The sequence below is a fragment of the Phalacrocorax carbo genome, chromosome 1 (assembly GCF_963921805.1).
Source record: "Phalacrocorax carbo chromosome 1, bPhaCar2.1, whole genome shotgun sequence".
NCBI lineage: Eukaryota > Metazoa > Chordata > Aves > Suliformes > Phalacrocoracidae > Phalacrocorax > Phalacrocorax carbo.
The window spans coordinates 193,748,426-193,883,032 of NC_087513.1; the positions used below are offsets into that span (position 1 = coordinate 193,748,426).

A 134,607-nucleotide genomic window follows, 5' to 3' on the forward strand; every position below is an offset into this window, starting at 1 on the left:
GAACAAAAGATTAATTCTTCTCTCTAGCTGTCACATCAGACTGCTGAATATGCTTCAGGTTTACACAGACTCTCCAGATGACTTTGAACATTACAGGGATATGTTTCTGGTGGTCCCGGGGAATGTAAACCATCCAATTCTGACAATGAATTACAAACAGAATATATAATTTTGCAGCCATTTAGTCAACTTCCAGCTTTCTTGGAATGTTGAAATCTACATGAAGTGATAATGAAAATTTTATTTTACTTCTTTTGCAGACTCCAACTGAAGTTATAAATAGGCAGACATCAAGGTGTTATGTTCAAAAATGTGAGTATCTAATTATTATTTAAAAACTATTCTCAGTATGGTATATTTAAATAGAGTTTTAGCATATGAACTGCTATAGACTAACATCAAATAAAGTAGGTTGTCCTCCAACGCTGCCTTTGATTACAGTGGCTTTCTGTATTTATATTTGTTGCTTCAATATCAAATTGATGAAAAATTGTAATGCATATTAAACATTCATAAATATACATGAATTCTGACTTTTTAGTTTTGTTAGAGGTTGCAGGATCCAGTGAACCTGAGGACCCAAGGGCTTTCTCCTGCTGCTGCTGCTGGCTGACTCTGCCTGCTGTGGCTCTGCATCCCCAGGTCTGGACAGTAGTGATTCTGAGCAGGTATTCCCTGTGGTCACACACGTGTGCGCACACCCACCCACCCCTTCCCCATGTGTCTCCCCAATAGCTGTCCTTTGGCCCAGGGTCCATCCAATCTCAGTCTTCTACTGCCTGGTCACCTCCTGTTTTTGACACCAAGCGGCCCCTCAGACCTGCAATCCCTCCCTAGTGAGTGGCACTTGGACCTCTCACCATCCTCGCTGACTTGCAGTTTGCTAGTGGATCATGCACACATTCACATACAGGCACACACGCAGAACGGAAAGCATGTAGTTTAATAAGACTATCAGGCTGCCTAGCTAGAGAATCCAGAACAGCAGCCTCATTTACAAGTGCCCAGCAAATTTACTCTCCTTCTTCCCTCTCTTTTCTCATGTACTTTGCCCTTGTCTACTTTGATCCATCCATTTCCTCACTTTTGGTCCTTTGGTCCCTAATCATAATTTTAACAAAATCTTGCAATTCCCTTAAAATATCCTATAATGAGTTTTAAACCCTCCCCAGATTCTCTTGCCGCTGCATCAAATGGCAAATTCTGTTCCCTTCTAGGCAATAACCCCCTTTATTTTGCATGGCTTTCAGGGGGGGAGATTCTTTCCTTGACTCCTCTTAGCAGTTTTCCACTGGGAACACTGGCTGAATCATTCCCCTGGGATGGTCTCTGGGAGCAGCTGGGGCGGTGGGCTCCGTCACCGCTTGGCAGGTTATGAGGGTTTCCACTTGTCAGTCATCCTTTGATCCTTGCTGGGCCTTTAGGATTTTAGTGTTTAGCCTTTAATAAGGTAACGTAAAAAATTTAAATAAAAGATAATTCTGACTGCAGGTGCAAGGTCCTGCCCCTGGGGAGGAACAACCCCATGCACCAGTACAGGCTGGGGGCTGAACTCCTGGAAAGCAGCTCTGCTGAGAAGGACCTGGGAGTGCTGGTGGGCAACAAGCTGACCCTGAGCCAGCAATGTGCCCTTGTGGCCGAGAAGGCCAACGGTATCCTGGGCTGCATTAAAAGGAGTGTGGCCAGCAGACTGAGAGAGGTTATCCTCCCCCTCTACTCTGCCCTAGTGAGACCACATTTGGAGTACTGTGTCCAGTTTTGGGTCCCCCAGTTTAAGAAGGACGCGGAACTCCTTGAGCAAGTCCAGTGGAGAGTTACCAAGAGCCCCACCAAGGGGACTGGAGCATTTCCCTTATGAGGGAAGGCTGAGAGACTTGGGTTTGTTTAGCCTGGAGAAGAGAAGACTGAGGGGGGTTTTCATAAATACCTACAAATACCTAAAGGGTGGGTGTCAGGATGATGGGACTGGGGTCTTTACAATAGTGCCCAACAACAGGACAAGGGGCAATGGGCACAAGTTGGAACACAGGAAGTTCCACCTCAATATGAGAAAAAACTCCTTTCCTGTGAGGGTGACAGAGCAGTGGAACCGGCTGCCCAGGGAGGTTGTGGAGTCTCCTTCCCTGGAGACATTCAAACCCCACCTGGACAGGGTCATGTGCCCCCTGCTCTGGGTGTCCCTGCTCAAGCAGGGGTGTTGGACAAGATGATCTCCAGAGGTCCCTTCCAACCCCTACCATTCTGTGATTCTGTGACTCCTCCTAAGCCTGATTTGACAAACTTAAGGCCCAAATACAAGAAATATAACTCTATACACACTGGATTGTGAATGTGCCAGGGAGATCAATCACTGCCCTAGGAAGGCTGAACACCCTGGATGCAATGTCTGTCTTAAGTGTAAATCCCCTGTGGGCTCCAGGCAGTGGAATAGGTCTCAGGGTGAAAAGGAAGGTCAAAGTTCCATCTCTACCTACCAACCACACATGTGGGGTTGGTCAGGGAGAAAAAACCTGCAAAACCTCCTGCACATTTCTGAGTATGAAATGCTTTGTTCTGCAAAAGCCAACAGTTGTTCCTGTCTTCCCCATTACTATTTCCAGTTCACTTTTATTATAGATTTGGGGCAAGTTTTGGATTAAATTTTTATTGCATTATGTTTCAATTTCTAGCATTTCATCCAGCTTGCAAGTGAATCCTGTAGAACATGAGAAATAGTAAGGCTGCCATTTTTCTTTGCTTCCTGATGCACCCACTTTCCAGAGCTGCTGTAATCTGACATCATTATAGTAGTGATTTATTGCACAAAAGGAGGAGAAAAGGAAAACAACTATGGAAACATCAAGCTTTATTAAAGAAAGCCTCAGTATTTTTTGAATGAATGAATATAAAACAGAAAAAGTGAGACTCATTTCCAGCTTTATTTTAATGCATTAAGAATGCATATAAGACGTGCATTCTTCACTAATACTATATAAAGAATCTATGATGCTGGATCCTTTGGGATACCTAATAGGTGACAACAATTTAAAAAAATTGTGGAACAAGTATCCGATCAGGTGCCGTAGGTATGTTGACAAATCAGGAGTGTTAAGTCACGCATTCTGCTCAGGATCAGTGAATCCACCCTATGTGCATTCATGTTTCCATGCCTACGGCCTGTTGATGAAATGTCAGGAGGTCTGCAGACCTTCAAATAATTATAAAGCATATGTAAATCATTAAATGACTAATGAGTTCCTCCAAATCCCCAGAGCTCTGCAGTGAGCACACAAGACCAGGCCCATGTCCTGAGTACCTTTACAGCATGTCTCACAACAGGACAGTGACCAAGGCCACAGCCCAGCTGTAGGGAGGGAGGGCAGCGGTTTGCTTTGACATTTCTAGAACTGATGGCTGAAGAAGGCATCTTTGGGAGTTCTCTGTCCCTTCCTCATCTAAATTTGTTATTGACTTTGTGCCAGTAATGCCGCTACATCCAGTAACACCTTTGCAACCAGACTCTTGAACACCAGCAGGCAGGTTGGCAGCAGGTTTCTCTCAGGATTTCCAAGGAAGCCACGGATGCCTGGCATGCACACCACTCCACAAACAGGGACAAAGCAAAATGTGATCTACAATAGGGGCCCCAAAGCACCCTCAACATATTTGCTGATGTCACCAAACTGGGTAGTGAGGTGGACATGTCAGAATGCGAAGACATCTTACAAAGATCTGGACAGGCTGGAAGAGTGGGCTAGCAAGAACTGTATGAAATTAACAAAGACAAGTGCAAGATCCTGCACCTTGGACAACATATCCAAAGAGCCCAGTACCTGTGTGGCTGGGGAGCACCTTGCTGAAATGGACCTGGGGGTCCTGGCTGAACAAGCTGAACACGAGTCAGCAGTGCACCAGTGGAGCAATGAAGGCAAAGCAGCTCCTGGGCTGCATCTGCAGGGGCGTTGCTGTCAGGACAGAGATATGGTCATCCCACTTTACTCAGTGCTTGTCAGGCTGCACCAGGAGTACTCTGTCCAGCTCTGGTCCCCACAATTCAAAAAAGACACAGACAGACTGGAGACAGTCCAAAGGAGGACCTGTGAGGAAAGACTGAAGGAGAAGAGAAGGCTCAGGGGGGACCACACCACAGTATTCCAGCGCTTTAGGGGCAGCTACAAAGGGGATGGAGGCTCTCTCTTCATAAGGACTCACACGGAGAAGACAAGGAGTAACAGATACAAGTTTCACCTGGAGAGGTTTCATCTAAACAGAAGAAAGAAATTTTTTACAGTGGGAGAAATCAATCCCTGGAACAACCTCCCCAGGGACATGGTAGAGTCCCCATCACTGGAGGTTTTCAAGATGTGATTGGACAGGGTGTTAGGTAATCTCATCTAGGCTCTCACCATGAAAGGCTGGACCAGATGATCTTTCATGGTCCTTTCCAACCTCTCTATGATTCTGTGAGTCTATGACCTGTAAGTAGCAGGTAGGACTGTAAATCCTACAATTAGTTACTGAAGCTATTGCCACTGAAATGTGGATAGGCAGTGGTTTGTGAACAGATTAATCCTCAAGTGACAACAGTAAGAAATGAACAATGAAAGCTTAAAAAGTAATTTGAATAAGCTGTAAAGTATAGGCAAATGCAGGAATAAAAATTAGGTAAGGAAAAAGTGAGAAAAGGGCTAATTGTTATCTTTGATAGTCAGCTAACCCATATCCAAAATGAGTTAAAGTAAATTGGTAGGTAGTAAAAAAGCAGAATTTGTATTTCTGTTATGAGATGACACAAATTTATGACAGGTGGGAGTATAATGAAAATTACAGTCATTCCTGAACACACACACACACTCACGAGGAATAGCTTCAGCTGATAGAGCAAGGATCAACATCTGCAGATATCCTTGTTTTTCACAAAAACAGTGACCAAACAGAATAAAAATAATTATCAATCATATTATTTACTTCATCGCATTTGAGATGACATGTTGGTCTTTCAGAAAAGGAAGAAAATATGAATAACCTTTTTTCCAAGCAAAGAATTTGAGAAATTTCAATTATATTTTCCAAACTCACTTTATGGAGACTGTTAATGTCTTTGATATCACTCTTTCCATTACAGCTCCTTTCAAGCTTCAGAAATATTTAACGCATGACTATCACAGAATCTTTTCAGGAAATATTTTTATTAAATAAATGTGCTTTGACTGAGTTCGCAGTCTTTTTCTGTGAACTTTCTGTATGTATACTTATATAAAAATTTAGTGGCACAATCATTTTGAGTCACTTGATTTGAACATCAGTTCAAAATGTCCACAGAAAGCACCTGTTTTAAATTATAAGAGTTAGCCCAGGAAATTTGGTCAAATCATTCTATTCACCCAATAAAACAGCAGGGAAAAACTGTATTATTTACCATATAGTGCACAGACCTATCTTCACATGGATCCGGTCCACTCACACCTTGTAAAAGCACTGGAGGAGAAAGACCTATATTCATATCCAGCCACAGGAGGGGACGGCCTGTCTCCAAAGGTTACCTCCACCACTGATGTCCCATACAAACACCCATAACCAATGCTGGCAGCAAGTTGTACACATTCTCAAAGCATGCCCTGGGTTTGCAGTCCAAGAATTACTTTGTCATATTTGGCAGAAAGCCTTGATATATCTGGAACAGCGTGGTCCACCAAGCAGCCCCAGAGATGCTGCTGGCTGATCCAGCTCCCTTCCCTGGAGGGTGGGATCTGGCTGCTACCCAAATGACTGAATGAGCCCCCTGCCCTCCCCTACCTGCAGTAGCAAGTGTGGAGAAGTCACTATGAGGGGAGAAGGTGGTGACTGGGACACAGGGGCAACTAGGGATGGAGGGAAAGGCAGGCTGAGCAGGGGGGCTGTAGCACCAAGAAGGTTGTCCACCAGCAGGACTTGTGAGGTGTGGATCTGGTCCTTGCTGCTGCCATGATTCAGCCACCACTAGGTATCCATTCTCCACAAAGTCCCTGCAAGTCTAAATCAAGTGGGGAAAGGAAGCTAAGTTGCCCACTTCAAATATAAATCTGCATACAGACAGGCACCCAAAGGCATACTGTGCAGCAGAGAAAGTGATTTTACTAGGACTGCTTCTCCTTTCACATAAAACGGTGCAAATCCACAGTGAGGGTCGAAATATCTGTTTAGAGATATTACTGTAAAAATAGTGAAGATGAGCCTTAGCATGATTGAAAATTATCCCAGTGGGAAAACAGACTGTGGAGCAATTATCAGAAGATGGACACCAAAGAAAGCATCTAAAGCATCTGTAACTGAGTGTGAGAAAATACCCATTCCCAGTGGTTTCCACTGAAGCTAAGCCTTAGCTGGATACCCTTCTGATGGCCAGTCTGTGCATGGTTGACAAAAAAAATTCTAAGAAACTCATTTCCCGCTCCTCTCCAGGTCTTGCATCCTCATTACAGAGTGCACCACTGGTAAAAGTATTCTCTCATCTGCAATGGCTGCTGTAACTGGAAGCAGGCTGTGTGGCCCTTAAATAACATGCTGCCATAATTCAGTCCAATATTAAAAAGGATGTTATTATATGGCATGGTCAGGAAGAGAACTGCCAAAATTCACTGGGTAACTATTTGGACCTATTAATTTTAAAACTGGTCTTTTTAGCAAAGAATACAGTTTTCCTCAGCTGTACGCTTCATGTCCTCTGTTTCTTAGATTTAATTATTGTAAGATTTTGACAAGAAGTTTGGAGACTCTAATGCATTCAAAATTCTTCAATGGAAGAATTTAATAACTAGAAAGCTTTCTACGAGTCAGTAATCCCTATTATGTTCTGAAGACTCCCATGGTTTTCTCCAACATCTGCCTCCAGAAATAACAATCATTTGGCAATCCATGCAGTCTACCACATGCAGTGGGAACAACTGGTACCCATTTAGATGGGACTCACATCTTGTTAACTAAGTTCCCTCTGCAGTCCATTGATTCAGTCCATAAATTTATAACACTGATTTTTCTACAGTGGGATTAGAAGCTCTTTGGAGATGCTAATCTCTCTCTCTCCCCTTCCCCTTGAGTAGAGGTAGTCCTAATGACTAGCTTAAACCCTTCTTTTAAATAGTTAAGGCTAGACAAAGCATGTATGTATAGTTTCACTTTTCTCACCCATCCTTCAAAAAACCTGCAATTTCCATAACCTGAGAGCATCCTTGGACTCCACCAAATTTTACTGCCAATCTTAGACCAAGATGGTAGCTCACTGATACTCCTGGCTTTCCCTAAACCTGTTGATCTGGGACTTAGCTGTAGTCTAAGCCACCGAACTCTTTATGTCTCTACAGAGGGTTTATGTGTGACCAGAGAGCCTACGCCTTCACAGTGAGGGGAGATGAGTTGGTGCTGTTGGTAGAGTTGGGAGACCCTGGGGCTGTTTCCTCAGAAACACACACCGAGGATGGTGACAACACACGGTATCAATTTTGTTAATGGACTAATCTATTTATTACTGTTTTCACCCTATTAGTTGTTTTCAATTTAGCAAAGAGAAACAAATAAAAAGTTGGAGAAAAAGAAATCTAGAAAATAGCTGGAGTCTTAAAGGGACTTTAATACCAAAAGATCATGAAGATCTGAGGGAATTTTAAAAGAGTTTCAAAAGAGCCATGTGCTGTTGTAGCAGATATAATGCATTTAATTCACATATCTTTTAACCCATTTCTATAGTGCAGAAAGTACATAAAACTCAGTGAAACTAGAGACAGAAGAAAGAGAGGAGGTTGGATAAAATCTGGGCTACACATCTCAGTGGCAGAAAGTTTGCCCAGATGGGAAATACCCGTCTGCCAGTGAAGAGCCGCTGGAAATGGCTGTCACAGCACATAATGTAATATCAAACAAAAAGACTTTTGGTCTTTAATATCAGGCAGGCAGGCACCACCAGAATCTCAACCCCACTGTACCGCTGCCTCAGCCCGGTCTGCTCTTCTACTCAAGATGTGACTGCTCTGTACAGGCAGAGAGGTGTGATTTGATTTGCTCTCAGTCTGTAGGGCTCACTGTGTACCAGCAAAAGAGAAGTTTTACAACAGAGCCGGAGAAACTTCCTTTGAGAGGGTGCAGATTCATCTATTTGTCTCTGCCACCAAGCAAACACAGCAGGTGACGTGGTAATTGCTTATTGAGGATCAAACACACAATTGAAGTGAGAGTAAAATCCTTAGAGAAAACTATTTCTTTGGTGGCTGAGACACAAAAGCTCCAGATTTGACACATCCTGATTAAAACTGAATGTATTTCAGGAGCTACTGGAACTGCTGCTGAAAGCCCACCTCTGATGTCAGAGAGATTCAATCAGCCTGTCATAACTGATACCAAGATGCCTCCCCACCATGTCCTTGCCTCCCCTGATGCCAATTTTAGCTTTGATTCCTCAATCGAATTCTTAAAATATGTGGCATAAACACACAGTGCAATGCCCTGGCTAAGGAAGGATACAGGAAGCTTATCCAGCTTGTGCAGAAAAACAATCAGTAATAAATTCAGTAATAAGTTGCTCAGCCATTGTGTCTGTTTCTCTTCTGAATTTTATGCCTAATATCTCTTCAGAGATTCTGAAGAGCTTCCTGCTTCTTGCAAGGTCACCATTTTATAACTGCTCCAAGGTCTAGTCCTTGTCCATCTTCCTTCCTGACCCTTGCTGTATCTATTCAGTGCCTAAACCTGGTGTCCTCAGAGCTTCATGCACACACAAACCAGCTGCTCTTTCCCACTGAGTCCATTCTTAGAGTCAGGTAAAGGTCAGTTTGTGTCTATAAACCTTTACACCTGATTTTAAACATTCACCTTGGTACATATCAAAACAAATTTACTTGAACGAAACTCAGCAGGAATTTTGCATTGGCAGCTATGAAAGGAAAAAAATCATATGATGAAAGTAGAGAAATACTTCTGGCTGCCTTACACACTCTGAAGTTCATACAGGATGTGTTCTGGCTCTTGTCCAGCCTACAATAAGTTATAATTTTCTTTAGTTAATAAAAAAATTAGGAAAACTTCAGAGAAGGAATGACAGAGCTTACCAGCTAATGACTTAACTCCTGGAAAGCTGCAATTCTTTTTCACCAAAATCTAGAGAAAAAGTCAGCTATGGAATGATTAATGGCACATCAATCCTTTAGCCAGGGAATTTTGAAGAGCAGCAGGTTCAATGGTGAGTATAGACAACTACTTTCATTTCAGCAACATCTCTTGTTTTGCAAATAATATCCTAGATTACTACATTATTGCAAAAATCAGGGATTCGCTGTCATGGCACTAACACTACAAATATAGCTCACAGTGGTTTTACTGGTATAATTTGAACCTGGGATCAAAGTTTTATATTATTCATCTTGGTTGACACCGATTCCTTTTTCAGATACAGAGCGTGACTTTCTATCTCAAAGAAAATGTATTTAGAAAAGGTAGTTATCTTTGTCAAATTCTACCCATGATCCTCGTAAGAAGAGCTTCTTTGTAGATGTAGTTTCATCGAGCTGCTCATGAAATTTTCTTCTCTTCAAAATGCATGTAGTTAGGCAGCAGGACATGCTCGTTGTGTCTTGAGCTTTTATCTTCAAGAGATTGTTTCAATATTCTGGTCCTAAAGACTTTGTGCATGAATGACTTTGAGGTCCAATCCACTGGCTGAATTGCCTAAATTTCTGCTGGAAAATATTTCATCCACAGGCTTTGTGATGAATAATGGAGTAAATTTAATTGCAAACAAAAAATCCATTCCTTCTTCAAAATGGAACAAATATTTCTACTTGCTCATCATCTATGAATTGTACAATGCTCATCTATGTTGAGTTTGTACTACAGGAAGCTACTGTTGCCAAGAGCAAAGATGGGAGAAGAGGCTCCCCAAAAGGTGACAGCAAGGGGCAGCCGAAATGGAACGATCAGGGCAATTAGTGCAGCTATGCTGCTGCTGGTGTAGCTGAGAAACGCAGACTTTTTCAGGCTCCATCATCTTGCAGAAGCTTGCTAGAACTAATCAGAAAGCAGGTATCCACTTGGACATAAGATTCTGGTTTTCTTCTTTGTTATTTAGAGCAGGTTTTCTTCCACATCTGGATGCCAAGCTGAAATTTCTACATTTCCATGGAAAGAAAATTAAAGTACCTATTCATTTGGACCTAGCATTTGTTTTTACAACACTGAAACCTTACACTACATTTATCTGATGCAGATTTTTTCAATGCCTATTTTTCCATCAGAACTTTCTAAATGGATGTACTTATTGTACTGGCAATAGGAAAGTAGATTTTACTGGAGAGAAGCCTGCAAATCACTGATTTCTACATGTAGATCTTCTTAACACATCTAATCTGCAATCAGATGTTTTGAGGACATGTGCTGACAGTCATCCATTTGTTTTTGTACTTTCTTAAAGGTTACATTTTCCCTGGGACCTGTGAACTCCCTTTGTTTTGTTGCTACCAAAAGAAGATTTTACATTCAAGAGTAAAGTTTTCTCTGCATTTCAACAAGCTTGTGGGACTATTTTGTACTACAACTTTGATACCTATTTTTGTGACGATATATTGACTGCATCTAACGTTCAAAGTCTCATGTATAATTCTCTCAAATATTGGGAGGGAAAAAAGAAACCTAGTTTCAACTTAGTATAACAAAAGTATTGCTATAAGTACAATGTGTGCTATTAAGAAAATTATTACTTCATTGCATATTTTTATTTCCATCTCCCCCTTCGCAGGCTTGCATGCACAGGGAGCAGGAATGGGCATAGCCCACATCTGGCTGTGGTGGAGCACAAACCAGGCTGTCAGGGAGCCCAGTGCATGGCACATGGTACAGACGTGCATGGCACACCAGGAAGGTCTAATGGAAAGTAAGGAAGTGGACTGGCTCATCACCTGGGCTACCATGAAGACCTCATACTTACCACTGACAGTCGCATCTGAACCTGTGCCCCAAGATTAAAAGGTTGCATAGGCTTCCACCAAACACCTGTTCCCTAAACATTGCTTCTTCTGTCACCTTTTTCTTTGAGCCAACATCATCAGGGGAGCACAGAGAAGTCATCCAGACAATGAATTTCAGTAGTCTAGATGATATGGCAGGTGGACAAGGCATTCTGAGAGAGCTCTTGGAGCAGAGACCAAACTACAGCAGTTTGCAGTTCTGGCACTTCATAAAAAGAGTAAAAGGGGTTGGCAACATGAGCACTGAGCTAGTCCAGAGGAATGGGCAGCCCTGGCAAAGGCAAAAATGGCAGGTCTATGAAACTGGGGGAAAGGAAGAAGCTTGGAAACAAGTGATGTCTGAAGGAAAGCACAAGTAAGACAAGACTGAATATGAACCCTGAGTAATCTGGTCTGATCTCACAGCTTGCCCTGCTTGGAGCAGGAGGTTGGACCTGCTGAGGTGCCTTCCAGCCTGAATTTTCCTATGAGCCTGTGACCCCAAGTGCTCAAAATTACAGAAATGGTCAGTGCTTGCTGATGGTTTGTACGCTGCAGCCTTGTACTTGAGACCTTCTACTCCTGGGGCCGCGTCACAACATCATATTCTAGACCTTTATGCTGACATCTGCCAATCACTCAGAAATCACAAATTTAAAAAGGCTGTCTGCAGTATTTTGTTGCAGTGCTCCAAAAGGAGAAATCATACTTCCCCACATGGCAGGAAGGGGCTTATGTGAAAGGCTTTGTCCCAGCAGGGTTTTACTGCAGGGAGAAGGGGAACCCCAATAAGGGATCAGGCTGGGAGTCCCTGTGCAAGTACCTGTTGCAAAGACCACAGTCCCTTAGCGTGTGCAGAACAGGTTTGCTCCCAGCTGTCCTCCTGCAGCAAGCAGGGTTGGCTGGGGTGCAAGCTTCACCCCACATCTTTTAGTTTAGCTCTGCTCACAGGTCATTATCAAGTGTCAGGAAAGGTCTCTCAGGAAGGTGTCATGCTCTCGGGAAGCACAGGCACCCTGGCTGATTGGCAGATGGGAAGCCTGGCTTCAGGCTTCCTGCCCAAAGGTGTGTTCCCAAGAGGCTTCGGCATGTGCTGCAACCATCCACTCTGCAGCTCCATTCCAACCCCTGGTCCTCACTGGTGCTTGTCAGAGATTTCTTGATGTTTTTCCAAACGTTTTGGTTTGGCACCAAGGAAAGGCTTAATTTTGATTAGTGATTACTTCCTTATTGATCATGTGGATTATTCTGTAAGTATTAAGCTTGCATTAAAATATTGTAGACAGCATGGAAAATAGTATTTTAAAATTGGTATTTGAATATAACTTAGCTAAATCAAGAACAAGGTCAAAAATGGACATTTTGATATTAACAAAATTTGAAACTGAAAAGTTTGACTTTAAAATGCCATTGAAATGTATGTTGGCAAAAGAGTAAAGTCAATTTTTGTAGGAAATGAAGTTTTAAAGGAAAAGTGTTCTAGCAATTTCTTGAATCTCCTGTTCCAACTACAAACGATATTTTTAATTGCTCTGAGTTATTGGTAAAAAAGCAACGTGTATATGCATATGGATATAGCATACATATGCACACATAGATGTAACACGTGTGTGGGTATATATGCACATGTATACCAGCTGGCATAAGAGGCTAAACACAATTCTCCTCTGGGAAAGGGATGAGTGAAACCAAACTTTCTGATAAATACAAGTGATTACCTGACAAAAATGCAAGGAAAATATTGCTTTTCACCAATAACTAAAGGATCACATCACAGGTTGCCTGAAACCTCCTTAAATTGGACTTTGGTGCCTCAGTCCCACACACAGACTCAGCAGTGATCAATCTTCTATCATCCTAAAATCAATTGTTACTCCTACAAATAGCACAGAAGGTCCCATGACAGCTGGAGTTTGGCTGCAGACGTGCTCATTGCCATGAAAAACTGAGCAGAAGGAAGAAAGAGAAAGGAGATTAGGAGTGGTTTGTGTGGTCTGCATCTTGCTCTAGTAATTAATTCCTTATGGTCAAATAGACTGTACTATTCTTCCTATTTTCTTATATGTCATAATAATGTCAGTTAAACAAAGCATTACTAGGGTGATGTTGGTCTCTCTGTATTATAATATATGGTCATAAATTGAAAACACAATACTGGTCCATGACAACCACAAGAAGATTCTTGAATCCAGCTGAGCAGCTGAAAAGATGACATTTAAATATTGATGGTAGAACCAATTTAGAATTGAATGTGGAAATGAACACAGAGCTGCAAATGGAAAATGTAATTAGAACACGCCCTAAGTTAGGAATCAAAGTTACACATGGTCATAAACAGAGTGTGCTTTCATCATGTAGTCATAAATTCCAACCATCTGTTCCTTGATGGGGGTGGGAACACTCTGCCATTAACAAGAGAGTTATTCATGGGAGCAAATGGGCTGAAACAGGGTCTGAGGAGAGGAGGAGGGTTTCCGCTTGGGTTATGGATTACTACAAAGAGCTTGCCGAGGACATGTGCGTGTAATACAAAGAGAAAGGATGAGCATGCTTACAAGAGCACAAACTGAACATACATCATTTTTCACCTCTAGGGCAGGGATGTGCAAACCAGAAAATTCCCTTTGCAACCAAGGAGACAATTTCCAGATGTGAAAAAGAATAAGGAGGAGGAGGGGAGGAGAACTTCATGTTTGGAGGAATAACTGGCACAATTCGATGCAGAAATAGTATTTTCCTGAGCTATTTCTGAGTCAGTCAGACAGGCATCAGGCTGGAATTATGAGTGTAAATAAGATGGTGCAGATGTGCAGGGAATTATTCCTGCTTCAAGATGTCCTATGGACTAGGCTGAGGATCTGGCAGGAAAACCTTCCTATCATCAGTTATGGACTGGCATGAAGTGAGCTTGCAGACTGCAGCACGATAAGCCTCAACTGCTCAGTAAATATATGATGTACCTCAGTGAGTGCTTTGTATGAAAAAAATTGATATTTGATGGTTTTGCAGTAGAATTGTAAAAGCATATAGAGTGGAACATTATTAACAGAATAAAATGTGTTTGTTGGTGTATTTTTCTGTGCTGAATCCAGTAAGCAGATTCAGCAGCTGTCCTCATTTCCTCCTCATTGCTTTTTTCTCCAGTAGCAAATTCAGTCTGCTCTGTGGCACTACAGTTGGCATACGCTCCGTGGCCTATCATTTAATGCCAGTACATCCTTTGAGAGAACGGCAGGAGTCCCAGGAGGAGCCCATGCACTCAGGATACCTCATGCCCCCAACAGCCTTTTGCTGAGCCTGTGCAAAGGTAGGGACATGGGTGTTGGGCACGCTGGCTCACCTTTAGTGCAGCTGGACAATACAAACTGGTAGTTTGCAAATAATGTTGGCAGCCACTTAAAAACTAACATGCATAACAAGGTGTGTTTTCAATTGCCTGACTCACTTTCTCCACCACCTCTCCCAAATCAAGAGGTTTATTTGAAATTCTTGCTTCAATCACCCAGACCCACCGTTTCTGAAGCCATTTCATTCCATGAGCTGGAATTACGGCCTTCCTCATCAAGCTGATTTTTATTGCTTCCTCAGATTTGTCTTTCCATAGCCTGCTTCTGACCATCCACCCTGTCTGCCATTACACCCCAAAACTATCCCACTAAAACCAAAGTCAGCTTAAGCATTTGGTTAGGGACTGTGCCTAGAATGTTTTCAAAATGCTCCCCCTTTCAAAATGCTCCCTTACTGGCAACCCTGTATCTTTTCTTTTCCTCTTTCAATTCATAAGACTTGAGAAGGGCTTTCTATTCATTGTAATGTAAAGAAAATGTAAGGTAATTGCAGGGTATAATTTAGCTTGCCTTTTGGCAGTTTTCACCTTATCCCAATGCTTCCTGACCTCTGAGGCTGAAGACGATTTGAGTTAATTTACAGTTACTTTGCTGTGAAGCAGCCTGGAGTGCTCACACAATCAGTTTTGATGTTTTCAGCGCCGAAGGAAATGGCCTCCAGGTGACAATAACCATTTGAACCACTTTTGGTAGAGCTATGTGAGCACGATTGTTAACACCAGCTAGCATCTTGCTGAGTTTAATGATTTGGTAAATCAAAAAGGAATACCATCAGACTGGCACTCTGCAAAAATAGGTAGCAAGCAGTTCTTTATCTGAATAAAGTGCCCGCTATTTCAGGGTCTAAAAAGCTAAGCAAAGAAAATTAAAACTCAAACTGCCTTGTGATGTTGGTAAATACATACTATCTGCAATTCTGAAGTGTAATGAAAACTGTAAAAAAGCACAGAGAGAACAGATATCTTCTGATAATAATCTTGTATTTCTACCACAGAATTATTTTTCTTCCTCTAATATCATAGAGTGAATGCTGGAGGAAGTTGCATGAATAAAGAAGACAGAAGGACATATTCTGCTGATTTAATTAAAAATTATAAAAACCCTTGTTTTATTAATGTCAATACAAACACAATATCTCCTGGAGGAAAATGCTGTATTTGTCATTTATGAAGAAAGAGAGACACAGGGAAAAATATATATATTAAATTAGAGCCAAGAATTTTAAAAGTGGGTAGCTCATCTTACTTCAAATTAAAAAGTGATGTTAAATAGTTTCTGTTTTTATTTATAAAACTCTCTGAACAGCTGAATTATTTATATACTGTACAACTGCAGAATGTTACCCAGCCATTTTGCACAGATGAAAATAAAACTCATGCTACGCTGTCATATCCAAAATCTGCACACTGACAGCTGTCTAACAGCGGTAGTAAATTCTTCAGCATGTTCATGTAATAAAGAACATCTCTGGCGACAACAGCTAGAAAAATATCTGCTCCCATAAGAAACTATTCTCCCAACCAGAAGACCTCTCATCTGTGTTTCTTTTCAGTGCTTCTTCAGCCAGAAAGTCTTGTTTGCGGGGTTTCAGTTGCATTGTTGCTCCCAGGTTGTGAATCACCATAAAACTGCATTACCCACCCAGCCCTAGAGGACACACTGGAGGAGCAGAGCATGCCTGCTACTGCCTTTCGCCATGGGAGAAAACCTGTACTCGAAAAAACTTCTGTAAATTTACAGCTATGAACTTTCAGAACATCATACAGTAGCAAGATGGGATACAATTCCCTGTTGAGGTATACAAGGCATGGCAGCCTCCACTCCAAAGAATAACCCAGAAGCTGTAAATAAACCTCCATTCTCTATATTATTCCTAGAAGGAATAAGTGTCCTAGAAGTGTCCTAGAAGTGTCCTAGAAGCAGACACATGGAGTCCTGGCTGCTGTCCTCTGGCTTCCCAACAGTACGCACAGACATTCAAATCTGGGGTTAGCTCCTGGTCTTCTCCCTCCCCTCTCCAAGAGTATTCTTAATATCGTGATAGAAACAGAAGTCACTTGCCCATAACTGTAGCTCTACAAGGTATCTGTTGATGTACATTTTGAGAGAGATGGATATATGATGCATGAACTTATACAGGGATTGGGACAGAAGGCACATCTGTGACAGCACATCCATGAGTAAGTCCTGGGGAAACAACTTATCAGGATGCCCTGGGCACTGGCTGTGACTGCCCCTGGGGCTGGGCCTGGCTCTGCTGGAGTACTTGGTGCTCACAGCCTCTTCCATTAGCTGAGCAGAAGGCTTTTACTCAGCATAACAGTTATGAGCCCCCTAACTTCCATCCCACACCCATCCACCCACCTACTTCAGTCAGTGGTCTAAGTGGTGCATCCATCCTGCTTCTGTTGAAGAACTCTGTACTTGAGTCTTCTGAATGACGAATCAGGAGGATATTACAATCATGTTCAGCCACAGGGTACTGGGCACGTACAGACTTCATCCAAGCCTGTGTTGAGGACAGCCATTGCTCAGCATGACTTGCTGAATGAAGTTTGTGTCATGTAACACTGAGACAGAGTCACACTGTTTCTGATAGAAATGTCAGGAACAGGGACAGACATAACTCTGAATTGTGAAGGAACACGTTGCTTGTGCAAGAGTCCCTGGGGAAGGGACTAGAGTAGGTGCCAATTCAGCATCACATCTATTATTGTGCTTTACGTTGGCCATAAGACTAACTACAGCACCCGCAAACTAGCATTCAGTACAACATTTGGGTATCTGGCTCTGAGCATGTAATAATTTCTTGAAAGCAAAATCACAGCAGTTTCTCTTAAATCAGACATTTTCTGATGGTCAGGAAGTAACTGAAGAAGAGCAAATATATCAGAATTAAGTCTTCAGATAAAATGATACTGTTTACTAAGCATAAAAACATGAAAAAATAAAGATACGAGAAAACAAAAAAAGTATTGGAAAACATGTTGAGAACATGATTATTCCATCTGGTATATATTAGATTTTATTAAATATATATCGATTCATTACGTAAATCTGTAACATCATGTGCATATATATTGCATACAGCTAAGATATGTATACACAGGCGTAAACAATTATTATGCACTAGGCATTTACCTTAGGAGAGGCCAGTTCAGCAGAAAGTAGCCGGACAGGTATGTAGGTTTCCAAGGGAATCCACACCATAGCTTCCATCGTATCCATCTTACATAACTGAAGTTCTCTGCCTCACACTGGTGAGGTTACCCTTGCTATAGTGAATCCTTCTGTGTCAGTGGCAAGATGGTCTCATCGTGAGGAGATTTTTAAACCTTCTGCAATCAGGTCAGGGACTGCCTTGCTGTTAGGAGGAAGACCTTGATCTTGATTCCTGGTTTTATAAGAAGCTGGAGTAGACATGAGGAGGGAAGGTCAACTACTCTGTGCTACCAGAATGGCTGAGGTGAAACATTCGTTACTGATTAGAGTTTACTGAACTCTTAAATCCTCAAGTTCAGGTGTATTTTAGTATGATAACACAACAGAGAGTTGAGGGGAGTCCCTCACATAGAGGAAGGTACTGTTTACAAGTACAGGGCCTATACCAATAACAAACTCATTGAACACAGCTAAAGGGTTCATTCACATATGGTTTTTTTTGTGAAAACCTGGCAGAAGTAAAGAATTCAATATGGCTGAAGAGTTTGAGACTGCTGTGCAGACACAGGAAAATTCTGGAACTCATTGCAAAGCCACTCTCCAGCATCTCAGAAAGGTTGTAGGATTTGGGGCAGGTCTGGAGTGACTGTAGAAAGACAAGTTTTGCACCTGTCTTTAAAAGGGCAAGAGGACAAAGCAGGAAGGTGCATACTGGTCAACCTCACCCCATTTCCTGAGAAAATCATGGACTATGTCCTCTCAAAAGCTGTTCCTGGGCACATGAAGGATAAGGGGGTACTGGGGCAGTAGGTGTAGATTTGCTATGGGTAAATCATGTCTGACCGACCTGTTTGCCTTCTGTGATGAAAAGACTAGATTTGTGGAGCAGGGGAGAGCAGTGGATGTAATTTATGCTGATCTTAGCAAGGCTTCAATACTATCATCTCCTGTAGTATCCTTGTATCCAGTGAGACACTACAGCCTAGACCAGTAAACAACCAGATGGATGAAAAACTGAGGTAATGACTAATGGGTCACCAGACTTTGCCTGGAGGATGGTTACAAGCTGAATTCCCCAGGGGTCTGTCCTGAGATCTGTCTTATTTAATAACTTTATCAGTGACCTGGAGGAGACAAGATGACCCCTCACCAAGTCAGTGGATGACATGAAATTGAGGGGTCCTGTTGATATGCTGGAGGGCAGGGCTGTCTTCTAGATGTCCTAGGCAGGCTGGAGGAACTAGTCAGCAGGAACGTCATGATATTCAGCAAGCATATATGCAAAGCACTGGAGAAAAACTGACCCCCTGGAAAGGTCCAGTCTAGGGACTGACTAGCTGGTGAGTATCTCTGCTGAGAAGGGCCTGCGGGTCTTGGTGGGCAGTGGGCCAAACATGAGTCACCAGTATGCCTCAGCAAGGATGAAGGCTAACAACACCCTGGGCTGTGTCAATGGGAACAGAACCAGAGTCTGAGGAAAGTAATTACGCTGAGTAAATGCCCTTTACTGAGCACTCAGTAGACCATATCTAGAATACTTCATCCAGTTCTGGGCCCTAGTCTGAACTCCTGCTTTGAACACTTCTTAAATCCCTTCCAAATTTGAATGACTTAATGATCCTCACATGGATTATGGTAACGGGTATATAACCAAGGTAAGATATACTCTAAAAGAGAAGGTACTGGATTTTAAACATGTGTAGGTTTGGGTTTATAAATATCAATAAAGACAACGATAATTGCCTTGAGACTTACTCAAGTTTATTTGGAAAAAGGTTTTCACTTTCTTCTGGTTAGCTTGCAGGTGTGAGAGCATTCAAAACAGACAGATCACAAAAGCATTGCTGTCCTTGTGCCTAAGAGCCTTTTTGCCTATGCCTCTGCATGCACAAAGTGACAAAGGGGCTGCTGCAGAAGTCAGGCTGTGTGGCAAAGAATTCACAGGATTCTGACAGCAAATTAAATAGTCCTGTATTTCACCAGCCATAGCTAAAACAGAAAAAGCTTTTTGTTTCTTATGAAGACAGATTCTCTACAATAAATAGGCTGGACTTTCAATAGAGAAAAAAAAGACTTAGTTGAAAAGGGTGGGTTTTTCTTCATAGGCAGTAAAGCCTCAAACACAGCAACCTCAAAGCTTTTGTAATATTTGTTAGTAAAAATTGAAGGGGGAATTACCCACTGCTTGCGAGTCTATTTTGAAAATGCCAAACTATCTCTGTCAGGAATATTTGAGAATAAAATAAGGCTATTAATGTTGGTATCATGTAACAGCTAAAGGAAAGTGGAAGTGAGCATTTGCTGTATAGATAACTGCCACCTATGCACAGTAACACAAAGTGTGCTATGGATGGCTCATTGCTTCTTTCGGAATGTTCTGCAGATGATGCCAATCTCTTCTTCTCATTTGCCCAAAGAGTTTCAGGCACATAAGGTGTCTCATTTGCCAGTTTTGAATATGTGAAGTGAGGCACTTCCTCATTCGATGGTTCTGTCTCCATCCAGAAGTTTGCAGAGTCCTGAGGTGATTGCCAGTTTCCATTAGATATTTTCCTATATTAGGTAAGACTGTCCTACTGCAATTTAGTTCCTTAAAAAGGATGAAGGTGGGAAAGGTGAAAGATTCCTTCACTGTGTAAGTACTATTTCACAAAGTAGTGAATATTACTTTATGATACAATTTTACAATTGCAACAATCCAATCTTGTATGTCTGTAGTCTGTAGTGTACTAATTAAAAGATAACTTAAAGCAAAGCTTTAACAAATACATTGTAACAAAGGAAAACAAACAAACACCCCTAAATCATAAGTGGAGCCCATTCTGAGGTAGTGGTAGCTATTTTTTCCATTTTGAACTCAGCAGAAACAATCTATGGAGGGAATGCCAATAAATTGCTGACTTTAAAGAAATAATAGTCATTGAGGAAGGGCATAACACCAAATAAGAAATTAAAAAGTTTTCATTTGCACAGTGGCAGCAGGGGGCTCCCATGTGGTATTCTGATAAATACAGGATACCATGGAGTTGCTGTGTCTTCAGTCATCATTTGTACAGTGACATTTTGTATCTTTAGGTAGCTTTATAAATGCAATACACGTTGTTTATTCTTTCTGCACAGGAAGGCTTGGGTTAGTTTTACTCAATTGAATAGTTATGCAACTGTTTCCTCACTCTCTGGCTAGATGTCTTCCCGCACAGTTGTTGCTCTCCCCTCCAGGGGAGGGCAGTCCTCAGCTTGGAAGAAAAATGGATTTTGCATGCATTATTTTGGGGATCATTGGGCATCGCATCCTGAAATTGCATTATGGAAAGAAAATTCTTCTATGTAGTTTATTTTTTCACTTTCTGGGATTACGTTGTTCTGCACTACTTTGGAAGAAAGCTGCGTCTGTACTTCAGAAGGTGTTAAGGCCTGTGAGGCTTCACAGGCATGTCTTCACATTTTCAACAGGTCTGAGTGATTTCAATTTGATATTTTCTCCTTTTAAGCACACACAAACAGAGCCTAGAGCAGGCAGCTAGCCTGGACTATTTTCCCCTGTTTGCCAGGCTGACTGCAGCTTCTGTCAGTATTTCTAGTTTAGCATAAAACTAAAGAAGCAAAGTATCCCACGTGGGAGGGAAACATAGCATCTCTCCCAGGGGCCCACCTCATGACTCAAGTTATCCCTTGCTTAGAGGAGTCAGCAAGATAATACCCATTAGTGGTGTACTGGGGGGCATCAGCATTCCTATACACGCCAGATGCTTCCCTGTGCCTCTCAGCTGGCTGGACGTGTTCTCCCCTGCTTTGCAATTCTTCACCCACTCTGCAGACAATATGGGAACTGGCTGTGCACATGAGAAATGTACCCATGAAGAAATTTTTTGGCTAACACATACATTCATCTGAAACAGTGCAAAAATATTCTTTCCACTCTAAGCAGTAAAAGTCACCCCAGTTTTCTGATTTCCTTTGGCTTGTAATAGCTGCTATCTTTAAAACAAGTAATATCTGAAAGCTGCAATGAGGAAAAAAAGCAGTTGATCTTAACCAGACAATGTAAAATTTATTTAAGACAATATAAAAGCTTCCTCTGAAAGGAGAGCTTAAGTCTGACGACATTAGTCTTACTATCTGTTAGATGACATTTAACGAGATGAAAATTGCCCTTTTTTGCTAGTTCATTCAAAATAAAGGAAGACTTACATAGGTGACTGTCAGTAAACATTACAATGTCTGTAAAGGTAAATCCTAAAGAGCCTTAAAATCACTGGATGTGATAGACAATAATGATCTAGTAGGCAGATGTGCAGGAAGACATGGCATGGTTAAAACGGTAAGCTTAGAAATTACTTTTAGCAGCAGCGTTCTTCATGGATATGAAAATGGCAAAATGAATTTGTCAAGGTCTGAACAAGGGCAGTGCAAGACGACACCACAGACACACAGTTCCAACCTGAGCAAAAGTCAAGATAATGCTCTTACCTAAAGTGGGTGGGAGGAGGTTGGAGAAGAGCCGGAGTTGGGTGCTAAACCTCTGTGAGTAGTGCCAGGGAGAAGGACCAGAGTTTTATTTTGAATGGGCATCTGGAAAAGACATTTAACTGTGCAACTAAAACCAGAAATGGTCATTGAAGCTGTGTTACTAAAGAGGTTCCTTAGAATTGGTGTGCCAACAGGAGAAGAAGCCACCAGCCTTCAAAGAGGGTTGGACCTCTAAATGACACTCTGGGAGGTGACCAGCAGGCCAAGAGAATGGCAGGGGAGTAACACTATTGCAGACAGCAGGGAAACCGCCATCTAAAGACAAGCACAGGACTAGTTTTATGCCATGGTTCAAAGGAGCCGTTTCAGAGGTGCACAGTGCAAACACCGGGTGGCTTTGGGTAAAATTGTCCAGGATTTGAGAACAGCCTCCACTATAGATCTCCCGGTTCACCGAGTTTCCAGTTGCCACGGAAATCCCAGTTAATTTAACATATCCACTCTTACTCAGGGAGACTACTGTGTTAACAAGTTTTTATCATCTACTTGGCCAATCCAGGCATGCCTCTGACACTCCCTCACTCCCAACTATTGTTTATATTCTGCTCTAGGTGAAGTAGCATAATCCACGGACACCAAGCATCGGAGAGGCAAAGAACAACTCCTGTGCCCCAGTTCTTCCCTACCCTCCTCCTTTGCTACTCACTTATTCAGAGGCAAACTGAATACTGAGCTCTTTCATGTCTGTAATTTAGTAATATGACATGTTGTAAATGCCTCTTGTTCTTCAAGAGCAGACCAGAAGAGAATGTTCTGAGAAACGAAAGGAGAATATTCTGAGAAATGAAAGGACCTGCCAAGTGTGCAGGGGGGCTCAAGGTCTTGAATGTGAAGAGAACTTGATATTCCTTTAAGTAAAAAATACAAATAATATTTGGAACATGAATCTCAAGCAATGGATAAAAGCTTGTAAGAACAGAGCTGTCGTTGTTGACTGCAGGTGATTGTTACAGAATCCAGTGATTATTCACCTCCAAAAGAATGGAATATGAAAAGACTCTGTGAAGAACAAGAAACACACCTTGGCATTCAGAAAGTACCATCATGAAGTAAAAAACATTAAAAACTGAGTTAAATCAGGCCTTGCATGGGAATTTACATAAAAAGTGAGAGCTTTTTGATCATGTAAATGAGAGAAGAAATTCATGGGCTGCTCTGTAGTGAGGTAGGTTTTATGGAAAATTTTGGACTGTGCCAAAGCCTAGGGGTGGCCTTGTCCCACAGATGTCTGGTTCACAACTACAGTACTAAGTGTATTTCATTTCAAAAACCATGTCTGTGTTCCAGGGAAATGTCACTGGTTTTTATTTCAACCTTATTTGGATCCATATACTTTCTAAGCTGCCATAAAGCAGGTATGAGGAACAACTCATTGAACCATATTCCTGTGGGGTGGCTGGCTGGAGGGGCATCTGCTCCAGGCAGGGGAAGACATTGCCTTTCCTTGAGCCATGTCCCTCCTGCTCCAGGAGAGGACAGGTTTCAGAGCCTGACAGATGAAGCAAGTAGCAGGTTGCAGCATGAAGGTGAGGATGTCTGCCTTGTGCAGAAAGGTCAAAAGGTTGCATTGAGGATCAGATACAGGCAGGCTTCCCAGGGAAAAAAGACTTGCTTAAGGACTAGAGGGGACCAGGCAGAGTATGTTGCCTTTCAGACACTGAGTTAGCTGGAAAAAAGATCTTGCCCTTGATCATGCCTTCAAGAATGGGCAGAAGGAAGTTATATATTATGTACAGACACACACATATATAGAAAAGAAATAAGTATTTTTATTTCTGTCTATCTGTCCTTGCCACTGATTTTTATTTTAAAAGATTCAAGCTTTAATTCGAATGATACTTGCCTTTTTTTGAGTTTAAAAGCTTTCGGTCTTTTGAGAGGACTAATTCATCTCACTCAAATAAGAAAGGCTTTCATAGAATTTTCATCATTAATAGCTTTATATTAAATCAGGCAACAGAGCTATAGGGAAACTGAAGGCATCTTATGCTTAAACTGAGCTTTGTTTCAGCCAAAAGTCTAAACAAATGGAAGGGATGATCATGTCCTGCCTGTTTTTACACTCAGTAATAAAGGCAGGGAAAGGTGACATGTCAACAGTGCAACCATACCACTGGTTATGTTTACCTGTGTCATGGTTTTAGCTGGGATAGAGTTAATTTTCATCACTGCAGCTGGCCTTGTGCTGTGCTTTGGACTTAGTATGAAAACGATGTTGAGATAACACACAGATGTTTTGGTTGTTGCTGGGTAGTGCTTGTACTTGTCAAGGACTCTGCCAGCTTCCCATGCTCTGCTGGGTGCACAAGAAGCCGGGAGGGGAGGGGGCACAGCTAAGAGAGCTGATCCAAACTGGCCAAAGGGTTATTCCATATCACGTGACATCATGCCCAGTATATTAACGGGGGGCAGCTGGCCAGGGGTGGGCTGTGATCACGGCTTGGGGACGTGGTGTCAGTAGGCGGGTGGTGAGCGGTTGCATCACTTGTTGGTCGAGTTTTTCCCTCCTCCCGAGGTTTCATCTCTCTCTCTCTCATTATTGTCTTTTTCATTATATTACTATTATTATTATTGTTGTTATTACTGTTCTATTTTAATTATTAAACTGCTCTTATTTCAACTTGTGAGTTTTCTTACTTTGGCCCTTATGATTCTCTTCCCCATCCCACAGGGGTGGGGGGTTTGAGCAAGCAGCTGTGGGGTATTTGGCTGCTGACTGGGGCTAAACCACAACAACCTGCCATAATTATGTGTAGTCCTGTAATAGGATTATCAAAGGCTTTTCTGATGGTTTATGATTATGTTGAATTTAGTTGGTCTCAACTGTTAGAACAGTTTTCACACAGTTTACACCAGACACTTTGAAAGTTTATACTTAATTGCTTATTTATGCAAAGCCACAAATAGTTGGTGAACACAACCAAATCGTTTCAGCAGACTGCCAATATATTCTTTTTCTGAAGTAAAGGAATTCTTTGCAGCAATTTTAGCAAGATAGAGTCAAATGCAGGTGATGAAAAGTTGTCCAGAAGAGGATGTAACTAATGATTTGTAAGAATTGGGTCTGTAGGATACCTTTTATAACTCTTGGGTCTGTTTTACCTGATACCATGACTTTACAGCATAGTTGCTGGAAGTGTTTTAACTGAGGCTGCTTAAAAACGATATGTTCTTCATGATGTGTTCAGTGACATTTCCTCTTTGCCTAATTAGCAGTGAGTATTAATTCTTTCGATAGTACATAGCCAAGCCACTCTGGGAAAGCGAGCTGATTTTTGTTCTACATCATATCAAACATTATTCTTTATCTGAACACTAGCTGAAGAACCCAGGCCAAGTTCCCATTTATGGCAGTTTAAATAAGAAAAATTTTTAAACCCAGTGAAGAACCAATTATATAGACTTGTATTAACGTTTTTGATCTGATATTGTTAAAGATGTGATCTTCAAAGATGCCAAGCATGTGCAGCTCCCACTGACATCCTGAAAGTTGCAAGTGACTGCTTTGCTGTGGCCCATAGGTGTTAGCAAGATTCGTGGGCATGGGCCCGCTCTTTCTTGCATGAAATAGGGGGGTTTTGCTTTCTAGAGCCTTTCTTATGTTTCGGCTCTTGCTTTCAAGCATCAACTCATGATTTGACTTACCTATTAATAACTTTCTTGTGAGACTGTATTTCTGTGGTCAAAGCCCTATAGGTCTCACACCTATTAAAAGAGCTCTGCAGTAAGTGATCTCATACATTTAGGGAAGGGGAAAAAATAATAGAAAAATTACAAGGCTAGAAACCTTGATTAGGCTGTTGGATTTTGGAAGGGAGGGGCATGTTTTATTCTCATCTATACCACTGGATCCTGTGGTTGGTTAACAAGTCCGCAAAATGTCCACTGAGTTCATTTCAGTCCATGACTTTGGGCTCCATCTTTTATGGTGGTCACTCAGAGCAGAAAAGGTGGTGCGTTGTATGGAGTTACTGGGCACCAAAGCCAGCTCTGGTTGGGTCACTACTATGTTTGCACTGCTTCTTTTAAGGCTTGTCCTCCATTGGTTCAGGTGGTTCCTGCCATAGTAATTCCCATAACATGCAACTCAGATAATGGGTTACAACAATTTAAAGGTATTTCCATTACAATCTCCACCCCTGGCCCCTTTGGGCCAGATGATAAGATTTAGCATTGCAGTGAACTCCTCCCCTTGCTCCTAGCCTGGCTTGGATTTATCCACAGACTGTAGTCCCTTAGGGTTGTATCTGCTCCAAATGGAGCCTTATCTGTGAGCCACAGTCTCTCCAGGGGTGTACCTACTGCGGCATAGAATTACCCACAGCCACAGTTGCTTTGAGGTGCACTTGTTCCAACGTGGCCTTCTCCATGGGCCACAATTCCTTCAGAGATACACCTTCTCCAGTGTGGCCTTACCCACAGCCCACGTTGGAGTTCACACTGGAGTTCCAGCCTGTCCAGTACAGCAGCACAGAAATGCCAGTGATGCCCTGGCCGTCTGCCAGCCCAGGTGCATGGCTGTTGTCCAAAAAGTAGACTCGTTGCCCAGTGTGCAACGAGTCAATAATCACACATTCAGGAAAAACATTGCTAATTTATTTCAGGGTTGCACAAGTCTGGGTGCTCAGTGGTTTCCAAATCAAGCACACAAAGCTGGCTACCTCATTATATTTATACAATAAATTCAGACATATTCTGCCTATCTAATACTTATTCATTCGAATCTACATAGGTTGCGTAATGGCATTATGTCACTCCTCTTGGGTCCCCTTCAGATCCTTCTGTGTATGCCTTCCTCTCTTCAGGGGTCCTGGGTGGTCTTTGCAGATGAAGTACCCTAAGCCTTTTTATCCATATATGGTCATGTGTCACCTAAGGACAATTCAGGGCTATTTTCTCTTGCCAATTCTCCTTTATTTTTTTCCAAAAGGAACGTTTGCCCTTGATTAAATGGATAATGCTGATGGCTAAGATATCTCCTCTTAAGCTTAGGTTAAATATTAAAACATCAAACATTGCCTGATCAAAAAGAAAGGAGTCTAGCTTCACGCTAATTAAACACAGATAATACCTCTTCTTTCCAAGGGGGGTTGTTCTCTTACATGGCGATTGCTGTTATCAGAATGTCGCCAGGCACAGCACAGTAAGGTGATAAGCAGTACAGCAGTACAGCAAGCAGTGAAAGCAAAAAGCAGCCACTAACAAGCACCAGACTCTAATATACAGTAAGGCAAGCAAGCTCCATGGCAAACACAGAGCCTGCTAAACAGCAATAACAGCTATAAATTCAATCTAGCACATTCCAATCAAATCTGTCGTTATCTTGAACCCTTCAACCCCCCTGCTGGGTGTCAAAAAGGCCTGTTGTTGTTTAACCCCAGCCAGCAACCAAGCATCACACAGCCACTCGCTCGCTTCCCCTGCAGTGGGATGGGGGAGAGAATCGGAAGAGTAAAAGTGAGAAAACTCATGAGCTGAGATAAAGACAGTTTAATAGGTAAAGCAAAAGCCATGCACACGAGCAAAGTAAAACAAGGAATTCATTCGCTACTTCCCATGGGCAGGCAGGTGTTCAGCCATCTCCAGGAAAGCAGGGCTCCGTCACATGTAATGGTTACTTGGGAAGACAAATGCCATCACTCCAAATGTCCCGTCCCCACACTTCTTCTTTCCCCAGCTTTATATACTGAGCATGATGTCATACAGTATGGAATATCCCTTTGGTCAGTTGGGGTCAGCTGTCCCAGCTGTGTTCCCTCCCAGCTTCTTGCGCATACCCAGCCTCCTCACTGGTGGGGTGAGAAGCAGAAAAGGCCTTGGCTCTGTGTAAGCACTTGCTCAGCAGTAACTAAAACATCCCTGTGTTTTCAACACTGTTTGCAGCACAAATCCAAACCATAGCCTCATACTAGCTATTTTGAAGGAAATTAACCCTGTCCCAGCCAAAACCAGCACAGATCCCCACTCCAACACTTCAGGTTCTGCATCACATCTGAAGATGGGATGAGAGATGTTTTGAATGTGGTTAAAATCCTGCAAAAACTGTAGTTCATTCTACTGTTGGATTTACCTTGCAGAAGCCTGAAAAATCAGATCACTCAGAAGATGCGTTCTCTCACCAGATAACATTGTTCAATATATCTTCATTTCCTGCACCCATTTCTTGATTAAAAACCTCCTGAAATTCTGGTGATTCTGTTTAAATAACTGACCCTGGGTGTGTCCAAGCTAAACCAGTCCTGGAGGCTTGCACCTCAGCTGAATTGTGGATGAAGATCTCTCAGCCATCTCCAGATACAGGCAATGCCCCTGCTGGCATGCAAGGGCCTGATCCCAGATCCATGCACCTTGTTCTCATTAGCTTACTGAGACCTGACTGAGGTCCAAGGCTGTCCACAACCAAAAATTCCTGATGAACACTAGCACGTTGACAGCTGTGAAGATCCTTGTGCTTTGTCACGTTTTGCTTGCTTCCTAAGGTTGCCTTGCACTTCGTTACAACCATTAATGAGTGATTGCAGGCAAGTCACTTCCTAAGCATTTCATGTAGGAAGTGAAAAATAAATGTTTCATTAGACTGAAGATTTTGAGTAAAAAAATTACATACTGACTGCCCAAGGTCACTTCTGATGTATATACAGCAGTCTCAGCACAGTGCTGTGTTTTGTGTTGCTGAGGACTCTGCCCTTTTCCTCAAAGAGAAAACACCTCCAGGGCTCTTTTCCTGACCTTCCTCCCTTGCATCACTCAACCTCTTTTCCCTTTCTCTGAGATGCTGTTTCAGGACTAGGGAGGAAAGGTAATAGATGAGATTAGGGCATGAGAAAAAGAAGTGAGGAACACAAGACCTTCTTTGAGCAGCTGAACATGGCCATCTCCCATTTCCCAGCCAGGTCCTATGAAAATGGTACCATCAGTCCCTTTGCCATCTCCTCAGATGGGAGAGCCTCCCTCCCCTTGTCAGAAGGCAGGAAAAGTGCTAACTGCCCTGAAGTAGCAGCATGGTCAGACTCATCCTGTCAAAGGTCAAACCCCTGCTATATGCTGTTATCTGTATGTGAATACGACCACAGGTTTAGCGAAATAAACACCTTTTCCCTGATACAGCTTATCCAACTTTGATCAAGTCATAGGATCTTAATTTATGTAACCGAGTACAAGGATAATTAACAATCATGCCAGTGATAGTACATTTATTCAAATTAAGTCAAATATGAGTAATCTGTGGAATTTTTTTTGGCCAGCTCAGATGAGAATCAATTAGCAGCCAAAATTAGACTTCTCTAAAAGAGAAGAACAAATTCTAGAGGCTATTCCTGCTTTACATGTTAAGAAGGCCCTGGGCTTCCAAGAATAATATTTACATAATTCAGAAAACTCATTTTCTCCTTTTGCTGCTCAGTTATGGAAGAAAAGGTTTTGATCTAATTGCTTTCCTTCCTTCTTTTTCTGTCCATTCATCCTGTGCCTTTTGGGTGGGACATCTGCCCTCCACACCAGGGTTAAGAGCCATAGCACAGCTCGTTGCGGGCAATGGACACTGTTAAGCTTACAGCTGTTTGGTTTCCTGGACATGAAAGTTGCTTGGGTACAATTATAGCCCTTAGTGAGAATTTTTTTGATAATGCCACAGCTGCTGACTAGTGAAATCCCTGCACATGAACTCCTGTGAGACTCTTCCAAGTAATTTTATGCTGTGTATTTTACTGCTCCTCTGGCAGAGGGGTACGGGAAATATGGACCCAGAGGTACTGTAGTTGGACACTGAATCAATGTACGTCCATGTGGACCAACAGCCTTGTACTGGGGGTGCACAGCATGGTTTGGAGGGTTCTTTGAGAGCAGCACCTGACACTTCAGGCCTCACACATGGCAAGAAACCCTGGTCCCTCAGTGCACCCGCCAAGGCAGGGTGCATACCGTGGCAAGTGCTGACCTTGCACACCAATCTGCTCCCTCCTGAAGCTCTCCGTTCTGCTTTCTTGATACCCTCCCCTGTCAGGTACATCTGCTTTGCTGAGGGCTTGGTAGGGACAGGGCTTCCTGAGGTTCGGGGCGGCTGTGTCTGCTGTCTGCATGCCCAGGGTGCAAGGGTGAACTGCTTGGTGTCACTTGAGGGCAGCAGGGCCTAAAGACACACTTTTACCCTCCTGTTGGCCTCCTAACTCCAATCTATCTGCTCTGAAGGCCACCTCTGGCTCCACAGGGATCCTTCCTGAGGCAGAAACAGGACTGGCATCTCCTTCACTTAGAATAACCATTTTCATGCATGTGCCAAGGCATGCCCCAGGAATCAAACCAAATAACACATGAATTAAATTGAAAGGTCCTACAGCAAGTATGTTAGAGTTTAGTGAGTCCTGTCCATTTATTCCTTTATAATATGAAGCTATAATGAAGGTAACACATTAAAACAATCCTCTTTTAGGCAATATTTCCAAGAAGGGATTTTTCAGAAAGTTCTCCCCACCCAATCCTTGATGAAAACCCATGTGTGTCAATGGTACAGATACCAGGAAAGTGGGGACATAAGCAAGCTGAGGACAGTGTTCGGTATTGCTCTGATTCAGAGATGAAGGACAGCATGCTTTCTGCATCAGGACCTCCCTCTGCCTGGTGTTTCCCTTCTGCACTCAGTTGACCTTGAGGGAGCAAACACTGGCTTTGCAGGTCTCAAAGAACTTTAGGGCTTTTTCTGTGATTTTTCTTAGAGGAAAACAGAGATAAACTCTGTTCTACATACCTCTATTAACTGCTTTAAGAGAGATCCACATCTTCAAAAGAAACCCATAAAGCATGCAAACAAACATGCATTATTTAAAAGCAGCTGTTGCTGTAATGACTGTGTGCAAAGAATAAGAGCCACAAATCCAAAGCACCACATCCTGCAAAAAAGTCTGTGCGGATGTGACCCTAAGACCTCATTAGTCTAATGGGACTACGTACACTTAAGCATCATGCTGGCACAGGCCAATGGCTTTAACGCTTTGCAGTCCAAAACTCAGTTTTTTCCCTTACTTCTACCAGTTGGCCCAGCCCTGGGAATGTTGCCATTGAGAGCCAGACTGGCTCATAACAGTAAATAGCTGGATCAGCTCAATTTTCTGGGTGCTTGAGAAAACTGTTAACACACACACTGAATCCCAGTCAGTAGACAATGACAATTTTTGGTCTATTTGGCCTAACAATGGAAAAATGCAGTATCAGTGATGGCTCGTACTAATTAAATCTACCTCCCTAAAATTAGGCCATGTGCGATATTGACTCATTCAGTCACGGGGTTTCCCACTGCGGATGTAATGATAATGCAGAGATGGCAAGCTGAGTGGCGTATCAAAGCAAAACACACAGCAGACACACACCACCAAGAGACAGAAAATAGCAAAAAGGCACTAGGCAAAGCTCTAGAAGTACCACTTACATGATCCTGATGAAAGCTCCAGAAGGGGGATTTTTGGGTGCTGTTTTAAAAAAGCAAAGGCTCAAATATGTTCAGTTTTGCGTGCCCAAGGCACTGGGATTTGGATAACTGCTCACTGAAAACCAGTAACTATTTCTGTTGCATTTTCTGGATAAGCACTGACACCAAACAGTCACTCAAGTAAGCAGGAGAAGGGTTGGTCCCTGTAGGCGTCTTGGGAAAGACAATTTCTTGCATGACCGTTGTACAAGCTGAAGTACATAGCCAGGGTCCCCCAGCATCAACATTTATCACCCTGCCAGGCACAGAGCATCGTTAGCTCACTTCTCACTATGAAACCACAAAAGTTATAGGTTCTTTGGTAACTAAGCCCTGAGGAAAGCTCTGAGACCTTCAGAGTTTTTTTATTTGCTCCAGTCTGCACTGCAAAGGTGAAGGATGATGTTGCAGCAATGCTTCCCCATGCACTGCTCCCCTGAGCTGAGCTGAGCTGAGCCCAAGAGATACAGACTGCAGCAAATGCTGACTTTAGACCCTTGCTTTTCATCCCATGCCAAGGCAAAAGTTGGGATATATTATTCTGAGAGAGGGCAGAATAAATCACTTCAGCATTTGCAGAATCAGAGTGCTTTGTTTTAACATGCTGGGCTGATCTTGTCAGTAAGTTCATTCGATACTGTCCACTGTTTCATGGGAATTCCAGCTCAGGTTTGATGATTACTTGATTGACCTTTGTGAGCAAGGGTTTGGAACAAATTCAGGGTGGTGTGACCTCCACAGGACACTGCGTAACACGTCCAGAAGAAGGCATGTGTTGTCCAGTGGGACATACTGTTTTCTACAGACTCTGTCCCATGAGAGGAAGGGAAAGGCAAAACAAACCAGGACTCCTTGAGCCCTGCAGACTCAAGCCAATTCATGACAGTTCACAGAACGCTGTGAATTACTTCAAACCTATGCAAAAAAGAATTTTTGTCCAGGAAAACACTCTTCTTTTCAAAAAATTATTTTTCCCTTAAATGCTTTTCTAATAAAAGTTTTCTGGTCAATCCTAATTTTGAAATCAAAAAAGTATAACCAGAAGTTTAATTTTTTGAAGGGGACTTCATAGGCTTACCAGCCTGGACTTCTAAATACAGTAGGAAAATTTTTCTGACAATAGAATTTCAGCAAAAATATTTTTTGCTCTTGTTCAGATTTATTGAAATGAGCAGAAAAACCGAAGGAACTGTTTTGAGATCCACTTCGTTCCCATGAAAGATTACCCCGGGCTGCATAACAGACTCCAGAGCTTGAAAGCATTCAGAGAGAAAAAAGACTCTAAAACCAGAAATTTCTACACATTCTGCTCTCCGTTACTTGATAAAAGGGTAATTTCAAAATAATTCCAAGGAGTTTAAATAAAGCTGGCTTGCAGAGGTACCCACAGGATGAAGGAGGTTTCAGCAGGGCCTCCCCAAAGGGTTCTGATCCTGCACTTGTTCGCATTCTCTCGCTGAGGGTGGAAAGTGGTTATTCAAATATGACAGTCACAGAAATTGCCACTTGGGCAAAAGATTAGTTTACCCAGTCTCTAAGAGGTGAACCAAAGGACAGCACCTCTTTGATCCCAATTACGAGCACCGGGGATGGGACTGAGCTTGTTACATTTGTGGTGGAACCTGACCCACCACCTCCTCCAAGCAAAGCCAGCCTCCAAGTCTGCTTTTAGTTTGCCATTGGCCATGAGGCAGCTATAGTGCTTGCCATGGCAAACAGCCTTACACTAATCGTGTGAGATGAGACCGCTGGACAGCCCGGCCTTCCGCCCAGCTGATGTTGCAGCTTCCATCCATCTTCCTTTTTTCTCTGAAAGCAAACAATTCGCCTCGGCTTTGAATCTTGACTTTAAAACAAGAGAAATAGCTGTCTTTTTTTTTTAGCCTTTAAAAAAATATTTTAATCTATTCCTTTCCGACAGCCAGATATAGCTAGAATTGCCACTAATGGGTTTCCATACATTGAGTTTTATGACTCAGTGACTGACACTCTTTATATCATGTAGGTTTTCATTTCTGTACATTCTGCTTGTCTTGATTCCCAAACCTCAAATTTATTTGCAAAGAAGAGCTGGCAGGGCTGATGCAAGGAGCAGTGTTTAAAATATATTTGTCAGCCAAAAAGAGTCTGTGATATAAAGTGCCTCTCTATGGGTTTCATGAAAAATAAGCCTTATTGAAAAGCCTTTTTTGCTGGAGTTGTGCAATTACCCTGCTCATATATATGTACACAAACATACACATGTACCAAACAAGTTCTGAGCACTCATCTGTCTTGTGTGATACATGAGAAGAAATAAAATTTACTTTAAATGGATGTAAAGTTTTCCAAAGCTACAGATTATTCCAGTGGCCAGAAAACTAAGGTAAAATAAAACAGAGACCCATATTTCACTAGCATTCTTTTGGTTGCAGATGCCTAGCTATAGATAGCTGTGGCTGTACTTTCAGATGTGCTGCAATCCACAAATTTCCATGGATTTACCTGGACTCTAACAGCCATGAAACTGTAGTACCCCCTGCCTTCTGAAGCTATCACATCTCACCAGGCACAAAGTAATTTGCCTGAGGCCATGCAGGGTTTTGCAGAAAGCCCAAAACTTATTTTTCCTGTTCCGTCCTGCCCACTTCAACCAGTATGTGCTCTACACCCGTTGTCTTGCTGGTAAACTGCTGTTGCTTCTGCAGTACCACTCCTCCAGCTTCTTCTTCATGTACCCCACTGATGCTGCTCTCCATGGAGGACCGTCCCAGGAGCTGGCAGAGGGAGGGAGGTCACTTTTCTAGCAGTCCCATAGAGGCTCCACACAGAAATCATCTACCCCACAGTGACCCTTGGTGGGGGGCAGCACTGATTCACATTCTCTCAGTCTCTGTGGAGTTTCATCACCTTTGCCAGGACTGCAGCACAGAGCAGTGCTCTGAAAGGAGGAGATTAAATACCCCTGAGCAATAGGTACATGCAGGAAAAATTGCCACAGGCCTTGAAAATCAGCTGGGAATGACCCAAAGTGTTTAAGGAGATAGAGACTGTCTGGGAATGTGCAGGTGGGGAGGAGAAGAAACTTTTATGGCTGACCACTATTTAAAAACTTTAACCAAAGATCAACCATTACTGGGGCCTAGTTTTGAATTAAATTTTGCTTAGAGTCATAACTAAATCATCACCAAAAAAGGATTTCAGTGGAAACTGACATAAAATATAACTGAGAGGCCATCAGTTTTTGAACATTTGAGTTTATGTATTTTTTTTCTAATATTCAAGCATGATTTGGAGTAAAGATCCTTATTACATATACAGTAATATTTTGGCTTATAAATGTCAAGGAAAGACAGGCACTCCGAAACATGCAAAGAATTGTTTTTACTTTTTTCAAAATGAAATAAGTTGGTCCCTTCAGTGCTGTATTTTTTTCTCTTGTTAGCCCTTAAAGATGTCTTACTATGTGTGAGCAGCTGGTCTCACACTGTTTGCTTGGGTCTCCTTTCCTTTTCTCTGCATGTCTTAGCGCTCCTCCCACCCCCACCCCACATACCCCCTCTGTTCCCTGCTTTGCATGACCGCTCAGGCCCTCCTAAATCCATGTGTGCCGTTCACCCTTTCCCAGGGACACTACCATGCCTCCCTCCAGCGATGTGCCATCTTGCCCACCTCACTTCTCCCCCAAATTGTGCACCCAGCTTCCAGGAGGGCGTAACAGCTTTTGTTCTGCAGCACATTGGACTAGACAGTAACCAATTCCTTCCAACCTTAACGCCTGTGGCCAAATACAGCGATATCCGTAGTGAGAAGAGAATTGAACCCTGTAATTTCTGGTACCTTTGAGTACCTGTTACTTCTCAGGAGACCTGCTCTAGTAGTGGTGAGAAGGTCCAAAACAGACCAATTTACAATGGGTTCATGTCCCAGAGAAATCTGCAGGATTACTTTTATGCCTTTATTGTTTAAGTAGAAAGAAGCAAATGAAGTTGTGGAAATTAAATTATTCCCATGTCCAAAAAGTGAACCTCCCAGTAGGGGAACTGTAAGTTTCAGTTAAGCTTGGAAGTGCAAATACACAGAGCTTGAAAGCAAATTCATGCAGGAAAGAGAATGTTTCTGGAAAGGGGCTACTGAACTTTTTACATTCAAGAACAAAGATGAAGCAACCTTTTTCTCTCTTGATGTGGGTAAAGAGGCTTTCCATGTCCAGGGGAACCTGGACAGGCCCCCTCTCTGCTGGGAGCCTGAGGCTGCTTTGGCATCACCTGCTGAACTGAAGCTGTGCAGACCGAATGCGACACCCTGGGCTTCACTTAATTAGGACTGCCCTGACAAGCAGGGTCTGAGGCTCATAAAGTTTTTGTGAGTAATGAATAATTTCATTTCACCTTTAGGAAGCACGACATGTGAGTGCAGGACCAGTCCCTGGCTGCTGTTCATCTCGGCACTAGTGTGAGCTGCTGGGCGTGTTGTTTTGATGCAGTTCCTAAGGATGAAAAAAACCTGATAACCAGAAAGCTTTTCTCACTGTGAAAGTAGATAGGAAGCACTTTAAAATTGTTTGATTACTGCCTTAATATAATACTGCCTTTTACTAAACACAGTTTGAAATCCCGTTGTCAAGATGTCTAAGAGCTCACTGACATATTAAGGGCCACCTCCAGCTCTTTGCTAACCTGAGAGACACCTACTGAAGGCCAAAGGTGTTTAACCAATGCAGCCAAGAGCAGAATATAAAGCATACTGCTGGATAGTATTTTTAGAAATTACATGATTAAGTAAAAAACGTAAATCAGTAAAGGCTTTCTGAAATCCCCCTGCTGCTGCTTGGGGTGTGCAGCAAAAGGAGAGAGCTGAATGGGAGGTATGAAAAATCCTGCAATGAATAGCAATACCTCATATAATGAAGACAGCATAGGCAGTGCTGTGACCATGAGCACAGTAGAGGCAATGGGTGAAAACTGAATATTCTCCAGGACACAAGTCTGTGGGGTAATGAGGGATATAGGCCCATATAGCATTCAGACCCCTGGCTCTGTATGAAACCTTGGTGAGACACAGAGAGCTCCTTTGCCCAGGCTGTGCTGTTGCAGTTGCAGTTGCCAGAGGCAGCTGTTGGTGGCCAATCTGCCTGTGCAGGTTGGGGGATGAAGGAAAGGATCGACGAGCCCCAGCTTTGTTGCCTCTCTGCCCCAAAGCTGCTGCTGTGGGCACCAGATAAAGCCAAGCTGATGCAGGCTCGAGCCTGAGTGGAATGACCATGAGGTTGCCCAGGCCTTTAAGACTTAATTCCTTAATTCCTCCTGAATTAAGACAGCTACTTGGTGCACTTAGCTGGAGACTCTTAGGCATAACAAGAGCAAAACAGCCTGATTTCCTGGGAAAAGGATGTTAAAAGGAATCCCATTGTCTATGGAGACCTTTCTCCCAGTTTTGTAGAGAAATGGTACCACTGCAGTATTCACAAGTACTGGGTGAGTTGATTAAAGACAAAATAGTTAACCGTTTATTGGTCATTACAGGCTGCAAAACTTCCCCCTTTTCATTGTGTTTTTATAGCACTCAGCTCTGCCTTTTCCTATAAAGCTCTTCCACTTTGAGTCGAAGAATCACACAGAATCACAGAATCACAGAATCACAGGCTGGAAGGGACCTCAGGATCATCTAGTCCAACCTTTCTAGGAAGAGCACAGTCTAGACAAGATGGCCCAGCACCCTGTCCAGCCAAATCTTCAAAGTGTCCAACGTGGCCGAGTCAACCACTCCCCTGGGCAGATTATTCCAATGGGTGACTGTCCTCACTGTGAAAAACTTTCGTCTCATGTCCAATCAGCATCTCCCCAAGAGCAACTTGTGTCCATTCCCCCTTGTTCTCTCCATGTGACTCCTTGTAAAAAGGGAGTCTCCATCTTCTTTGTAGCTGCCCCTTAAGTACTGGTACATGGTGATGAGATCCCCTCTGAGCCTCCTTTTCTCAAGGCTGAGCAAACCCAGTTCTCCCAGCCTAAGAAATAAAGACGACTATTTGGGCAGGGAAGTCAAATTTAAGACTGTATGAAAAATAATTTCTAAGAGTGTTATATGCCACGGGATTTGTTAAGTAATACCAGTTCTGAGAGCCAAGTGGTGTGAAAATTTAAAGTGTTTTAGGAGGAACTGACAGACCTGCAATTTTCCCTGCAGGACAGATGAAATGTCTAGAGCTTTGCAGCACGGCTGTGAGGAAGCCCCACCAGGTTAATCCTCTTCTGTTGTTTTCACAGAGCACTTCCCTGTGCCTGTCTGACAGGGCTGATCTACAACACTTGACAAATAATTAGGCAAATAAAAAAATTGTTATGTTCTTCAGCCTGTAGGTAGATATCCTTTTTCATCTCCCTTATTCAAAAAGGAAATTATTTGAGACACTTGCCCAGCAAAGATTGTAATGTTTGCTATTCAATAGCTTATTGTTTAAAATCCCTGCTTCCTGCTGCTAGGATAAACGGTCATAATTCTCTATTCTATAACATCCTCAAGTAAGTGATTTAAAGTTAGGTTTACCCTCATTTTGTCTGAAATCAGACCACAGTTTTAGAGCTGCTGTGGACTAGTGCTGCCCATGAAGGATGCTGCTGCTCGGACACAGGGGCCGTGCAACGCTTGCTCTAGAAAGGGGTGCTGCGTGCAGGGCTCATCAGGGAGTCAGGATGTTTTGCTGTGACCATCGGTGATCTCAGGGGCAATTCTGCTCCTGGAGAAGTCAATGACGTGAGCTCTCACTATATGGGCAGCGATATCGTGCTGAATAGTAATGCATTCACGGATTATGGTATGATTTTGTCTGGGGGCTCTACATGCCCATGAGTACATATTATGTAGCAGTATGGTGAGTTACACATGGATGTTTTATACTTGCTTTGAAATTATCTTGAAAATAATTAGAAGTTCACAAAGGTATTTTAAGCTATTTGTCTCCTCCTTAATAAATTTTAAAACATATTTGATAATTTCAGTAGGAAGAGAGCTCTTATGCAACATTTGGATGTGTACTTCTTGAATAATTAATTGTACCCTGAAGGGGATGACTCAGTCAACTCAAACGTGATTTGTATTTGTCTAATGTGGGCTATTTCTGTTTGTGCAATAGTTATTCCATAAGACAGATTACAAAGAGTGCGTTTAAAAATAAATTCTAAAAAGATGGAATTAAGATAGTCTTGCAACGTTACTCACAGCGCCTAAGATATAAAAACCAAATAGCCACTAATGAACACCATATTTATTTAACTTTATAACTTTATTTTTAAATTTATATAACTTTGGCCTTTCAGTTACTGTAACAGGGAATGTAAATGAACCTCTGGTGCAGAGGGATACTCCATGTCCACAGTGAGCCAGCCAGAACTCTGCTAAACATTCCTTAGTAGGAAAGATGGGCAACTGCAGCCTTGTCATTTGCCTGTGGGCCTCATACATTTCTTGGTCTCAACAGATACAGCAGCTACTCAGCCAGGAGAAAGGCAGACCTGAGATCTGCATACTGCTCCTCTGGGTGTATAAGTGCTCTATACAAGATGGAACATCTTCAACAGCAACCTGCAATCACTGCTGCTCTGTGTAGTCCAGTGGCTCCAGGTAGCACAGAGGGTTTCTGCTTAAAGCTTAGAGGTAGGTGTTCAGACTCCCTCTCAGATGACCTCACATCTTTTGGGTAATGCAAAGCTTTGTATTCTGGATGGGATAAACATATCCTATCACCACCAGTAGATGTAGAAACATCTTCTCTGTAAACCCCAGGTGAGCGCTAAAAGTCTTACCATTGCCACACCATCATAGAATCATAGAATCATTAAGGTTGGAAAAGACCCTTAAGATCATTGAGTCCAACCGCTAACCTATCACTGCCAAGTCTACCACTAATCCATATCCTCAAGCACCAAGTCTACCCTTCTTTTAAATACCTCCAGGGATAGAGACTCAACCACTTCCCTGGGCAGCCTGTTCCAGTGTTTGCCAACCCCTTCGGTGAAGAAGTTTTTCCTAATGTCCAACCTAAACTTCCCCTGGCACAGCTTGAGGCCATTTCCTCTTGTCCTGTCGCTTGTTACTAGGGAGAAGAGACCAACCCCCACCTCGCTACAACCTCCTTTCAGGTAGTTGTAGAGAGCAATAAGGTCTCCCCTCAGCCTCCTCTTCTCCAGGCTAAACAACCCCAGCTCCCTCAGCTGCTCCTCATAAGACTTGTTCTCCAGACCCTTCACCAGCTTCGTTGCCCTTCTTTGGACACGCTCCAGCACCTCAATGTCCTTCTTGTAGTGAAGGGCCCAAAAGCGAACACAGTACTTGAGGTGTGGCCTCACCAGGGCCGAGTATGGGGGCACGATCACTTCCCTGGTCCTGCTGGTGACACTACTCGTTACTATATCATGACTGAGGATGTTCTGGCGGCTCTACCTAGAGGGTACTTGGGTATCTGAAGAGTTTAGACAGAAATATTTGCAGTTGTGGAGTCTAAGCCTTGAACTTTAATGCTTGCACCCCTTTGGGGTATTCCAGCCCAGGTGAAGAGGGCACTTCAGAAAGGGTGAAAAAATTACACCTGAAAAAATTTTACAGGACAGTATAAATCATTAACCATATGTTCCCCTATGTTGTACCATTATTTCCCAGTCCGGTGACTGTGAGATGTAAATACAGGATCTTTATGGTGGTGACTGTGTAAAATAGTTCCTCAGAACTATTGAACACTGAGGTTTGACAGAATCATGGGTCTTCGAAATAGGTTTTATAAATGTATATGCTCCACAGAGATTGCTACTGAAATTTGAGTCTTGGGGGTTTTTTTGATTTATGGATGGGAGAGGAAAATTGATTGGTTATCCAGAAATCTGCAATTAATAACTATTTTTCCACTGTTCAGGAGGACTTAATAGAGAAAAGGACACTTTTTTGAGGGTCAGGGACACTACAGAAGACAGTGTTCATATCTTACAAGTTTAAACAGCTTATGATTGTCATCTCCAAGCTATCACCCATAGGTCAGATCCCTGAGAGCTAACTAAAAACCATAGTTATATTGCCTCTTTAAATGAATCCACTGCAAAACTTTGCTCTGCTCAGCCCAGCCCTTGCACCCAGCAATCAGTAATTCCTCTGAAGGCTGACACAGAGCCACAGGAAGCCAATGCCAGTGAGAGGCTCCTGGCAAGAGGGCACCAATTCAGAGCTCGCTTGCCATTCCTGGTATGCTCCGTGCTTTTCAGTGGGGCTGCCATTGAGCTAACTGGCTGCTCCTGAAGTGCTCTAGAGATGCAAACTAGTTCTTCACACCTATTGGGGCAATGGCTGAAGAAATATATTGATTTTTTTCTCACCATGGAAGCAACTTCTTTAGAACATTAAGGGAGATATCTGCTTGCACCAGTGCCTTCGATGCTTTGAACCCTCTGCTCAGTCTCAGAAGCATACACTTTTCTTATGTTCTTTGCACCAGTAGAGAGGCTCTGGCATGGAGAAGCCTCAGTCTGGCAAATAGCCAATACAGTGAAGTGTGCACTTTTACGAGCAGATTGCCTGTGTGCTGGAGGGAAGAGGCACATCCACACCAGAGTGTCAGAGAAGCCACAGAGCAAGTGGGGAGTTGGAGGAAATCACTGTTCCCTTCCTGAGCACCTCCAGTGTTATACCGGCGCCGTCCAAGCAATGCAACCCCTAGGAAGGCTGCAGTAAAACCCTTATGCTAGATACTGGCAATGAGCCCTGCAAGGGGGCAAAGTGTTAATTAAAAACAGGCTCTCCTTCACAAGCAAAAGATTTAAAACCTGCAGCTCACAGCGGTAACTGCTCAATTAATTTCCCGCAGGATGAGGGCAGCAGGAGGAGTGCATCGCATAACTCATCACTAGTGCCGGTGGACTGATTTGCAGATCCGGAGAGCTAGGTACGGTGACAGGGTGGCTGGAGGCACAACCAAGCAGGAGATTGAGGCAGTAGGAGAGAGAGGCTGAGCAGTGATGTGAGGTAAGAGATGCAGACAGCCTGAGCAGCTTCCTATGGGGCGTGAGCTGTAGATAACCCTTCCTGCAGAAAGGTGCCATGTGCGGGATGCCAGGGCATCAAGGAGCCCACGTGGCTCTCCAGCTCCCAGTGCTGCTGGCACCAGCCTCGCAGGGAAGAGAAATGGAGATCTGGGGGACTTGCTCTGCATAGCTGCGTAGGTGGGATGAACCCCGGTGGCTGGGACTCGCAGAGGTTTCGTGCTGCAGCTGACAGGAACTTTAAAAAGCAGTAGCATTTTGTATAAATGTTACATTTGAATCTTTTTGACATTTCCCCCTTGGTGCTAATTATTTCCAGCAGCTTCTCACCATGCAGCAAATGCCTGGCACTGTGACAGTTATTAAAAACCTGTAAATGGGCTTTGGAGGAAAGTGCCCAGAGTCACCTTGCCAGGTTAAAGAGAACCTGTGAAGTAAGTAAAAATAAATTGGAGGTGAACCTGTGTTAGGCAGCTTCAGAGACTTCTCAGAGGCAGAGGCTCAGGGAGGATCTTATCAATAAGTATCTGATGGGAAGAGACAGAACCAAAGTCTTCTCAGTGGTGCCCAGTGGCAGGAGAAGAGGCAATGGGCAAAAAAATGAAAGAACAGGGAAGTCCAATGAAACATAAGAAAACCCTTTTGTACTGCAAAGATCATCAAACACTGGCACAGGTTGCCCAGAGAGGTGGTGGGGCCTCCATCCTTGGAGATACTCAAAAGCTGCGTGGACATGGTCCTGGGCAACCTGCTGTAGGTGGCGCTGCTTGAGCAGTGGGGCTGGACCAGATGACCTCCAGAGGTGCCTGGGATATTCTGTGATTCTGAGTTTCTGTAGAAATGTGCTGCTTTCTTGAGAAACAGCTCTGAGAGGCACTCCCAGAGGGAAGTAAAGTATGAGGGAACTGCTCACCCAGAAGCATCTAGTACCGCATTGGCTCCAATCCTCTCAGGGACTGCATGTGATTAATACTGACTGGAGTAAATGAAATACTCATCTGGAATAAGCATTTCAGCCCAGCTAGAGCTAGGTTCCATCTTCTTCCTCTTCTCAGTCCAGGAGAAATCGCATGGCTCTGTTCAGAGAACCAGCATTAAAGGGACTTTGCAGGATATACAAAGCTAGAGTTTCTGCTATGCACAAGTGAAGATTATAGACAAGACCAAGAAATTTCCCTGCTTGGAGCTTCAGCTTTCAAGCAGCAAGTCCCTGAGAGCAGCGTTTGGGCAAGGGTGGCACTGCACTGGCTCAAGGCTGGATTTCCACACAGCTACTTCCCTCATCTCTCTGACAGTTTGCTGTGGTTTTAGTAATAAATGACTACCTTTAGAGCCAAGCTGCAGCAGGAATTGCAGTGTATCAGAGGACAAACACTGAGGGGAAGGTGTCACTTCTGAACTACTGGGGTTCTCTTAATAATTTACATGTAAATTCTGGTCTTATGGGTCTGTATGCTGACCACACCAGGAGCTGGTGGAAGTATTGCTCCGTGGTTTAGCTGTAGTAGGTGCACAGGTCCCCCAACACTATTTGCCAGAGCTGTGCTGAGGTCACTGTTTGCATAAAGGTGTTCAAGAACATTTGGTCTTGACCAGATGTGTAGTCTCAAGTGTGCCCTTTCAAATGGCAAAGCCAGAAAATCATGGTGTAGCAAAACACAGGGAAGATAGCCTAGCAGGGCTATCAAAGCAACTGCTGGAGTATGCCCAAGATGTTTGGCTCTGTGGATCAAAAAGAACAGAGCTTTCTTGGGATCCAGGGCACCCAGGATCTCAATCTTGATGGTGCGATGTAAAAGGAAACAAAACAGGTCATCTAAACATCTAGTTTGAAGGAAAATGTCACAAGCATGGGAAAAGCTTCAGGTATCTGAAGGGGCATGCTACTGATGAAGTTTGCTAAGGATGATCTGCCATAAGTTTTAATATGTGCCCAGCGGAAGCAGTGGCTATCAGGAGGTCACTTTCACAAATAGCTGTGGCAGTAAGACACCCAGAAACTCAAAAAAGGCTGCTGTGACAGACATCAGCCCTGATGATGTGAGGCATCCTCCAGGAAAAACCTTAACTAGGGCCCACAAAAACCGATGAGATCTGTGGGATGTGGAAATCTTTAAAGAGGCTTTACTGGAGGGTGATGTGTGGAAATCATCCACAAAAAACTGAGTCCCTCAACCCTAGCAAACAGCACAAAGTAATGGAAATGAAAGTCCCATAATGGAGATCTGGCCTTCCCCAACAGTGGGGTCTGTTCTCCTCCTGTGGGCAGCCACCAGGCCTCTGTCAGCTGCTTGCCAAAGATGAACATATTTCACCAGCACCTACGCTGTGAGGGAGGACAGGTTTGGATAGCAGGACCTCCCTGAGTGTTTTGTCGGCAGGAGGGGAAGGGGCTCTGGGTTTTTTCCTGCCACATTAGGAAAGCTAGGAACCAGAACTGTTTTGTCCAGGTGGAGGCATGCTGAGTTATGGTGCTCTGTCTGAGGACCCTGGAAGTCAGCCAAATGAGGGAGAGGCATAAATTATCCCTCTGAAACACAGGATTTGGAAAGAACTCAGGTTCAGCCCTGCCTTCCACAGAATATCTGGCATTTCTAGTTAGATTTTGGAGCAGGTTGATCTCAAGTCACTTTGTCCTCAAATATGATCTTGAGAAGATCAAACTCTAACTCCTATTTGTAATGCAGGGTTTAGAAATGGCTGAGAGCACCTCCCAGAGTGATCAGCCCTCCTGATAAGGAGACTACTGACAGATGGGTCTGGTGGTGCTGACATATCAGCTCCAAAGCTTGCTCCTGATACAAAAAATTGTTCAGTTTCTCTGGGATCCTAAAACCATATTCAGTGAAGAGAGTTTGGCTGGCTGCCCTGAAGAGCCTGAGCTTTGGGGTCTTTGTCTTTGGCATGTTTCTTGGCCCATAAGTCGTGGTGAACCAGCACTTAAGTTTGCATGCATGCAAGACCCATCATCCAAGCCTTGACAACCATTTTCTTGTCTGAAGGCCTCTGACATTGTCATGGCAGAGGAGAGCAGGGGTTTGACAGATCCTCTGTTTTGATCCATTATCACTGAGGTGGCTCTGGACTTGGACAATCACAGGATACTCGATATAGAGGCACAGGACCTGAAGCACTACCCAAAACCACCATTGGCAGAACCCCAAAACCCTTTTGAGTTGAACTTAGCAATATAACATAGGAAGAGTCATACTGAGTCAGGGCAAAGGTCTGTTTAGCCCAGTGTACCTGCCCAGTATAAAGTAATAGGAGTTTAGAGCCTTAGCTTGAAGATGTTTCTTAAAAACCATTGTCTTTATCAGCCATTTATGGACCTTTCTGCTGTGATTTTGCACAATCCCTTTTTAAGTTCTTTTGCACTTTCCAGCCTCTGCACCGCTTGTCCCCTCAGGTTCTGCAGTTCAGTTTAGTGCTGACAAAACACACTTGCCTGTGTGGAAACTACCCTGACAAGTTTGTTGCATACCTCTCAGTACCTGGGTTATGAGATTGAAATATCACTCCCTGTTCTCCTTTCCTGTTTCATTCATGATTAGATGGACTTCTGCCCTGCTTGCACCTTTTCAGATGGATACTTCTAGCCTATTTAGTCTTTCACTGAAGAAAAACTGCTCTATATTTTTACAGATCCTTGTCACCCTTCACATTGTTTCTCACTATCATTAGAAATAAAACCAAGCAAGTTCTGGAATATATTACTTTTTAATTTGAAAGGAAGATATTTCCTACTTAAATAAGCATTGACAAGCAAACAGCTCCATGGGCCATAAGAATCTGCTTGCTCACTGGATTTAATGTTTCTGTTCAATCTCTCTTCACGTGTGATACGGCAATGACAATACAATGAGCCAGGAAACATTATTGCTTCTTGGGATGTATTCAGTCCCTTCTGCAGTACAATCTTGCGTTTTTCAGTGTGTGTGGAGCAGCATGCCTACAGATCTTTCTATAAATAATGTTTCACGATACTCCATTGATGTAATTTCCTATCACTCCTTTTCATAGCCTGCTTTCCAAAACAGTTCTTCCTTTCTTTGTGAATCCTTTCCGCCTCTGTATGCATTACAGACACTTCACCAAAGCCATTTCATTCTTGCCATCCAAATGTAGGTCCCAGTTAATCTCATGAGATTTCTTCTGCTGATTTCACTGGAGGCACTGCTGCTCCCTGACTAACAGGGACACAAGTGAACAGGTATGAGCCAAGGGACTCAGCAAAAGCAGCTCAGTGCAAATGGACCATTCACCTCCCTCTGCCTCCTCTAGCCCCGTGGGTCATTAGGCCCACAGGTCTTTTCCTGTAAACCACACACTGAGATTTGAAAAGTATGAGGAATTTTCTTCTTCGGACAGGACTTAAATCATCAAGTAGCTAGTTACATGATGACTACCACTCTTAAGACTGTATTGACAAAGCTAGTCTTTAAACATGAACATAACATGAAACAAATTGAAATAGAAAAACTAACTACCTACAAATCAATATTGCATCTAATTTTTGCTCAATGAAATGTTTACTTCAGGATGTCAACCTGAATGTGACTGGGGAGGTGAATTTGTTCTATACTGACAAGGTAGGCGTGTGCACCTGGGTAGCAGGGAAGGCAAAGCAACTGTGCTGCCATGACCTAGGACCTGAGAGCTAGAGGTGCATCAGGCAGCATTAATGGCAGTCAAGTGCTCTGAGTTTCCTCAGTAAATGTACGATGAGGTGGCATCAAGGAGCATTTTGCTCCTTATTCTACATTTCTCCTTCAGTTTCCTATCAACAATAAGCAGAAGCAATTCCATTAAAGCAAACTCAAATATATTTATTATCATGAAGTCCAGTGAACAAAAGCCTTAGGAGTTTTATGGTGGTGTGAAAAAACAAACCTCTTGCTGCTTTTCCATGTTTTTTTGGTAATGAACTGGCATTACTGGCTTTGGAAGCACTTCGTGTAGCCTGTTATGGTAGTCCTTACTCAGTGTTTACCTCACTTTCTGGGATTCTAATGGAATGGCGTCTTGGGCCTCTGGCTGAGACATAGTTCCAGCCATGATAACAGAAGTCCTAAACCATGAGAAATTGAGGAATGAAAATCAAGTAATTTGGACTCCTCCCTCCAGTCAGCAGACATTATTGCCCATGTTCGGGCAAAGTTGTGCTGCACAAAATGTTACCCAGCTGGCAAGCTGCCTCAGACTCCTGACCACTTTCATTCTTACAAGAGACAAAGGTCAGTTCCTTTTGGGTCTCTCCAGGCCTGGGCCATCTGCAGATGCAGGGAAATAAAAATGAATTCATGGCCCTCATTCTCACTTGTCTACTTCATCTCTCATCATTTAGTTGTCCTGCTATACTGAAGGCACCAACATTTCAAGATTTTTTTGGCTCCTAGGAGCAGATTAACCAACCACCCAAATTATCAAGAGAATGCCATGAAAGAAATAGCTTAATACATAGTAATTTTCTATGTTATAAACATTAAAAACAAACAGTCAGTCATGATTCCTAGATTTTCTTTTTCACACCACAATTCTGGAATGTCCCAGAAAAGGGAACTTCAAGCAGTAAGTCAACTTTGCAGTCCCATTTTAACGTTTGTTACAGAAGTGAGTTGTGAATTCCCCTTCTCTTGCTTTGGTTTAAACATTACACCATTTCTAATCCCCTCGATTCTCCTTAGAAACATTAGTACCATTCAGGCTCATTAAGGCGCAATTTTGTCTTTAGGTTTCAGATAGTAACAGCCTTGCTGAGTCTTCTAAAACTAAATTTAGTGTAGGATATATCTTGTTTTCAGAAACACTCTGCAATCCTCCACTTGAAAAAAAAAATACTTAAATTTTTTAGTTCATGGAATAAAAGGTCACTTTTGTCATGCTGCTGCTAGGGTTGCATATCATTAGTTATGTCTCAAAAGTCAGAGTTTTGGGGATAGAATACTTGAGTAAATTACTGCTTCATTGCTTTCAAAACTATAAAGATGGGAATCAGAAGCGTAATGCTTACTAATACCTCCAGAATCCTTGCAGTAAAGCCCAGACCTAATAGCAAGAGGAAAGATCGGCTTTAAGACAGCTACTATAACATTTGTCAGACCAGAATTAAAAGTCTGAGTAAGCAAGCAATCAATGGATGAGTCAATAGCGTCCCATCTCTAAATAAGACAGAAGCCAACAAGTGCAACACAGCATGGACCCAAAGCTACTTGTCTTTCCCTGACCTATTCTATCTCCACAGGACCCAAGGAGATGTGAAACATCATCAGTTTGAAGTTGGAAGTGATTGGACTATGTTGCAAGACCTTTGGATAATTTGATAATGACATATATTCTGTGATGGCATCAAGATTCCTAATCACGAGGTGCCCATTTGCAAATGCATTTTTCATTTGTACAAAACTAGAGACTTGAAAATTAACCTAATCTGGGGAATCACGTCAGGACAGAATATGTGGGGTGGGAGAAGACAAAGTTTAAGCTATGTTTTAGTACAACTGACCACAGAATACTATTCACGTGATAAAATTTTGACATGGATGCTTAAATAATCCTGTACTCACTTTGCAAAGAGGAAGAAGGCACGAAAGGTTAAAGAAAAATGCTTTTATTGAGCTTTCAGCTCTCACAGTTCTAAACAGTAAACATAATTAACAATTCACCCATGGTAGTGGAGAATGTAGTCCTGGTATCAGTAAAATGTCTACTGTTTAAGGCACTGATAGTGGGAAGAAAAAAGGAAAAACACATATCATGGATTGCTCCTATTTAATCAGAATTTGGATCTATTACGAATATGTGCTTGCTATTCAAATGTTTAAATTCCACAAGGTACATTCACAAGCAAACGTTTATACAGCTTCAGTAATTACTGAAACAGGAATCAGTGGCTCCCCTACTTTGACTTAAGAGCAAGTACTGCATTACTTTGGAGTGGAATAAATTTTTAGCCTACTAAAAGAAATCAAAACACAAATTACTTCAGCAGTATGGCTTTAAGACCCTGTATTTGGTTACCATATAGCAAGCAAAGTTAAATAACAGCATATGAGTGCCATATACTGTCATCTTAAAAGGAGCTGTTGTACAGTATAAAAATTAGTTTAGAACATACTAAAGCCAGTTTTTGTACAAACATTTTTACGAAACTGAATTGAAGAAAAAAAAACATTTTAAATATGAATCACTCTTTACATGTTGTACGCATAAAATTACTTATCTTGATGATATAAATTAGGAATACTACAAACTTTTTAAAGCTGGCATCCATATACTATTGAAATGCACACATCAGAAAGACTGAAGTGTTAGCTCTGCAGAAGTCCTTAAGAATCACATTTATACTTGCCAAATAGATACACAGTGAATTAGGTTTCCAAAGGAGCCACAGTGACCTCCCGTGGCCACTTAAGAAATCCCCATCCTTAACCTTTTTTTCCAACTTGAACGCGACATCCCTCCAAGTTCTAATAAACTGACAGGTACAACAGTGGTTCTTGCTTGGACCATCTATCCCAGGAAACGACAATATTTCAGTAAATTGATGCTGTCTGACTCAAAGTCCAAACCAGAACGCAGATAAAGTTGTATGAGACATTTTAAATGTGTGACAAGTTCATTGGTATACAAAGCCCCAAAACATTTTAAAAAGAAACCAAGCATAAAAAAACAAATCCAAAAGTCAGTTAGGTGCCTTCTTCCATTGCGCTGAAGGAATGTAACAAGCAGGAACAAAACACTGTCTCCTATGTCATGAACAGATGAACAACATGAGAACAACACAAAAATCACAGTAGCGACTGTCTCTCACCTGCAGTACATTAATCAACATTTAAATTCTTCTACTGCTTATAAATCCTCCCTGTTATATCCAACTTTCTTTCCATTAAGTGACTCTTCTGTGTTTGGTGCCAGCCATGTGAAATACTCCTTCACTGGATCAATATTCCAATGCTTGTGAAACGATACTGGAATTTGGTGAGCAAGGTAGCCTTTTGGGTAGTCCATTGGTCGTGCCTAAGATGGAAGAATAAACCAAACCCACTAGTACTCAGTGATGAAGAACAATTTCAGAACAAGAAAGTGTCACCATTCAATGGCCTCTGTATCATTACAAAGCAATGTGGCACTGACAAAATACACAAGATTGTAACAGAGAGGTTTTTACATCATTCTATTAAATTGATTGATAGGCATTAGTTTAGATATTCAACTCGCGCTGCAGCCATCGTGCTATGAAGTTCACTGATATTAAATATGCCCTGCTTCTCAGGATGAAATGGTCACCATCTATGAAAGCAAGTGATAAACAGTGTAGTTTGTATTGTACCTTTTTTAAAGATACAGTTTTGGTTCAATGATGACAAAATGATTCTGAGTAGTATTCTCCTGCTCCTCCTCTTAATGAGAGTTGCAAGCACTGCCAGTGTGATTGTAGGATCCTAATAAGGCCACAAGCAGCCAAAATACATGAAGTTTTATGATGAGGAAAGGTTACTAAATGCAGAAAATATTGTGGTGCCAGAAAACTGTGGTGTTATTCTTTACCAGGTTATATCAAAAGAGACAGAATTACAACGCAGCCACATGATGCAATTGACTTCTTAATGCATCAGGCATGTTTCATTTTCTCTGAAAGTTTAATGGCATCTAAGTGCATCATTCTATTAAAAAACACACTTGTAGCGGTCCCTGGTAAAATAACTAGATTTTGCCATTGTAAATAGGGTTTTTGTGACGAGAAATGCATGCAAGGCACACATTATTTTTTTTTTAGATGTAAAACACAGGAAGAAAATTGAGTTATTTGGATACTGAATCGCTGATTTGATACCTAAGCTAGTAACTGATTTAATACTGCACGCCTCACCTACTTACGGTGGTATTAATGAATTCTACATGCTGCATTCTTCATGTAGTTCCCTATACATTCCAGTCACAAAATCAGGCAACAGAACTTGACATTAAGAAATCTGAATATATATATAATTTTAATTTCGATACTAAAACTACAGAGTGTTTATTTTTAAAAATTCCATTTGAGAAATGAAGAGGGGGGCTTATCTCCCTTATGGTTTTGGAAAAATATTCTGATGAATATTTTGGTTCCAACAACCGAAAGAATTTACCGCAATTTACTTTGCATGGAGAGTTTTTAGATATCTGAGATCAACTTTTTTTGCTGTTTGAAAACCAATCAGCTTTTAATTGAGCTATAGGCAAAATGTTGATATGCTAATAATCTTGAAAGAATGAGATACGCTCTGACAACTATCGTATTTGCTCTCTGATAATCACACCGCTTTATAGGTGGTTGACCTTAAGATATAAGGAAGAAGAAATTCAGGGAATTTATATTTTGTGGAATCAATTACTGTAATCTTTGGGGATTATTTTTTTTTGTGCTAGAATTTGTATTTGGTATTTTACAACAGCCAGATATATTGCTCTTGCCCAGATTTTCTATTTTAAGACCACAACCCTGACTGCTACTCAACATGGGAAGATGCCTGCTCTCCTGAAGAGTCTCATCATGTCAGAAGCCTCTGGAACAGGTTGCAGAATAAGTGCCTACCTTAGCATGTAGCAAACAGGAAACCATTAAGAAAGAGCAAACACTATTACATCACAGACACTCTAAGGATGAAGATATCTTTACTTCTGTTTCATAATACATACTCAGTACAATTTTGGATTAATGTACTTCAAGGAACATTGCACATCGTAATATTTCAGTCAAGTCTTTAAAAAATAATTTTTTGGTCGACAGAAAATCCAATTTTGGTTTTCTCATTTTAAAAATATTTATTCCATAATAGTGGAATTTGTAGAATAAGCACACTCAATTTTATTCAGTAGTCTTCTCCCCAGGGCTAATTTCTGTTTAAGGTATCTTAAATTAGAATTTCTTATAAGTGACAGTAAAGATTAATTTCAAGTGAAATTTTCTATCTGGAAAATCAAACTGCTAGGATTTCACTTTCAAAGTGATTCAGAATCAAATGCAAAGCATTAAGGATTACAAGGAAGTGCTTTGTGTTGTTGTATAATGGCCATTCCTACAAATCTGTAAAATGGGTTCTGTTCTTTCCGACTCTCCTTTAATTAGGTGGTGGGTTTTTTTAAGACAACACCTGTGCAAGACAGAAAAAATTCAAATCTATTCTAATCCACTTCTTGCAAACTGGAGAATATACTCACAAGAAAATATGGTTTGTGACCTTTTTTTCTATTGTGTTAGCATAGGGCAATTTATCATATTTATACCATTCTTCAGATTCCACCACAAAAGCAACAGTTCTGGAAATACTTTTACATCTTTTATCTCTTCGCTGATGAGATATATTTCAGAATAGTAAACACTGAATCAACAGAAAAAATGGATAACTAGAGAAGACAAATTTACTGAAAAATTTCACAGTCAGTTCTCTGTTACCTGAAGAAAAAAGTACTGTGGTGTGGGGTTTTTTTCTTTTCTTAGAGGACATGTCACAAGTATTCAAAGCACGTGGCTCCTAATTCTATTTGTTTTTCAAAGTTCCCACCTCTGACTGCATTTTTTATAAAATGTAGTCACAGGGTAACTGAAATACCTTATAAACTATTAAAGCATTGTAGTAATCCGTGCTTTGAGAATATTCTTATTTGCTTGACCAAACTTGTTCTGGAGAGACATAAGTTATAGCAGCAGCATCTTGGTTATCGTTATTAAGCATTGATCAAGTTTGCAATATTTATGAGCATGCAATACTTATGAGTCCTGTTTTATGTCTATACTTAGAAGAATTAAATATATTTTAAATACCAGTAAAAATAACTCTCTGACCTGATGGAAAAGAGGACTATGTGTTATAGGGATTCCTAAGCCACTGAAACACATCCCAAGGACCATATCATCAGGTGCATCCATGCTGTAACACCGGCATTTACTAGCAAGTAGTTTCTGAACAGCTATTCTGCTGAAAACCATCCTGAATAAAAAAAGCAAATGAAATGTATGAGACAGTAACTACTAGAGAAGCCAAATGACTGTAATTAATAAATATTGCTAAATGATATAACACTGCAAGACAAAATGTAGCTTTCTGGTACAACATAACTGAAATTTCAAAATTTGAGAAGTCAGTACTGACAAGTAGTGCAAGAATTATTTTCTGACAGATAATTACTTTATATAATGAAAATAAATTACACCAATTTTGCCAATTGTTGTTATTCAAACAATTACTTACCTAGCCACCATTTTTACTGCAGCTGATAGTTCCTCCTAAACTTTAAAGGGATATTCTCCTCTTACTCAAATGTATTTTCCAGTTAGTTGTCACGTATAATTTAAATGAAAAGAACTCTAAACCTGAACTGTCATTCCTTGAATTCTTGGTTATACAGAGTTCTCTCCATAAGTGAAAAATGTTCCTTGTAGCCACTGCAAGGCTCTTCTGTTCATTCTAACTTTCTTGCTCATCGAAATATCAACCAGAAACTAGAGCTGTTAGATCACTATCACTAAAATAAGCTTTCAATAGACCAGAAACATGATGATGTCTTAAATTCAACAGATGAGGGAATATACTTATGCCTGGTATTCCACAGCTTCCTTTTCTGAAGTTGTGTCATCCACCCTGTCTGATCAGCATATAGGATACTCTAGCTACTACAAGTTATTCTGAAAAGATTCACACTCAAATTGCTGCATGGCTTCATGAGCTCATTCACGATATGAGAATCCTTTGTTTGACACTGGGACATGGCAAAGCTTCTACAAATACTGAAAGCTAAGGCAAAAAGACTGACCTGAGACTATTGTCAGATTAAAGTTGTAAAAGACTCCATCACAGTCATTGCAACTTTGAAGACTGCATGTATCATAAAAAGAAAAAAAAAATGGAGAGCACAATAGGAAGTCACATCTCAGTACTCAGATCAGTTATAGAGGGAATAATAAGCTAGAGCTTTGGGGGGAAAAAAAAAAAAGGAAAATAAGAGTTGGGACTTGTGACCAGCATGTGTTGCCACACAGGCATGATGTAAATTGCAAACATTTGGGGAATATTCTTGCTACTTGGTTATCTGGACTGTGTCCCTCCAGTTATATAAAATTTTTCACTTACAACGAACCTTCTCAAAATCAGGGTATGGAGCAAGGCAGATGATCTGTGCCTCTATCTGCTCTAACTGGAGAATGAAAATAACCCCCAGACTTTCACATCTAGATGACAGAATAGAAACTAAGAGATAAACACTAAAAAGTTATAGAAGTATAGGACTGGTAACCAACAAACATACCAGCACCAGTAGAAGGTTTGTTTCTTAACTCAAGCACAAACCATACTTAACTAAGATTGTATGCAACTATGCAAAACAATGAGAAGGCCAATCTTGTGGATGGATAAGAATCTATTAAGTTATTACAGACACAACTTTTCAGAGAGAAAGACACTGAGGACATCCAGACGTCCACACTACTTGCTTTAGACATACAAGATGGACAGATCAGAGTCTTAAGATTGTTCTTACTGCAATATGAGCCAATCTGAAAATTCATATACATGTTAATTTAAGCCAAATTTCACATACAATCACAGGTACCCCGAGCGTCATGCATGAGATCAACCCACAGTGGTTTCTCTGTACGAGAAGCTATTTTTCAGGACATCAACATCAAACTCCTTGCTCAGCCACCTCACCATAAATCATCTCAGGAAGTTCAAAAACAGGAGGAGAATCACTATCATTTTTCCCCATGCTTGGACAAAGAAAGAGATCAGGAAAGAATATTCTCATTGCGGCAGTTTGCATCCCTAGGTGTGCCGTTTTGGATTCTCCTGCAAGCCCACAACAGTTCAGATTACAACTGTATGGTTTTTTTTAAGCAACTAACTCAACTGACTCTGCTTACTACACTTTGAATCACATTGTAAGACAGTCTCCGAGCATGCAGAATGAATTCTACCAAATGAAACAATGCTGCATGGTGCATATCAGGAGAACATGTGGTGCAGATAACTGATGATAGGCACTCTGTTCACAGGACCAGTCAAGCCAAAATGACCCCCCTGAAACAGGCATGGTCCTCGGCATCAGCTGTTTTGCTCTACAAATCTGTTCCCAGTAGGCAGCACAACTTCTTACTAGTTAGAACATTTGGGTCTTTGAGCATCATTACATTTTAATTGTACTAGGAAACATCACTCTTTCTGTTGCAACTGATTTATGTTGTAATTCAAAACATTTGCATTCAAAGCAGGGACTAATGTAGGTCTCAGTAGGAGTTTAAATAAATTACCCGCCGCCTCCAGTGATATAACTATATCCTCCTGTTCCCAAGCCGTAGCCATAACGCTCTCCAAGAAATACTGGTTCATTTGGGTCATAGCAGCTGAGCAATTTTCGGAGCCTGAAGATACTGCAATATGAAAATCCATTTTAAAAAAATTAAATCATGTAGACATTCATTTTGAAACAGACATTGCTAAGCTAAATGGCATTCTAGTAAGTAGCACAAAAATGAAGAAAAATTTGGAAATTCTACAAAAACCAGAGATACAAACTTTTAAAAAGAAATTTACGATGGGTTATTTACTATGAGACATGATCGCTGAATTTGGCCAAATGATAAATCAGCTTTAAAATATTTTTCTGAAGCATCAAGGAAAGTTTCTCAACAAAAGTGAGTCTCATCTCAGCGAAAACATGAGAAGTTTTTTTCCAAACAATGGCAATATCTTTGCAAATTTTCTTTTCTCCTCAAGAATTGAAAAACAAAAAGGTAGATTTAGTTATATGAATATTGCTTCATCTACAGTTATAGCCTCTTCCAAATTCTTCTTCTGTCACATAATTTAATGTAAAGTACTATCCTGAACCACTTATTCTCATGTTCATGACCACGTGATCCTGCTGGTTGATCACTGTGCCTTATTTCGCTTACACTGCAGTGTTAGCTTTCACGTGAATGAGGTCTGATTTTCCAACAAAGGCAAGTCCCTGGACACCATTCTGGGTGGCTTTGACGACTGACCCTAGCTTAAAGAACCTTTCTTCTGGCACATTTATGTCAGAAATACATCTTAGAAAGTGTATGAGCAAATGACTAAAACCAATCAGCTCAGACATGCTTACACCTAAGAATCATAATGTATGACAGTTTGTAATCATATTCAGACTATATGATTACATAATAACACTAACATGCATAGTTTTTATCAAGTTACAAGATTGCATTGGTTTTAGTATCAGTCAAGGAATGCTGAGGGAAAGTGACAATTTTTTTTTTCCTTCAAGGAATATAAATCCACATATATAAAATAGCTGTACCTCTTAAATACAGAAGAAGAGATGAATATTGCTAAAACTCCTACTGACATGAACAGTGGTAATTCCTGACATATTGCACTGTATACCTTATCAGTGTGTCATCATCCACTATGACTAACCAAGGAGTTCTGCGAGAGCTATGATTCAAAAACCTTTCCAAAATGGCAAAAGTTTTCCCACAGTGACCTAAAGGAAGAGAAATAACAGAATATGTATATTTAAATAAAATGATATTTTATAATAAGCAATTATTCATGAATTAAATATTTTACAGCACTATGCAAAACATTTTGGAAACAACTGTTAAAGTATTTGAGATACTTTTGAAGGATGTTGCAGTATGGAAATTATTTGAATTATGAAAACCTGAAAAATAATCTATGTTCCAGCTATCCTATTAAGCTCTTGGACAATACCTGGCAAACTGCTACTCTTAAATTTCCAGAAGTGTAAAATGAGGAAACTGTGATAGAAACATGTTCTGCAAAATACACCAAGATATCATCACAGTATTTCATGATGCACCAGGCAGGTCCACTGCTTGCCTGTGAATATTTATATCTACATTAATCTACCGTACTCGTAACCAGCAACCTGATTAATTCCTCCAAGGAAAGGTCTTAACATTTAGCACAAGGCTATAATAAAGCTGAGAATTAGAACACCCTTTACTAGGAGCTAAGAAATGAAACACCCTTGTTCAGAATGGGCAGGACAAGAGAAACAGGAAATTTCACACTTCTTCTGAAATTTTTAGATCTTGGAAAAATCTAATTGCAAACAGTCTTTATTCATCTAGATCACAGTTTATTGGCTAACATGCTATCATTATGACAATTACTAAACAAGCATTAAAAAAATAACAATAAGATACTACATTTGAAGGTACTTCCTGTTAAAATATTTTTTGACAAAGTGCACTAACTCGCAGCTTAAGAAATGAAGGAAGTCCTGGCTTTGATGATTTTTTGAAACATGAACTTAAGGTACACTGACATGTAAACATTTACAAAATCAAATCCAAGATTTCTATATTACATTCCATGACAAAAAAATGGACAAAAATAGCATTAGAGTAAACTCGGCACAATTTGTTTAGTTTAGAATGCCAGTAGCCCGTAAGTCCCACTGCTCCCCACAGCAACGCTCAAAGGCCAAACGTGGAAGGTCCCTTCCCCCCGGTGTGACTAGAACTACTGGGCACAGATTCTACAGGTGATCCACGCAAGCCCAGCAGGGCTGCTGCCTCCTGAAAACACTCACTGGCTGCACATGTCACACTGCACCTGTGCAAATGGAAATCCCTGCCTATTCGCTCTCTGCCTCTAATAGACCCTGTGGAGGACAAAAACAGGGCAGCTGAACAACTGACAAAATTAAAACTGACCTAGTGGGCCAGATAAAGCTCATAGGCCACAGCTCTGACACCTCTAACTCAGAAGGTGACTAATAGCCTGTAGCAGAGACTATAAGCCTAGGAACAATAGATCAAATTAAAGAAAAAGCCCTAAAATTCATAAACTCATAGAAGCCATCATATCCATAGACTCTTTTCTATTCAAACACAAAGTAAATTACTTTAAAACCGTATTATTTGTCCTAAAAAGATCTTCCAATCTTAGCATTTAGTTTTTGTGCTTACATCAAGACATACTAGACAGAAGCGTATAATATTTGAATACCATATGGCAAGTAGTTTATGCTCAGTAACTAGCTGGCACTGTCTGAGGTCTTTTGACATAAATCTATAACTTCTGCTACCACTGACAATCTTACTCAGGATCATCAATAACTCGAGAGTTAGTACTCTTACCCAGACTAACAACACTGACTTTTGCCTCTTGGAGTGTATCAGTGTACCATGCTTTCATATTCACAGTGTTTAGGTTTCTACTAAAAGGAACATTCTACCTACATAAGTGAACTGTACTCCCCATTCATCTGCCACGTGGCAAAAGCTTTCTTTTAGTTTAGACTGCACACATGTGCTATAGAAGTACTGAATTTCTAAATTATATACTATACATGAAATATACATATCATCCATAAAACTTACCATCTTTAGACAGTTATTTGCGCAAAACTGACAACAACAGTCAACAGCTCACCTCTGTCAGTATTAGGTATGCCTAAATCTACAGTAGGAATGGAGGAGTCTGCATAATCACTGTAGTATTCAATAAGGGCAGCTTCTCTTTCCCAAGTCTGCTTTACGACTGGTACTGTAAAACAATCATTGACATTGAAACTAAGTAAATTCATTAAAATAAGTACTTGATCAAAATGTTTATGCACCTTGATAACTGACATAGTCCTTTGCATGGTAATGAAAATGCTGTTTCAAATACAGCATCGTGGTTCTAGCTGTTCATTCTTTTTTCTTTCCTACAATATTTAGAGAGAAACAATTTTACATTTTTATGAAAGCCAGTCCGGGCAGTTTTATTTATATAGTAATAAATTTTCTTTTAAAATGTGACTATAGTTTAATCCATTAAAGTAATTCATATTACATTGAAAACTGTTATGTTTACATTTATGCTAACCCAAAGTACGGGATTCATTACTTTTACACTTGCTATGGTAGACTTGATAGCACACATAAGCATGAACACTATCAGAGATCAATCATTCTTCCAGTACCAAAATTGTTGCATTTTAAAAACAGCACACCCAACTGTACAGCATGTAAAATATTCTGAATCAGAAACAGACCAAATGCACCTTTTGAAATACTACGCTTGTGTTACATACATCACATCTGACAGCAACATCATGTTAATCCTCAAAAGCACCTGTCTCAAGACACACTCACAGAAGGACATTTATAAATATCATAAAACCATGGAGATTCTTTTCAAAGGAGAACTGCTTAATGCTTCTCGACAAGAGCAATCCTTTCCTTATTAGCTTGCCATTTGACATAAACATTTAAAATTGATCATATGAAATTCTAATAATGATGCTACAAATGTTTAAATTATATCCAGGAGTGAACAAATCATGGATAACACAAAAAAAGCCAAACACCTGTGGGATGTTTGGCATAGAATGATCAGATTAAAATCAATGACTTCTTTCCATTTGAAAAATTAAATGGTCAGGACTTAGATAAACAACTACTCTGAAACATCGTGCATTCTGCTGTCATTGTTTGTCCACTTTTTGTTCTTTGACGCCATCCAGAAGGTCTCATTAGTAGCAGCTAGCTCTTTAAATGGAGGAAATATTTATCTAACTTCCCTTTGCTGCTATATAACTCTGATGCTTGTGAACAATTCATTTTAGCCCCGAGCTGGAATCATCCATCACCTGATCTGATGTTTGCTGCCTACCTACTTGCTCACTTTCGTCTATTCTGATCACAGAGACTTGTAGGATTTATTATTCTTGACTGACCAATAGTCAGTTTGGTAAGACGAAAATGAATTGGAAGGTGATGGTTAGGATAGAGCAATAAGAACTCAATGCACTAATGGGAAGGCTTTAATATTTGGAAAAACTAGAATTCCACTTCTGTAGCATTGTGCAATGGATGATACCACTTTTAAAGTTTTAGACACTAAAAACTGCTCTCAAATTTTTGCATTAAAAATCCAAAGGGAATTACATACAAAAATGTGTTCATATAACACGACAGTGGAGTTTTGAAACATAAAGCCAGGAATTTCACAGTACATTAACGTTACCACCTATGTACTAAAAAGTCACATTACATCATAGAAAAACTGCATAATCATGCATTAATTGACAGCGAATGCCATGTAAATGTCTCCCCCCCCCAATAGAATAAAAAAACGAGTACACAGGAAATTATTCTCTTATTCTGTGGAAATGTTCTACTGCAAAAGTGTTTCTCAGAAGAACAAAAGCAGAAACCTTTCAGAAAGGCCCCAATACAGAAACATCACAGATACACAAAACGCTTCCAGTCTTCACCTGGCAGAAGAGATGCACCTGTAAAGGCTGTTTCACCTTTTCCCAACCAAGGACCTCAACCACGGTAGGGTGCTTTAACATTTTTCTATTATTATTGACTGAGCCTCTCAATTTCTTCAGTGGAGTCCCCCTTTTTTGTATAAATGAAAAAGTTCACCGAAGCAAGGACCTGAGTCTCACCTCAGTTAAGTGGTCTAACAAGGGGGTGACCAGCTAAAGTGTCTTTCTCTTTTCCTTGCTTGTTTTGACAGAAGTGTCACCATCCGGATTAATGTCTATTGTAAACGGAATCCCACAATACTTCGTAATTTCTAACAACTCATATGTTCCAAAGAAAGAACAACTATTTGAAATTTCTGACTAGCGGTTGATGTAAATATTTATCAATATGTATTAATACTTGCGATCCCACAGAAGTTTTAATACCGCACTGCAGAGAAACTTATAGAAGGTCAGCTCTAAGCTCTTAATTATATTTTACTTGTGCTACCATGTCTGAGTCTTGAAAGTTTCTTATGTAACCATATATGGTATGCGTAAGAAGGAGAGTTGTATCTGAAGTAAATTCTGAAGTAAAATTTAGTTGCTTTTGCACATTGAATTCCAAGCCTTAATGTTGCACTAATGCAGTTTTTGCAATACAATAAAAAATGACTTACCAGGTAAAAGGAGCTCTCTGAAGCTGGCATCCATTAAGCTTTCAAAATCTTGAGTTAAGATTATCCTCTATTGCATAACACTGGAAGCTGTGAGGAAGGTTCAAGAATTTTCCTCAGTCTTCAACAGGTGTTTCCTGAAGGGTGTTTACACTATCTTTCTGAAGGCTTATGTTCTTTTCTGACTTTCTATGTTTGGGGTTTTTTTTTGTTTTCATTTTGATGTAAGAAAATAAACATGGATCCAGAAAGGAGAACTCTTCAGTGAACTCCAATTACAGGACAGTCAATTTTGTTTTGACAAAAGCTACTTTAAACATAGCCTAATGATTAGGTGATTAAAACACTAGAAATGTGTCTTCATCAAGTGCAGTAACATTAAGAAAAAAAATTCCATAAATCTTATTTTGAAGAAAAAAGACCAGCAACTGGCAAATAGTCTAAATTTAGAAGTGACACACCTACAGTTTTGGATGGACTAGCAAAGGGGGACTTACTTAAGAAAAGAGCTTTTAACTTCACCCTGTCCTCTGACAATAGGTGTGGCAACAACCCCCCCTCCCCCTTCCCAAATTTGGTACAACTACTAGCCACTACTTAATTTTCTTTCTTTTTTTTCTTTTTTTGCTTGCCAAGAATAATCATTTAAATTAAGCTTATGAATAAACTAAGCCTAATGGTGACAATATTATGTACCTGGAGTATTCAAGGGTACACAAAATTCAAGTAAAATGCCAGAAAAAGAATCCATTCTTGAATTTCCTTATTAACAAAATGTCTAGAAGTAAACTAGAATGGACCGGTAGGTGGCACCAGGTAGGTAGAGTGTCTTCTGTTAAATCACTGGATTTGGAATTTTTCTTTCCAAGTTTTGTAGATACTGGATCTACCTCAACTTAGCTGAGCCTTACTGTGTATTAGCCGAAGCTGAGCATCTCTCTGTCTTTATTTTCTGTACCTCTGCAAAGGAAGTTAATACCCACTGGACATATCTTGTCGGTCTGCGCTAGGTTTTTTTATTGGGTTTTTTTTTTTTTTTAACCACGGATATCATGGTCATATTTTCATGGTTCCTGTCATTACTGGTATAACACTACAATTTTCAGATGAAACATGCTATAGTGTTGCACATTTGGGAGAGACTTGATCTGGGCCATGGCTTGGACAAAGTACTACAGATGACCAGGTTTCTACAAGAGACAAAAATTCCCATTCCAAGCATTATAAACCACCTGTGCACATCCAGTTGCATAGGGTGACAACAGACAGAAGCAATATGACAGTGTAAGCTGTTCAATCTTTTACTGCAGGGGAGGGCAGGACAAAAGGAAGGAGGAGGGGAGAGCGCTTTCAGCATGTTCAAATTTCTGAATCAGCCACCATACAGCTGCACAATTGTCACTGCTAGTACAAGGAACAGAACTGAACCGATTATCTGGGGGAAACACACTGAAGGATATTAATAGCTGCAGTACTAATTAATATTGCAACAGCTCCAATTTACAATATAAGCTAACTTAATCCATATTTTTAATTTAGGTGTTCAATTTCAAGATTTTTGCAAACCAATCCCTAATGATGAAACATGAAACAACGACAATTTTTTGTCTTAAACATCTCACAGCACTCCTGAAGAACTCTGAAGAGCAAAAAAATATTCTACCTAAAGAATAAGCTGTTTACAATTCTGAGCTTTCATGTTTCCCAGTGGATTTTGCACACATTTAGTCCCAAAGAGCTACAGAGACAGCGTATATCAGCTTGCTTTTTAAATACTAATTTCATAAACTATATTGCATAGAACTACTACCTTGACTAACCAACAACTTACTTCTGTCTGCATGAAATTTCTGGCATGTTTTTACAGCAACAAAGACATCTTCCTTTTTCACCGGCTCTCCCTATATGAACAGAACAAAAAAGAATTTTGTAATTGCAGGCTCTGCCTGTAACATTTTATAGGATACGTATGTCCATGCATATAATAAAACAGACAATACCTTTCCATTGTATAGCATATCAAGTAGAATAGTGTACCAGTAATACAGTAGAAAGTATATTTTTGTCTCTTGAAAAAAAGCTCACTAGTGGTTTAAAATTCCTGAAATAACATTATTGAAATACTTTTTCCACTGATGCTGTATTGTAACATGAATTAAAACACATATCATTAGGAAAAGAGAATGAGTAGTAGAACTTGTTGAACTAAGAGTGATTCATTTCTTTGAAACTAATCACTATGAGAACATATTGTACTGTGTCATACTTGGAAAAAGAAGCTTAAATGCTATACAGTAGAAATCTTTGAATTTTCTCAACTGTAATAAAATAATTTAACTTTTTTTATTCGTTTTCCTTTTTGGCACCTAGAATTTTGCTCTCCTGGAAGCATGGGACACTTTTTGGCCTCTAGCAACTGTTAACCCATAATACCATAAATGTATTCTCCTAGAGTTAGAAGAGATGCGTTGTACTTTAATGCACCAAATACTGTATTATATTTTATCTTTAGCCTCAAGTTTTAGATTCCAATCTGTGAAAAAATATTATCTATACTTCAGTACCCCATAGAAATGTTGAGAGACGTATTTTATAGATCATGGGCTGCTTAAACATTGTGGTAGAAAGGCACATTAAAGCATCTGCAATATTTGTTTGCCAGGAAATATCCTGTGCCATGGAAGGCTGAAAGTATATCCAAAAATAGATAAATGCCAGAACAAACTTTTTTTTTAAACTTACTGAAAAATATTTTCTTAAGGTTTGAGATTTTTGAAGTCAGGTATTATGCATTTTAATAACAGTTTTACCTTTACTAAGGAAATGGTATTTAAAATATGGTACTTACACAAAGCGGCAGAAAATTACTGAATGTGGTTGCACAATGATCAACCTTATATGAATTCATATCATCTGTGCAGAACTCGGTCACTGGCGTAAGATGCGGTCCTTCCCCTTTCTGCCAAATATACAGGGCAATCTATCAAAATAGAACACATTTGTATCAATAATGGAAGTGGATAAAAATTCTCAGGTCATACAAAGAAATCATATTACAGGACAAACTTAACAAGAAAACAAAAATACAGGATGTTGTAGAAGATTTGCTCCTTAGTTGGTTAACTAGCTGCATATCTGACTTCTTGTTCACTTTCTAAAGCCAATTTTTCTTGCTATAAAAGACATTCTATCAACAGACAAGTTTTAAAATTTGTTTCATAGAATTACAATTAGTTTCATATATTGAAGCATGTGAAAATGACTAATCTTTAACTTTTGTAAGAAGTGGTAAATATTTACACCTTTTTTCAAAGTAAACAAAAATCCTTATTGTGTTGCTCTTTTTGCTCTTTTTAAATTATTTTCATAATTTGGAATAGCTTGACCTATTTCATCCTCTGTGGCAATTTTCAGCCTTTTCAAACAGACCCATTCTCTGATGACAATTTAAAATGCTCAAAATCAGTAATGAAACTCTGAGAAGCTGTAAAATACAATGAATGATAATGTAACAGATATGTATCCTATAGTAGACTTTTGTCCATTTTAAATGCAATGACAAAAAAGCCAGCTGAAATTTACAGAGAAAAAGGGAGAAGCAGACCAGTGATGTGTGAAGATTAATAAAACACCCCTTTGTATTTACATTCCATTCATAATAAAAATAGTATCTCAATCTGTACTTCATGACACATCAAGAACACTTAGACTTGCCCAAGCTTTCTACTGCAATACTTCTACACTGCTTATAACTTTGCCAGACTAAGTATTCAGGCAGGAAAGTTCTCTGCCGGATGCCTACCTCAGACCAGTTAAAAAATTAAAACTGTTAAAAAATAAAACTGTTCAGAAACTTGTAAGAACAAAATGAAGTTCTTAAAAATCTAAAAGGCAGAGAATACACTGCCACACACTCCGATTCTGGATGCTTAGCCTCTCTTGAGGACAGGCCGAAGATGTGAAAGCATCTTTGGATAAGAGCAGTTCGAGCATACACTCAAAATATAGATCTGGGTTCTAGGTTTGCTTCTACCTCAGTCAGAAGTTACAGCTTCTAGTTTTCAAAAGGGTGCCTACACCAAGAAACCATAGATATTCTGGGACAGAGACTCTCCATGCTACCTCATGAAACTGAATTATGGTGCAAAAAGTAAGATTCATGGAACCAACACGGCAGGGTAGCAAAGGGGAGTCTGACTACTGCATGGAGGGAGAACAGGACTCCTCAAAGAGAGGAAAACCAGTTCTGGGTTCTAGTTCCTGGTTCCCATGTTATTTACACATATTCCCAATGACTCTTGTGCGGAAAACAAGTGCTTCAATGGAATATGGGACCAAACCCAGCACACACTGAAAGCAGTGAAAATGAGTCTCCTTTACACTGTTTTATGCCTACTTAGGAACTGTTAGCTTTAAACCCCACCACCCCTGGGCCAGAATTTAGCTCCTCTTTTAGCAAATAATGTGATCATTAAGCTATTATTAAGAGGGCATATTTCCTTCTCCCCAGTGTTCAGGAAGAACTCAGCGCAGACCAAGAGCATTAAGTATGGTCTGGACAGGCCCAAGTCACCAAACCAATTCCAGATTTCTAAGTTACAGACAATTCCTCAGAAAATATGAACCACTTGCACACAGCCATTTCTGGAACTTAGAGGGAATAAAACAGAAGTGCCAGTTTGTTACAGGCCCTGTTAGGACTCGGGGCAGGCTTGAGAATAAAATCATATTTTTGAAACTTCAGCTTCCAGATTTGAAAGATTTTTTGACAGCAAACATCTAGGGTACAGTCACATACTAGAACGCAATGAAGTGATGACTTTTTAGCAAGTTGCTAGTTTTAACTGGGCTGTCATAACTACACATGTGCTCTTAGACCCCCTCAACTGCAAAGTAAAAACATTTAGTTTGATTGCACTGAAAGAAGTTCAAATTACTGTATTTCTCCTTGTAATTGAGAGGATGCAGACAACTGGGAGCCGTGAGTACAAACATGGTCACTGCTATTGCTCAGCTGATAGCGACTTGCTAAACCACTGTAACTCAGCTGCAGGTTCTTTCAATACAACAAGTTTCGTAGTTTGCAAGTTCTAATTTCTCTTAGAAATGATTCTGAAAACACAGACGATCTTGGCGTTACAGGTGAGTTCAACAAAGTGCTAAAGGGAAAGACCACTCTATAGGGAAGAAAATGCATATGCATGAGTGGCAGTTAAGAAAAATACTATTGATAGTGCTTGGAGTAGAGGAGTATGGAAATGACATATTACACGCGCTTGTGGTAAGAGCAGCCAATAAACACACATACACATCTCCAAGGTTATCTTTTTGCCTTGTCACCACATTCACATTATGGGACGTAAATGGTTCTTGACCCTGCCTTGTAGCTGGAAGACCACATAACATCAATGGATGGGATTTCTGTGGAGCTTCCAGTACAGTTTCACAGAACCACACAATGGTAGGGGTTGGAAGGGACCTCTAGAGATCATCTTGTCCAACCCCCTGCTTGAGCAGGCGCACCCAGAGCAGGGGGCACAGGACTGTGTCCAGGTGGGTTTTGAATGTCTCCAGGGAAGGAGACTCCACAACCTCCCTGGGCAGCCGGTTCCACTGCTCTGTCACCCTCACAGGAAAGGAGTTTTTTCTCATGTTTAGGTGGAACTTCCTGTGTTCCAACTTGTGCCCTGTCATTGGGCGCCCCACTGAAAAGAGTTTAAGATTGTCTTAGTTGAGAATTCAGCTATTCAGAAGGAATGTCTATCATATGAACCAACAAAAAAAACAATCCTACTGCAGCACAAAGAATATTTAACAATTGTAACTTAACATGAATTATTTATGAAAGTTCATAATGTGCTAAGATTTCCAACTGAATATGAGATCTTCAACAGAGAGCTGTAAAATGGTGTGAAGCCATCATATTTCAGAAGTGAGGTTAGACTGCCATTTTGGTTTATAGAAAAGGATGACAGGCTGTTCCTAAAACAATTGGAATGGTTTTACAATAAAAAGCCAAAAAATATTCTTAGCGTTAGACCTAGTTCAAATCTAATTTTAGATATACTAAAAATCCATTATTAACTTCCAGTTTTGAAAAAGCATCAGCGAATATGCTGTATATTGTGTGGATACAAAAATTCTAAAAAACAATCTACAGATGAGCAGCAGCATGACAAAAACCCTTTACCATATTTGCAAGATAGGCCTTCCATACGGAAAGTGATATAAATGTTATTGATGTAAGAAATAGGGACTTGGAAAGTAGAAGGGTGAAAAAAGCCTGATAAAGAGCACAATAAAAAACCAAGGACTAGAGGCATATGTTATCAGGACTCTGTCAAACTAAAACATTACTTAACATTTATAATTCTTCATAAAATTAAACATTACACACAATCGTTACAGATCACAGATTATATCTTTTGATTTGTTGTCAGTCTTGATTCACAGATGAAGGATGTAGAGATAAAAATTATTTAAGAAGGAGAAGATGGTGATTTATAAAATAAATGAGGGGGAATGGAACTGTCTCTAGGGAGAAATGAGACGGTGCAGAAAGAATAACTACCAGGCTGAAGCAGGTTATCAGTGGAAATAAATTTGAAATGAAACATATGCAAGGAACTGCCAACGGAATAAGAAGTGGATGGAAGTCATTCACAGTCGAGTGATCAGTTGTTTTTCATTAAGCAATCTGTGGCACATAAAAGAAATGTCTGCTAATGATTTTTTTTTAATGACACTGTTTAGAGGCTTTGTTAGTGCTAAGGTAGACTGAAATATTGGGAATATATGAATGACTTTGAGGTAACTCACAAAAAGATTAACAGTGTGAAGCCCAAGGTCTTTTATTGAGAAAAATTAACAGATGAAAGAAACACTTTGTTTCTTGTAGCAAAATGAAAGTTATGGGGGGTCCAGTTGATTTTGAAAAATACATCAGTCAAGAAGGGGAAACTTGAAATGTGAAACAATAGTTTTGGCACAAAATCAATTTCATTTAAATATACTACCAAGTTATGCCATAGAAATACACTGTAGATTTATGTTGGAAATAAGGTTTATAATCATTACAGAATAAAGATCTGGAACAGCAGCAGTAGTTTGAAGTAAGGTGGGTTTTTTTTCTGAGCCAGAACCACAACTGACTTCTAGGATTTTTAAAAAATTATACTGAATTCAACATCACTCAATTTCAGGCCAAAATCGGCAATCTTATTTCCAGATTATCATAGAATCATGGAATTATTAAGGTTGGAAAAGACCTCTAGGATCATCAAGTCCAACTGTCAACCCAACACCACCATTTCTCCTAAACCATGCCCTGAAGTGTCATGTCTACATGTCTTTTAAATTCCTCCAGGGATGGTGACTCCACCACCTCTCTGGGCAGCCTCTTCCCATGCCTGACCATTCTTTCAGGAAAGACATTTTTCCAATTTAAATATCTGGTCTAAACCTCCCCTGATGCAACCTGAGGTCATTTCATCTTGTCCTATCACTAGTGACTTGGGAGAAGAGACCAACACACAACCTCCTTTCAGGTAGTTGTAGAGAGCGATAAGGTCTCCCCGCAGCCTCCTCTTCTCCAGGCTAAACAACCCCAGCTCCCTCAGCTGCTCCTCATAAAACTTGTTCTCCAGACCATTCACCAGCTTCATTGCCCTTCTCTGGACATGCTCCAGCAACTCAGATGTCTTTCTTGTAGTGAGGGGCCCAAAACTGAAAACAATATTCAAGGTGTGGCCTCACCAGAGCCGAGTACAGGGGCACGATCGCTTCCCTGGTCCTGCTCGCCACACTATTCCTGATAAAAGCCAGGATGCTGTTGGCCTTCTTGGCCACCTGGGCACGCTGCTGGCTCATGTTCAGCTGTCTGTCAACCAACACCCCTAGGTCCTTCTCCACCAGGCAGCTCTCCAGCCACTCCTCCCCAAGGTTGTTGTGACCCACGTGTAAGACCGGCACTTGGCCTTCTTGAACCTCATACAATTGACCTCATCCCATCGATACAGCCTGTCCAGGTCCCTCTGCAGAGCCTTCCTACTCTTGAGCAGATCAACACTGCCACCCAACTTGGTGTCACCTGCAAATTTACTGAGGGTGCACTCGATCCCCTCATCTAGATCATTGATAAAGATATTAAAGAAGACTGGAAATTAAACAAGACTTCCTCCCCTTCATCCTCCCCTTCTACCTTGGTTCAGGAGTTCACTTTGGTGACAGTAGAAAACCCTGGTCTGCACAAACATTTTGAAGGCAGAAAAAATACAAAAGCTTCAGAAAAGGTAGCACTGATCTTTCAGATCTCCCCACTCCTTTCTTCTCATATTCCTTTCAGTCAACTCACTTATTCTCTGAAAGACCTAGTACCTACCTTTTAAAACTGTTGCAAACCAGAAGAAAAAAAAAAATAATTCCAGGCTTTCATGGTACAAGTTGCTGAGCTGATTGTTCACACAACAGTTAGTTTAAATAGCTTGAGGAAATTAAGTCCATCATATCTAACTCTTAAGAGTCTGATTTTGAAAGTGAGTGAGGCTGGCTAGTATCTGAGATACTACTCATGTCAGCTTAAACGTCACGGATTGGAAGTCTTTCTCCTTTATAGAGCAAGCCTTAGAAGATACCTTACTGTATACAATCATGTATGTATTCATATATCAATGCAATTATATTAATGAATTATTCTATGTTTGAAATATAGTTTTAAAGTATTACAATATTCTAAAGGGAAAGAAATTAAACATGCCATTGCAGTCCACCTTTTTAGCAAAGTCTAAGAAAACCCTGTTATTTCCATTATCATTTGTCATCATTCAAATATATAGAATAGAGACTATTTTTTCTTTCATCACATCACTGCTTACCTCATGCTTTAAATCTATTGTAAAGTCTGACTTGAGTGGTTCACTTTTCAACTTCTTTGCAAGCCTATACAATTAAAGATGAAGACATTTACTCAAAAAAAAAAAAAACATTAAAAAAAGAAATCAATCACTAGTGTATGCAACAAAGTGTGGCTGGTATTACTGACCATCTTATGAGGGGGAAAAAAAATCGCACCTGTATTTATTGCCCCAAGAAGCACCTTATATTTCTTTTTCATACCATTTTTTTATCTGAGCATAGTGTGATGATGCTAATATTAGTTTTTAGCAGACACATTTTGATACATTCTTCCTGCCCGTGAAGAAAGTTCTCATCATTAAAGGAAGCAGCACATTTGAAGCTCAGTATTGATCAGCATCTCAAACTTCAGACAATATTCTCTTTTTGTGTATTACAAAGCACAGTATTTAGGCACCTTCAATTTATGAAAGCATCAATGCTTGCTACAGCAAGATGTATTCAACTTCTGAAATCTATCAACTTTTCAAATCTCACTTAGAAAATAAGCATCTAACCTGAAATAAACATCTAGGTTGTCTCTATAGCACGAGAAACACTTTTGGAGGGCAATGTAGTCACTCTAAAATCCAGGAATAAAACTGCTGTCTGGGGGAGAATACATTTTTAAAATGGCAAGAGATGATATTGGACTAGTTGAATGACTAGTACTGGACTAAAGTACTAACTAGCTGACATGATGTTCTTCCGATAGGCAGATTGAAGCAAAATAAATTGCGCACACAGCAATGGTACAGAAATCTATTTCTGTACCCTTGTCTACTAATGAATTCCTAACTGTTTATTTATAATAATTACGCTTAGAATGTGTAGAATAAGGAAGAAATGGAATTTTATCAAAGAAGTATTTTCTTGGTAGGTTTATAGTAGGAGCAGGTCCATGTAGGCATACACAGAGCTAGTTGTACATTACTGTGCCTGGTTGAATGTCTTGCTACGCACTTTAGATCCTCAAACTAAAGCAGACTTACACGTATCGGCACAGATGCTGACAATATAGGTGGCAGCAGCAAAAGCTCAGTGTAGGGTCTGAAGTCAAATCCATGAGAGGCCAGCCTGTGCTGGTCAAGTACATCTTAAGCTGTCCGCCATAGCTAAACTGCAATCAGCAGCTTCAGTTCAAAGATGGCTCAAAATTAAAATTTCACTTTGCATATCTACATGATGTGCAATCAGACCTCCAACTATACTGCAGGAACACCTTCATCTTTTATAGAAAAATATTAATCCACACAAAATCATAACTCACTAAAATAATATTGATTAGCATCTAGAAAAATTGTATAAATTAAACATTCTTAATTACTATAAATAAGCAAGAAGTGATTAAAAATTCAATTCTTACTTGTTAACAAGTGGAATGCTAAGTGCCCAACCAGCAGCAAAATCTGGAAATTTAAAGACTGCAGGATTTTCAGCAAAGGCATAATGGTGAATTATTGTAGAGTCTTCATCATATAATGCTTTACCTAAAAACCACTCCTGTAAAGGAATATAGGAAACAATTTTGTTCATCTACAGCATCCTTTTAGTGAAAGTGATGACTGCATTCATGCTGAATAAAGCAAACCTGAAAACAAAAACAAGGGAAGCATATTGTTCACAATAATCCAGACAAAAAAAATAAAACTAAAGGCAGTTCTCTGAATTAAAATACATACTGTATTTTCAAACTCCAGCATATGCCCTGGATTCCACCTATTCAAAGAACCATAGAAGGGTCAAGGCTGGAAGAAGCCTCTTGAGATTGTCTAGTCCAATCTCCCTGCTCAAGCAGGGTCAGCCAGAGCAGGTTGCCCAGGACTCTTTCCAGTCCTGTTTTGAATACACTCCACAAGCTCTCTTGGCAACCTGTTCCAGTGCTTAACTGCCCAGACTATTGACTAGACAAGACGCTCAAAAGCATTGCATTCAGGAACTTTACATATATCCGCTTTGAATTTCCATCTGTCTATCCTCTTTTATGCAGGGAACTTAAAAAGCAAATAGATTTTAAATACCCTGATCTTCAAAACAGTTAAATGAAGAAGGTCTCAAGTATGCATTTGTAAAGTAAAAAATTAAGTAGTAGTAGCAGTAGTAAAATTTTAAATAACAGTGTTTAAAAATTTACTGCTGACTCTGCTGTATCTGAAAATAATTAACAGACTTCAACACTACTACTTGAACATCACTGTCAGTTGTCTTAATCTTTCTGTTTAGAATGGATATAAAACAAGTATACCCCCAAATTTTTTGCAGCATAAGGACTGTAATGAAGGGAAAAAAGAATATAGGTGTATATATATCTATAATGTAAAAGAAATATATAAAAACTGCTTCTCAGGCCTACAAGTACAAACAATCAGAATTCCGAATCACCTTAATGGTTATATTAAATCTTTAAAGTATGAAGTTCTTTGCATTATGACAGTAACTCAGGCTTTTCTTTTTCCTGACAATTTATCAATTCCTGACAATTCACCACTAAAATAGATTCAAAGTCAAGAAAACTGTTTTTTCACAAAAGATTCTCTTTCTCCATGCTCCCTGTCATATTTGATTTTTCTCCTCTTTTAAAGAGGCAACTACTGGCAACAATGAAAAATTCCTTCAAGGCATTAGCCCAGTTCATACACTTCACACGAGATAAAGAAATAATTTACACAAAACTCAAGACAAAAAAGGAAAATATTAAAGCAAAAGTAATGTAGAAACATCCAAAAAAAGGAGTCTAACTCCAAGAGGATCTCACGTCTCAATAGCCATCCTTCCAACTCCAAGCAGATGTTGCTATATAGACTTAGCTAAATTTTATAGCTTCCCAGAGTTGATGAGGAGCAATGACTGAGAGTTGGCCATGGTGCAGCAGTCAGCAAATAGCAGAAGAGACGCCTGCATGCACCAGGAGACACTCCAGCCAAAACCAACCGGCTGAGCCTGGCAAGAATATGCAAGCATGGCTGCCCCAGAGGACACTGAGCCTAGCAACCCCTCTGGCTTCCAGCCAGGACTCAACCTGCCTCCCCAAAAGGCAATAAAAGGGCAGCCCTCGGGAACTACCCAGGATGCTTATCTTGCCATACAGACTCTGTCAAGGCTATGGGGTGCTGTCTGCTTCAGGAACCCCACCTCTGCAAGGATGGCCAGGGCCCATATAAGCAACATAAGTCAAAGATATGGGATGCCACCTCTGCCAGGAACACGGACTCTCTGAGGGACCGATACAAGCATAACATGGTATGCATGTGTATGTATATGTGTGTGTGGCACTGAGTGCATTTCCCATTAATTCTGCACATTTCTCCAAAACAATCTATGGATTAAAAAAAATAAACACCTTTCCTTTATCTATAAAACATCAAAAATTAAGCCCATACATATACCCTTGTTGGGCTTTCACTTAATATTATTTCTGGCAATATTAAGCCACAAATCATAGTGCAGGCATTCCAGGTTACAGACAATATTCTCCAATATTTGGAGCTTATTTGGTCATAACATTGTTTATTTACTAGACTGATATGTAGTACAAGTCAATCTGTGCAGGCTGGCTTTACAAGATTAAATTAGTTATATGCAAAGGAACTTACAAAGCAACTTAAAGAAAGATGGTTATCAAATTGCATACGGGCAAAAATGAGGATTAAAAAAAAAGAATCATTTATTGCATTATGGATAACTACCATCCACCAGATGGTTAATATGTTGTGCTTCGAAAAATCACCTACCATTAATCAGAGCACTCCAGAGTCTTTAGAACACTTTAAACTAATAGCTGAAGGAATGTAATGCAACAAAACTCAATACCAGACCTCAGAGAGGGCAGAGGAGACTTTACCTAGCTTGCTAATCAATTTGATTCTACCCACTCACTTTTGTATCCCTTACTCACAAATACCAAGACAAACGCGCCAAATTGTGCAAGTGCAAGGTCCTGCACCTGAGGAGGAACAACCCCAGGCACCAGTACAGGCTGGGGGCTGAACTACTGGAAAGCGGCTCTGCTGAGAAGGACCTGGGAGTGCTGGGGGACAACAGCTGACCCTGAGCCAGCACTGTGCCCTTGTGGCCAAGAAGGCCATCGGTATCCTGGCGTGCATTAAAAGGAGTGTGGCCAGCAGGTCGCGAGAGGTTATCCTCCCCCTTTTCTCTGCCCACCTCTGGAGTACTGTGTCCAGTCTTGGGCACCCCAGTTCAGGATGGACAGGGAACTGGTCGAGCAAGTCCAGCGGAGAGCTACCAAGATGATCAGGGGATTGGAGCATCTCCCTTATGAGGAAAGGCTGAGAGACTTGGGTTTGTTCAACCTGGAGAAGAGAAGACTGAGGGAGGGATCTTATCAGTACTCATAAATATCTGATGGGTGGGTGTCAAGAGGATGGGACTGGGCTCTTTTCAGTGGGGTGCCCAATGGCAGGACAAGGGGCAATGGGCACAAGTTGGAACACAGGAAGTTCCACCTAAACATGAGAAAAAACTCCTTTCCTGTGAGGGTGACAGAGCAGTGGAACCGGCTGCCCAGAGAGGCTGTGGAGTCTCCTTCCCTGGAGACGTTCAAACCCCACCTGGACATGTTCCTGTGCCCCCTGCTCTGGGTGTCCCTGCTCAAGCAGGGGCGTTGGACAAGATGATCTCTTAGAGGTCCCTTCCAACCCCTACCATTCTGTGATTCAATTTAGTTTAACGTTGCTGCCACCTTCCATTATGAATGCACAGGTTGAGTCAATCTTCTGTTGAAACACAGAATCACAGAGGGGTTGAGGTTGGAAAGGACCTCTGGGGATCATCTGGACTAGCTTCCCCTCCTGAAGAGGCCACCTATACAGCAGGTTGCCCAGGACCATGTCCAGACAGCTTGCGCGTTATCTCCAAGGATGGAGACTCCACAACCTCTTTGGGCAACCCGTCCCAATGCTCAGTCACCCTCACAGTAAAAAAGTTTTTCCTCATGTTCAGATATAATTCACCATCTAAGTGCTTGCCTTGAGGTCTTTACATAAATGTGATACTCCTCACTTTTGTGAGTTTTGTAGTTTTACTGCAGTCAATAATGTCCTTGGTTATCAATGCAGGTCATTATCTTAACACTCCTCCACAGTCTCTCATGATGCATTCACACATCTGTTTTCACTCGGTATTACATTCATATCAGTTTCAATAGTTCTGTTACTAATCCCTACGTATCCAGATTGAAAGCTGCAAATTCATCAACTATTCACATGTCCTTTGCAGACCTTTTATTGTGATTAAAGTATACCAGCTTTTTATTATGCAGACTGCTGTCATTTTAAAATGAATAATGAATGAGCTCATTCTGGTCTACCTCATCTTAAATTTTGTGACAATGGACTACTACTGTATATAAGGAATCAGTTATAGACTGTTACACTAAGATGACAATTACTATGTACAAAAGCAAAACATTCTATTTTCCTTTTAAGGTTGGAGCATAATTTGTTATTGTAAAAGAATTTACATGTAATGGAAAGGAGAAATTAAAACTGGCATAAGGGCTGCATCTAGAACAAAAATTTTTATGTTTCTGAGAACATCGATTAGGAGGTGTTTCTGACACAGAAATAAATGGATATTCCAAAGGCCTGAATACATTCAGTCAGCCATTTTGAAAAGTGTTTAAAAATGTAAGATCTCTGAATCATTATGATTACCATTTTAGAAAAAAACTGTTGAGAAAACATGACAAGGCCATCTGCCTGCAAAAGAAATAAATATGCTGAAGTGAGACCTGAAGCTGAGTTCAATACTCAGTCAAGGTAACAATAAAGAGGCAAAACATGCTTCAGAGAAGATTTTGGCTTCTTTTATTTCAGACAAAGGACAGACATCAAGCTGAATTTTTTTCTGAACACTGAGAATTCTAAACATTACCAGCTTTTGTGTCAGTTGCATTGCCAAATTTACTTTGTTCCTTGGTGACTGCATTTTTCTTTTGTTCTGCAAGTCTTTTGGCATTTCTTTTCCAACAAGTAGGGAAAACTGTCTTATCACCAAGACAGTTCAGAAACAGAATGCAAATAAAATAGCCTACTATATTAGTTCAGAGACAGTTAGTCAAACTAACATCAGTCAATCTGTCTGATGATAATCAGAACTGATGACAGACAGGAAAATGGGGAGAGGGGACCACACAGCAGACTATATTCATCTTTTTACTGATACTGCGTCATTTTCAGACTACCCACAGAAGGAATCTTTTCTCTGCTCAATTTTAACAGTTCTTCAACAGCTAGACAGGCACTCATCCTGCTTCATGTTAAACACCTTGCTCACTCTCAGCCTCAGCCACAGAAACCTATCTCCCTATTTTAAGATGTTTGAATACATCTTTTCCAAAGCTTGGAGCTCTGAGCTATCCAGGCAGTGTTATCAAATTAAATTCTGGACCACAGAAACTGTTCCGTAAGTAGGAACTCTAAAATCCTGTATTTATACTTTTGTACTTAAAATGATTCCACGTTTCATCTAAAAACCCATTCAAGCACATTCAGAAGAAAGTTAAATATCTAGATTTTTATTTCACCTTAGACGCATCAAATCTTCCAAGTGTTTCTAGCAGCTTTACAACTTGTATTCTTGTATCTTCTTCACAGAAGAAAATCCATGAGGAGTTCCCACCATAGGTAACAGAGAAGCTAACAAAAGAAATTAACATTTTACTAATAAACTGGCTTGTGAACAGAATGATAGATTCAACCCACAATCCCCAAATATAAGTACTTTGCAATCAATTATTCTTTTACACAGAAACATAAACTTTTACTGCTAACTTAGAATTATATATCAAAGGCTATAGTGAATGGATAAAGATATTGCCTCTGCTGCTATCTATTCATATAGCACCAGTTATTCCAGAAAGAAGGGAATAGAGATACATAAAAGAATGTCCACTCAGAAATGTATAGGTGCTACAGGTCTAATAGCCATCTATGAGTTCAGTTTATAGGTAGGTTAAAGTTACCTTCCCCATAGTACCTTAACTTTCTTCCAAGAAGCCCCACTGTTGGGCATCTAACACCCCTGCAACAATCACAAAAACATCTAATAACAGGTTTTCTCACAGCTGTTTGACAATGATCATAATCATCATCTGCAACTTAAAAACTTCATTAGCTTTTTCAGTACAGTGAAACTTCACAGACTGAAGGGACTCCACTACCTTCCTCAAAGCTAACACTAATCTCTATGCAGGATTCCTGACTCCAGAAAATTCTTATTCCTCATTTCTCTACTCCTCCTACCTTAATTCTTCCACTAATTAGCAAAACAAAGCCTTCTTAATTCATAACATCCTAATGGTAAATACCTCCAATCTTTACTTGTCCAGTTTCCTCTGCATAGCTTTTACATTGATTTAATTAAACAAATCATCTGAGGAGATGGATAAAAAAATTAGCATCTATAAACATTACAGATTTCTTCCTCTAGAGCATTGTCTACTGATGAAATCAGCAATGAAAATAAACAACAGAAATGTAAGTCAGCAAAAGTAAGTAAAAAAGGGTGATAGGATCATTTATGTTTTACGGAATGGTATTTACAAAAAAAACCAAACAACCAAACCAAACCCAACACCCAAACCCACTATCTGAAAAATACTTATGCTAGAACATGTAATACATGTAATACCTGCCTCTGCAGGTCTTTTAATTACATGCTAGAAGCACCAGATAGTTGTCAGGTGTTAAGCTAGTTCAGTCTTCTTTCATCTGGGACAAGTCATTGTGCTGGTTTTGGCTGGGACAGAGTTAATTTTATTGACAATAGCTAGTATGGGACTGTGTTTTGGATTTGTGCTACAAAAAACAGTGTCGGTAACACAGAGATGTTTTAGTTACTGCTGAGCAAGGGCTTGCACAGAGTCAAGGCCTTTCCTGCTTCTCACCCCACCCCACCAGCGAGTGGGCTGGGGGTGCACACAAAGCTGGGAGGGGACACAGCCAGGACAGATGACCCCAACTGAGCAAAGGGATATTCCATACCATAAGATGCCATGCTCAGCATATATACAACTCGGGGAAGAAGAAAGAAGGGGGGGATGTTTGGAGTGATGGCATTTGTCTTCCCAAGTAACTGTTACATGTGATGGAGCTCTGCTTTCCTGGAGATGGCTGAACACCTGCCTGCCCATGGGAAGGAGTAAATTAATTCCTTGTTTTGCTTTGCTTGGGCACGCAGCTGTTGCTTTACCTATTAAACTGTCTTTATCTCAGCTCATGAGTTTCCTCACTTTTACTCTTCTGATTCTGTCCTCCTTCCCACTGCGGGAGAGTAAGTGGGCGGCTGCATGACACCTGGTTGCCAGCTGGGGCTAAACCATGACAGTTATCTTCCCAAAAAGCTACCTTTCCTCTGTGTCTTGCAATGGTATTTGATTATTCACTGCTTTCTGTTTATGATACTTCATCTGCTAAACTATAATAGCCAGAAGAACTCACAATCCATTTACCCTTTTAGTTCTTAGAAGCATATACTTGTTGCCTACCCAACACTGAAATCGGGGCAACTCTCTACCATTCAGGCAAGCAAACAAGATACAATCGCTGGGAAAGACACCTTCTAGCTGTTCCTTCTAAAACTTGCCAAACAAGTACAGAAAGGGTATGAGACATCCTCAGGTTTTAAAATAATGTACAGTATTCAATGCCCCGTGAAGACTGAAGGCTTTTCTCTCATGCTTTAGAGCTCAGCTAGAACTTTAGTAGAGAAATATCTCGATTTACATGAAAGCAGGCAGGTGAAGGGTAAGGACAAAACACTAGAATGACCCCATGAAAAGAATTACTGCATCTTGTGAATACAGCACATGCAAGTTCACAAAAAGAATGATCTGTTCATCTAGCTATTGATGGACAAACAGAATTATATTCAAGGCTAAGTATTTAAGGCCTGCAAAGATTCTTTTGTAGATCTCACAGCACATAAATCTGGATTTCAGGTTGCAAGGAGCCATTGGAGATACTCAGGCAAGATCCAGTTTGGGGGTAATAATTTCAAAATGGGATTTCTTCTCTGCTTAATGAACATAGTTGCTGAGAAGAAATGTTATGGGCCTTCTGGAAACAGTAAGGGTACTGTGTCATAAGACATCCATTGATGTATTATTACATCTTCTAAAATGAAGTACTTTGTCAAAATTAACCTGTGCCCAAGAACTAAAAATTAAGGATTGTCATAACTGTTTAGAGGCCTCCTTAAAAAAGCTGACAACTAAAGAGCTGAGGAAAACCATTCTTCTGAAAGCAGTTTTCAGATAAGAATGTATCTTGTATCACAATTCCAAGCATCATCAGCTGCTGCAGAATGGGCTGCTCTCCCTTCCTCCTCTTCTGTCCACTGAGAAAACTAAACAGTAAAGCCTCACAACATTGGCATACTTCTAAACTACCTCATATCTTCGTTTTGCCAACAGGGGTAAGTGGAACAGCAGACAAGGAAATCCATGTTCCTGAATTCTCAAGATGGAAATCTTCCACTTAAGATTACTCTCCTGACTTCTAAAGAATTTTCTTCTGCTTTATCACACAAATGAGCATTTGTATTTTTGCTTCTGAGTTTTGCCATATTTTAAGAGCTGTGTCCGTAAACCCTATCACCAAGACATACATAATTCAGAAGAGGAGCCACTAGGTCAGTGAAATAGGACCTAAGAATGAAAAACAAAGATGACTGATAGTTGGAACATCATCTTCCAGTTTTTCAATTTACTTTAAGTCTCCTTCTGCTTCATTTCACAGTTTATATGTATCTCAAAGATAGCTACTACACAAGCATTATTTTCATGTTTCTATGCACACAGAAAGCAATGGAAAGCAGAAGGAAAGGCATCATGTCCTGCAACCACTCTGATGAAAAAACCTCAAAACAAAACAAAAACATCCTTCTGAATAACTCTAGCAAATTATATTAACTAAATTAAGCCTCAAGAGGCTGCAGAGCCTCTGGCATCAATTTCAAAAGCAAGTTTTAGGCAAAGAATAGCCTTCAGCACCATGGAGCTTTAGGAGTTTCTGAAACAAACATCATTACTTCCTAAAATTTTGCAACATACTACCATGTAAATGCAGCATGTCTTCCTCGGAGACATCTGCAAAAGCTAAGAAGAAAAGATATTTGATATTACCTGTCTTCTCTGACCATCCTAAGATGAAAACTGGCCATATAAGGTTCTAAAAAGATGTTGAAACCTACACCTTTTCACTATTGAGGCATACCACCTCTTAGAAACACTGTAAGCAATAAAAGATAGAAACCCCAAACAGGCAAAACTATTTATTTTTTTAAAATTATTTATCCACTTCATTCAGCCAAGTAATCTGAAAGGTCACAAATTCTGAAATACCTCACACCTTACACTGTGAGAAGTGGGATCAAATATGAAATTACAGATTTTTAAAAATGGTATTTTTTGCCTAGTTTACTTCCCTAATAATTTTAAAACCCACAATGCTTTGAAGAAGGTAGTTGGTCAGTTACATTATATTATTGTTGCTCTTTCATTTAAAATAGCTTTCTCTTATTTAATGAAATTTAACAGAAAATTGTTTCGCAAAACAAACCGCAAAAAAATAGAGTAAGAAGGTGAAAAGATAAGGTTGCAACTTGCATTCCAAAACTTCCCCTCTGAAAAAAGATGTCTAATTAATATTTATACTCTTGGTTACAAAAAATTCCAAAAGTAACTGGCATTCATTATACTTACTCTCTCATTAATGGTAATATTGTCCATGCACCTTCGTGCCCATCCATCTGATGAATAAGCAGAACCGTAGGTAATTCCTTTAAGAAAAACAAAAATATTCCCATTAAACTTGAATTATATGCACTTTTTTCCCTAAATACCAACTAATCTTAAAAAAATTACTCTGGCATGACTACTTAGTTCTTCATTGTTTTTTACCAGCAAGGAGACCTGCAGAATTGATGACTTAGGATAGGTACAAAACAAGGTGACCTACAATTTAGGGAAAGTACTTCTTTCGACTCTTTATTTCTTAACTGTTTGTTAGATACAAAGCTAATACATTTCAAGTTAAATGTTTTGTAGAGGTCCCATGAAATCAATTAAGCAATATATCATCCTAATTTCCTTACCACATCATAAAATCCCACCACTGTAAAGAAAGACTTATAAATAACGTAGGGTATTCTACAAAGGCTTCTATTGGGCAATTACATTACACAGAGCTTATGTGAGAGTTCTAACACTCTATACTTTGCTGAGTTCAGCTTTGACCTCTCACGTTAACATCAAGACGAAAACCCATGGATTTACACAAAAATCAAAATGAGGAGTTAGCATTTTTTATTCCCAAAAAAAAATCAAAGAAGCTTCCTACAAAGGAAAAGCTTTTCATAAATTTCTTTGCTCTTTTGTTATCTCTTTGGTGGGGCAGATTCTGATGTCTAGCAGACAAGCTGTCATTCTGGGGTAGTTCCCAAGAAAACACCCTTTAAAACATGGTCCTCTGATAAAACAAAGTGCATCATTTATTCACTAGATTAGACATGTAAAAAGTGGGATATTTATATATATATCCCTCTATATATATAGGCAGTATCTTACTCTATTGATTTACTGCATTTGGAAGTACAATTCTCTACTGCAGCATCATTAGAGTCTCAGCTGCCTCTACAAAGATCTAAATCCTTTGGGTTAGGTAACTGTACCAGTACTGAAGCAAAAAATCTTCCTGCCAGAAAAGCCTAGCCTCCCAGTTTATCTAAACTTCCTCACCACCTAAGTACATCCCATTACAACAATTAACCTAACAAAGCACTGCACTTTAACCTAAATGATTTAATACTAGCAAGTAAATGATCATCCCACCTTTCCATTATACAAACTGTTTCATGATTAAAGGCTCATCACCATAAACACAAAGCAGCACAGAGGAACAGTAACAGGGTAGGAGTGCCAGTAATGTAATTGGAGAAAAGGGAGCACCCTGACCCAGCTCCCCCCAAGGCTGTCCCAGGGGAGCCATAAGCCTGTCCAGCTGTGACCCTCACTAGCTAAAGAGAAGGAAAAGGCTCCCTACTCACCTTATAGTCTGACAAGGGGCTACTGCCTACAGGGGCATAGGACTCATTACAGGATTCAGAAGAGCACCTTGGGATGGCACAAACCTTATTACGAGATGCTTAGGGAAGACGAAAGACCAGGAAAAGAGGGATCAGGGTGGTTTGAGGAACAACCACCATTGGTAAACACAGGGAAAAAAGGGGTTGGTCACTTGAAACAGATTGCTGGCTGGGAAGCTTGTCTGGCCATGCCCTGCACGGATCACTGCAGTCTGTCCTGTCATCTTAAATTCCATTTGTAACTCCTGGGCAGGAGGCTCTGTGTGTCTCTGTATTTGAAGGTCGGAGCGCCTGCAACTGGAGAGGGGACCTTCAGGGGAGAGTGGGGTGCATGCATGGTGTGTGTGTGTTTCAGTGTGTGTAATTGCTCATGAGCATCAAGATGGACTAGGAGTAGAAGACGCTTGGGAGCCAGGTATCAGAGCAGCTGCAAGCCTGAGGCAGACACTGGGGAGACCAAGGGGCCTAACAGTTGGTTACTGAAAGAGACAGGAGGTCCCAGCTACAGGAGAGCCTCTGGGGTGCAAGGGTCAGCTACTGATAGTCTTGTAAGTCTGCACCAGGTACCAGAAAGACCCATTTGCATGTGTGTGTCTGTGCATGAGGCAACAGGGAAGCCAGGGGTCAACTAAAGGATACTATGAGTGTCTAAAGCTGCTGGGAGGACCCATAGCGTGTGCACGCCTGGGTGTGGGCATGCAGGAGCAGGCCTGAGCACCAGCAACCGGCCTAGCGCTGTAAGACACACAGCAAGCCTCACATGCCCATGCGCTGGCAACTGCAGAGACTGGGGATGGGAGACCAGCAACTGCACGGACTGAAGGTCAAAGACCAGCTAGTGGAGGCATCTATATTGTAGAGATGTATAGTTATGTATACACATTCCACAAACAGGGTTTCATCCTGACCAACCCAAAAGGTGAAACAAGGTCAGGACATTGGTGCAGTTTGTGTTTGTGAGAGTGCTGTGGTTTGTGGTTCATCGAGGTGGGTGACAGCTTAAGTATGTACACACAGTGTGTGCTTGCATGCACGTGTACCTACTGGGAACACATGCTCAGCCTCGCTACTGGCCAGACCTGGGGACACTGAGCTGCAGCAGCCTCACCTTGGTCAGGCTAGCAGATTTGGCAGCTCTTACGACAAACCATCTTGACCTCTCAAAGGCCTAATTCCTTTCCACTTATACCATGCATATGCCAAATATTTTTGTTTGATGAATGCTTCCTATGAATATAAGCCAATTCTATTAACATAAAATTCACATTTAAACACAAAAAATATTCATTCTCTAAGGAAAGCTGTTAGATAAAGTTCAAACTACTTCCTGATTCTGTCAAGTCTGCCTTAAATCCTTTTTGAGGGTAGTTAAGCATAGCACCTAGAAATACATAAAACCTTCAAATTTCATGCACTAAAGAAAACACCTGTACCACTCTAAAGAATAACCATGTCCCTCAGGAGTGCATTGAGCCTATAAAATGTAATGCTTTACTGTTTTTAAAAATATTTATGCCATTGTAAATGACCCAAATTGAAAAGAAACAATGCCAAAACTCTAATTTGGAGCAGGATATTCAGCTGCACATAAAATATCAGTGGTTCTGATCTTTGGTTCTAGTTCAAGCCAATCTATCCAACACCTTTCTGGTTAATTTCACTTTACTGCAAAACCAAAGAAGTCCAGAGGTTTTTTAGCAGAAGTAACAAATCTTAGTAAAAGTATGCTCAACATCTGGTATTTCACTAACCTGTAACCACTTCATGGAAAAAACATTAAAATATGTTTGCTTATGGGATTGCAGATAAAAGGGTAAACCTCTGTCTTTACAAGCATATTTGTTTTTACAAGCGTACAAACCCTGCAGTTATGCTAGTATTTGTACGCGGCCACATATTTCATGCACAATAGGAGCCAGACAGAGATAAGAGTAGTTAATATATTCAGTGTCTGTATCACACTAAAGGCTGAAGTTGTATTCATTTTAGATACAAACAACATTTGCCTGTGCAAAAGGTATGAAGTAAATTACATAATCTAAGTAGCTGTACCATATACTCAGGTGTCATCTCTAACAAAAAAAAAGAACCCCAACCTAACTCTTTCCTTTGTGCAGATCAAAGGAATGATGATAAAGAAAAAGCACTCTTTCTGGAGATAATGTGATAGTTTTGCAAGGTATCTTTTCTTTTTGACGGTCACATAAACCTGATCTTTCTCTACCCAACTTCCTCTAAAACATGAAAATACATGTCCTGTATACACCTTTCCTCCAAGCATCTCTAATAATGTATCAATTCTGATTTAATAATGGCGATGCTTAAAAAAACACTGTACAGGTAGAATGGCCTCTTCCAAAGACAGAGGAGTGTCTCTGTTGCTTTTCCTTTCTCATTTTATGTATTTTCAGTCCGAACCTAGTGGAAGTGGACTGACCTATTAATTTTATTTATTCTACCTTCAGTACCAGGACAGAAAAACGGCAAAAAGTACCCGATACCACCTTTGGGGAGTGAAAGGGCAAGTGCAGGCTGGCTCATCAGGGGATGGCTAGATAGTCCAGGTAGTGAGAAGAAACTTACACACTGTGCCTGTGTACAGGGATGCATTTGTAAGAGAGTTTCATGAGATACTGTATTCACTGGTTATTTTATCTTGAAACTGTTGTTTCAACAGTTACACAGCCCATATGGTTTCACACATTAAAACTTTACATATGACATAAGTCAAATTTAATCTAAAAAGATTTTAATCACTTTCCAAGACCAAGAAACCATCCTCCCCACTTCCAGATTACAATTGCAAACTCTACACAGGAAAAAAAAACCCAACGAACCTAAGTGTGAATAAAGGGGTTAGATCCACATCTTCAATTCAAAAGACATTGACACAGCCTCATACATACCTTTACAATAATCTGGTTTTATTTACGCAAGTCAAAGTACAAAGATGCTAGTGACACACTCAATTTCACAGCAAATCGTCAACAGAACTGAAACCAAACTCCGGGCCTTGAATCTAAACATTAAAATACCTCTTGATTAACATGTGACAAGCCTTGGGGAAACAGCATATTGTCCTGGTTTGGCCTGGGATAGAGTTAATTTTATTGACAGTAGCTAGTATGGGGCTGTGGTTTGGATTTGTGCTACAAAAAACAGTGTCGGTAACACAGAGATGTTGTTGCTAAGTAGTGCTTACACTGCTCAAGAACTTTTTCAGCTCCCCGTGCTCTGCCGGGTGCAGAAGAAGCTGGGAGGGGACACAGCCAGGAGAGCTGACCCCAACTGAGCAAAGGGATATTCCATACCATATGATGCCATACTCAGTACATAAAGCTGGGGGAAGAAAAAGGAAGGGGGGGATGTTTGGAGTGATGGTGTTTGTCTTCCCAAGTAGCTGTTACATGTGATGGAGCTCTGCTTTCCTGGAGATGGCTGAACACCTGCCTGCCCATGGGAAGGAGTGAATGAATTCCTTGTTTTGCTTTGCTTGGGCGCACGGCTGTTGCTTTACCTATTAAACTGTCTTTGTCTCAACTCATGAGTTTCCTCACTTTTACTCTTCTGATTCTGTCCTCCTTCCCACTGTGGGGGAGTGAGCGAGCAGCTGCGTGACACCTGGTTGCCAGCTGGGGCTAAACCATGACACATATCCAATGAAGATGATGATTATTCACAGTAAAAGAATTGCTAAGAAATAATTAAGAGAATTGCTAAACTGAAACAAGTATCTGATATCTTTCTGTACTGCATGCAATTTCATATTAATCTACCAAAACCTATATGAGACATGCACAATTATTAGAGAACAAAACAGTATGGTGTAAAAAAAAAACAAACAAAAGAGCTAAGATTTCATAGACTACAAGGCCAAAACATACCTCTGAGCACCCAGGATGGCAGAGATCATCCCCAGCTAAAATAGGACTTCCAGAGCAACAGCTAGGTCATATCCTCTAAGACCCCCTAGCAGATCTGTGCTTCCTTTCTTTTCCACTGAATTTCATCAAAGCATAACTAAACCTTGCCCTTAGTGTACGGTTTAGTGAGAACATGGTTTTTAGAAGATAATTCAAACTGGATGTTGCTCACCACTATTTACTGTATGCCCTATATGATATAATATTTTAAGACTCTGTATAAACAGATAGGGAACTGCGGTGAAACGCAAAACAAGCCAGTAATATGTTTATTGTTATATTACTGAGCCACCTGATCAAAGCAATTAGCAAACTTATATTATAGAAAAATACAGTAGTGTATAGGAATCTGCTCTTAATAAGTCCAGTATGCTGGTATCTGTAGGTGCCTTGCATATATCCCTGTGCTTTTAAAGTTTATTAAACTGCCTCATGAAATGCAAAACTGGGGGCAGAAGGGAGAATCCTAACCCTAGATGCTGTTGTTGAATTGCATAGTTCCAGAATTAGAAAGTTTTCCTAGTTTTTGCTCTCTATGCTCTAAGAGCACTTAACAACTTTTTCCCTACACTCTTATCTTCCTTACAAAAATGAATACTAAGATACATTCAGAGCTAGCCTATCTACCCTCTTCTCAGCCCTCCCTTGGGAGGTTAAATAACCAAGCTCTTCCAGTCACCCGTTATGACTACTTTGACAAAGCAGAGCTGTGGAATACACACTGAAGTCTCCTTACAGCTTCATTTTCACAAACATGCCACTTCTGTAGACACCCTGAAGGGTTTCTAAAATGACAGAAAGTAAGAGCTAATCCCCTACCCCTAAACCTAGTGGGTTAGCCAATTTGCTAGGAAATGCCACCATCAAATACTACACTGTACACTATATCTTCTCTATATTCTAACAATTGGCTTCAACATTGAAAACTACAATACACATTTCAAATATTTTTCATATTTTAAAGACATAAGTATCAATATTTGTCAGAGCACCAAGTCCAAAAATCCAGGGCAAAACATTACTTCAATATACCCCTTCAATAAAACTCATGAATGATTTAAATTACTATTTTACAATACAACTGTAACAAAAGTACTTTGCTTCTGTTTAACAAGTCAGTTATTTGGGAGCTTCTCCAAGATGGCCACGGCCTTTTTAACATTTGCTCTATTTCTTTCTTTAAGCTGTTTTCATAGAACCATAGTATAGTTTTGGTTGGAAGGGACCTTTAAAGGTCATCTAGTCCAACCTGACCTTGAATGTTTCCGCCTCTCTGGGCAACCTGTGCCAGTGTTTCACCACCCTCACTGTAAAAATTTTTTTCCTTGTATCCAGTCTAAAACTAACCATTATCCCTTGTCCTATCATAACAGGCCCTACTAAAAGGTCTGTTCCCACCTTCCTTACAAGCCCCCTTTAAATATTCAAAGGCCGCAAGAAAGTTTTTTTAAAAAAACATGTTGTTAACAAAACAGAATATCCAATAAATAGATGTTTTGTTTTGCTCCTCAGAAAGCCTGAAGTAATCTACTGTCTTCCATTAGAGAGAATCTCCACTTCTGTTCTATTCTCAGATGCCTGGTTATAATTTTTAAAAATAATTGAATTTTCATAATATATTATGTGCGGTTTCAAACGGTTCAGGGAAAAGCCATAGCAGTACCCTGCTTTCATAAATCAAGAGCAAGATGCTGTGTGTAAGTCTGTCATCAATTATCTTACATTAAAGAAAAGATGCAAGTGTTTACCCAATCATATGGAGGTAATAGCTGTAATTTAAGAGAGTGATATGAAGTGTTCCTGACTATAACTTCAGATAAAGGGCATTTAAAAAAAAAAAAGGGAACACTTTTAATGAAGAGGAAGTGATTTTATTCCTTTCTTCCTACTGTACGTTACATCAAAATCCTCAGAACACAACTTAGCTGCCAGAAAATATACTTGAATGAACAACCAAAACACTGACTCCTGACTGCCTGCACGCTAGATCCAACAACTCATTGACTGGGAAAATAGCTACAATAAGTATTTGTATCTGAAGGGACTTTTTAGGCAATTAGCTGGAATATTAATCCTTACGCAATAAACTATTTCATCATCAAAAAGAAAGCTTTCTACTGCAACATATTTCTGTCTCAAAAACCTATAATCATTGATGTAACTTTGTCATGTGGGAACAATGCTGGTAGCCACTGAGTTTTTTTATTCTACTGGGTTGCTCTTCAACAATAGTCAGAGTAAATATCAGCATGCATGTTACAATGGTGGCAACTGCTAACATGCTGCCTAGAGTTCCCACAATTAGAAAATCAGTAAAAGGTCCAGTAAGGTTTTTGTGATCCAGAAATTATTCCCTTGTGGTCAGTAGTAATCAGTGTTAATTTGGTATACATTATGTTGATGTGACACCACAAGATTTTCCTCAACTACGAGTACAAACAGTTGTCCTGCAGCAAACTGAAAAACAGTCATACAAAGAATTTATACGTGTGCATAGGTTTTCCATGATCAGGAGCAGAAAATGTGTCGACATCAATACAATTGCCTCCAATCCTGCAGACAAAAACCTGAACAGATCAGATGTCCGACTCAGATTGACCAGGACATGGGAAGACTCAAGAAACCACTAAATTTAAAAAAAAAAAGTCTATCAACAAATTAATTATGCCCCCCCAGTTAGTCAAAAAACATAAAATACTTCTAATTTCATCTATTTTAAGCTAGTCTGGGCTACATGTTTCAAAGATCAAAATAAAGTCTGGAGTCTTCCATTAGTGCTTGCTGATAAGAGTTGTCAAGTCCTGACCTTTCAAACTGAAAAATATAAAAATCTAATTTCATTCTTGTAATTACTGAGATGTGAACAACATTCATAGGTATTGATCCATTTGAAAATTATTATAATGAATCTTAATTCCTAGAAAAAAAGGACTTATTTACTAAATAAAGTTCAAACCTAATTGCAGGATTGAGACCTAGACCAAAAGCAGCTCCTACCACTTCCTAAAACACTGTCTCATATATTCAATCTAGATTAGTCCATTTTTGTGCATTTTTTTCCTACTCACCACACTGTCATGCATCACAGAATGCACAAATTGTATTTCTTTGGGATGAAACTAAACCAGAAGATGTGCTGTAACCACTAATGGACTTCAGTTCACAGAACTAGTCCAAAGTAAAACCCTTTGAAATGCCATGTAACACCAGAGCTAGCTCCTCACAGCCAACTGCATTGTTCTACGTATTTGCTCCTACTGCACCAAACTACTTGCTAATGTAGAAATAGTCCAAATATTAGTCCAGATGTGCCAAGTGAGTATGGCACATCTGCTATACTTTCAGTTAACTGGGATTTAATAAAATAATAATGAAATAAATACACGGAATTTGAGTCAGTCTAATATTTAGTTTAAGCAGCAGTCTGACTTTTGAAAACTGAGACAGGTATTTGAACCTGCTAATCAAAAAGCGTACCTTTGGAAGAAGACACAATCAATGTAAGATTTCTCACCAATTTATTCTGCATCTTCTCTTTTCTCCCCTAGTATCCCCTATCTTCCTTGTTTTATCCTTTTGAGAGTTAACGATCACCAACATCCCAAAGTCTTATTTTGTAACAAGAAAAAAAAAGTGTGGAAGAATCTGGAAAAGATTTGAGTGTTTATTATAATAAATGCTACCAGAGATGCGTATAATCAGACAGTAGCCTAGAATGACAATAATAAATTGCACTAAAGTGCCATTTGTTTGCTTATCGCTTGCGTGAATAAAAACCAGTCAGGAATACTGTCTCCACAGCTCACAGTATGCAAGAATTCTGAACAAAAGCATTCATACAGAAGACAGACATGTGATATACAGTACACAGCTATTATTCATGAAAGTAAGTATTAATGGTGATCCATAATAATGTTGCCAACTGATCTGAATAAGATAATTTAGAATGCCTGTTTGAGACATATTTTGTTTTTAAGTAAAAATTCACCTCACACACTAATATTATCAGCCATAATACTAAAATCCATTCTCAGACAGAACATACATAAACGCTTCAAACTACTAAATTAAGCTATTTATGGGATTCTGTTGATTCTTTTATTATTAGAAAATTGTCCATTCAAAATCTATAAAGTCTATTCTAACATTGGATGGTTTACAAATTCCACATGTCGTAGACACAGACAATGGCTTACTTCTGTCTTCTGCTTTTCCCTCCCTTTAGGCTATAGAAACAATATAAGCTCACTAACCTTCAACTTTTTATTGCAATATCTACTGAAATTCTTAGCCTCACAGAGTTTTAAGAATTCCCATTTCTTAGTAGATTTTTATATTCACAGACAAATAAATCTGGAGCATTTTTCACTAACAGCAAGTTTGAGGCAGTCATCTCCCTAGATAAATTAATGTGATACGTGGGGCAGCAGGTCCCTTCCCCCCAGTAGTCTCTTACCAAGTAAACCTGAAATACATTTTCCAACTTAGGAAGAAGAGAACAAACAGGAACAGAACAGAAAGAAGCTTCCACAAGGCAAGATATTTGGTAAACAAAGAAAACTATTAACATGTACTGATTTTAAGGGTTAATTTTCATTATTTAGTAATTCTAGTCTCGTGTATACTTGAGAGCAGCAAATATGGCACTCTACTCAAAGATGACTGAGCAATTTCAACATAGCAGAGAGCAGTCACAGTGGAAAAGGAAACTTTAGATCAATCTCTTATTCATTCTTTACTAATAAAGATACAGCTTAGTCAAACGGTTTCATTCAAATCCTATGGCGTGTGCAGAGATTGCTGCAGAAGGGGCCAACAGGCACCTTTGCCTAAAGCACTTGGAACTTGCCAATTTCACATATATTTTTTTGTCCTGACATGAGAAGTCATCTCTAAGGTGACAGGCCCCATTTTCTGCATACAAAAGCCAATGCAGTTATATCACGTCTGACCAGGAAAGCAGCTATATAAAAACAGCATATGATGTGTAAGGCAGGGCTGAGAGGAGCCCATTCGTCACTGCTAAAACCGTTACAAGATCTCATTAGTGCACTATTATCTAACTTCTACAAATTCTTTCTAATCTTCTAGCATTACAGCATAGGTAAGTTTTACAGTTTCAAGCACAAAATAGTTAACAGGCTAGACATCGATTTTGCTAATAATAAAGCCAGTAACTGTCAAAAGGACTCTGGTACCTTTGCAGAATAAGCGTGGGCATATCGGAAAGTCAGAGATCAAACAATTAAAACAAAAAGCCAAGAGAACAGCTGGAGAAAGGCAGAGATAAAACAGAAATCAGTCAAATTTGTGAAGACCTGCAAGATGACCTTGAAGAGAAAAGATTCAAGACAATTCTGAAATACACTTTCCAAACTAAATAGTAATTTTTATACATCTTTCCTGAAACACTTTCAAAAGGTTTGATTTTCAGAACATGGAGGCACCTCACCCTTCAACAGATCAGAATTTAGAAGCACTTCAGAAGTTAAGCACCTAAATATTGAGGCCCCAAAATGAGCAGTTGCATTTTAAAATGCAAATCCTAAAAGAAATTAAGCATTATGAAGACAAGCTTTGTACTCAACAGGAAAGAAAATGACCAAGAACCTGCTGATATCAGGCAGTGTATGTAAGCAGAATAAGTAACACATCAGAAAACAAACAAATGCAGATGCTAATATGGATAAGGAAGGGGAAAGATGAACTTCATATACTGACCACTTAAACGCACACACTTCTTAAGAGACAAGGTTTTTATACTGCAAGCTGTACCCACATAATAGAAGTTTTGTAGACAAATTTGGAAGATAGCCATAAATATGAAAGTTTTGGTTGATGTTACAAATGGAAGTCAGGCAAAACAGAAGCAAAGGGGGAGGGAAAAAAGGTTGGATAAAAATTAAGGTCCAACTAAACTTTATACAGGAATCTGAAAATGAGGGTAAGTCTGAAATACTAAGTTAATCCATTAATTTGTTTTCTGTCTTCTAAACAAAAAAAAATTCCAAATTATACAAGATGCACGTATGCAAGTTTAGGATAAAAGTCAACTAGTATGGCAATATTTAGGTGTTCATTCTCTAAATGGAAAATATTGTCAGTGGGGAACGGACAGAGACATCTTGTTTCCAGAATTTTCTATTCATAAAAGAGAGATGATCCAGGGCTTTTAGTACTTACTGGTACTATCATGACTCATGCAATACAAACAGAAAAAAGCATCACAAGAGCAACACATACTGGGTACTACCATACTCAAAGCTTTTGGAGGCAGATTTGTGCGGTTGCAGGAGGCCACCAATAAAGGCTGGAATGCCTTCCTCCCCCTCTTTCACTGCAGCGCCATGTTCCCTCATTGCTCTAATTTTTTGAGTCCATGAGGGACCACCTGCAGGGACTTCACTTCTTTGAGACAGTAAGAGTGCCAGATGCTCCAGGTACCCAACCAGCATCTCTGCCCTCTCCACAGAGAAGTGCAGGACTTGTCATCTCAGCAAGATACCTTCACACAGTCGATTGCCAGTCATGTGCCAGATTCATCATTTTGCTGGGGAAAGAGCCCTGCTGATCAAAGACTAGCAAGACCTGGGCCAAGTAGAGTGGCATAAAAGATTAATATCACAGATGACATGACAGTATCTTCCCTAACAGCTCTGGTATAGACTGGCATCTACGAAGAGGGAAAACCGATGGAAAGCTAATGGAGAAGGTATGCCGAAGAGCCTTGTTTTTCATAAATAAAATGAACAAAAACTGTCCACTGCCTGGCAAGATAAACTGTTACATCTTAAGGAATAAGCATATTAAGAACTAAGGTGATAAGCACATTTCATGAAGCTACAGGATTTACTTGACATGATTAAATCCTTGCAGAAGAAAAGAAAGCTGTAGCTAGGAAGGAAACAGACTGCACACTAACATTTAAAAAAAAGACACTAGATCTAATAACACTGGGAAATAAAATAATTAAAAGTTATGCATACAACATAACTGTTCTAATCAAAAAAATAGTGTTGATCTAGATACTGTGGAAAACCTTTCCAAAAAGACAAGCTGTTGTAGACATGGAGATGGAGGGGCAGGACAGAATGTATCCTGACACTTCACTTAAATATAATCAGTTAAACCTTGTTAAAATTGCAAGATCCAAAAATGAATCATTTGATCAATCTCAGCTGGAAAGCAGCTTCCATGGCATGGGAAACCATTATAGGAGGGGGAGGAGGAAATAGGGTTTCCAGACTACAACCTAGAATCTGAGCAAGTAATCTGAAAGTTGAAGCAACAAATATATTATGGGTTACACTGCACGTATGGTATTAATTTTGAATGGTCTCAAGCAAATTAAGTCTATAAATATTTCATCTAAGTATACAGATCAGTTTAAAAACAACTCAGTTGCAGTGAATGAGCAATCTTTCCGCTAAATTTTATAACCACAACATTATTAACATGCATGTGAGCTTTACAGTAAGGTAGCAGTTCAGACCTACTCCGAGAACCACTGGGAAATTTTAGCTGTAGAGCTTGTTGTAGGTCAGGAAGAGGAACATATGCCTGTTCATTTGTGAAATACCTCTAACAAGGAAAAAAAACCCCACTTCTTATTTTCTGTCTTATTTATTTACTTACTCTGAAAAAAACCCACTTTCAGAGTTGCTTCCATCATAGCCTGATGGTATTAAAAATCTCTTTCAGGTGAGATATGGATGTCAGAATTCATTGTGGGAATAGTATGAAACAATAACAGAGGCTTTTGGACAACAGAACTTCAGCTAGCTTCACTCCAGCATCTGAAATCAGATGTGGAAGTACAGCTGGGAAGAACTTCAGAAAACATTAATTCACCCAAAAAGGAATGCATATCCCAATGGCAAATTAAGAAAAAAAAAAAAAAGACAGTCTACAAATTCCCTGAAAGTAGTCTCTCACAGACAGCCAAAACATGAGCAGGAACAATTTGAAGGCAGATCATTTGGACAGGAACATAGTGATGGCTTAACATAGATACATTAAAATTCAAACACACTAATTATACTTTTTTTCTCTCTCCAACACTTTAACAAAGAAATCTTCCATATTATTGAAATAGCGCAATGCTGCCATCAGTACAGCCTACGCAATTAAAAATAACAGATTTTTAAAGCATATATGCCACGCTCAACAACTGGCACTTTGGGAAATGGTATTGTGGCCATGAATCCAACGACATAATAAAACAAAGCTGAGATAGGCACCAAGAGGCTTTTCAACCTTAGAGATGCAGCAGCTAGGATACTGAGTTACAGCCAATTTGTGTTGGAAGCAGAAAAATAGAATCTTCTGTAGGCATGATCCCGTAAGATAACAAAGAGACTGAACTTCTGAGGCACAGACCACTGGCAAAGGCCAGCTGGGTTTCTGATCATTTTTGTTCCTGCTGCGCTTCAGGAAACAGGATTTTGCAAAATTGTTTTAAATAAAGAAGAACACAACTATAGTATGCTCCTAACATTTGTCATCTGTTTTCATATTAGCCAAACTGGAAACTGGGAGATTGACATAGAAACGATGTTATGAAAATTTAATGAAGACGTTAACTAAAGCAAGTATTACTCAAACAACATAATATGCAGGTTTTCTATGTACAGTTCCATACTTTTGACTCTACTTGTTTCTTTTAAACTGGTATTAGTTATCACTATAGTAACAGTCCTCAAACTCACAAACGAGCAATATTCTCCTTTATATGTAGGGACAGTTTAAATCTGTGAAACTTCATTTCTATGAGATGATACAAAATATAGGATTTTGCTCAAAACAAAGTAAAAATACTGCAAATTATAGTTACAACGCTTCTGTAAAACAGAGGTCATACTTCATCTATTATTCATATGGAAGTATGTGATACTCAATTTTCCAATACTCCATGGTATCAGTCTTAAAATCTTATTCTTACATTCTTGTTTTTTTCAGGTTTGTTTTGTTTTTTTTTTTAACTCCATAATGAATAGTACTAATTTGCTGTATTTCTTCTGGTTAATATACAGATGATGCTATTTAGTCTCTCTGCTTTTCAGGAGAAATAAATTTTTTTGAACATAACGAATCGGCTAAAGGTGTTCAATATAAGAACCTTCAAGAAGGAAAAAGAAAAAAGAGCATTTGCTCTACTATACCAGTTTTCATAAAGAAATACACAGACCTTTGTCTTCAAAACAGTGTCACAATCCCAGGCAATTAAATAGCATTAACTGCATCTGAAACAGTTAAGGTATGCATAACTTTTAATTATTTTAATTTTTATTTCAGACAAAATGTATCATTTCTTAAAAACTGTATTTTACCTCTTTTCTAGTCTTCAATTTAATAGCTGAAACAGTAATCCTGGTTTTCAATTTTTTACAAAGATAGAAAGGAAGAGTCCCAAATATTATCATTTCACCCTCTGACAGCTCCCTTATTCTTATCTGGTGTTTCTTAGGAAGGCCTAGTTTACAGAGCTTCTTTAATGCTCTGAAATCTCAGAAAATTTTCAGGAATTTTCTTCATTGCTATGTTCTAACTGAAGAGTTTTGGTTAATATTCAATAGATCGCTAGATATGCTTTTAAGCATGAACACAATACTGACATCTACTGGTGACTGGAATTATAGATTAGTTTCACATAAAATTATTTCAGTACAGAGTAAAAGAAAATAAATTGACAAAATGCGTGTAAAGATTAATATAAACATGAATGTCAGTGATGTAATCCATTTTAAAGCAATGCAAATATTCTAGTTTCATTAAATAACACAAACCTAACAGCTGGCTTCCACTTCTCATTTTAAAACAGAGGAAAATAATAACTAATGAATCCTTAAGGACTAAACATCTATTGTTTGGTCCTGTGACTCCAGGCAAGTGAGCCTGATGATTCAGTTGATCCAATCCTTTGTTTCAATACAGCAGCTGTCCTTTAAACACAAGATTTAACTTCCTTTGCCTGAAAATAATATTTTCATATGAGTTCTGTTTAATAAAAAATGCGAACTTCAAATGTTGATGTGCGGAAGTTAAGAAACCTTCTGTCTCTTCTCCATAGTTAGTATTACTGGGTCATGCCTCACGAGTTGACAAAAACAATCAAGACATGGCAAGTACATGCAGGCTACGCTCACTGTTTCCTCTACATTGATGGCTTTCTCCTGTTCCCAGATTTCAGGTATGAAATTTTTGGTATGATGTATTTCCATGCTTCTCTAAGATGCCATGAATGCTGTTTAACAGGTACCTCTTATTACTGATAAAACCATCACCATTTCAGCATTTCAATAAAGGAATCTCCTTAATTAAAAGTTTTTTAAAAGACAGTTCAGCTTGCTCAAGGCAGAAGTACTCACAGGTACAACTCTTTGATCACAAAAAAAGATTTTACCTCTCCCATAAAACACGCCTAGATTCCTGCCACATTGAAACTATTTATACTTCCACTTATTGATCTTTTCATCATTCATATTCTGCAACATCAATTTCAGAACTCAACTAAAATCCTTGTTTTCAACAACCGAAGCCATAATCCTCTCTGCATGCATTGTAGCTGAACACTTGCCCCAATCCCAAAGAGGACTCTGAAAGAGCAGAACTCCGCAGAACAAAGGCTGTTCACATGACTGATTTCATTAAGGGATTAAAAATTGCATTTAGAATGGATTTCATTACAACAGGTTTGATAAGCTTGGATAAATGAAGCCTAAAACATCCAGGAACCTGATTTAGGCACTCCAAGACCAAGATACTTAAGATGATTTAAATCAGACTTCTTTTTCCTTTCCAAAAATAACCTGGAATTGAAAAATGGGTCCAATAACCTCACAGCAAGCTATTTCATGTTGGGGATGTATGCCTCTTACTTTGTTCTATTTTTATAGAAGACAAACAAATAACACATTGTTTATGTACACTTAACTTTCAATGTAAGTCACTTAAAAACCTCTTCTCTCTAGGCTAAAGCTTTACAAGTAAAATTTCATATTAAAGTGTTAAGTCAAAACCAGACTTGTACAACATGCAGCTCCCAGGCCAACATGGCCCACCAGCAGGCGAGAGGCAGAGAGCTTAGTCTGCAGTGGGGTGGCAGAGGAACAAGGAGTAGTTAGGGAAGGTACTGCACCAGGGAGGGAGCTAATACTGACCCTTGGCAAGAGAGCTGTGAAGACTACTGTTGTAGGAAGTAGGGAATCCTGTGTCAGGATTTTCATGCCCACATACATTGCTGCTCTACTGCCACAGTGCTACAGTTGTGCAATGAAATTCTGACAAAATCTGCATTACAGCATCTTCATTGGCTCTAATAAAACACTCAAAAATTATTCTAAGTATTGCTTAAATGCTATGTTTTTCACTTCATAAAGAAAGCATCTGACTTTTTCTTAAAGGCACACTCCAAGACTTTCTTGTTATCACTTTTATGTCAAACGCCATTCAAACACACACAGTTATTATACAAAAAGGTAGATAGTTCAAATTAAAATTATTTGGTGATTCATCACAGCATACAATTAGTAAACAGCCACTGAAACAGTTCTCTCACAAGCACACAGAAGACAAATTAATAAAATGGATCCAAAAAAAGGCGCAACAGAAAACTATTTTTTTAGTAAAACACAGTAAAAACATACATAACAAGGTGCAATCTATATTATCTAAACATACCTTTCCCAGATCTGCAGCCTGTTTTAAAATATCTCTTTTTAGATCTTCTGCTCTCTTGGAATGAAAAGAATTACTTTGACTCTGGATGATAAATACAATTTCTTTTAATTCTGTGAACCAGAAAATAAGAAGATTTAAGGCAAAATAAATTATTTTCAGTTTTGTTCCAAGGCTACTGAGAACCCAGGTGTGGGGGGGGAACCTATTACATAGCAAGCTATTTCTTTAGTTACACAAATTTTTCATTAAATAATAAAAAGGCATAATTTAACAGACAAAAAATCCAAACCAGTCCTTTTAAGGATTAACACATAAAAAGTATGATATGACTAGTAGATGTGCAGCAACAAAGAAACTTATGCCTGCAGTTAACAGTAGCCACAGTCATTAAGTTCCTTTTTCTCCAATATACCAGCAGTCATTATTAACAGACTTAAAATGTGTTAGTCATAGAGCAGAATCTGCCCTCGCTATGCAATGGATGAACACGAAATGGAAGAGATGCTTCCTCAAAAAAGAGCTTAAAACCCTACCCAGAAACAAACATCAGATGAAGAGAGACTCATGTGAGAACAACGAGGTACTAGTTTTATCTGGCAGGACAACATCAACCCCTCAAATGCGTGCTTACAGTGTTTAAATGCAGCACAGTTAAGAACTTTCAACAGGAGCGGAGACTGTGAGAAATTTAAAAGAAAATAATGAAGTAGCTTTGCAAACATTTTTAGACTGAAAAAAAATGCTGATTAAAAAATACAAGTAGGTGATGAAGGCTGATATCATGGAGAAACTGAAAACAGCCAGATTTGTTGATGACAGATAGAATAATCTCTCAGCACTTCGAAAGCTAATAGAAACAGGCAGATTCAATCCCATTCAGAAGCAGAACACAGCAGAGGATGAAAAGGTGAAAGGAAGAGGGGAGGACAGATGCCCCTTCCAAAATTCTGAGCAAGTTTGACCTGTGCTGCACAGCCCACCCAAGACCAAGATATAAAACCTCTAGGAGAGCTTTCTAAGCTTACTCTTAAGTAAGAGTTACTGGTATTCCACTGAAACCAAACTTTCAATGAGACACAGGAGATGGCAAATTGAAGACAGTCCAGAATGAAAGTTCAGTAGAGAAAATCCAGAGAGTTACGGCTGACAAAGCTGACAGATTTTACTACAGGCAAGGTCTGTTTGAAGATAAACATCCCAAGGAGAGAGCACCTTAGAGAAAGCATGGGAAACTTCTTTTCAGGCAGCACAGTATTTCAACACTTCTAATCTGCCGTTTCACTGCAATATAAATTCAAGTTTTACTTCATGCAATAATTATTTTAAAAATGTATATTCTTGTATCATAGATCAACTCAACCTAAAAGGCCCTTGTTCACAAGATCTTGACCTCTAGGTTAAAAATGTTAACTTGGCAAATAGAGCAGAAATGAGTGAAGAACAGTGGAACAAAGATGGAGAATAAATGTCCAAAGCAGGAAAATAGTAGTCACAAGGAGCGTTAAACTGAGCACATGAAGAAGGATCATGAGAAAAACAGTGGCAACAAAAAGAGCATTAACCCCAAATATCTTTGCTAAGATAAGATGGCCATGTCCAAGACCTGACCATCGATTACACTCGTTTGTTCCTCTGAACAGTTACTTGTTAATGTAGTTAATGACAGCTCAAAGTTGCAGTTTTATGTTTTTCTACCTTTCCCCTGATACTCTTTCCCTCAATGTATTAGCTTCTTCACCAAGACAAACTCTGAAAACATCAAATTCTGTGAGGTTTCTGGTGATAAAGTTGCAGAGATGGCATAAGTACTGACAGATATTAGTTCTGATTTCACATTTTTCCCCACGCAGAGTTCCTTCATGCTCTGACCCACCCAAGCTGCTTAAAAAAACATGCACAATAAAAATGTCTGAATAGCAGCTATTTGCTATCTAGCCAGAAATTTGCTAGATTTCCATGCAAAAATTAAAATTAGACTTCAGTGATGCTAGTGAAAGTCAAAAGGCTAAATATACATGCACATCAGTGAAAATAGCCCCAGAGATAAAAGCAATAACTATACTGCTGTAAATAATTACTGGTTTAGTATCAGGACATTTACAGATATGCAACCATCTGAATTACACTGTTTCACTTACGGTACATTTCACAATAACTGTGATATCCCACAATAGAATACTTTCCAGGAGTAATCTAATAACTGCTTTGGTGTTAACTGCTTTAATCCAATGGCAATAGCTTCCTCTGCTAGTTGATAAAAAAAATATTCAGTGTATTAAAATATCGGTGTCATCACTGCATGGATATTTTATAGTCCAGCCAAAAGATGACCCAACATTGGTAAGTGACATCACTGATCGTTGCCATGCCATGGCAAACACTACAAAAAGGTAGAGAAGGCATCAACAGAAAAGACAGATTCCGTGATGATTTATAGCCCAGATATAGCCATCCTAACTTCAAACACTCTCAACACAGTTTGAGTACTTCTGATATTTCTATTTCCTGAATTTTACTAAACTACTTACCCTAGTAACATCCAAAAAACCCCTTTAAAATCAATTCCAAACCACCATTTTTAGTACACTTGATTACTTCTTGAAATTAGAAATAATAATAACCAGTTATTCTCAAACTTCACACCCTTTCATAGTTTTGTAATACATAAAAAGTATGTTGCTTACCACTTCAGAACTCTTGATATGTCTTAACACTTGCTTAACCAAAATAAAAAAAGGTCATCACCTATGCATTTGCTCTGATACTAAAGAAAATACTTATTTAAATCTTGCATTTTGTTCTCACCTTTCCACCCAAACTTTCCTCACTAATTCCTAGAGAGCCCAGATAAAATGCAGAACTAGGCCAGGCAGGATATTAGAAGGATATAACTGCAAAAAATACTTCTGATCCTTTCCGAATATTGCAGGTATTTGCAGATCAGACAAAGTATAACATCACCATATTTGCAAGAATCAAATCCAAGAAAAAACAAAACAAAACAAAAAACCCAAAAAAGCCTCAAGGCTACTTCATTCTTCTTCCCTCATTTAATACACAAGTTAAAAAACAAAACAAAACAAAAAACAGCCAAAAGCTAGTAAATACTCTTGTGGTGAGAGGAATATCTTCAGAGAGAATGACTCGACCCACCTTGAATCTCAGTCACCGTCTGGAATTGCCCCTCTCTTTCCACAGACTGCACAAGGAATCTAGAGACCTCATGCTCCCAAGCTCAATGCTTCCTTTAGTTCCCAAAGAAGGCGAAATGCTTGTACACTAGCCTGAAATAGCCAGTGCCTCACTTCAAGAGGAGATTTGCTTTTGTTATTCAAATGTTCTAAAAGCTGAAAATACTGTTGGTCAACAATATGGACTACCATTTGGGACAAATACATCCACCAGTAGAGTACCTGTACATCCACCTGAAGGGCAAGACTCTTTGCCATGGTATGGCAATGATGACCCAACATTGGTAAGTCACATCATTGATCTTTTGGCTGGACTATATCATATCCATGCATGAAACTCTTTGCACACCAGCCAATCCAGAAAGCTACATCATATTCTGAGTAGACAAAGCAACCATTCGTACATGAAGTTCAGTCTCCTCTGTATTATACTTATCTTCCCAATGACTAGGATATCAAGATGTTGATACCCGTCTTCAACGGCTTGGCTAAGGACAGTTAAAAAGACCCTTTAAAACTCTGAAAGTAAAACTACAAATAGTAACTCTGCCTCCTTGTTACAAAGGTACAGCTTATTTATACGGGAGAAAGGGTTTTCTTATATAAGTTTGAAAAAGAAGAATGAAAAATATCACAGGAACTAAGAACCATCAAGAACTTCATTCTCTGATTCAAGTCCTTCCTTGATTATACCCACCAAAATGGGTTAAGAGAGACTTAAAAAACAACAACAAACAAAACTCTTTCTTAAGAGGAGGCAGAATCTCATTAAAAAAAAAAGACAACAAACATTAGAAATTATATATTACATCAGAGCAATGGTCCATCTAGTCCAGTGTATTGTCTTTAACAGTAGCAACAGGAAACACTATGTAGGGACACCAAGAGACCTTCATTTTCTCCAGTGTTCCTCATACTCTAACAGCATCCCCAACTATTGTACCAGGAAATGCCAGAAGACACATTGCTGCCTATTTGAAACTGCTGGTATGGTCCACTTCCACTACCTCCTGTGGCAAAAAGTTTCTACATTTTGCTACCTGCTGCATAAAATACTTTTGTTTGTCTGCTTTAAAGTGATCTCCTATTGAAACAAACAATAGATGACAGATGGTAGTTACATCACTAATGTACCACTGAAGCATTCCTAAATATAACTTTTCTAAGTAATGAGATTATATTAAAACTTATGAAAACTGAGCATAGTCAGAATCCAAGAGAGTCTTGTCCATATGTCCCTGGGTGTTTTATGAAGTGAGACTCAGCAGGTCTGCTGGGAGTGATGAAAGCAGCAACCAGCAACTGGCTGAGTGGAGGTTCCACAGAAAGTGATTAAAGAACACAAAGAGGAAATGGACTTTCTTTGACACCAGATAAGGATGGGTGAACAGGGAAACAGAATACCAAAGCTTCTACAGAAAGGTCCTGACCTTTCAGTGGTAAAACAGGAGATTAATGGAACAGCTGACTTAACCACTTTTGTGGAAAATAATTATCTGTGTTAGGGACAGAGCTTGCAACTAAGTCCAAAAAAAAAAAAAAGCCAACAAACAAAAACAAGATCTCAGCACCATTCAGAGTTCTGTTAGCAACTCACTAAAAGCATGCTAAGTCTTCCTAGTGTTCAGCTTTGATGTCAGAATGAACTTGCAACTGCTCAGAAACTGCTGCAACAGAGACATGGTCAAGCTGGCTTTTTTTAAAAAAAAGCGCACCCAAGTGCTCAGGGCTTAGAAGAGTGACCAGTACCATAACAGTCCAAGAGGCTTTAAGAATTGAACTGCTATAGTATAGCAGAGGCAGCACTAGGTTCAGTACAGAAATTGCAAGTCCTTATCTCAGGTCTGTAAACTTTTTGCTGAAATGACACCAGACTTGTTTTCAGAAAAGGCAGTAGCTTGCAAAACTTTTGTTCTCATCATTTATGTCACATGTCCAGTAAAAACATATTTTACACCTCAGTATCCTATTAATGTTTGGCATTAAATACGTGTTTCCAGATATTGCAAAGTTATTACAAGTACTTTATAGTAACCCTAGTTATTACAAGTACCATGAGAGCCTAGCAGAATTGTAAAATTCAGTTTCATGTCACATTTTTACATGAACTACTACCAAGTGTCATGAAATTTGATTTTAAAATACAGTGTACTCCAAAAAGCAATGCATCATTTTCATAGCGCAAGTGCACATTTTCAGAAAAACGCTTAACTACAAGAATTGCAAATACAAAGATAGACCAAGAAGCTTCTGTTTGATGAGACTATATGAGTAAAGAAAAAAATAAAGTTTTGGGGAATTGGCAGTTAACTAACAATGCTTTTGAGCGTTTAGGCACTGTTCACACAGTCACCTTTCAGAGCACAACCATATTTTATTTACACTAAAAAGGAAGCCACAAGTGAAAACAAATACAGACTATGCAGTACTTACCTTTGCTTCTTTTACTAATTGTTCCACTTTTTTCAGACTTCTAGAAGAAAGGAGAAAAATCAAAATAAGGATACACACAAAAACTCAAATATTTCTGTAGAGACACAGGGATTCAAAGCATTCATCAGACTGTAAATGCATACATAGAGGTTTTAACTCAAGAACTAAAGTTTTTTATTATTATTTATATATATTATAATAGATATTATTTTATTAATAAAGTAAAAAGGTTTTCATCATCAAGAACTGAAACTGATCATCTATATGTTTGTATACTATTACACTTACTTAGACAAGACAGCAAAAAAAGAAAAAAGGGAAAGAGAATGCTTTGCCATATATCATGGTTATCATTACATCATAGTATATCACTCAATTTATACCAGAGCTCTTTAAGGTAATAGTAACAATGTCTTTTTTTTCTCTTATAAAAATATTTATCTCCTGAGCACAAAGTTTAGAATATGGAACTCTTGTAATACAAACACACCTGTTCAGCATATTAAAAAAAAAAGCCCACACACTTTTACTCATTCGATCCACTATCAAGCCACTACTGAAATACAATTCTTAAAGGAAGACTTAAAAGCATTTTATATCAAGACAAATAAATATGAAAAAGTTGTACATAACATGACTTCACTGGGATTTACTCAGGTATCAGATACATTTATGATGGAATTTTAACAAAATGCTGAGGAACAGACAACAGTGACATTGCATTTGCATTGTTAACCAGGAAACCAAGACACACACATAAAAATATCTTAGGAGGATATTCAATTGCTTCTAAATAACAGAGGCTGGGTGGAGACCTGTTGTTTAAGAACTGCTGACTAGTAGAGAAATAGGACTGCAGAAACAGCTCTGCACTTCCTACAAAAGTTGTAGGAAGAAAAACAGAGCCTTCGTTGATTGCACAACTTCTCCCTGGTAACAGCACCTCAGTGCTTCTCCACATGTAAAATTACGATGGTCTTTACTAATTGCATAAGGATGTTGTAGGATTTACCTTGGTTCAAGCATTTTAAGACCTTCAGACAGAAATCCCATACAAGGCGCTCCTCAGTAATAAGCTCATATATAGTTTTCCTACCCTTGGCACTTAATTCCTATTTATAAATACATTTTTTTATCCCCCTCTTTTTTTTTTTTTTTTAATATCATATCCATCTAATCCTTTTAGTCCTACTTTATCAGATGATCTCTCCAGGTCTGACTTATACACTGAAATGCATAACCTACAACTTCCTTGGTAGACCTCTGTAAGACCTTTTCAAGAATGACTGCATTGCATCCATGCTTATGACCCTTTTTTGCTGACTGGGTCAATAAACTTTAAAAAAATTCTTATAAGACTAAGTAATTTTGATGACTGTACACAGTACTGCCATCTTACAGTGTAATATACACAGTAACATTCTAATTTAATAACATTCTAATTTAATTGATATCATAAACAACATGGGAAGATTAATTTTCAGTGCAAACAAAAAAGTATGTGTTTTGTGGTACACACTGCGATGAACAACCGTATGTTACAATTACCTTTCTTAAAACACAAAACAAAACAATTGTTGCCTGTTACATTCCTGGTAACATACCAAGAAAAGGAGAAAAAAAATTATTTTGGCCTGAGCAGTTCTAAGGAGGCACCTCTGACTTCATCTGATGGAAGGTTTAGAAACTCTAAAATAGTAGGGAAGCTTTCAGAAATTATATCCTGTATAAGAATTATAACATTAAACAGCTGGATTGAGACAATAATGCAATTTGACAAACTGCATCTTAGAAGTAATGAAACAAGAACGACCCAGTCTCCCAATTACGCTGCAGCGGATCAGCAGTTTGCAATAGGGAGCTTTTTAATTTATGAAAATTACTGTAGATATAGCAATCATCATCAAAACCAAAAATTATTTAGAAACACATATCTCTGACCATACTTGTATTGCATCTGACATGAGATCACTAGATCTAAATGGCAGTTATAGATTCTAACTCTCAATTCATTCCAGTACTTTGATTTTATTTTCTTCCCTTCAATCTCTTTTATACATGAACAAATATCTGTTATAAATAGATACCTATAAAAAAATTGGTAGACAGAAGTCTCTTAAAGGACATACACGCATACACAGCTAACACCCATTATGGTGTTTAATGGTCAGTACTAGCCCTACTGTTAGTTCCTCTAATCTGTTAATTTGAAATTTCATACGCAAGCTTTGAGCCGTGACTTGCGTAGCAATATGTAATAATGCTAATTTAGCAGAGACGCAGCCATTTCCCTCTCATTTTATTATATATTTAACAAAACCAAGAAGAAAGGAAAACCTGTCTCTGAACTACTAAAGGTTATATACTCAAAATCTATCTCAACAGCAGTAACACTATCAATTTGTAGAAGCTATGCAAAAATCACCAAGGTTTTATTACTGTAAATTTCTAATGCACTCTTCAGCTGATCTGGGAAAAAAAGAAAATAAATTGCATTCTAAATTATAATTTTATTCCACAACAAAACCACAAAAACCTAATTCTCTTAATACAAGTGTCAATATAAGTCATAAAATCCAGCGTAAGAAACAAATCAGAAGTGCTAAGTTTATCCTAGTAATTCTAAGAATCTATAGGATAAATTAAGATCCTAGTAGTACTAGCAGAACAGTGCTACATGCAACTTGCGCCCATTAAAGGTCTCTTATATGTTACACAAAACAGAAAGATATCATATGACACACAGTACCACTGACAAAAATGATCAAAATAATGTCACAGATGTTCGGCTTTCTGCTCTGGTCTCTTCCCAATGATTTTGTAATGTCTGTAAAATGTTCCTGCTCTGGCAATTAAAATTTGTTACCTGCAGCACTGGTAGTTCAGTCTCATCTTCTGCACCTTCAGGAATTACACTTACAGCAAAAGCTGAAAGAAAAATCAGACTTTTTTTTATATTATAGGAGCTCATTTTCACACTTGACAAAGTTCTGCAGCAGAGAAAAAAAAAACATTTAGGTAGATTTCCACATTAAATGATACTATATTAGTAATAATCTTTATGAGCATAAGACAGTCCATTCTTACAGAATTTATACATTTGCTGCCCGACAATTCTATTCCCATACATTGCTGAAAAAAAATCACTCTTTGATGTGAAGCCAATTTATCTTTGCTTCAAGGCAAATAAATCCCTTTTTTTTAAAAAAAAAAAATCAAATCTCTTCAGTCCAGTAGTTCACTTGACAACAGCAAAACGTGCTATCACATGGGAGACCTGAGTTCCACTCTAGGTTAAAGTTTGGATTACCAAAGCTTCACTTGGAACCACAGAAACTGACAGCAGCTGACTGAAATTTCTGTCAAACTTGAAAACGGCTGTCATACACTTTGAATGCCATCTTTGAACAACAGTCAAACTTTTTAACGTATAAGAGGCCCAAATGAATGTTTACAAAAAGAACGGAGACCCTAAAGAGCTAATTTAGACAGACCTACCATTATCTTAAACCTTTTATGCTGAGACTACCCTATGCATACACTTCTGGTTTGTATTAGGAAAACAATCATGAAACAGGGTTCCAGCTTTTTTTTTTCCTTGTTGATGGAGTCATCTAATCAATTTGTCTCAACTTGCTCATTTGTAAAAGTAGTTTCATTTAAGGTAAGAAAGCATTGCTAAAATTCTTCATAAGGAGTCTTTTCTTAAAGGTACTAAAGAGATGCAAATGAAAGTAAATTGCTATAATTTGGAAGGAAGTCAAGATACTACTCATCACGGTCAAATAGATGGTTTTCTTAAAAACTGGGGCGGGGGAAAAAAAAAATCAACAGATTCAAGTGGAGTGTCTCACTGCAAATTTAAGTTATTTATTGCTTGAAATTGATTTCAAAGTGAATTGCTAGCAACTGCCAATTCCTTTGACACGCTAGAAACCTGGAATGTAGGAAAGCAAGAAGACAAGATTTTTCAAAGTCTGTGGCGCTACATCTCTGAGTACCTATAGCCCTACGCTTTTTCAACTGGAGACCAAATTTCATCAACTATATTGTGTCCCTTGCTGACAACATGTTCTGATCATTTTCCTCCTTCTCTTCCAACGTAACAGTACTCAGGGCTCCAGTTAAGAAACATCTTCCCCTACACAAATCAGATCCACATCTACTTGACATGATCCTAATTACAAGATCAACACAAAACACCCTTATTCCACAAAATGTATTAATTACATAGTATTAACCTGAAGAATTATCACCTTATAAATTCGGCTTATTTGCAAAACTGAACACAGGCAGGTTTTTCATGACTTTCAGTTTTTAATATGCAGCTAAGGAATGGCACATGAGACCTGAAACAACTGTGATTGACAAGAGATGCTGCCTCTCTCACCACAACATTCAACAACCTATGCCACACTGCTTCTAAGATTTATAAAATATTCATGCACACGATCCTTAAAACAAATCAAACAATACTTAGATAACCTGGAACAAAACCAAAGACCTATTTCATACTGTCTTTGAGAAGACAGATAAAGCTCTTCAGGGAATTATTTTAACGATCTACTTTATCTTCATGTTATAGAACCACAGAATTGTTGAGGTTGGAAAGGAACCCTGAAGATCATCTAGTCCAATCTTGCTGCCCAGAGCAGGATGCTCAAGAAGGACCTTGTCTAGTCAGACCAAGTTTTGAATATTTCCTACAACAGAGACTCCACAAACTCTCTGAGCAACCTCTTCCAGTGTTCAATCACTGTTAGAGAAAACAATAAATTTCTTGTTTAAATGGAATTTCCTGTATTTCATTTTGTGCCAACTACCTCATGTCCTGTTAAGCACCACAGAGTCCGTCTCTGTCATCTTTACTGTCCCCCACCAGTATTTACACATTGGTAAGATCCTCCCTGAACCTTCTCTTCTCTGGGCTGAACAGCCCCAGCTCCTTCAGCCTCTCCTCTTATTGTCAGGTGCTCTAATCTATTCAGAATCTTCATGGTCCTTTGCTGCACTCACTCCATTATGTCCATGCCTCTCTCGTACTGGGGAGCCCAGACCTGGACACAGCACCCCAGGTGTGTCTCACCAGGGCTGAGCAGAGAGGAAGGATCACCTCCCTTGACCTGCTGACCTCTTCCCAATGCAGCCCAGGAGGCTGCTGGCCATCTTTGCCACAATGATGCACTGCCGGTTCACGGTCAGTTTGTTAACCACCAGGACCCTCAGGTCCTTCTCTGCAAAGCTGCTTTCCAGTGTGCCCCAAGTGTTTAGTGGTGCATGGGGTGACTCCTCACCAGGGACAGGACTTGGCATTTCCCTTCATTGAACTTGGTTTTCCAAGTTTCCTCTTTGTCCACTTCTCCAGCCCGCTAAGGTCCCTCTGAATTGTAGCACAACCAGCTGGTGCAACAAACCCTCCTGTCCATTTTGTATCCTCTGCAAACTTGCTGAGGGTGCACTGTCTCATTGTCCAGGTCATTAATAAAGAGGCTACACACTACTGGAGCCATTATCAACGCCTGGAGTGCACCATGCCAGTGATTAGAGCCTGTGAGCCCAGCAAGTCAGTTTTCTGTCCATCTCACTGTCCACATATCTAGATGATACTTCATCAGTTTGAGTATGACATAGGAAACAGTACTGAACTTGAAGCTGAGGTAAGTAACATCCACTGCTTTCCCACATTCATGAAGGCAGTTGTATCATCACAGAAGTCTTTTGGGTTAGTCAAGCACGATTGCTACTTCATAAAAACATGCTGACTTCTCCCAATCACCTTCTTGTCCTTTGTATGTTGGTCTTGTCCTTCCCTGTTTGGCAATTGTATCTACGATTATTTGCTCCACCACCTTCCCAAGGACTGAGGTGAAACCGGCCAATCTATAGTTTCCTGATTCTCTTCCTTGTCCTCCTTGAAGACAGGAGTGGCATTTGCTCTCTTCTAGTCTTCTGAATCTCCCCCAGTCACCATGGCCTTTCAAAGATTATCAAGAGTAGCCTTGCATTGACATCGTCAAGCTCTGTCAGCACTTGCAGGTGCCTCCCATCAGGTCCTGTGGACTTCTATACATCCAGTTTGTTTAAATGTTCCCTAAACTGGTTCTCCACCAGTGAGAATAACTCTTCTTTGCTCCAGACTCTGCTATGAGTTTTGGGGGCCTGGGATCGCTGAAGATGGGTCTTACCAGTACAGACCAAGGCAAAGAGGTTTTGAGTTCCTCACCCTCTTCCATGTCCTTCTTTTAACCAAGTCCCTCCCCCGTTTAGAAGGCAGCGCACATTTTCCCTAGTCTACCTTTTGCTGTTGATACACCTGTAGAAGCCCTTTTCCTTGCCTTTCACAAGTTGAATCCCTCACCAGATTCAACTCAAGGTAGACTCTGGCTTTCCTAACGGCACACCTGCACTCTTGGACAGTGTCTCCATATTACTCTTGGACTGACCTGACCCTGTTTCCATCTCTTGCGTCCTTACTTTTTATGCTGGAGTTTTGTCAGGAGCTCCTTGTTCATGCATGTGGGCCTCCTGCCATCTTTGCTCACCTTCCTGCATGTGGGGACAGACTCTTAAGCTTTTAGGAGGTGAACCTTGAAAATCAACCAGCTCTCTTGGACCATCTCCCATATCAATCCTTCCATACTGTTGAGGACAGGGGTAGACCGAATATGCCTGACTAAAAATAGATTTTGTTGCAGCTGCCCTGACATACAGTGCAACTTCAACACTCACACATCATTTCTTAAACAAACCAATATTACCATGAACATTAAAGTCTCTCTAAATACCATTATTCTTATTCCCTGTGATTTCATACATGCAGCCTCCACTTCTTTCCCAACAAATAAACATATTAAAATGACTCAGTATATTTTACATTAAGTATTTCAGGAAGATTTTTTCCAGCAAATACATTTTAATGGTAAGACAGGAACTGTTCAGACTATTTTTAAACTACTGAAGAACGATTCACTAAACAGACTACCAGACCCCTGAAGACACCACACAAAAAGCAAGCCTCAACAGTCTTCACCAACAGTAACCAAGCTTTTCACTCATGCAGACTGTATGAATTTATTTTAGCAACAAATATGCCACAGCCCCTCCACTGCCTTATTAGCAAATCTGCTATGCGCACGTAATTTGGTACAAGTAAAGCAGTCTTCAGAAGTAAACCGTAATGCACTTGTGGAGTAAATTCAAGTCTTACTAACATATGGCCAAGACTGTTCTGGCTAAGCAACCTGATCTCTCAGCCTGGAAATAAATATCCTCTTCTAAGGATTTACTGGGGAAAGGGCGGCATGAGAAGAACATGGCATATAACTTATCAACAAAGGGGCCAGAGGATAGGTAGGAAATACAGTGCCTGGGCACAAGTGGACGTCTCTAAGATGTCCAAGATTAATTCATCCACCCACAATTCACTCCCAAGAGGTTTCTGAAAAAGGTGTGCCCAGGAGCGGACCACAGGTAGAAAAATTCTAACTACACAAAGCAGCTCATGACCAGATCAGTTGGACGACACAGGTAGAAACTGTAAACTCTCCACGGCAAGGATATCTTTTTGTTGCATGTAAAGTACACACGCACAAAGAAGGATGACCTATGTCTGGGAGCTATCAGATGCTGCTATAACAAAACAGTGATTTTTCATGTCCAAACATCATTATTAATTCAGACAACTACAACAGATTCCCTTCAGTATAGAACTCCCTAAGACACACATCAACCTCTGCAGCTCAAGGTACTTTTGCTAAATCCACAATTTCATCTAGTCCCTTTGAGTTTTTTGATGCAATGCAAGCATACCTCAGGTAGACCACTGACTTACCATAGAGCATAGAGAAAATACATTGCAAGAAGCCGCTGATTAGCTGGTAAAAGTGTAAACTGTGTAGGCACCACAGTAACCAAAAAGGCTAGGGTGATTAACTGGATGATTTCTCACAAACAAAGCTATCTAAGCAGAAAAAAACAGCAAGGCACTGTCTTAAGTGCAACCCATAATTTTGTGTTTGTCACTTCATTATTTAATGCATTGTGTACTTTGAAGTTTAACACAGGTAGCTGTTCACATCATTTGGCACAAGCAGACAGAAGCTAAGTGTGTCAATTGCTATGCCTCCCCTCCTTTTGCTAAATGCTCAAGAACTGAGAACAAGTAAGAAAGTAAAAATTTTAGAAAGGTTTTAAAGCTCTTTATTTTCATCAATCTTATCTTTATTTCCTTTGAAAGCAGATCTGAAAATGCTAGACAACGTTTTTTGGACCCATTCAAAACCTGGAAATTTAATCAGAGAATGTAATATAAGCAGCTTCATTTCCTATTTATTTTTCTCAAGTGTTCCATTATTTCAATTAAAATTTTGGTGAGTAAATAGACTTGCTTATAACACCAGAAAGTAAAACTCAATCATTTATGTTCATTTTTCAGCAGCTGAACTGCAGGAATATGTGCCAACAAACTATTAGGAAAATGGATGTAAATATTGTAGTATTAAAATACAACATACTGTATAAATATATGTGATGTTATAATACCGTATTATAAACATAGAACTGATCCTTTCTTCAGTACTACCCTTTGGAGTGTAAACAACTTCCAAACATTTACAATTTTATGTCCTTTAGGTGCAAAGGATGTTAAAAACTGAGGAGTTAATGCTTTTGCTTTCACAGACAAAATCCATTTAAGGCAGAAAGGGAACACTTCTATTATCTTCCTCCTTTATGGTCTGATTCAAGGCTGACTGACCTCAGAGTCATTCTAATCACCTCACCGGCCTGTGGGTCAGTTTAAATGAGCTACAAAAAAGTTACGAGCTTATTACCTACGTATGGCAAAACCATGACTGATAATAACCACTTCAAATAATGAAAGCCATTGATTATGTTGTACAGAATAGACAAAACATTTGAAATATAATTTCTTTACACTTTTAATTATAATTTAATGGAAAGCCTACTTTTGTTTTGGTTGGGCGTTGGTTGGGTTTCTTCCCCCTCCCAAGTTTTCAAAGAACATAAGATTCTACGGATTGACACGATTCCAGAGAAAATCTGCACTGACACTGTCAAAGAGACAGGATCTTCCATAATGAGACTGCCTGGGAGTGCTAGCAAGCAAAATAAATTAGTTTTGTGTATTTATATGCAAGCTTTTATAATATTTCTTCATTGTTGCTACCTTATCAGCATCAAAGACCCTGGTCTAGCCAGGTAAGAACAAAGACACGCAGATTTATCAACCCAAGATGCGCAAAGAGAAAGGGGGGGGAGAAGGGGGTGATGTGAGCAAATTTCCAGCATCTGAAGCTTTTCATAAAATAAAAGCAACTCATTTTATTCCTTTACTAAATTTCTTCAAGCTAATGGCTATGGGAAGAAGACAGCTGAAATTACCACTGAAATGTCTAAATGAGTGCTGTATACACCAGTACCTCTACAAAAGGCAAGCAAAGAAAAACAGTAGAAGAAAAAGCATAATCATTATCCCTTCTGATTGTCTAGAAGTTAGGCCAAACAAAATCATCTGAATACGTTTTCCCATTCTGCAAGCTGCCACCTGCAAGCTGGAATTTATGAAATGACTTAACTACCCACAGACAAGCTGTTTTCTTCTGTGAAATGCAATCCAAATTACTTCTGTTTTCCAAAAGCAAAGCTGATTGTTTTGCAAACTTACTATCCTGGCCATGTCAAAAGCACGGGGTTTCTGAAAGAAATTTATTTATGAAAGAAAGGACTTTTATATAAAGGATATTAAAAAAAAAAACCAAACCCAAACCACTACCAGAAATCCAGGATACTGCAATAAGCTTGAGGTGAACAAATTCTATACAAGCATTAATCAAGACCTACAAAACAGGAGGTAATTGCACAAACAAGAACCCAAGTTTCAACATTTCTGCCTTCTACCTGCATGTATGTATGTACAAAAAATATACATATACACGGGAAAAACTGAAGCTGCTGTTCTCTGACTATGATTACAATCCGTTTGAGGTTACAAGTACTATAATACCTTGTCGAAGCACTGGAGCAAAACTACTCACCCCAGAAAGAATGAAATACAGGTTTAAGAAAAGCAGTAGCATATGAGGACTCCTCCAAAAACTAAGCTGCGTAGGTGAAAGTAAAAGTGTCTTACATGAGAGAAATCAAAATATCACAGTTTTACTTTGCTGAAAACAGGATTTATTTGTACCAGGTTTTCGCTGCAGGATTTTGATCCACAAGCCACGGTAGCAGAAGAGAATAAAACCCAAAGGCTCAGAACAAACCGACAAGCCTACGCTGACAGAGATGGAAACGTTCAGTAACAGAAGTAATGAGAAACAGAACAGATGTAAACATTTATTTCTGTCTCTTACACTCACGGCAACAGCTCCTAACTCCAAGAGCCTGTAGCGACCCACCTGCTGACATACTACTAACCCGCCTCTTTTAATCTTCTCCCACCTGCCCAGACACATTAAAAACGTCTCTAAAATATAGTAATACGGGTTTGGGTTTTTTCCCGCTATGCTGACATTTTCACCGGGCGGTATCACCTTCCCACCTTCCCTCAGCAACACTCGGTCATTAAGGCGCTATTTCACACACCAGCACGAGTGGCTTCGCGGTGGGTTTAACCAGTTGTTTAATGAAGACTTTCTCACCGGAGCGGCCGGCTGCGGGAGGACCGGCGCCCGCGGCGAGGGCTTGCCCCGGCCCCCGCACCGCCGCGGGCCCCGGCCGAGGGCGGGAAGGGTCCGAGCGCGGGCCGGCACCGGGAGCCCGCCCAGCGCCGCTCGCTGGCAAACTTCTGGGGACGGGGCACCTCCCGCCTCCCCGCCCGCTCCCCCTCTCGGGGCGGGACGCGGGGTGAGGAAGCGGCGGCTCCGGCGACCCCCCGCCCCGCCCCGCCCCGCGCTCACCGGGCTCTGTCCCGCGCCCTCCTCCCCCTCGTCGCCCCCGCGGAGGGGCCGAGCGTCCCGCGCCGCCTCCCTTCACCTCGCCATGGCGTCCCGGCCCGGCCCCCGGTCACTCACCCCGGGTGCGGAGCGGCGGGAGAAGGAAGAAGAGGTGGGCGCAGGCAGCGAAGAAGAGCCAGCGACTGCAGCCGGGCTCCCGAGACATCTTGGCGAGGGCCGCCGAGCCGCACGGCAGGAGGAGGAGGAGGAGGAGAGGGGCACAGCGCGCCCGGCTGCCCGCCTCTGCCGCAGGAGCGCGGGCGAGCGGCCTCCGGCTGGTGGCGGTACCGCCGGCAGCCCGCCCTCCTCCCGTCCTGCCCCCCCGCCGGGCCCGGCAGGACCGGGCGGGCGGGGGGGGGCGGAGCGGCGGCCGCGGCGCCCTCTGGCGGGCGGAGGCGGGAGCGGCGGCGCCCTCGGGCCCCCCGCGTCCCCTCGCGCCCCCCGCCGCGTCCGGGCCCGGCGGCAGGCAGGGCCTCTGCCGCCCCACAGCCCTCCCGAGCCGGCCGCCGGCTCCCCACGGCACCCGCAGCTCCCACAGACCTATATATGGCTATGGATAAACAGCCATAACCACAATCCAAAAAAACATCGCTCCCCGTAACCAGTACTGATCATCCAGCAGCTGTTACCAAAACCAATAATGTCTTTAATCACTGTGAAATTAATTAATGTGAAATTACTGACTCCACAGAAAGTCATCCAATGATGTTTCTAGGTTGTCCAATTTAGAAAAAATAGGGGCTATTTTGGTTATTATCCTCATCATTCTCCTCTATTAAATTTAAATATTGTCAGTCAAATGATACCCAGCACCCTCAGGAACCTGGTCCACGACAACAAGTGGCTTCATTGATCTCTAAAACGACCCTCACAAGCCGTTACCCCAAAAGAGCAGGTTGCACCCCCAGACAGCCATTTCGTAACTACCTGTGTAACCGGGAGTGGGGACACGGGGCGCAGGACGGGGCAGGCACGCGAAGCGAGCGAAGCACAGCCTTGGCATCAGAGGCTCCGCAGCTACGAACAACCCACCCATAGCTGGTTAAAGAAATGCAGAGCTGGAGCCGCACAAAACAGGTTTTAGGGGTAACACGAAGAACAGAGAAGTAGTATCTAACATGCATAAATGCCACCATATAGACAGTAATTTGAGTGTAACAGAGCTGCAGACCAACGAGGAAAGATCAAGAGTGTAAAACCTTGTTCGCAAACAAAAAATGACCCCACGTATATCCTGGAGCAAGGAAGAAGAACCCATCCACACAAACGTCAGATTTGTCCCAGTGAAGCCCTCCACGTGCTGACAACTTGCTGCGACGTCCCCCGCACACCCCAGAACGAAACTGCCAACCTTCAGACCCAGGGGAGCAACAGAAGGGTGAGCAGGAAAAGGAGTAGAAACCCAGCAGTGTGTATAAAACTTTCACTGCGCTGTCATTCTTTCTTCTTCTGTAGCAGTTAGATCAGTATTAATAATTATTAGGTTCTTCACATTTCAACTATAGCAACAAGAAATTTTTGGCTTTACTTACATATAAGGCGTGCTTCCTCTTTGCCCTTAAACACAATTCTGAGCATAACACCTTGTGCCCCAAGGTAATTTCTTACACGCTGGGTACGCATAGACATGAATTCCAGCCAGGTCTATACATACACCCTTCCCATCAAATACCTCCCAAACAGAGCCCTCCTACCAACCTAACCATTCCATATGCAATGGTCTCACTGGAAAATGGTGCAATGCCCAGGTCATCCATAAACTTCCCATATTTCTAATCCAGAAAAGCCAACAGCATGGGACCCCACTTGGACCTTTCCTCAACACGCTGCAGCTTTTAGATCTACTGCATTCTTTTCCTGACAGACCAAGTGGTTACAAAAGGGTACCTTAAGTATGCCAGAGAGGTGATTTTGAAGATGAATGGAAATCTCACAGTGATAAACACTCACTCTCACTGCAAGTTCAGGCAAGCACATCTGTATCACTGTAAATAGAAATCTATTAGCCAGACTTCCTTGGGGTATTAGACTTGCTTCACGTACTTGCTACCCTCCCTTGCATTGCAGGGGGTTGAAGAGAGAGGGAAAATGGGACACAAGTGTGAGCAACCACAGCTTGTTATTTGCCTAACAGAACAACTGCTTGTTGCTGACGTCTGATTCACTAAGTTACTGGCCTCAAAAATAATAATTCTGATGCAAATTAAGTAGAAAAGTTCATACTACATTTCTCTCTCTGATTCTATGTGCATGCTCATTACCAGGAAAAAAAAGTGTTAAGTTATCCTTCCACTTCTATACCTATAGCAATATAAAAGGTGTGAATCCTTCTGCTTAACATGGAGATCTGCATTTGCTTGTTTTTCCTTATAAGTTTCAGCAGTGTTTCCTGCCCTTTCTCCCATTTCTCTGTTCTGTGCTGGTTTCCATAAGTATTCACGTCACAAGGATCATGCCCACAACAGCTGGGATAAACATAAGACTTTTCACTTTCAAAATGTTTAAGATACACCCATGTTCAAATGTTTTCCCACGCCGGAAGTCAGTAAGGAAAAAAAAAACCTGACCTTTTGATGAGATGTAATCAGTGTTTTGTTTTTTCACAAATATAGGAGAAATTTCATTGTAACAACCTCCCTAGAAATAGGGAACTCTACCATGAAAACTAATGTTCTTCAACTGTTAAGAAAAATAGCACTTAAGTGTTTTAAACCTTATATTTGGGGCTGGGAGGAGGAAGGAGGAAATAAACCTTTTTCTTGAATTCTACTCTATGAACAAACTCAGATTGTCTGTGTTTGTTGTTCTAATTACCCCGCTGAGAATTTCCACCTCAGGATGAAAATAATGAACTTTCTGGTAAAGAACACAGAGGTTCAGACCACCACCAAGCTTCCTCTCCTTAGAGTATTACATATAACTTACATGCATAAATAATACCAATGTAGCACTGTTGCTGTCCCACCTCTCAGATTAACAAGGAGAGCTGCAAATACAAAAAAATCCTGACAGCTATATATACATAAAGTTATGCATAGCAGATCTATTTTGCCCTGGTAGGATATCTTTTACAGATATTAAATACAATTCAACATTTCAAATTAATTATTCATCACAGGTGAGATTTTTAGAAGGAAAAAAAAGCAAAAACCCAGCATTTTTTCCAGAATGAAAAGTAAACCTGGACTTTGCGGAAAAAGAGTAACTAAAATAATAAAGTAAATTACTATGTTCTTTGAAGTGTTTATAATGCCATGTATGTTACAGCAATTTTGTGTCAAAGTTAATACATTTTACTTAATCATATTTAGTATTGTAGCATAAATTGTGGGATTATGAGGCCTGTGGCATTTCTGAGGTTGTTTTTTCTTATGGATTTGTCAAAGCTTTGCTGATTTACTTCAGCTTGAGAATTTAATGCGAGAAGCAAAGCAACGTTTCATCAAATGAAAATTGTCAGTGATTAGAACAGGGACAACTTTTCACCTATGATTTTGGTCCTGAAAACACTTATGTGCATAAGCAGTGAAGAGATCAACAGGACCATTCACATGATATTTAAGTCCTTACACATCTTTATAGACCCAGCATCATTATTTTAACCTTTTTCATGAATCAATGGCTACAGGAAATCAAAGAATCTGGAGTCCCATTGGAGAAATAAGCTTGAAGTTATGGCAAGTGTTTATATTTTAACAAGCAGAAAGATAAACTTCCACAATATATACAAACCCTACTTGTATCCCAACTGTGTCGTTTGGGCTAATGTGTTACTCACCCATCCCTTTACGTAAACCGAGGGACAGCCAGCCTTCCTAGCTGAGAACAAAAGGCTCAGATTGTCATGTCAGAGAAAAAGGGAACAGTGGGAGAAGTTCAGAGACAGATGACAACAGTGTCCACTTGAGACTGCCCAGGCTGTCATGTGGTTCAGGGGTGGTCTGCCCTCAGGCACAGGCACCCAGCAGCAACACAGGATACTCCGTTGGCTCTGCCACCTGTTCCTATAGGAGGACTATAATATGGGAGAAGAAGAGAGAAGTTATGAACCAGAAACAATGGCAATTGCTGAGTTAGAGAACTTGACTGGAACTGCTTTGTTGTTTTGCCATTTGAAAAGTGTTTAACCAATCCCGGAATGACAGTGTAGTCACAAGTTTTCTTGCAATGGATGGGGCGGGAAGGCCTTTTTGGCAGAGACAGGCCTATTCACACGAGTTGAGTTCTGCTCCAGTCTTCCTCAGGCTGCTGCAGTTTGACGTCTCTGTCCTACTCAGTAAGTTATGTAAGCAGGGACATAACTTTAAGCTACGACTAATCCTGCGGAAATCAGCAAAACCAATCCAAATGAGTTCAGAATCACACAATTACTTTCTGAATCACAAAATGCACCTGGAAATAGAGTTTCTCAGCTTTTGGCTACTCAAGAGAGTAATTCAATGACAGTTCCATTCCATTAACATCACAATGTCCAGCTAATACCCTGGGAGTACATCTACATTTGTCAAATGCTAGGCAGTGAGCTTGAGCATGGGAGCTCTAATAGTCTGCATTGCTCAGCTATTAACTACGCTCCCTTGTCCCATTTGGACCACTCTAGCCCTCTCCAGGAGAGAGGGGGAAGCCCTGAGTGCTGTCGACATGACCCAGTCTGTAACACTTGGCCCAGGACTTGCCCCATCTTGTTCAGAAGAATTGATGAAGTTGCAGTATCAGAGCACATGCATGCTGTAAGCCTGACAACTGAACCACTGAGGGAGATCAGTGCTCCAGTCAACACCTGTGGTAGCCCAGAGTGTAGTCTGAGTTTAGTCTCCTTCTTGGGTTAATCTGGTAAGTGCTTGCTCTTAATTAAAATTTGAGGACTCCATCCTGAGGTAAGCCTTAGGGCACTCAACCAAAGCTTTATAGAGAGCTGATCTGGGGCTGTAACGCAGGGACCCAGAGACAGAGTTCAGCCAAGCAATTTCTCATGATAGAGACTGCTGTTATTAGATTACACACTCTTTACAAAAGACCTGGAAAAACACTGTGATGTGATCAGTCTCAGATTCTTAGAAGACTGTAAAGATGGATCAAAGACAATTCCTTTCCTATGGGGCCAATAATGCCTGCTTAACAGCTCCTCTCTATCATCTGGCACAGAAATACCAGAAATACCTTATGTAGCCTATTCTCTGAAGCTCGTGACAGGATTGTCCAAGAGGCAGAGTATATACACTTGGGGGAGGGGGAGGACACAGGTATTTCAACATCTTTGAACCATTACAGACTAAGGCACGGATGAGAAACAGGAGATCTATAAAACCATGGAACTTGACACAGATCCCCAGAATGCCTTAAAACAGCCACTTAGACACGAGTGCTTCCATCTCCCTTACAGACCACACCTTGAAATTTCTAATCGGATCATTCTTATAGACATCACTGAAAATCCATTGCCTCCGGATTGCCACATTCCAGCTGTGGCTTACTTTCTGAAATGCATAATCTCAAAGAAACAGCATGAAGGAAACCTAAAATGGTTATGCTTATTATTCAGATAGCATAAAGAATATAACCTATAGCTGCAGCTTTGTCAAGTTCATATATCTTAAATTTGTGGTTTAAAACACACAGTAGCGGTAAATCAACAGGTCTGTGGGAGAGATTCAAGCTTGGAATCCAGAATCCTTTGGAAAGTGAAACCAGGAACTAAATTCCCTCCCTCCCTCCCCCTTATCCTGCTTGAAACCTTTCCCACTTCTTTTCCCCCACATCAGTCAATAACTCGGCTATCCCTCCTTCCCACAGGATCATAGTTTAATTGCGGAATCTGATTCTTCTTCTTTCTTGCCATATTGGTTCAGACATTAAATTTCATTACTAGACCTTAAAACATCCTCAGATGTTGTCTACAGTTCTTTATTCTGCCTGCAAAGTCACCGTGTTGGCTTTAGTCATTCTGCACTCCTAAACTTCTACCTCCTCTTTGGCTTTGTTCTAACTACAGAATATCTAACCTGTCAAAAAAAACCTACCACAAGATTATCCAGTCCACCTGAAAATTACTACACTAACGTGTCATGGTTTTGGCTGGGATAGAGTTAATTTTCTTCACTGCAGCTGGCCTAGTGCTGTGCTTTGGACTTAGTATGAGAAAAATGTTGATAACACACAGATGTTTTAGTTGTTGCTGGGTAGTGCTTGTACTAGTCAAGGACTCTTCCAGCTTCCCATGCTCTGCCGGGCACAAGACGCCGGGAGGAAAGGGGGCACAGCTAAGAGAGCTGATCCAAACTGGCCAAAGGGATATTCCATACCATATGATGTCATGTGCAGTATATTAACTGGGGGAGTTGTCTGTGGGAAGCAGCGATCACAGCTCAGGGACTGGCAGCGTCAGTCGGCAGGTGGTGAGCAGTTACATCACTTGGGTTTTTTCCCTGGGTTTCGCCTCTCTCGTTATTTCCTTTTCATTATATTATTACTATTATTACTGTTTTATTTTAATTATTAAACTGTTCTTATCTCAACCCACGAGTTTTCTTGCTTTTGCTCTTCCAATTCTCTCCCCCATCCCACTGGGGTGGGGGAGTGAGCGAGCGGCTGCATGGAGCTCGGTTACTGACTGGGGCTAAACCATGACATAACCTGTCATATCAGAGGAGGAATTCAGACCGTCAGAGTCCTGTGGAAAGGACCTTATTATCCCTAAGTTAGCATTAATATTTTGTAGCATGCAACTATGTGCAATTATAAAGTTTTCCTTTTCTACTTCTGGAAGTGCAGTGCTGTCTCCAGTTTTACTTTATGAGATTACTTTTAATATTAAGTAATGTGATTAGAAATTTATCTAGGCTCAGCATCTATCTACGTTCAGAATTTACCTAGGTTATTTAACCTCGTGTGATGTTGACAGGAGCATTCGGTTATGAATTATTTTTAGTACAACATTTCTGAAAAGCTACGGTATAAACTCTCTTCAGAATCAGACCTGCAGACAAATGTCTGCTAGGTTAAAACTAGCGGGAAAATGCATTATTTTCATTCCTTGCAACTGTCGGGTGATGAAAGGAAGACATTTTACACTCCTGTCTTTGTACTGCACACAGTCAAGGAGAAACAAGGGTAATATTTTTACAGGCAGATGTAAAGGACTAAAGCTTTTCAGTCTCGATTATAAGCCAAGGGCATATTGCCCACTCCTTTGGTCAAATGAGCAGCTTCCCTAAAAGAACTGTCAGACTTGATACTCTTTCCTGTTTTGTCTCCTGCTGCTTCCATCTGACACAGAACAGCCTCCACCAAGCGTAGCTGAGCTCTTTATATTTTCCCTGCTGAAGTGCAGCTATTTGAAAATACAAAACATTAGTCCTAAACTACCTGGTTGTGTTCTTTATCAATAGATGAAAGTATTACCTTGTCAACTGCGAGTCAAAGTATAGATGAACAGCGAGGAATTTAACTGAGCAAAACCATGTAGGAACAGAATGCTTCCATACATTTTAAAAAGCTTAGTGGCCATATTGGCTACTTTCCCTGCTTCTATTCCTACAGGAAAAGAAAAAGTGGTATAAAGAATCACCTGCCCTTGACCACTGTGTACTAAGCCATAGTGGCAGGAAAAAAACAAGGTGAACTGCTCAAGGAACACTGGAGTGGATGGTCAAATAATGTCTTCTGAATTTAATGGGCTGTAAATAATGTGATCACTCAAGCACTGACTAACCTGCATCAGCTGTTGGGATCAATGCCTCAAGATGTCCCATGTCTCACAAATGGCTTCCACATATTTTGTTTTACCTTAATACAGCTGCAGTGTAAACCATGATGGTTCAGGAAGCAACTCCAAAGTTGTTATGACATCCCAATTTGGCAGGAAAAAAATAGAAATTAAAAAAATAGAAATTAAAAATCCTTGGGAGTAGAAGAGACGAGTAGTCACAGTACCATCCAGAGATGTTCAAAAAGTGTGCAACATCAGAACTAGGTTTTAGATCCTGGAAAAATCTATCATGTAAGATGGTAACACCAAAGACTTTGAGATATGTCTGTCTTAGAGCTTTTAATGCCAGTAATCCTAAGAAGTGCAGGGGGCTTAGATAAGAATGCCCTAAGCAATGGCAGGAACATAAGAGCTAGTTTCTTTAGCTGAAGTAGCTGTCTTGTGAACCAACTTGGTGTGCACAATAATCATGTACTAGTAGGGTTGGAAAAACTCCACTAGCTGGTAGGTTTTTGTATTTTATTTTAATATAACTAGATTAGGCATAGTTTTTTCATTTTGTCATCTGTGTCTCCATAAACATTTGGAGCCACGTTATGTATTATAAATATTTTGTTCTTACCTTAATGACACTTGAGAGAAATCCCATCTCCAGTTGAGATATTAGAAATGCCAATGCCATAGGAGTGGCTTTCAAACATAGATACTCTCAGAGCATCCCAGCACACAGTGTCAGAAAGCTAGTAAGTTGCATGGACTGAGAAGCAGAGGGCTGGTGTGTTGAGGAATCATCTTCTCATGGTCATCATCAGCCAGGAACATCATCTGGTGAGCACAGGAAAACAGGAGGAAGTCCAAACCTCATAGATTCCAAAAAAGCTTCTGAAAATGATGTTATAGCGTTACATTCTGCCCTGATACAGAGTGATAAATACAGCAATTGCCTTCCCACCAACAACTCTGGACTATACAGGCAGCTGCTGGCCTTTTTTATCACTGTCTCAAACAGTTCCTGGGGGGCACACCTTCAGCATATTTGCAGATGACACCAAGCTATCAGGGAACAGTCAAAACCCTGGAGGGCAGGGCTGCCTTTCAAAAGGCCCCCAATAAGCTTTAAAAATGGGCTGATAGAAACCTTATGTTGCTCAACAAAAACAAGTGTAAAATTCTGCACCTGGGTCAGAATAACCTCATATAATACCAACAGGCTGGGGTCTGGCTGGCTAGGAAGCAGCTTTGCTGGAAGAGGCCTTCGAGTCCTGGTGGTGAAGATTAGCATGAGAAAGTAGTGCCCTTTTGCAATGATGAAGGCCAACTGTACAACAGGCTGCATTTGAAATAGCACAGTCAGCAAGACAAAAGAAGTGATTAATACCCTCTGCTTCTTATCTGGAGGGAGCAAGTATGCTATACAATTTTGGGCCCAGCACAAGACAGAGTGTCAAACTGGAACAAATCCACTGGACAGCTGCTAAGTTGGTTAAGGGCTTGGAACACGTGGTGTATTAGGCAGGTCCAAGGTAACAGATTGATCAGGATAGAAGTAAAAAGACTAAAGGGGAATCTAATTGCTGCCAGCAATTATTTAGAGAGGGAAAACTAAAGATTCATCTCAGTGAGTGCACAGCAAAAGAATAAGCATTCACAAGTTGCAGTACAGGAAGTTCTAAATGAATATAACAAAAAGTCAGAGAGATTAGACATCGAGACAAGTTGGCCCAGAGAGGCTGAAGAATCTCCATCCTTTGAGACGTTCAGAACTTATTGGACAGGAGCCTGAGCAACTTCAGAGGTAGCCCTGCTTTGAGCTGGGCGTTAGACCAGATGACCTCAAGAGATCCTTCAGGACCAAGGAGGTCAACAGCATCCTGGCTTGTATCAGGAATAGTGTGGCCAGCAGGACCAGGGAAGTGATTGTGCCCCTGTACTCGGCACTGGTGAGGCCACACCTCAAATACTGTGTTCAGTTTTGGGCCCCTCACTACAAGAAGGACATCGAGGTGTTGGAGCGTGTCCAGAGAAGGGCAATGAAGCTGGTGAAGGGTCTGGAGAAAAAGTTTTATGAGGAGCAGCTGAGGGAGCTGGGGTTCTTTAGCCTGGAGGAGAAGGGGCTGCGGGGAGACCTTATCGCTCTCTACAACTACCTGAAAGGAGATTGTAGTGAGGTGGGTGTTGGTCTCTTCTCCCTAGTAACAAGTGATAGGATGAGAGGAAAGGGCTTCAAGCTGCATCAGGGGAGGTTTAGATTGGATATTAGGAAAAATGTCATTCCTGAAAGAGTGGTCAGACATTGGAGGAGGCTGCCCAGAGAGGGGGTGGAGTCTCCATCCCTGGAGGTGTTCAAAAAACATGTAGATGTGGCATTTTGGGACATGCTTTAGGGGGCATGGTGCTGTTGGGTTGAGGTCTTTTCCAACCTTAATGATTCTATGATTCTATTCTATGGTTCCCACCATAAATTATTCTCATTCTGAGATGGTAAGGAAAAGAGTAGGAAATTACATGACACCGATCTGGCACATACCTATGGACAAAATCAGTCTATATTTTGGGGTCAGTAAACTGTCTCCAAGCACAGAAGTTTGCATTTGCTGCCTGTTGAGGTCTCCCCCTGCTTTGGTAAAACAATGGTTTAACATAATTATTTGGCAGAAAGGTCAGTTGTTATTAAAGGAAAACTGATTCCTTTCTGAGCTTGCCAACTCTCCTTGCTCATGAAGAAAGTCACCTGAAAACTGTCCCTTGACATGAACAAAACCACAAAATCATCCTCTGTGCAATAAAAATAGTTTTAATTACGTCTGAAAAGGACTTCTGTATCCTGGTGTTCTTCGCTCAAAGGTGGGCATCTGCCTTGTCCTCCTGACTCGGGTAAGGGGAAACACGGGCTGGAACAGTTAACCAGATGAGGAGCTAATTGAGCAAAACTGATAGTAGGAACCAGAGCACTCTTCGTTCCAGAAATTTGCAGCTATGAAATGGCCCTTAGGAGCCATTGAAGTCTGATGTCACTTCAGAGCAACTGCACTCATTGCAGCCTGTATTAGCCTCGAAGCAGTTTTAGATTATGTCCACTGGCAATTGCTCCCTTAGGTCTATTTCATTCTGCTTTTGATACAGGAAGTCAAATGGAACTGGATCACAAAAACCACAGAATATCACATGTGGTACAGAACCATTCAAATACAGCAACATCAAGTAAACATGACACAGAGGAAGTACAAAAGTCAAAAGATGTTTAGGAGATGATGTAAAAATCATAAAGAAAAATACTGCCCAAAAGCCCAAAATATACAGTTCTAAACTAAAACCACTCAGTTAATTGTTGGGAAAAACTGCGTTGTGGATGTGCCCCACAGGCTACGCTGATTAACAGCCATAACAAATCTGTACATACCTCTACAGAAACCACCACCAGTCCTGAGAAAATGCCTATGAGATACACGGTCAACCTCAATAACTGAAGCTTTGTGTAGATGGTGTGGAAAACAACTAATTTGTTGAATTTTACCTAAAAAGCTGTAAAGACTTGGTGTACTGAGTCTGCCCAGGATGGAGTTAACTTTCTTCACAGCAGCCCAGATGGTTCTATCCTTCCCGGGAGTTGAGCAAGAAGTTGAGAGGGCACACAGCGAGGACCCAACTGGCCAAAGGCATATTCGATACCACACAAAGTTATGCTCAGCAATAGAAGCTGGGTTAGAAGGAGGTGGGGGGTTTGATTTCTCAGGTGGCTCTTGCTGGGAGACTGGCTGGACATTGCTCTGCTTTGAGAAGTGGTGAGCGATTGCCTTGACATCACTTATTAAAAAGTCTTTTATCTCGTCTTTATCTCAACCCACAAGGTTTCTTGCTTTTGCTCTTTTTCTATGCAGTGCCCTGTTGAGGGAGGAGAGGGAGTAAGCAATCAGCTGTGTGGGTGCTCAGCTCTTGCCCAGGGTCAACCCACAACAGTTGGTAATGATCTTCTTTAAATCAGCAACAATTTTGTCTTTTCATCACCATTACCTGGCAGTGAAATTTACTGTAACAGATCAGGGATCTTGGTCTGAATAATAAGTGCGAAAGACAAATTATTGTTTCCAGCAGATTAATCTACTACAGAATGTACAATATTAAAACCATGAGTTGGGATTGGATGGGACTTAGAAGACGCCTCAAAAGGTCATTTCATTTGTATCTGCTCACAGCAGGACCCATGCTGCCTCTTCAAAGTGTGCAGACCCTGGAAATCAAAAGCATCTTTCAGTTGGGCCAGTCATTGACTCCCAGTTCCTGGCTGACACTGAGCCCCAAACCCAGTGGGGCCAAAAGGTACAGCGTCAGCTGAGTAGACCCTATGGAAAGAAAAGAAAAAATACAATCCAGCACATCTTTTCTTCAACCACAGTCCCTAGTCAAAGAATAAGAAACACTTTTATGCAGATTTCTATTTATGCCAAAATCGTAGTATCTTTAGGTTGAACAGCCAACATACATACAAACAAGGGGGTTTTTAGTTAAAAAAAAATCACTGTTATTATTGCAGTGTTCGTCAGAATGTTTTCCCTCAGCTAAGTCAGTCCTAACACTGATCTATGTAACCCCACCATTGCTCTGCTATGAGACTTTCTGAAACAACTGCAAAACTTAATTCTGCACTTTTGTCTCAAATACAGCCATAAACTAAAAATTAACCCAAATGCTGTATTCCTTTTTACTGGCTCATTCAGTTCCACAGTAATAAACACTGTGTAACTGGTCAATTTTCAAAATGCCGTCTCTGACAGTTTAATTAATCTAATGGCAAAATGCTATTAGTTATCTACTATTATATACTATCTGAGTATTTTACTCTGTACAATAAATTTAATGAACCCTGGAAAAAAATGTATACCAGTAGCTAAAAGAGGTACTTGTCATATGCTTTTATACCAGTAATACTTTAAATTTGAAAGTGGCATACATAGGAATGTCTCCTGATCTGGAAAAAAAATTTGTATCTGCCAGCAAGGAGATCAAGATCCAATTAAAAAGACCTAAATACATCTTAAAAATTAAACTTTGAGGAGATCTTCCACTTACAGAAACATATAATGGTATCTGATATGTAGCCATGTCACCATGCAGATCAGCTCTTAATTAAAAAAATAATATTACACTGAAGCTTTATTAAAGACAATAAAACACACAGGTGCTATTCCTGGTTTTTACATTAGTGTACAGCTTCACTACAGGCTGGCTTGGCCACAGGCACACAAAAGCAGATTAGCTGTAAAGGGTATCTTTCTATTTCAGTCAAGAGCTTCACAGAAGATCTGTAGATCAGCACTTGAAATCAAACAGTCCCTTAAACTAAGCAACATCTGTTTCTGGTGAAAAATCCATTACCATTTAAAGCAGATGATTACTTGAAATCAAGCTAAAAAAAGAAAAGAAAGAAGGCTACTAGTTCTGCTTTTTGACTTGCCTTATATAGTTATGCTAAAGGAAAAGAGGGAGCTGAGCCAAAACTGTAAAACTTTAGCTAGAAGGCATCAATGCAGTGGCTTACGTGAGGCAATGGTGCCACCCAATGTCCAGAAATTATACATAAGCTTGTTTTTCTTTATTATAGAATCGTAGAATCATTAAGGTTGGAAAAGACTTCTAGGATCATCAAGTCCAACCATTAACCCAACAGCACCATGCCCCCTAAAGCATGTCCCAAAATGCCACATCTACATGTTTTTTGAACACCTCCAGGGATGGAGACTCCACCCCCTCTCTGGGCAGCCTCCTCCAATGTCTGACCACTCTTTCAGGAATGACATTTTTCCTAATATCCAATCTAAACCTCCCCTGATGCAGCTTGAAGCCCTTTCCTCTCATCCTATCACTTGTTACTAGGGAGAAGAGACCAACACCCACCTCACTACAATCTCCTTTCAGGTAGTTGTAGAGAGCGATAAGGTCTCCCCGCAGCCCCTTCTCCTCCAGGCTAAAGAACCCCAGCTCCCTCAGCTGCTCCTCATAAAACTTTTTCTCCAGACCCTTCACCAGCTTCATTGCCCTTCTCTGGACACGCTCCAACACCTCGATGTCCTTCTTGTAGTGAGGGGCCCAAAACTGAACACAGTATTTGAGGTATGGCCTCACCAGTGCCGAGTACAGGGGCACAATCACTTCCCTGGTCCTGCTGGCCACACTATTCCTGATACAAGCCAGGATGCTGTTTTGCCGCCTTGGCCACCTGAGCACACTGCTGGCTCATGTTCAGGCGGCTGTCAACCAACACCCCCAGGTCCTTCTCCGCCAGGCAGCTCTCCAGCCACTCCTCACCAAGCCTGTAGCGCTGCATGGGGTTGTTGTGACCAAAGTGCAGGACCCAGCACTTGACCTTGTTAAATTTCACACAATGGGCCAGGCCCATCAATCCAACCTGTCCAGATCCCTCTGCAGAGCCTTCCTACCCTGAAGAAGACCAACATTCCCACCCAACTTGGTGTCATCTGCAAACTTACGGAGGGTGCACTCGATCCCCTCCTCCAGATCATTGATATAGATATTAAACAAGACTGGCCCCAACACTGAGCCCTGGGGAACCCCACTCGTGACCGGCTGCCAACTGGATTTGAACCAAGAGCAATCAAAAAAGAAAAAAAGCTACAAACCAAAAAACCCCATCAAACCATATGTAATGCTTAGTAGTTATCATACCTGTATGCCAAGGCTTGGCTCAGATGTAAGATTAACAGAGGTGGTAAATTTCAAAACAGGCAAATATTTCATATTTCTTTTGTTTCAGCTGGAATTCTGTGTAAAATGGCATTAGCATGGCCCAGGTAAATCCAGCCAAGCTGTCAAAACACATTGACCAGCATTTTCCTAAGGTCCTCATTGTTTCAGTTTCCCACTTTTGGGGCTCACCCCATTGGGGCCTCTCATGGGGATCAGTCTTCAGCACATTCCAAAGCAGTGCATGGACTTCAGTATGACACTACTAACATCAAATCTCTTGCACAACAATCCAGTTTTCATCCATGGAGCCCTGAATATAGCCCACATTCAAAGGACAGTAACTTTTTAGAAATGCAACTGTCCATTACTATATAGAATTCAAACACTTTTATCATATTGGAAAAGTTTACCAGGAGATCATTAATGACAGTCGCTGTTAAAAGCGTACATCTCGGTTTTGTTTTGAATTTTGCTCTCATCCTTCTACTAGAGTTACATGACTATGTCTGAAATAAAAAAAATGCTCTGATAAGCATATACCTTTCTCTTGTATCAGTAACTTTAAGTCTGTAAGTAAATCTAAACAACAGCTTATTTATGCCACTTTGCAGAACATGCTTCCTACACTATAAAGCATGCTCTCTGAGCTATCTTCAAGTCTTCCAAATCATCTACAAATGTAAATGCAAGAAACTACACACAGCAAGTCACACTTAAATTTACACAACACATCCACACCACAAAAAGTAGTCTTGTGTTAAGATCTATATCCCTGTAGTAGAATGCTCTGATAGTTTTTCAGATATTACTGCTTTCTTCCCACTTGCTAGCCCTTTATACAACCATGGGTTTGTGCTGCCTTACTTTCACCTTATTCATAACTGAATGTTAAGGTCACCTAATAAACAAGCTCCCTTCATAGACCCTTAATTTCCAGAACACACATAACATTTCTTAGTCAAGTATATTCAATCTTTTTTTTTCTTCAGAAGAATAATTTTCATAGTTTTGTATGTGCCACCTTTGAGACATTTTTTGAGGAAATGGGAGCAATTTGACCTGTTAAGAGCAATTATTGACCCTGTTGATTTTTAACTTCCAGTATTTGATATTCTATCCAAAAGACTTTTGTATGTTTCATATGAAGAAAGTTTGAATTCTCCAAATACATTTTATTAACAGATTTCTGTGGCAGCATGTTTAAGATAGTCATAGTGGGTCATAGTCACAGGTATCTAGCCATAGTCATGGGTGGACTGTTTGGTGGATAAGGAATTGGGTGGTTGCATCCAGAGGGTAGTGGTCAATGGCTTGGTGTCCAGATGGAGACCGGTGACAAGTGGTGTCCATCAGGGGCCAGTACTGGGACCAGTACTGTTTAATATCTTCATCAGTGACACAGACAGTGGGATCAAGCGCACCCTCAGCAAGTTTGGGGATGACACCGAGATGAGTGGTGCAGTTCACGTGCCTGAGGGATGGCATGCCACGCAGAGGGTCCTGGACAAGCTTGAGGAGTGGGTCTGTTAGAACCTCATGAGGTTCAACAAGGCCAAATGCAAAGTCCTGCACCTGGGTCGGGGCAACCCCCAATATCAACACAGGCTGGGGGATGAAGGGATTGAGAGCAGTTCTGCCAAAAAGGATTTGGGGGTACTGGTGGATGAAAAGCTGGACATGAGCCAACAATGTGTGCTCGCAGCCCAGAACGCCAACCGTATCTTGGGCTGCATTAAAAGCAGCACGGCCAGCAGGTCAAGGGAGGTGATTCTGCCCCTCTACTCTGCTCTGGTGAGACCCCACCTGGAGTGCTGCAGCACAGGAAGGACATGGAACAGTTGGAGTGGGTCCAGAGGAGAGCAACAGAAATGATCTGAGGGCTGGAGCACCTCTCCTCTGAAGAAAGGCTGAGAGATTTGGGGTTATTCAGCCTGGAGAAGAGAAGGCTGTGGGGAGACCTTATTGTGGCCTTTCAGTACTTAAAGGGGGACTATAGGAAAGATGGGGACAGACATTTTAGCAGGACCTGCTGCAGTAGGACATGGGATAATGGTTTTAAACTAAACGAGGGTGGATTTAGACTGGATATAAGGAAAAAAAAATTTTACAGTGAGGGTGGTGAAACACTGGCACAGGTTGCCCAGAGGGGTGGTAGGTGCCCCATCCCCGGAAACATTCAAGGTCAGGTTGGACGGGGCTCGGAGCAACCTGATCTAGTTGAAGCTCTCCCTGCTCACTTCAGGGGGGTTGGACTAGATGACCTCTAGTGGTCCCTTCCAACCTAAACCATTCTATCATTCTATTCTATTCTATTCTATATATTTATAACAGCTAATTTATTCTAAGTATAGCTATAGGCGTGCTATAAAGGTAACTTTAATAGTACTCCATTTGTGGCAGTTGTTGACTTTGTGAAAATACAAGCAGGGAAATAACATACCTATGTTTCTTTTTAGAAAAAAATATATAAGTATTGGATTTATGTATGTATAGGCACAGTCCCATGCACACACACTTTTAAAAGATGTTTTATTACACGGTCTTTCAAAGCATGCTTACTGGAAGCTGTAGTGTATATATATCTATATAGTTAGTTATCTTTTCATACTTTTCAGGCCTAACTGTTTAGTCAGTATATCTTCAGTAAGTTAGTGAAAAAAAATTAATTTCTTAGTGTCTGTACAGAAGATACTGATATTATATTGGCTTTGGTTTTTTTTCTTTTTACATAAGTCAAAATGTGAACAGTCTTTGAAGTGCTTGGGATATTTTCTAGTGAAAAAATGGCTTGGATTACTGTCAGAAATTCATGACAAGTACATGTCATACTAATATTGCAAGTGTTATTTTTAAAACATTCTACCAATGTTGAAGGCACAAGGAGTTTGCATAATCTGTGCACATTTAATTAGCACTGAGTCATATAAATGATACATAATGATTTGGCAGCATATTGCCAGATGGTTTGCTATCAGATCAGGTAGTAATAACTTAGCTTCTTTTTCTCCATTCCCCCCCGCCCTGATTTTCATTTATATCCATTTTAATTTCTCTACTTAAAAATAACATTTAGTTCCTCTGATTTTATATACATGAACCAGACAAAAAACACCAATTCATTATTTTTAAAACCAGACTGCCTCCTTGCTTTGCAATTTTTTTGCTTTTACAAATGCAGTTATTTCATTAATTGCACTTAGGCATCAGAGAGTTTATGTAATCTAATTCCATATTTACTTAAAAACTGTTCAACTCTTCACTACTTCCAATTAGTGATGTGCAGCTGGTCACCTACATTAAATTTTTTTGTGCCATAATCCTATTGTCTGATTATTCAAAACGCTCCTTGTGTCTAAGCAACAGGGGGAAAAAAAAGAGTTATGAGGGAATTATAAACACGTCATCACTCAAGGTAAAGTATTTGAACACTTAAGGTTTAGCATTGTTTGAATGTTCCTGAACTCCATAATTCTGTATCTTAAAGCATTAATGGGACACTTCCCATCCTGTAATAAGTTTATAAAATACAAAGTAAACAAATATAAGTGTTCTTTTTCCTAAAATCTTCACGTTTTCTAGTAGGACAATCCTGTTGTTTAAGTGAAAGGATGAAAGCATCTGTACATATAAGTGAGTAGAACTAAGTTGTTTACAATAACCTTGGCACTGTAACATTTAACTTACCTTCTCCACCTTTGCATTATTTAGTTTCAGTCTTAGTTGTGTGTTTTTCTAAATCCAAAGAACACTTAATCAACATCAGACAGTAATGGCAGTTTCCTAGCAATCGAAGCAAACATTCACAATTACAATTTTTGAGGAATTCACATTAACTTCAAAAGCAAAACCTGCTCCATTTTAATTCATGTTTTATAAGCACACAGATCTATTAGTGTGAAAATTAAAAAAAAACCCACAACATAGAAAGAGGACATCCTTGTATTTGGATTAAAAAGTTACTTTTGGATTAAAAGTCTTATTCAGAGTGTCAGGAAGATAAAGCATCACCCCCTTGGTTGCTCTGGAATTTGGATCCATGCTATGCTGTGTGTTAAAGTATGCTGATACATGGGCAGAACCGTGAAGAGTCACATTAGAATTTGGCAAGTGCTAAGGCTTTTGTCAGAAAGCAAGCAAAAATCTATCAAGTGAAGTTTATTTGCCTTACCTGAGAAGCTGTGCATTTTGTTTAAAGTGGATATTCCCCACAGTAGGGATGCTCTGAACAATTTAGCTCAGATGTCAAACCTTTAGAAAGCAGTGCACATTGGTTGCTATGCTTCAGACTGCTCACACTACCGCCTTGGTGACATATCCCTTTTCTTCTGTCTTTCTTGCTCCAGGATAAGTATGCGGATCGAGGTATTAACAACGATAATACTGTAGAACATTAACTCTTCCTATACAGAAGAAACCAAAAAAAAGGCCAAATGAAAATACTTAGCTATTTCACAAGCATAATGCGTTACCTATTGCTTCATATAATTTAATAAACATTTGGCATTTCATATTATTTTCCTCATTACTATAACCTTTTTAACTTCATTTACAAAATGTTTATATTCATGAAAATAACATATATCATACAGTAGTAACATAGCGGTATGAAAATCAGTGTAAAAAAGGAGCTGCAGTACAGCATTGTACAGTAAGGGTGGGACTACTGGAGCTAGTGAATTAATTCGTATTTCCAGAGAATCATAACTTGATAGGAATGTCAGTCCTTCTTTGGAATAAGCAATGATCTCAAATGCCCTTTACCCTTTAAAAATTATCCTGGAAGCCAAGAACAAATGAACCCTAATCTCCTCAGGTTTGTATTAAAGACCTTCTCAAATCATGAGAGACAGAAACGGTGCAGATGCTTAGACTGACCAGTATGTCCATCATGCGCCACCCTAAGAGCCAACTGCTCACCATTACAGAATGCCAGCTGCTGCAAACCTGGCATAGGCAACCTCCAGATAGATTAGAGCAGTAGCATGGGCTGGAATGCAGCTCAACCCACAAATGGAAAGCGAGAACGTATACAAATACATTCAGAGAAATGATACAGAGACCTATTTACTTGTAATGCAATGTTTAGATGTTGCTTGCCTATGCTGGGATGCGCTTTCCTGTTTTAAATAGAATATGATGATTGTGTACAAAGAATGCTGCCTCCACTGTCCCAGCAGAGCTCCTGTACATCTGTTTGGGCCCCTGGCAACACAGCAGAGATCTAAGTACTCAACAGATTACTGTGTTATGCTCTATGATGCCTGGCCTTCCACAGGGACATTAGCCGGTCCTCTTTAGTTCACTTAGGTCATGTTTTATAATGGTAATATTCCCTGTACAGTCACTAATGTCATTCTACCTCCACACCCCATGACAGTTTACCAACATTAGGATTGGTTTAAAAGATAATTCCCATTCCCGTGTCAAATTCAGTTTCTTAACACCTTTATTAATGCTCTGGTATAGGCCACAACATAGAACATCTGGTACCAAATACAAAAATAATCCTCTAGAACCACCCAGCTACCATTTTAAAGCACTGCTTGCACTTATGAAGGCCAGATCACTCTTTTCTCCAAGTCAGAATGTGGGCATGTTTAAAGCAGCCCTTAACTGTCACAGACAGTAAGAGCACCTACGTAGCTGAACTCCCCATGCGTGCTGAGGAATAAATGAAAATTCAAACCAAATACTTTTTTTGTCACCAAACCACCTCCTTATTTGCCATTAGCTAAATGTGTAAGTAGACAGAATATTTGGGTAGACTGAGCAACACTCATCCTAACTTTGCAAGGCAACCTTAAAAAGCTGAAAAACATGCGTCAGTCATTATATTCTGGTAGCAAGCTGCAGTAGTTGGTGCATTGCAAAAACACAAAGGTTGAAAGACAGCAATGAGAAAAGAAAAAGAGCATCCAGTGTAAGAATCCAATATCCCACTGAACAGTGAGAAAGCAGGAACAGCAGAACCTTCCTCTTCCCTTCCCATCAGCATTAGGATCCCAGGCTATGTGACAGGTACCAAGGAGAACATGAATAGAAATTTTGCATCAGGCCAGCATGTCTATCCACATGGCCATTCAGTAACGGCTGATGTGACCATCCAGGGGAAGGGCAGCACACCAGTTGTTCTCAGTTTCTAAGCTCACAAGTTTCCAACACAAGAAAACCCCAGCAGAAGTTAGTTACAGTGTTTCCCCACCCCCCCATATAAGACAGTTCGTTGTCCCTTGGTAACCCATACTACCTCTAGTCTGGAAAGAAGCGGCACCCAGAGTCTCCATATCACTGGAAATAAGAACCAAGAGTTTTGAGGGTTTTTTTCTAGACTTTTTAAAGAAAGTTTATCATCTCACCTCTACAGCCCTTGGTAAATCACAGTTTTAACAATTCCAATCTTGATGGCTCTATTCAGAACATCAGTCTAGCCAGAGAGATGCGAATCTTCTCACTTTCAGGCCTAACCAGTGTGTTAACCTTAGCCAATCAATGTCATACCATTTCTTGACGGCTCTTTGATCTTGTATTTGTTGACTTTCATCAGTGATGAGAAACAGGGGGTTGTTATTCATGGCATAACAGTCAAACTTGTTTCCCCACAGAGCACTTCACGCTGGTACATGAGCTGTGTCTGCAGCCACAGGGTTTCCAGCCTGTGT

General features: G+C 40.2%; 1 protein-coding gene across 3 annotated transcripts; it reads right to left on the reverse strand.

Moving 5' to 3' along the window:
• Positions 1–48,040: 48,040 nt before the first annotated feature.
• B3GLCT (beta 3-glucosyltransferase) lies at positions 48,041–113,819 on the reverse strand. Of its 3 annotated transcripts, XM_064441053.1 has the most exons (15): positions 113,617–113,819; positions 105,450–105,511; positions 102,584–102,623; positions 96,960–97,069; positions 79,976–80,052; positions 75,797–75,908; positions 70,619–70,755; positions 69,234–69,297; positions 63,209–63,340; positions 62,192–62,261; positions 57,874–57,987; positions 55,852–55,951; positions 54,735–54,854; positions 52,275–52,419; positions 48,041–49,465 (listed from the first exon to the last, which is right to left on the reverse strand). In XM_064441053.1, the coding sequence occupies exons 1-15, from the start codon at positions 113,702–113,704 to the stop codon at positions 49,298–49,300; spliced, it is 1,539 nt and encodes a 512-aa protein (XP_064297123.1). In that variant the 5' UTR covers positions 113,705–113,819; the 3' UTR covers positions 48,041–49,297. The 3 variants fall into 3 exon arrangements, with proteins under 3 accessions (XP_064297123.1, XP_064297125.1, XP_064297124.1); XM_064441055.1 differs by lacking the exon at positions 96,960–97,069 and having other exon boundaries at positions 113,617–113,753; XM_064441054.1 differs by lacking the exons at positions 69,234–69,297; positions 70,619–70,755.
• Positions 113,820–134,607: the final 20,788 nt, after the last annotated feature.

Excerpts from the sequence above, each read along its gene's own strand:
- B3GLCT (XM_064441053.1), bottom strand. The coding sequence starts at position 113,704 with ATGTCTCGGGAGCCCGGCTGCAGTCGCTGGCTCTTCTTCGCTGCCTGC. Across the intron at positions 102,624-105,449 it reads CTGAACTACCAGTGCTGCAG|AAGTCTGAAAAAAGTGGAAC; the intron begins GTAACAAATTTT and ends CCTTTCTTCTAG. Across the intron at positions 63,341-69,233 it reads CAATAGATTTAAAGCATGAG|ATTGCCCTGTATATTTGGCA; the intron begins GTAAGCAGTGAT and ends CTATTTTGATAG.